The sequence below is a fragment of the Anastrepha obliqua genome, chromosome 1, assembly GCF_027943255.1.
Source record: "Anastrepha obliqua isolate idAnaObli1 chromosome 1, idAnaObli1_1.0, whole genome shotgun sequence".
Classification (NCBI taxonomy): domain Eukaryota; kingdom Metazoa; phylum Arthropoda; class Insecta; order Diptera; family Tephritidae; genus Anastrepha; species Anastrepha obliqua.
In genome coordinates, this window is record NC_072892.1 from 103,136,571 (window position 1) to 103,280,749 (window position 144,179).

Below are 144,179 nucleotides of genomic sequence, written 5' to 3' on the forward strand. Positions count from 1 at the left end.
TCCATGCTCGAACTCTCGCCGAATGTAATGGAGACAGTAGTTGTAGCCGTTATCTAGGTGCATACGTGTATGTGTAGAACATTAATTAACTTATAAACGAAAAGCAGGTCAGCATAAAGTGTACAAAAGCGACTGAGTAAAACGAAGCGAAGTGGCTGGCTGCAGCAGTTGAGTAGGAAGTAGGACGTAACATTTTTTGGCCTTCCGCTCGCATTTACGCCGACGAAGCTTAGTAAAACTAGAAACACACAATCATATATATTTTTATACATGTACATATATGTATGTATGCAAGTGTATGATTTGGAATACATTCAAAATGTGAATGTGACACATGAACAACTACAGGAAGTGCTTACTCACATGCAGCGATGTTGCCAACTGTGGCTAAAATGATATCCACTCTTGAAATAGCGTGGCAAACAAAAAAAAAATAAATATATGTACAAACAAATACACACATACATATGTAACTAGTGAATAGGTGTACATTAGGCTGGGTCGAAAAAAAGTTGCAAAAGTACACTTCTGAATTTAAGGCTTATGTTGCGATGATTTTGGCAATTTTTTTAGCAATACTTAACGCCATCACCTTATTTCAAATGGTGTTTCTTTAACAGCGTGTACTATAAAACGGAAAGAAAAAAATCTTTTATTTTTGCTTTTAGTATTTTATTTCTTGAAATAAAAAAAAATTTTGGCCACATCAGGTTCGTTCAAAAAGTTGTCTGTCTTCAAAAAATGATCTTCCAAAAAAATGTATGTCGCTGGCGACACGGATTCCTTAACTCACAGGTGCCTGAAATCATGAAGACAGAAAGGTTCTTGTTCAGTATGTAAGTCGTTATCGTGTGATCGTTTATCTTAAAAAAAAAAATAAAATTTAACAAAATGGCGGACGTTCACAAAAGAAAAACCGTTTATCGACCCTTTTTTTACTTTGAAGGTCAGAAAAAATATTAAAAAAATTTTTTTCCCACTGATCGTAGTTCACCTCACGACATCAATTCTACGTCATTTAAATTTTATTTTATCCAAATCGGTTCAGTAGAACCGACTATATCTGTGTCCATTGTCCATGTGAAGGCCTTAACTAATAAATGCGTATTGTTGGAACTGGAAACTCTCTTTTACAACCATTTAATTTAGTATATGAAACAGCAAATTGATAGAAAAAGTGTTTTTCTAATAGCGGCAAGGCAACGGTAAACCTACGAGTGCATTTCTGCCATAAAAAATACTTATTTATTTTCTTCTTAAAAGAAAAACATCTGCCATTCGGTGTCGGCTTAAAACTGTACGTCCTTCCATTTGCGGAACAACATTAAGACGCACACTACAAATAAGAAGAGCAGCTCGCCCAAACACCTGACAGAAGTGTGAGCGCCAATGACTTATTTTTTATTTTTAATTCAGGTTTCTACTATGAACCCACTGATGCAAACCCATTGATCTGTCTGACACTTAAATCCCTAAAGTCATCAGTATCATTCAAGAACGATGAGCCAAAGTATCTACACTTACTGCCATGCCACGCAGCGCAGTGACAAAGAAGATGTCTGACAGACTCTTCATCCTTCTCATTCTTCGAGCTTCTATGATACAATAATCGAAATGAATCCTATGTCCACGTAGGAGATGTTGTGATCACAACAACTGACATACTTATAGAGACGTTTTTCCTTAACCGATTGAATAGCGTCTTTGAGCGCCTGACGCCCCTTTTTAAACAAATTCTTTTTGTAATGGATACATGTCAGACTTTTCCAGAAACCTGAAGCTTCGAATATAAGACCTACACCTACATACGGTGGCAAAGTCTGGGTGCTGAAATCAAATGAAGTGGATCAATTATTTTGCTTCGAAAGAAGTTTATCAGAAAGGTAAAGGAACATACGAGTTGAAGATAATACCTACCGCATTCGGTACAATGACGAAGTAGATGAACTTACCAGAGATGCAAATATTATCAGATACGTTAAAGCGCAAAGAATTCGATGGTGCAGTCACATTCTGTGAATGTGCAACGATAGAACTGTAAAAGAGAATTTCGAAACAAATCCACAAGGCGATAGAAGAAGAGGTTGGCCGAGAAAAAGATGGAGAGATGACATAGAAGGGCAAATCTGTTGTCAAAAAACAAGCTGAACAAGCAGACTGAATGGCGTGGAGGCGAATTGTAACAGAAGCAATGTGATCATATGATGGCGATGGTGACGTGGCAGACTATCAACCCATCTCGCATTGGCTGAAGTGACAATGCTACTTGTACCACGCAAGTTGAAAGTTGTGAGGGGTATACCTACAAACTCTAACTGCACTTATAGTGCACTCCCTCACTAATTCGCCTGTCTTACAATTTCCTTTGTATGTCTCTATGCCCTAGCACCCATATCAAATGGTTGGATAAACCAAAGAGATTTAATTGCCGATTGGCTATCAGCACAAATATCGACATCTTTAAAGGTGGTTGATATATATTATAAATTTCTCCCAATAGCGAGAATTTCAGCCTGAAATACGCTACAGCAATTAGGAAGAAGAGCCGAAACGCTTACTTTTGGCTTCTTCTTTGTATAGTAGACGCTAAAATCAACTTTGAGAAGTTAGTAACGAACCGTAAGCAGTTTTTCCGACCAGGTATATTGTCAACCCACTCACATCTAGCTGGAATTCTAGTGCTAAATAACTTTTTAAAGTAGGGAATCATTCAAACAATATATAAGTTCCTATGGTTTCGCGAAGTCAAAGCTTCCTTCAATTGCTTTTGTCGGACGCCAGCCCCTTTAGTTCACTCCAACCTTTTTTGCTCCTTGCTATTCCCGTTTGAATGGTTCTTCTCCAGGTTAGAGATGGTATGCCTCTGCGTCGGGTACCTTGCGGGTTCCAATCAATCGCATTACGGTGAGGTTGTTCCGTTCCCTTCTTCAAATGTGTTCAAGCCACGCCCACATTGAAACAATAGTCAACTGGATTTATTGGACCCAGATTGTATGTTATGGACGATTGAGCAACTCCTTAATCGCACCATTGATTAGATGCGGCAAGCCGAGCAACAGTCTTACCTGCATTCTGTTTACCAACTAAGTTCAGGAGGGATACGAAGAAAAGAGTATTCAAAGCATTAGAGGATGTGGTTTGATGGCGCCGGTGAGACAAACTAAACAAAACTGAGCTAAAATAGAAACGACAGGAACTTTGTTCTGATTATAAAGGAATTTCTCATCGTTTCTCGCCTCTTTAATGAGGTCTTTCGAATGTTGAATTCTGAAAAATTTGTAGTCCTCAGTTAAAATGCGATAAATCAATGTTTTGGAAATATTCAACTCCGATTCCATGAATTTCAACGATGATTTCTGTTCAGTTTAGATAAATTTACAAACAATTACGATGGAGTTTTCGGTAATTACTGATTTTGGGCGGCCCGTATGTTCATTGTCATTTATGTCCTCACAACCATCTCTGAAACGTGTAAACCACTCATGAACTCTGGCACGAGAAGGACAATAATCGCCATAAACTGTTTTCATCAATTCAAATGTTTCGGGAAAACGTTTTAATGATATTAAAATGAAATTTTTGTATTAGCTCTTTGTTCGAGACTCATTTCTGTACCGATGACACAAACATATTGACACTTTAGACGCAACAACTTTGCTTCCACTAAACCGAATGTCACCAAGCTTTCATTGAAAGTCAGCTAGCGATGTAACTTCCAACATTGCTCCCAAAACATTTGTAAGATGCCAGTCCGGATTATTTTGGACTTCCCCTTGTATAAGCGTCATATGTTGAACTTTCTGAAGTCTGTTTCCAATCGTAGTTTGGTAGAGAGCCGTCCACCAGACTACTTATATAATCCCGTTAAGGAAGATAGGTCTGATAACGGTCTTATACAGCCAGTGAGTGTTCTTCGGAGAAAGATTCCACCAGCGTCCTATGCCTTTTTTGGAAGAAAGTAGAGCTGCAGTTGCTTTCCTTACTCTATCTTATACATTCATATTCTAGTTTAGTTTCTCGTCGAGAATTATTTATATATTGGCGCTTACATTCATTATTTTGGTTTTGAACACGCTCCTCCTCGCTTTTATGGTGTATATCTTCATGTTTTCCCACAAATGGATGGACTTAAAGTTGCAAGCAGACTCCGAACGGCAGATATTTTTAACGAGCAGCTTTTTAATGGCAGCAATACACTCACTTTGTCCTCGCCTGCGAGGGGCGACCGATTGCTTAATGTTGCGCATTTAAGGGTTAATTATTCTGCTTGAGATTGTAAATATTTGAAGTGTTATAGCTATTTTATTTATGAATCTGGCAAAACAATTTTGAGGAAAACTTTTAACGAATTTTGAAAAACTTGAGATTGATAGAAACAATATCTTATGACTGACTCAACTATGTGAAAGCGATTTCTAAGATCAAAGGATATAAGAATGAAATATACAACTCATCAAGACTAGAATAATGACTTATTGTTGTTAAAAATCGGCGAATAAAGAACCAATTTATTTTGAAAAAAAAAACAATAAACATAGACTCAAAGATAAAAAGATTAAAAAAAAATGTGTTATGATGCCGAAATCCTCTCAACATAAGCTTCCAATACAGGGATGGATTTTCACAATTTTTTTCTTTCTTTCTTTTGTATGGCAACTGACCCCGGCTAGTGCGCGTACGCTAAGGGAAATTCACATGGCCATTTGCTGGCAACTAGTAAAACATATTCCAACTCAAACTCGCAGTTCACAACGGTAATAGAGCTTTTTGCTGCTGGCACTACTACTGCTCTTTCAGTTCATGGGTTTGCAAAAGTATACGTTTGAGAGCGTGAATGAGTTTGTGTTACAGTAGCAAGCAATCAAGGAGTAAATAAAAGCCTCACAGTAAGTCTGACTATATCGAAACTGGTGCAAAACTAGATAATTTTGTGGGAATACTAACCGACGCACATTCCCCAACCAACACCATTAACTGTTACTGAACACATACACCTACACATACACATTCTACTATCAGGCAGAATTTCAGGTACTTATATCTCAGGTGGTTACACCCTACGCTTAATTCAAGTCATTATAGCCGATAATACCGCTGAAAAAAAATCGTTCGTCAACTGTGCCGTTCTGCATACCTTTTTTACACCAATTCGAAGGCAATCGCAAATATGCTTATGGGTAACTAGTCATTTTATGTGAATTTCACTTTTTACCTGCAGGGTATTTATGTATGTGTGTGTGTGTGCGTGTACATTTCTTTGCTTGTGCCACTTATTGCTGAAGGTTAGTGAATTACATCAGAAATGTAGCAAATTGAAAAAGTTGGTTTGGTTGCTAGCCGGCGGTCACCGACTAACGGCAATCATTCAACTTGTACTCGTACAGTGGCTTAGAAAAGTTTGAGATAATGGTTATTTTAGTAGTTCATATAGAGGTTGCTTTTTGGAGACCATCTGTGATAAATGTGCATACATATGTTGTCTTTACGAGGTTGTTGATTAAAAAAACAATAAATATAAGACAAGCAACATTCAAAAATGTAACAGAAAACATGAAATCAAATCAACAAACACAATGAATTTATTTCATGTTTTAACGGACAAAAATAACTTTTCACAAGAATTTCGTTTCATTTACAGGAAAATGCACGCAAAATCATATCTGGCCTCCCATGTATTCACAAACAAGCTGATCGATCGCGTGTTAGGATCCCTCATTTACGTTAAGATCGGCACTTTATAATGCACTTTATTTACTGTCCAACCACCCTTGACAAAAAGCGCGCACACACCTACATATGCGGACGGTGCAGCTGTAATGGCCAAAAATGATCTTGGCTCCACTGTTTCATCTTTACTGCAGTACAACCTCGACAAAGTTAGCACCTGGTTGAACAAGTTTTCTATATATATAAAAATGAAATGATGTTCGTTTGTACGCATTTTTTTGGGCCGATACGAGGCTAATTTATTCGTTCTTTTTTCATATTATAGGGATCCACTAGGGGAAGGTTTTTAGCAAAAAAAATTTGTTTTTAAATATTTTCTTCATATAAAAAAAAGAAAAAATCAAAATATTGTACAAATTGTGTTTTTAGTGAAATTTTATGTGTACAACTTTTTTTGAATAAATATACGAATGTTTCGTTATTGTGAAACGATTTGTGTCATGTTGCTAAGTTGAAAATTTTTTTCGACGGAGAGTAAACATAAACACAGAGGTTTGTACGCTCTTTATGAAGAGAAATGCTTTATATACGAACGCCGAACTACTGATTTGTGTTTTGTGTGCAGTTCATTTGTGAGAGAAACAAGTGTGTTGACCAAGGATAATAGATTTACCAAGGTTTGCCAGACAAGAAACAGTTATTCGGCTCTCAGAGAATTTGACAATAGTTGTTTTTGGGCTTACGTCAAACGAGGCAAGGATGATAGATTGACCAAGGTTTGCCAGACAAGAAAAAAGTTATTCGACTCGCAGAGAATTTGACAGAAGTTGTTTTTGGGTTTACGTCAAACGAGATATACATTTTGTAAGAACAAAGGAAATGTTCAAACGGTTTGTTTACGAATTGCGGGTACATTACTGTAAGGCGGTCGCACAGCACATTCTGCATTAAAGTTGCCTTTGAATATGCAGGTAAATGAAACATGAACATGTAATATTTCGAAAACATCTGGAATGGCAAAAGTTCTTAAAGTATGAAAGCTCATCGTATGGGACGAGTGTACTATGGCACACAAGAAACCATTGGAAGCACTTGATAGAACTTTGAAATATCTACGAGGAAGCCAAACAGTCTTTGGAGGTGCCATGATTTTATTGGCTGGAGATTTCAGGCAAACCTTACCTGTGATCCCTGACGATCCGTCAGCAGCTGAATTTTCACACCAATTACTGAAAATCGGAAATGGCCCAATGTCTGTCGATTCAACAGGAATGATTACATTGCCTAACAATTTCTGCACTTTTGCACAGTCTAAAGAGGCATTTATACAGAGTGTATTTCCAAACATAGTTCAACATTACAAAAACCATGATTGGCTCAGCGAAAGAGCAATTTTACCTGGGGAAAATAAGGACGTCAATGATATAAATGTAGCTCTTTTGGATCAAATACCTGGTGACATAGTTGCATATAAGTAAGTAAATGGACACTATTACTGATCAAGATGATGTCGTAAATTATCCAACTGAATTCTTAAACTCACTCGATTTGCCAGGCCTACCACCTCATAATTTACGATTAAAAAATGGAGCACCGATTATTATGCTGCGCAACATTAATGTGCCACGACTTTGCAACGGTACCAGACTCGCTGTGAAGAAGCTAATGGGTAACGTTATCGAAGCAACAATTTTGAAAGGGAAGTACAAAGGAGAAGACGTTTTGATACCCAGAATTCCACTGATTCCGACGGATTTACCATTCGATTTCAAACGTTTGCAGTTCCCTATTCGCCTTGCCTTCGCTATAACAAACAATAAGGCGCAAGGACAGTCTCTACAAATGTGCGGTATTAATTTAGAATACCCAATTTTTTCTCATGGACGATTGTATGTATGTAGCTTGCTCACGAGTAGGCAAACCATCGTCATTATTCATTTACTCGAAAGATGGGAAAACCAAAAACGTTGTCTACCAAAAAGTGTTACAATAAAGTTCGAATGAAATTGTATCAAAGAATTTGCTTTGTTTCGTATTAATTTTATTTTCTTTCAGCAAATCATTGAATTTATCACCTAGCGAAGCGGGCGAGGGTACGCTAGTAGCGTATAAAAGCCAATCAAGCCAAATCAATGCAGACAGATCACTTTCGCACTCCGCAAAGAATCATGTCTTCCAGTAACTTTAAATCATTGCCAAATGCCTCAAGCTGATCTGGGTATTCAGTTCGATAGAAGGCTAACATGTGGCTTCCACATACATATATTCTAGAAGCGTAAGCAGCTGGGATTAAAACTTCGCTCACTTCACTGGCTACTGAATCAAAAATCTCCATTATCACTGAATAACAAATTTTGATCTACAAATCTATACTCAAGCCAATATGGAGTTCATGTATGGCGCTCAACCTCGAATTCAAACATAGAAATCGCTAAAAGGTGACAATCCTAAGTACTACATACATATGAGTACAAATGCTCCATGATGTGTCTGCAACGAAATAATACAGCGAGATTAAAATGTACCAACTGTATTCGAAGCATTTGGCAATATTAGTCAGAAATATAATAACCGGCCTGCTATCCATCCAAGTCCTTAAGCATCTAATTTTAATAATAATTGTAAATACTCCTGAATGTTAAGTTAAGAACGACCACAGCTATCATTGGCATAGGCGTTCTTCGAAATTGCACGAAGTTTGATATTCTTGCTGAACTAACCTCTTAGATCGCAATGCCATGTGATATGATGCTCTCCTTTCTTTCCATTTACCGGGGTCAATTAGGGCTGATCGAAGTGGCAAATGATTCGATGTCAAGGTAGCATTCGATATCGGTGTTGCGGACGTGCCAAGGTGTATTAACAGCGCATCGTAGTACCTTATTTTGGAAGCTTTGTGTGGATTTTATATTGGTTGAGCTTGAGAAGCCCCATAGCTGGATCCCATAGGTCCAAGTTCGTTGGTATATAAAACAACTTTATTGTAAATGGATAAGGCTGATTGGTTGCCCATAACCCAGTACATATTTCTAAATCTGATTTCTAACTATTCTTTTTTCTTTTTAACGTGAGCATTCCAGCTAAGCTTGGCATCTAGTGTCATACCTAAGTATTTGATGTTGTGGTACGGGCGTAACGGCGTGCAACGTTTATGTGTAGTGGCAGATATTTGATTTTCTTTTGTGTAAAGTCTAAATGAACCGATTTTGTTTCGTTTCCTTTTATGCGTCATTTAGTGGCCCACTCAGAGATTTTATTAAAATAAATTTGAAGTTTTTCGATTGAGTCAATATGAGTTTCTTCTACCCACAAGATGGCTGTGTCGTCAGCAAAGTTGTTGTGGAGCAATTCGTGTCATTAGGGAAATCACAAGTGAAAAGAATATAGAGAATAGATGCCAGCACGCTGCCCTTTGCGACGCCGACTTTTATTACCTTAAGTTCGGAATATATTCAGACAAAACGATCCGAAAGGTACGATTTTAGAATACTAAAATATTGTGTTGGCAGAAGCGCATTTATTTTGTTGAGGAGCCCACCGTGGAAAACTTTGTCAAAGGCTTTAGACACGTCCAGAAAAACTGCAGAGCACACATTTTTTTACTCAAATGCGTTTTCAATGATGCGCGTAGTTCTGTGGAATTTTAAATTAAAAAATTAAAAGCTTCCAAATCTCGTAGCCAATTGAATTTCGGTATAATAAAATGCAAGATTGAAGTCGTCCTTCAAAGATCTTGTTGTTATTTGACAATTTCCAATGCTGGTTATATATTTTCTTCCATGTAAAAACATGTCAAGCCCAGATTTAGTGAACTAAAAAAGTAAATATTAGGAATTTTTCTAAAAATTCTGACTAAAAAGCTTCAAGTTTTGATGAAAATTTGTTGCAATCTTTTTCTTAATTTTTAATACTTTTACAGTTTAGATTTATATGGCTTTTATAGGAGAGTGAACTAAAAATTAAAAATAATAAAATTAAAAACGAAACAAATCAATTGTCACAAGTCGTCAATAAGGCCTAGTGCTATAGTTATAAAACACAATTTATGTATATAAATATGTATGTATGGTAGGTAGAATCTACGTGCATGAACATCAAATAATAGAAAACGTTTTTCTAATAGCGGTCGCCCCTCGGCAGGCAACGGCAAGCCCCCGAGTGTATTTATGCCATGAAGAAGCTTCTAAAAAATATCTGCCGTTCGGAGTCGGCTTAAAACTGTGGGTTCCTCCAATTGTGGAACAACATCGAGATGCACGCCACAAATAGTAGGAGAAGTTCGGCCAAACACCTAACTTGTTTTTTTTTTGTATGTTTAAGGTGAGATGCAGGTACAAAGATTTAGCTTTTCGATCTGACGAAAAAAATAAAATTAAAAAATTAAGTTTTATTGCTTAGATAAAAACTTAGTTTTACTTTCGATGAAAAAAAATAATGATTATTTCCAATAAAAAAAAATAACAACTAACAAAATTATCTCTATTTCAGAGCAAAAAAAATACACTCGAGAAATATGTTGTATTGTTGACCAAAAATATATAACTCAATAATAAATATAATAAGAAATGATTATATTTTCTGAACAATGCATTTAAGCTGAGAAAGTTCTTTTTATTATTGTTCTGAAATTTTAAAATTTTAAAATAATGTTTGAATATCAATTTTTTACAAAACTCTTAATAATAACTCCTGATAATTACTTTTTTAACGGCGGAAATAGGAAAAATAATACAGAGTAGACGCAGAGTAGTTACAGAGAAGCAACAGTAAGCTTTCAGTTGCCGTAGATAGAACGTGAGAAAAAGCACTCCTCTACGACTTTATGTTGCATATTATGGACCAGTTTTTCAGTGTCAGTTTAACTCTAGTGTATGTTTTGAATGAAGTTGCAGACTATACTAAAAGGCACTTTAACTTAGTTTAACCGGAAGACGTGAGAAGCTTGCACTAAAAAACTGGTCCTAGCCACTTATACTCTGTAGCCTGTTTCTGTCTCTGAAACCTCCATGGCGAACTAATTTGCGTTTGATAATAATTGCCCAACACAATTCATGTAATTTAAATTACATAGTTTCTGTTTTAGTCAATAACTTTGAGTTTGTCATAAAATATTTTTTTATTAAAATTTCGAATAGTTGAATGACAAGTGATGGGTCATAATACACCAATTAAATAAGTTTCCCAGTGAAGTAAAACATCGTAGTGTTAGGTCATCCGCTTTTTTCGACGGATTTTGCGGTGTCCGAACCTTTCTTAAGCAATCTGAATTAAAAGTAACAAGATTTGATTCTCTTGAAACCGTGAAAGGGCGAACGGTACGAATTCTTAAGCAGCTGACGAGATAGATTCTAATTTCGACCAATTTAAGATTTAGAGACAGAAGAAGCTCTATGTCTAAGGCGCTGATAAGTAAAATTGTGTTAAATTAAAATTAAATGTTCAAATATCTCTTTATTTGGCGGCCGCCCAAGCCGAATGCGTTGGTGCCTCACGCACTACCATTCGGTAGTGCCCGCATTCGAAGACCGCTGAGGTCACGAAATACCGAATGTGATAGAAACTTTTTTTCTAATAGCGGTCGCCGCTCGGTCGGTAATGACAACCCCCTCTGGCGTTCGGAAGCAGATCACAAATTGGAGGAGGAGCCTGGCCAAGTACTTGACAGAGGTGTTTGCGCCAATTATATATACACAAATATATATTGATCTTCATTTAATAGTCAGACCTCATACAAGGTGGTGTAAAATTACGCACCCTACCGGGAGCTTTATTATATAATTTTTGTAGACAGATAAGCAATGTAGTGCGTAAAGGTTAAAACAAAGTTTTTCATCAATCAAAATCATTTATTTTTTTATCCAGTAAAAAAAAAGTTATTCAAAAACTAATTGGATGATTCATTTTGCGCCACCTTTTTTCTAAGTGATTCCTGATTATATTTGGTTATATGACATGATCCAAAACTTAACCATTTTCCAGATATCCGAGTTTAAAAATTATGAAATTTTTTTTTTATTGTTCGCCTATTTTTCTTTAAATGTTAGCTCAAGGGGCCGATTTTTTTCTCTTTTTAGTTAAATGTATGTCGCTCGGCAGGCATCGGCAAATTTCTGAGTGTATTTTTGTCATGAAAAATATTCTCATAAAAAAGCTATCTGCCGTTCGGAAGCTGTTGCACCTCATAAAGCTGGTGCAAAATTAATCACCTTATTGAAAGATTTATAATTTTTTATTTAAGTAATTTCTGATAATATTTGTTTATAGGGCATGATGTCCCAATCTTAACCATTTTTGAGATATTTGATTCTAAAATTTATTTAAGAAATATTTTTGCTCGTGCGCCCACTTTTTTTAAATGTTAGTCCAAGGGTCTATTTTTTCCTTTTTAGTGAATGGGTATGTTCGTTTATAAAAATTAGCTGTAACATTTAAACCAAGCTGTGAAAGTTAAAAATGGCTGCTTGATAAGGTTTAGAATTTACGATTTTTTACTAAGTGTTTCCTACTTCAAATCATTACAAAAAAATATGGAAAAGATTTTACAAATTATTTTGAAACTAAAAATATTCTAAGAATAATGTAAGCGAATAGACTCAGCAGGTAGTCCAACAAAACGAAACATCGACTACAAGCACTCTGTATGGCATAATTTAAACAATTGATAGATAACTGAATATTTTTTCGCCGTTGTGAGACCTTCTAAGTACGCATGCATAAATTTTTTCCCAGCAACTCTGTTAACTCATTTCTCTAAAAGCTATAAGAAGTTCTTTGTTTAGATTTCAGGAAAATTGTTTCCTTACAAACAGCAAATTATTTTAATATATTAATTTTTTTTTAACAATCATGTCACACTGTACTGGTGCAGGCGTTCATCGGCCAACAGTCAACGGCAAAAGACTAAACCGACTGGCGGTTGAGTGTTGCAAATAAAGCAGCTGTCAGTATTCTGTATGTCTGCTCTCATATAAAGCGTGTCTTGTGTATGTATACTCGTGTGTAGAAATGTTTGTATGTATGTACTTGTATGAATGTATCCTGGTGTGCGCCCTTCAATGCGGTTTCTCCCCATATGCGGTAACTCTGTTACTACTAATTAATTATTTTAATTAAATTGATATGAGGCAATGCAGTGGGGAAGATATAAACGTACGTACACCAGATATATTTTTCCAACAAAATACAAACGACAGAGCTTGAGATGGAGTATGTTAATTAGTAGTAAGATAATAGGAAAATTTAACCTAAAACAGCGGCAGATGAATTATTTTTAACCTACTTTTTCTCTTATATCTTTTCTATAGAATCCATCTGTCGCAAGTAATCACACCCAATTAGCGCCCATAAATGATGCCCGAAATTGATCGCGACACTGTTGCGGAAATGGTTAGTGGAGCACATGCGCCTATTTTCAGCACCGCCGCACTACTCGCCAAGGAGCAGCAGAAATTCAAAACACACTCCCGCCTACAGGCGTCCCTAGCCGAGCAGGAGCAACTTAACATGGCCGCCGCCAGCTCATATGTCTATCAGAGTCCTTTGACCATCCCACCACACGGCCACCCGCAGTACAATAATTTCGGCTTAAATAATAACAATATTGGCGCTTTAAATCACAATATGGCAGCACAGCATTTGGTCTCTAGCCATGCTTGCATTAGCCCAAGTAGCAAAGAAAAGCTGGCTAATCTGCTGAAAGTGCGCGACCCTGAACAGCGCATTGCGGGTAATTTCCTACAGAAGACACTCGAGTCCACGCCGCGCCCCTCGCCCACCAGCCTATACACCAATGGCAATGGCAGTGCGGTACACTTGGGGGCAGCTTGTTTATCTGCACCACCAATACACACACCTCTTTCGCCACCCCCACCACCACCGCCACGCGCCAAAACCCCACATCCACATCGTTTGGATGCTGCGCCGCCTTCAATCAAACCAAACAAAATACAAAGTGATCTCGAACACAAAGCCAGCAATGCCCCAGATAGCTGGCATCCGCATGTGTATGCGCGTCCACCTATGCGACCCACTCCGCATGCCATTGCGGATATTCTTGGTTGGCGTGGCGTCTCTTCGCCGGGTCAGCAACACATTTTGGCTGCCAACAACAGCAGCACCACCATAATGCAACGCGAAACAATGGATGAGTCGTCCAATTCATCATCGAATGCTGCTATGCCGCTGCCTCCAGTGCCCGCCAAATCGCCAAAAAGTATACTACGTAATTTTCAGCAACAGTTTGCGCAGCAGCCGAAATCGCCGCAACGTGAGCCCAGCCACTTGCGTAGCGCATCGGTGAGTGAGGCCAGCGAGGATGATGTTAATGGTGGCATATTGGATCAACCATTGGATCTGTGCGTGCCGAAGAAACCACGCGAATCGCATTCACCCCCACCACATGTGAAGCAAACACAGATATTGGCAAAGGCGGGCAGCAGTAAGAAAGGTGAGTCTGCTGTTTTACCCTATTTTAGTATGATATTTTTTATGACATGGAGATGGGAATTAGTTAAATTTAGCTTATTTAGATCGGAATTTCTAGCTCTCAGAACTTGGTTGTCTTCTCAAAAAACGGACATTGGGAATAAAGACTGTTCCGAAAGACTATTCCGCAAGGTTCCGAAAGATTTTTTTAATTTAGTTTGTTGTGTAATTGTAACAGAGAGATAAGGAATTTGCAGTTATTTACGTAGCACTTCGCATTAATTTTATGCATAAGTAATTAATTCTACAAATATCATGAAAAAGGAACCATTGCCAGGTCCGAAGCAAATCACCTTCAACTTATTGAACATTTTAACCCCACTCTACTTTGAACGTACTTTTTTCTTCTTTTTTTATCTGTCACATAAATATGAATGTTCTTAAATATGTATATGTCTATTTTTTAAATTGTCTAATTATCATAAACAAACTATTGGAAGAAAACCTCCAAATAATTATTTATTTTATATATATATCATTATTTATGAGAATATTTTATACAAAAGCCACACGAAAAAAGCCTCGGTCGTGCAACAGGATTAGTGGGAGTGGAAGGAAAATATAATCCGGCAAAGATTCAATTCATAACTCTACTTATCTTAGACTGATCATATCAAAACAGAAGGAGCCAGAACTGACGAATGGCGAGTGTGTTGCGTTTCATCAAGATAACGCTGGGTCACACTTCTCTATGAAAATCTTGGATGGGGGTCATGACCGGTATACTACTGTGGGCAAAAAGTAAGGTGAACTTGGTTGTAAAATGAAAACTCTTTATTTATTCTTGTAAATCAATTTCATCCCCTTCAAAATAATCCCCTCTCGATGAAATACATTTATGCCAACGATTTTTCCAATACCCGAAACATGCCAAATAGTCCATTTCCGGTATAGCAGCACCTTCTTCGATTCAGCTTTTCTCTCCTCAATCGACTCGAAACGCGTTCCCCGGAATGGTCTCTTGAGTTTTGGGAATAGCCAGAAGTCTCATGGAGCCAAATCAGGTGAATACGGTGGTTGCGGAACGATATGCGTGGAATTTTTGGGGAAATGGTCACGAAGAACGAGTGCAGTGTGAGACGGTGCATTATCGTGATGCCAGAACCAAGAGTTGTTGGCCCATAATTCCCATCTTTTTGGAGGAATTGCTTCACGTAAACGAAGCATAACGCTCAAATAATATTCCTTATTAACAGTTTGGCCAGGTGGAAGGAATTCATAGAGCACCACACCACGAAAATCGAAAAAAACGACTTGACGTGCTCTTTTCGGTCTGGCCTCGCCTTTAGCACGATATTCGCTTGATTGGTCGGTTGTTTCAGGGTCGTAAGCATAAATCCAAGTCTCATCTCCCGTAATGATGCATTTGAGCTTGTCCTGATAGTCTGAAAGTATTGTTTCACACACATTAACTTTTCCAAGAAATTGAGAGTTTTCGGGACCAAACGAGATTTGACTTTTCGTAGGCCCAAATGGTCTTTCAAAATGGTTTTCACAGATCCTTCTGATATTCCGATCATATCAGTAAGGTCTTCAACAGTCAACCGACGATTTTTGAGCACTAACTCCTTCACTTTATTGACGTGTTGGTCATCTGTTGACGTCGATGGTCGTCTGGAGCGCTCCAAGTCATCAACACGTTCTCGACCCTTTTTGAAGTCTTTGTTCCACTTATAAACATTTTTCTGCGACAAACAAAATTTGATGGCACTTCTCTGCTCAATCAAATCAGACATTGTAAAAATCGAAAAATGCACTCTTGGTAAACACAAGCGTAAATATATTACTGATAATGACGTTCACATGAAAGTGCTGCCAACTCATGAAAAAAATAACTAGCGCGAAATTTCAATCCCGTGCAATTTGACAAATAAATTCACCTTACTTTTTGCCCACAGTAGTATTGTCCAGAACTGGCATCAATCGAAGTTTGGAAAAATTTCTTGACGGAGGCTTGTGGAAATAAAGTGATCAGGTTTTTTTGCAATAGGGGCGAGGACTGGTCTTCAAAATAGCAAAACAGACGAAATGTATCGGACAAAATGGCTCGTATTTGAACGAAATCGGGTAACTCTAACAATTCTTATATTCGCCTCTTCTCTGCTCGATTAAATTGACGAAAAATTTGCATGTGAAAGCAACAACAAAGTTATGGAGCAATATTCGCCGCCTCTTAAAACTGGTATAACGCACTTTTTTACTGACAAATGTAATTTTAGGCAGCTCTATTCCAGCGCTGCCAAGATATGTTTATTTATACCAGTTGCTTCATCTCACTTACGCTTGGCGAAAAGAAGACGCCTTATATTAAATTCAAAAATGTTCAGAACTGTTCATTTCACCAATTTGAAGAATATTTATAACAAATTTTTTCCAATAAGCAATTTCTGATGTGATATATACATACAAAATTTAGCAATTACTGTGAGAGGCTAGACCGATATATCTACGGAGAATTTTTTTGCTATAGGCCCAACTTTAATTTATTCCAATATTAACAATAACTGAGGATGAATGGTCGGAACCTTTCATTACATCTTCAGCGGTGCCACAAGGCAGTATTTTAGGGACTACTCTCTTCGTTGTATTTATTAATGATACTAGTACCTGCTTTTCATTTGCCAACTTTCTTTTGTATGCTGGTGATTTGAAAATATTTTCTGCTATTAGAAAAAATGAGGATGTTCTTATGTTGCAAACGGAAATTAATGCGTTCGTTCGCTGGTGCAGTAACTCTGGCATCTCTCAAAATATTAAGAAACGTTTTCATGTCACTTTTGCCAAAACTCAAATGTTTTCCAGTCATCTTACAGCATTGATAATACTTTACTTCAATCTGTTCATGAATTCAAAAATTTAGGGGTGATCTTTGACTCACGTTTTTCATTCAACAGTCACATTAACTTTATTGTGTCGACTTCTTACTCAATCTTAGGTTTTATACGGCGTAATATAGTAGTTCGATGTTCTTGGACCCTTACACACACAAATTACATTTTACTTCCTTTGCTCGCTATAGATTAGAATATGCAACATTTATCTGAAGACCTTGCCACCAATTTTCTATTAAGAGAATTGAACGTGTACAGAAGGTGTTCCTTAAATATGCTCTTAGGTCGTTAAAATTCTGAAATCCTATCACTTCCTATAATTCCCGTTTGATTTTAATTAACTTAAAGTTAATCTAATTAAAGAAGAACTGTTCATCCCTTTTACATGGCATTCACTTTCATATTGCTACTAGATCTCTACGCAATACTTACCCATTTCATATTAAATTTCTTAACAAGGGGTTATACGCAGTTCTTTAAGGGGTTATACGCAGTTATGAAGCAAATAAAAGACGGGTTGTCAAGGATTTATCCTGAAGAAACTTCAGAATATTTTAATTTGAAAATTTTTGGCGGTTATAAAAGCATCCTTCAAGAATGTAACAAAATTTTTTATTTATGAAAATGTTGATTATAGAGCGCGCTGCAGGCGATTTCTGGAACCTCCTTTAAAAAAAGACGATTTACGGTGTACATCGTAACTCAGGATTGGATTATCTGAAATCAAAAAACCAAACAAATTTTGTTAATATATTAGATTATCTAGTAATTAATCGTTCGGCTAATCAAAATAGTGAATTTTCACAAAATGGCAGCTTTTAAAAGAAATGATTTCGATTTTTAAAGAAGTTACATTTCCTTGGTAATCTTTTAACTCAAGAACCGCCGAACCGATTAACACAAAAATTTCAGAGTTCTTTTCTATCTTTGAGGTGCAGCCGTTCCTGAGTTATGACATTTTATGTGAGTAATGGTTTCCTCTCATACGAAATGCCTGTAACATTTTATGTATGGTGGTGCGAAGCCCACTGCGAAATGCTAGTTGATTATAAAATGGAAAATAAGTATCAGATTTACAAAAGGAACGATTAATTACTAGAAAATGTATCTTTAAAGATTGAGCTAAAACGGTTGACCGATCAAACAAGCCGTTTTCGAGATATCGTGTACACCGACTTGAAAAATGCCGTTTTGAAAAAAACACGTTTAAAGTTTCAATACCTACCTTAAAACGTGCTGAGGCATCTCTACATATTTAGGTATAACTCCGAAAGTATTGCTTAGATCTACTTCAAATTTCGTGCGTATACTTTTGAATATATGTACATTACAAAAATGCAATAAAAAAATCGATTTTTTTGAAAGTCATAACTGCGTATAATGAGATCTCGAGTTGTATTCCGCTTAACTTTTCGGTTTCAAAAAATGAGTATTATAAATTTCTGAACTCAGTTTTTTTTATTTATTTAATAATTATCTGTAGTAATTTAAGCTCGTATTAGTTCTAAGTGGTCTGTAAAAACAATAATTACGTTTTAGACTTGAAATAAACGAAATAAAATTGTGCTTAATTTTATGCTGCTTTCACAAACCATCGGTTCTTCGTGAGCATTCGATTTACTCAAACCTGTCAGTGCTACCCATAAAACATACAAATTAAAACTCTGCCTCTACGAACATTTCTACAACAGGATTTTATATGAAATTTGTAATGTCGCAATGTTGACTAACCTTTCACCACCGTACCAGGGAGTAGATTAGATATGCAAATTAATAATAAATATACTTGAAGTGTAAACAATTAAGTGTCTAGTGATTTATTTCTCAAACTAGGTAAACCAACTTATATTTTTTGCTGGTATTAATTGTTTGTAATGCTTGAATACTCATTTGCATATACACCGGGATTGAAAACAAAAACATAACACATTTCAGTTTTTTATATCTGATCAGCTGAGTACTCTAGAAAAGTATCTCTCACAACCGATTTCTCATCTGCATATCGCAACCGATCTAATCGAATTGTAAATGTTTCACACGAACTTGAAATTGTAGAAGGGCTTGAATGACTAGCAGCAGGCTATCCAACGCAAGCTTTAGATGTTTGGCCGAGTTTCTCTGTCAATTTGTGATGTGTACCTTAATGTTGTTCTACAAATGAGAAACTTACAATTGTATGCCACCTGCCAAAGGCGGATGAGTTTTTAAAAGAAGCTTTTTCAAACAAAGATTTGATACCGTATTTTTCGGTGTTTGACCGAGCACCTTTTCCTATTTGTGGCGTGCGTCTCGTTGTTGTTCCACAAGTGGAGGGACCTAAAGTTTCAAGCCTACTCCGAATGGCAGATATTTTTTATAAGAAGACAGAAATACACTCGGAGGTTTGCCATTGCCTGCCGAGGGGCGACTGCTATTGGAAAAAATGTTTTCTTCATTTTGACGTTTCATCTAGATTTGAACCTACGTTCCCTCTGAATTCCGAATGGTAGTCACGCACCATCCCAATCGGCTACTGCGACTGCTATTAGAAAAATAGATTTTTATCGTTTGTTGTTTAATATTCTTAATGGGTTTCGCGCACGAGACCTACTGAATGGTAGTCGCTCACAAAGCCATTCGGCTACGGCGACAACACAGACATTTACACATAATTAAATTTGTATTTTATTTGCAAAATTTATAAGCTATAAAATAAATAGACTTTAGTTACTTGCTCGCTTAGAAGGCATTGAATTTTTATTTCATTACATCTGTCTTCCAATTTAAATGCTTTATAGTGTTTGCTTTGACCGCACTTACCCATAATTATGAATTAATATAATCCTGGTATATTTACATAGGAGTGTTTGTAAGTTACAAGCAAGAAAAAAACAACTATCTGTGCCACTGACACTTACGGAAAAAATAATAGAACCGCGATATTTTTACCGATTTTCAACAGTTTTCTTTTATTTTTTAATTTTCATTATTTTTTTTTATTTTTTTTATAAAAGTATAGGTCATCATACAAATGAGTATAGAGTATAAAAGTATGAATATAAAAGTATAGATCATCATACAAAGCTTACAATTTTATACAAACTAAAAATAAAATCGAAAAATTTTCAAACCCTTAATTGGAATTAAAAACAAAAATTAGGTACGCCATTTCATAGCCCATTAATTTTTATTTAAAGGGTTTTTCAATAAGGGCGGGCAGATGTTGAAATGGAATAAAATGGCGTTTGCTGTGTGGCACGTAGCGTCGTCCTGCTGGAACCACATGTCGTCTAGGTCCATATGGTTCAATATGGGTCATAAGAAATTGGAAAGGCCACCACGTCTACCGAAAAATGGGCGCAATGCGCGCAACGTTTGCGTTAATGAGCACTCATTTTGATAATAAAGTTTTATCATTTGAACGTGCTGTTCAATCGTGTAACTTGCCATGATGGCTTGGCATAAACAACTGAATAATAAACAAAAGATTTGACAGATGTCACCGAAACAAAATGGCTGCCACAGGGCGCCAAAATCGACCCGCGCCAATTGAAAACCCCTATAGTATAACAAAATGCAAGTTTGAAGTACCTCAAATATCTCGTTGATTTTTGAGAATTCTTTCCCTGACGAATGCACAACAGATGTCAATTTTTTTCAAATTTTGTTCAAGAGATGCGAGATTTATTTCTTAAATATAATCTCTTTCAAATATTGGCCGCAACTGCACCGCAATTTGGTCATCCGTAAACACCAATTTTGAATGACTCACTGGAGGACATAACTTTAGTAATGTTGGCCTCCAATGCCTCAATCGAAGCTGGTTTATCCACAAAGCATTTAGATTTTATATACCCCCACAAATAAAAGTAGAAAGGTGGGATAACACACGATCTTGGTGACCAATCCACTGGTCCGGGACGAGAGATAAATTGCTCACCGATACGACGACGCAGTAAATCCATTGTTTCACGGGCTGTATGGCAAGTAGGCGCGATGGCCGTCTTGTTGGAACCAAATGTTGTGGAGATCACGGGCGTCAATCAAAAATACAGCATCAAAAAGTCGTTTATCATGGAGCTATAGCGTTCACCATTCACTGCTACATTGGCACCAGCCTCGTCTTTGAAGAGAAATGAGCCGATGATTCCTACAGCCCATAGGCCGCACCAAACGGTTGTCTTCAATGATGATAATAGCTGTTCTTGAATGGCTTCGAGTTGCTCTTTAACCCAAATATGGTAATTTTGTTTATTGAGCCAAAAATGGGACTTATCGCTGAACAACATAAGTTGGCCAGAGTGCGCGATGAACACTTTTCACAGAGCGTCGATTTTCGTAATACAATCGTTCGATTTGTAAACGTTGTTGAGGCATGAGTCTTTTCATGATGAAATGTCAATGAATAATGAAAAAATTATGTATTTAGTTTGACAGTAGTCGCGCGTGATCTGTCAAAAACCCCCTATTGGAAAAAGGACCCCCAATCTGATCACCCTTTACAAAGAAAAATTATTCCAATCAACTGATTAGTTTTTAATTTAATAGGTACTACTGATGTTTTTTTACTACATTTTTTCATATTGCCAAGACCCTCTTATAGACCACTTCAAACCACGTTAATATTAACATTCCTGGATGGATAACCTTTAAAATGCGTAAAGTCCCATGCAAATCGGAACATTCTGGGCGAAGTTATTACATGACATGCGTATTTTGGGGTTTTATTATTGTATAAAATGTATAGATTTTTTGTAGAACGATTATTTATGAAAGAATATCAAACATAAATATAATTGGCGCTTACATTCTTTTTCTCTTTTGGAATTTGGCCGAACTCCTTCTCCTATTTGATGTTGCCCCACAAATGGATAAAATATATAGAAGTATTTAGAATTAATGAAAAAAAAAACACTATCCTATTATTTTGCTCACAAGTGTGCGCATGTAGAATCTATTTCCGATTAATTAATTGCACTGGCAAGTTGTTTCACAGTCATTCTGGCTTTATCTGACAACTGAATTTTAAATTGAATTCTCACCTCGGTCCATAGAAAAATTAAGTATTTAAACGTAGATTTATTACTTTCTTATGCCTGTATTGCATGCTTATCAGCGAGATTTTGATTATATTGCATTTATATTAGCATAAAACATCTACTCGAGATTTGGCTTTACGGAAATGTTGGTCCTATTCTACGAAGTGTGACTATTAAATAAGCGCATTGAAGCTGCTATAGAAAAAATACGCGTACGCCACACCCCAGCAGCGCTCGTACTTACGGCCAGCTCGACCTATATTTTTCCCTTTCCATTTGAGAATTGCATGCCATTAAACCAGTCTGTGAGGTTCTTGTAATCATAGACTTAAGGGATTAGAGGTAGTCTGAGGCGCGAAAAAATACCATTTTCAGTCTTTTTTTCAGTCAATTACTTTATTTCACAAAAATAAAAATATAGCATTCGATTTCGATAGTTTCGACTTGACTTTAGCAAAATTTTAAGAAAAAAATTTAATAATTATAAAAGTTATCGCTGTTAGTGTGGAACCCGTTTCTCCAAAAGACCCTTGCGGTGATTATCACAAGTCCTTGGAGATTAATATAAAATCAATCGGACAAGAGAAATTAGTTTCATTAATAGATAATCTTTTTTTTTTTTTGTTTTCAAAATTAACAATATGGCGGCCTCAGGAAATAAAAACAAATCGAAATTTTTGAAAAAAAATCATTCGATCAGGCACGAGTTTTTTTATATTCTTCAAAAGCAGTATACATTTTATTGAAATCTACGAAGCGGTTCCTAAGTTACAGTGATTACCAGTTCAAAAAACATAGTTTTGAGAAAAAGGTATTTAAAGTTTTGCGAACGCTACTGAGCGCCCGAGCGCCTTTTGCTAGTTGTTGAATAACTCGAAAGGTATTTGGCGAATTCACTTCAAATTTTCAAACAATATTTTTAAGTTATTATACTTTAAGAAAATTCAAAAAAAATACAAATTTTTGAAAATTCAATGTTTCTGCTTGACATTCCCATGCATTCGAAACACACCGGAAAATCGACACAAAGCGCGTTAGGATGTTTATAATAAATACAGAAAATATTTTTTTTTTGGCTTGGGACTAGTAATCAACAATTTTTATACTCGTACCCGAGCATTCGTGCACAATTTGCTCACATAACGATTGTATATAACAGCACAAAAGAATCGAGATATGCAGGAGGAATGCAGCCCGTCAAACAGCTCTCTGTGATTTTGAAGGAATCAGCTGATTTACTGACGTCACATAAATTGTGACAGCGGTTTGTTTATGAAAAAACTGAGATTGTGTTGGTGATATACGAAAAATATCAACGCAGCGATTAGTCCTCAAAGTAGCAGGAAAAACGACTGCCTGAAAAACGACTAATTGGACGAGTGTGTGTATACGTGTAGGATGACGTGGCAGCCGAAGTTTTTCTCAGAATTTTGCTTCAGAGGGCCAAGTCTTGTAATAGGTATATCATCCTTGGATTTAGCGATTTCCATCTCTCGAATGGGGATACCGCGTACTCAATCAAAAATTATATATTTCAATAAAATTTTGTATTTTTATCTCTCTTTGTTCGAGGTGATTTGGTATCGGAAATGTTTGAAATCGGTCAATCATCACGCCCACCTGCCATGTACCGGTAACTTTCATAAAAAAAATAATATAATGTAATAAGCGAAACCAAATTAATCAAATTTGAGACAAATGAGGAATAAAAATACGACACAAGTTTAATAAAATTTAAAAAAATATGCTATTCTATGACTACTTTCGGGAAAATGAGTGTATCGAGATAACGACTTAAAAAATACCAAACACCCAAACTTGGTACAAGTATTATTCATTTCATACTTCATTTCATTTAGATACGACATTAATATGGTTTAGATCGGATGACAACCACGCTCACTCTTTATATGTGAAGACTAAATTTTCGTCTGTTTCTCTGTTAATTTTACCATGTAACATGTATGCGGGTATGAAGCTCGATCCTACCTAATATAAAAATACTTTCTAGCCCTTTGTACTGCTATGGAGCAGCTGCCGAAGCCGAATCATTTTATATGAGTTGATTACAATTCACATGACACATGAAACACCAAGAATAGCGGTCGCCCCTCGCCAGCCAATGACAAACCACTTAGTGTATTTCTTCCATTCTGCCGTTCGGAGGCGGCATAAAATTGTACGTCCCGCTGTTTGCAGAAAAAACATCAAGACGCACAAAAAAAGTAAGAGGAGCAGCTCCGCCAAAAAACGCAGTAAAAGGTGCAAAGGTCAATAATTATAATTATTATTATTAGGAATATAAAAAAAAGTGGAGAAAAGTTATCCACAAAGTATTTCTGCAAATTTTTTATTAATAAATTTCTTGCGATTTCTAATTGTTAATGAGAATCAAAACAGGCTGAATTTCGGTATGTCCTCCACTTTGTGAAATAAATCACTTTATTAATTATCGAAATTCAACGAAATACAAATCAAATAATGCGAAATAAAAAAGTGCCTTGTCTCTGGAAATAAGCTAACACAAAAACATGTGTGCATGTATGTGTGTTAATTGCAGTCAATGATCATTCAAACGTAATTAAGTTATGCATTTTGGCGAAATAATAATTTTTACCATCAACAATTGGCAGCTTTAATTGAAAACATAAAACCCCACATACATTTATATATACAGTGGAGTCGGGATATATCCGAGAAAGATACAGTGAAGCATGTACCAGAAGCGTTTGGTACAAAACTGCGGATGAAGAAACATGTTTATAGTTTAGATGTAATTTCCTAATTGTATGCACAGAAAACTACGAAATTAGAATGTCTATGCCCCGAAAAAGATTTAAGGAGATAAGTGAGTGGCTTGGCTTCAAAAACAAAACATAAGCTTAGTCATAAGTTTGAGCAGGTGCTGGCATCAGTTATTAAGCCCTGAATCAACCTTTTGGCTACCGGAGGAAGATACCTTTTCCGCGCTTGCTTATAAAGCAAGGAAAACAATGACTTGGCTCCATAGTAAACTTCCCTATCACTGTCACTGGTAGCGTGATTTATGGTCATCTGGACGGTCTACAATCGCCATGATTGGAACGTAGTGAGAGCAAAGCTTAACGCAAAGTTTGGTAACACCAGAAATGGAGTTCAGCAACGTGGAAGAATGGTCCAGAGCAAGTTGTAGGGGGCATGTAAGGCGCTTCAGGTCTCGGCTGCAGCAGATTAATGCAGTTGACGGAGTTCACATTAAATAATTTTCAACTTCATCTAGCGTTTGGAGTTTTATGCAATGCGGCTATAAATAATATTTTTACTGGACGGTGTAAACCTTGCACATCCAATGAGGCGACCCTTATAGTGTTTGAGAGAAAGATTCTGCGGAAGATTTTTGGACCTTTGCACGACGAGTATTACAGATGATAGATCAAGAAGCTTACAATGACATAGAGATGGTGCAGCAAATAAAGATCCCGCGGCTTCGTTGGCTGGGTCATGTCGTCCGAATGGATCCAGAAGCTTCGGCTCTAAAAGTAATCGGTGCGGTACCAGCTGATAGTAGCAGAGGAAGAGCGAGACCTCCTTTACGGTGGAAAGATCAGGTGGAGAAGGATTTGGCTTCACTTAGTGTGTCCAACTGGCCGCCAGTTAGCAAGAGTAAGAAACGAGCGATGCTGTTGGTTGAACTCGGCCAAAATCGCTAAGTGGTTATCGCGCCAGCCACGTAGAAAAAGAGGCCTTGCACAATTCCATCTAAATGACCTCTACAGCAGGCTTTACAGTGGTTCTTCATTATATGATATTTTTCAGTAGAGTTGTGCGAATTTTCTCGTTTACGTGACCAATGGCAACTTCAATTTCATATTTCACTTTTCGAAGCAGCTCTAAATGGCTGGCAGAACATTTATCTTTAACGGTGCCACACAAAAACTAGTCCAATAGAGCCACCTTGCAGTTTCTAGGCAGCCACTGTTTCGATCGATATTTGATTTAAAATATTTTTTAATTTTATTCAAGCACAAAGCGACCCATTTTGTAAATGTCTAGCCATAAATTGAATTTCTGATACCTTAGGGATGTTATTTTAGTAGCCGGAAAAGTAAAATCCATAAAACGATAGTTCCAATTCCAAATGTTAGTCCGACCACCCTGTACGACATTTGCACTCCCATTGTACCCAGATGGTTGCAAATACTATTAAATATACATATATCGGATTTATGCCGACGACCCTGTGTACATACACATGTATGTATGTATGTGTATTGTTCAATTGAACCATTAAACGGTAATCAGTGACTCGTTGTAATTAATCAAAGTGGCACTTTAAATTGCGTGCATTCAGCCAAATTGATGAAAGTCACTTCAAAACGAGTAAGTAAATAAATACTTCGTATGTATTGTATTATATATGTACGTGTATGTGGGTATACATATATGAAATTGCAATACAAAAACAACTTTTTACACCGCACCTATTCAATTCAATTTCACTTAAGCGCTTTTTAATGACCTCATAAAAATGCAACGTCCTACAATTAAAAATTAAAATCAACAAATGAAAAACTGAAAAAATACACATTGATTGTTTTACGCACGCATACACGCAAATGATGAGCGAAAATAGCAACAACAACCAGCAAACAATAAAATACAAATTTAATAATAGATTGGCATACGTACACATGTGGCTGTTTTGAATGTGTGTGAGAGTGTGTGTCCGCGCAAAAATGTTGCCATCAATTTGCCATAATGAATTTTACAAGAGAGTTGAGTTTCATATTAAAAATGGGTCACCGCAAATACCAAAACAATTGCCCAGCAGCGATTGCAATTGTTTCGTGGCAACGGTAAAATGATATAACTGCATTGTGCATAAAAGTACTGCATACAGTCTATACATATGTATATGTGTATGTAGATATGTATGCATACCCTGCAAAAAATGCGACTTGTCCGGGATGTGTTCGCTGCAAAGGAACATGCGACTAACCCCACTTTTGATTTCCCTATATGGAATGAACTGCTGCCCTTTGGTTTAAGCAGATCCGATGAGGAGACTAATTGTACCTTTTCGTACCAGAACGTGTGCGAAATGAGACTAGTCGTTTTCGAAATTCGAAATTTATAGCTATGGCTCATTATTAATGGATTAGGGGTAGACAAAATTTTAAAAAAATTGGATTTTTATTTTGTTGCATTTTCTTAAAGTATAATATCTTAAAAATATTGTGTGAAAAATTTGAAGTGAATTCGACAAATACTTTTCGAGTTATTGAACAATTAACAAAGGGCGCTCGGGCGCTCCGTAGCGTTCGCAAAACTTTAAATATCTTTTTCTCAAAACAATTTTTTTTGAACTGGTGATCACTGTAACCGTAAAAACCGCTTGGTAGAATTCAATAAAATGTATACTGCTTTTGAAAAACATAAAAACTCGTGCCTGCAAATTTCGATTATTTTTAAACAATTAATTGTCGGTTTCTTCCTTGAAAATCTGAAAAATATTGTTAATTAAGAAAACAAACATCGATCAGGCACCAGATTATTTATTAATAAAACTAATTTCTCTTAACCGATTGATTTTAGATGAATTTCCAAGGGCTCTTGATGACCACCGCAAGGGACTTCTGGAAAAACGGGGTCCACACAAACCGCGATAACTTTTACAATTATTAATTTTTTTTTTTTTTGAAATTTTGCTAAAGTCAAGTCGAAACATGATGTATTAATACTTTGTTTTTATTTTTGTAAAATAAAGCAATTGACTAGCAAAACAAATTATTGAAAACATAATTTTTTTCCAGCCTCTGACTACCCCTAACCCCTTATATTGGCAATGGAACAGCCGATGAGTTATAATACAGAAGCACCACATTTGAGTTCGAGGGCTCAAATCTTAGCAAAGGCAAACTAATTTTATTTATTACTTTTTACATTTTAAACGCTTTGAAAATTTTGATATTTAACTTCTTTTTAATTCAAATAAATATTACAAGTAAAGGCTGTTACTAACTTCACAGTCGAGATATTTCGTAGGCACATGCATTTGGCTTGCAGTGGAATGTTGCTAGCAACATTGATTGGCAAATGAGAAGAAACATCAAATTTATGAGCTTCGAGCCGAATGGGTTGGTGCGTGACTACCATTTGGAATTCACAGAGAGAACGTCGGTTCGAATCTCGGTGAAACACCAAAATTAAGAAAAAATTTTTCTAATAGCGGTCGCCCCTTGGCAGGCAATGGCCAACCTTCTGCCATGAAAAAGCTGCTCATAAATGTCGCCAATTATACCTATATCTAGGTATATACATAAAAGAAAGTCATGTTAGTTACACTATTTATAATTCGAGAACGGCTGAACCGAGTTGGCTGAAAAATGGTGGAGAGGTAGCTTAGAACCAGGAGACGGACATAGGATACTTTTTATCCCATTCGAACGCGTTTCCGTGAAGTCACTATAAAATGTGGTATAACAAAACGCATCTGATATGGAATAACAAAACGCAAATGACAGCTAAACGTACTTTTGTCTATGGTTAAGTATAAAATTTGATAATATAAATTTTGTCACAAATATATAATCACACTAATTTGTATTCTCTTTGAATCATCATTATCAATGCCGCGACCAAGACGATCATATCTGTTCCGACAAAGCCGTAATGCAAGAAGGATACGAAACATTGCGAATGAAACGACTGAAGAAGCACAAGGAATTGCCTGTGAAGAGCGCCGCGTTAGTATGGCTCGACTTCGTGCTTCTCAATCACAGGAGCAAAGCGAGACAGCCCGTGAAACGGCTCGGTTGGCAATGGGAAATCGTCGAGCAAATAACAGAGATCAACAAGTAGATCATTTTCGACGCACAAGAAGAGAATTATCAAGTGCTGGTTTGAATCGAGCAGCGTTTCGTAGTAATCATGTTTCGAAACATAAGCCCACCAAAACTTTGCAACGGTACCGGTACGCGTTTGGTGGTAAATAAATTGATGAACAATGTGATTTACGCGACGATACTCAAAGGAAAATTCGAAGGTGAAGAAGTTCTCATTCCGTTTGAGTTTAAAAGACTTCAAATTCCGACCCGTCTTGCATTCGCCATGACCATTAACAAATCACAAGGCCAATCCTTGAAAGTTTTTGGTCTGAATCTAGAAAATCAATGTTTCTCACATGGTCAATTATATGTGGCATGTTCACGGGTCTGAAAACCATCTGCGTTGTTTGTTCTTGCACCTGATAGTAAAGCAAAAAATGTCGTGCTTAACTGAAGAGTGCAATCTATTAAAGCTTCATTGAAATAGTTGATTAATAAAAGAATTAACTTAATAAAAACAAAAATCTGCTTTTTTATTGCCTCTAGGGCGGAACAAAGTTCGCCGGGTCAGCTAGTATATATATATTAAATACGCTTTAAAGCGCTTCATTTAATTCGCTTCGTCAATACCACACTGTTTCTGAGCCTCGGCAGTGTCACAACATCATTTTAGCAAGCATTGTTTATGTCTACCCAATCCAAGGTTGTATTGAATACTGACATTGCCTCCTCCGATGTAATTTTATTCGTATTTGGTATCACGTCGTTACTTCATTCATTGACTGTTACGTCGTCTTCATTACAGCATTCTTAATTTAAAGCTATGAGTTCTGAATGAGGATCAACAATCCATCAGATTGGGAGACTTGTTGCAATGGTTCTACTTCCCGCAGCAAAGTTGCAATGAATTTAATATTGGATGCATCATCAGATAGTAAGCGTAACTCCGAAAGAGGAATGATATCGTCACAATCCCAATCAGACGCTTTTCAAACAGTTTTTGAAACGATGACTGAATCGAAGTTGCAGAAAGAGCACCCCATTTATAAAACTAAAAGTCATATTTCATTTTTCAACTCGATATTTCACAGTGACTCATGGATAATTTCTCCACGAGTAACAAAGTGACTTAAGAGGAAATTTTTGTAGTTCAATTTAGTAAGCCTTACAACGTAACGAGGAAAGCACATTACCGATATTTGACCGTTGTAGGTCTTTAACTCGGGATGGCATGGAGCATTATTAATAAGAAGAAGTGTTTTTCCCGAAAGATTTTGGGCATGAAATAATCGTTTTTTACGCTCCTTCTGCGCGAATCCTTGTGCGCTACAAGAGTTTTATCGGGTAAGAGTTTCCAAAATAAGCCAGGCTCATCATTATATATCTGCTCTTTTATCAAACTTAAATCCATAATTGTTTTGTAAAATTTGTTCCAAACTGGAACCAACCCAACCATTGGTAGCGGGGAAGCCTCCAGGTTTAACCTGAATTTTGGCATGTAACAACTTGTCTTTCTCTTTTAGCATATAACTTGGAATCAGCAAGTTTTTGGCCATTTGATCCGCAAACCAATTGAACAACGCCTTTTCCATTCATGGAAAATCAGAAATCTTAACAGCTTTCCTTTTATCTGGTTCAGATTCAGATCGCGTGACAAACTTCTTTATGGACTGTTAATTTTTTTAAAACGAGTTATTACGAGTGCTATTGATTGGTTATTTACCTTTTCATCTCAGCCTCGTTACTTTCCAACTACGAAAAAGTGTTTCGAAATTGTCCAATTGATAGCCCTCTGTACCCTCTGGAGACTAATTCCGGTACACTCTTTTTAGAGATTAGTCGCACAACTGTATGCAGGGTATGTTTTGGATGTAATTTGGTGAGAGAGTGATTCAATGTGTTTGGCGAATTGCCGCCGAGTGAAATGAAATGCAAATAAAGTGACTTCGAATATAAAATGCAATCGACCATAATGCCGGACACGCTGCAGCAACAACAATAGCAGCGATAAAATTAATCACAGTTGCATGCAACAGCGCAAAAAACATGAACTCAGTCAAAACAAAAGCAACAGCAGTAGCAACTGCAACAAATAACGAACAACACCATAACGAGCAACAATGTAAATTGTTAAATCAATTAATTTTATAGCAATAAAAAGCATTTGGCAATCAAGCGCCTTAATGCTGTGTAAATACAAAAAAAAAGAAAATATTAATGTCGATAAAATGAAATATGTATAAATGTGAAAATGTAATGAAATTAATCGTTGAATCGTCAAGTAGGCTATAACCATTAATATCGTAAAAATGCGCTGATGATTTCATGAATATGAAGTGATGAATTTCACGATTTGCTCGAAATCACCAGCGATCGATTGAGCTGAATATTTGTTCAATAGTAGGCTTTTAGGTCAGCTAAGTCAATAAAAAGGATTTTATTAAGAATTTATTTTTCTTGACATACAGGTAAGCATTTGCACAACATTTTGCTAAATCTTTATCGCAAACTATTAAAACTTTAACGTGTGACGGGAATGTCCGGAGGCGTTTCAGAAAAAAATTGTTTACGGTGTACATTATAAGACGCCAAAGAATATCCTAAAACAAGAAAGTTAAAACGCGTTTGTTAAAGGAAATGTTTCTCGTTGAATTTTTTTAGTATCGACGTGTCGCAATATTTTCTAAAATGGAAAAAATCAATTATCGTGGAATGATTTATTTTTGGAGGGTTTAAAAACAAAGGAAATTTAAGAACGAATGTTGAAAGTGTATAAGGACTTTCAATTAGTACAGTAGAAAGACGAGTTGCTGAATGTAAATGTGGTCGTTCAAGCCTTGAAGACGATCCACGCCAAAGACTTCCAAAAACAGCAACAGCACCAGAAATCGTAGAAAAAATACGGGATATCGTATTGGAAAACAGTAGAGCGGCTGAAAGAGATTTAGTAGAAGCGGCAGAAAGAGATTTTGAAGAGATCTCAGCAATTTTTAGAACATTTCCGACAAGATAAAATTGATTTTGTTTATCGATTCATCACTACGCATGAGACTTGGGTCTATCACCATAATCCTAAATCAAAATAAGAGGTTAAGGATTGGTATGAACCTGGTTTCTCAGTTCCAAAACGAGTTCATGTCCAGAAATCGGCCAAGCAGGTATTACCATCAGTTTTTTGGAGTGCGAAAGGAATTTTGTTTGTGAGTTACTTTACTTGCAAACCGTCAAAACAATAAATTCTGAATATTACTCTAACCTTTTAGACCACCTGATGGAGGAAATTTGAGAAAATTATTTTTCATCAAGACAATGCACCGTGTCACAAGAGCATTTTTACAATGGCTAAAATCCATGGATTAAAGTTCAAAATTTGAGCATACGCCGTATTCACCAGATTGTACCACTAATGACTTCCATCTGTTTCCAGACCTAAAAATTTTTCATCAAATGATGAGGTCATAACAGCTGTGGAAGCGTATTTTGCAGCCCTTCTAGGTTCTCACTTCAGAGATGGAATTCATAAATTGTAACCTCGTAGGAACAAGTGATTGATATTCAGGGAGACTAAACTGAATAATAAAGTGTATTTCAAACTGTAACAGTAATCGCCGTAACAAAATCGCGTAAGCGGTTATCGCGCCAATTAAGAAGAAGAAGAACAATTTTTATGTAATTAGACTAATATAACAGAAAAGTTGTTTATTTCTTCTGGCTTAGACCAACTTTTATTGCACAGACGACTGCATTTGCAAAAATTATAAATATTCCAATAGTGTGACTAATTTCACGCCACCACTTTAACACAAGTAATTAAAAGAAAATGTATTTATTTGTTCTGTCTCTGAGCCATTTTAGCCTTTGTAGCGTTCATCATGAAGAGCATAAGAAAAGTAAATGTACTCACTTCCAGGAACACTCCTGTAAATTAGGCTGAGGTCGAGCTAGCAAAGACCTGAGCCATGCTGCAGCGTATAAACTTTGTCCGTAACGTGAGCCTTCCTTTATCTTGATACAAAATTTGGCTTGGATCAACTTTAAACGAACAGACAAATAGACGATGCAATAGAAACGACGTGCGGAGCGACGAGTCATATCTGGCTGATGTTCGATTAAAAAAAGAGGTTGTCTGTAAAGTCGGTTTGCTGACGATAGTTAAACGTCAACGTCATAAGAAAATATTGATGTAATGGTTGCAATTTTCACAACAAAATATTAATTGTATTTGTTTGATAGATATTTTGTATGGATATAGAGAAGAAGGTAAATGGAATCGCAATAGAATTGATCAAGTTACATTTACACAAACGTGAAAAATTACGAAACATTTATCAAATTCATGAAAGATATGTTCAATTTCGATTGTGCATCAGATGTTAATAAGTCAACAACACTAAGAGGCAACATCATCGATTTGAAGGCATATGCAAATACAAATATGTGAATTTATATACAAATGCGCATATACATACATATATATGCTCACTCAAGTAGGAGAGAGCCAGATGTCGAACGTTGCCGAATACGGGGGCCGATTGTGCTCTTTGCCGTTCATTCCGCGCTTTCGCTTGCAGTTCAAGCAAGGTAACGACGAATGAGCAAGATAACGACACATTTTTTCGTGCGTGCAGCCGGCTAAATCGAATTATAAGACGTTATCACGTCAAAAATATCTCAGCAGAGATTACTCTCTTAAGATCGTTTCTATCACATTGTGTCGCAGTGGGCACTATCACTTGAGAAATCACTGAATATAGAATAGATGGATAACGCCGAGTGCAATCTTTACCATTGCACATTTCTTTTCCATGTTTTTTTGTTGGGACAAACTAGCAAATACAGCACTTAGAAAACATTAAGTCCATTGTACTGCACTCGGGTTCCCTTTTTTTAATTTTCCTTAAATCGAACCGACCTCCGATGAAATCTGAGTATATTTTGTGGTGCCAAGGGGCCAATGTCGTCGCTTATTAAAACATCAGTACCAAAGATCAGTACCTGATTCGAGCTAAGACCCGGCAGACGCACCGTCTCATCCTCCTCTCCACATGCTCGGCAGAGCGCACTGTTTGAGATGCCTACCTTTTTCATGTACTTCGCCCATAGAAAGTGGCCCGTCATCAGTCCAACCAGCTGCATACAGTCTCTTCTGCTTAATAGCAGGAGAATCTGCGACAGTCGATCGGACATGACAGGTAACATCAGATTTGTCCATTTGCGGCCTCTCTCAGCCTGCCAAGCTCGCTTGTGGGTTGAAGTAACACATTTGCTTTGATGGATGCAGAAGTGAGTGGCAGTACGGACTCCGAGCCAAAGAAGTTGGCCTCAGAGCGCCTCCTAGCTAATGATTCAGGGATCTCATTACCCGCGATACCCGCGTTCTGATGCCTTCTATAACAAAATTCAAAAGAATTTTTAGTCCATAGCTCATAGGTTTGTATTTCAGGATGGTGATTTTTAAAATTACCTGAATACTGGCCACATTTAGTAAAATTCCTCTAAATACTGCTTTTAGTTGAAATTCATAGAGAAAAGGTATGGCAACTTACTATTTGCAATTTGTCGAATTATGGAACTAATTGTAGAATGAACTATATTTTTATAAAAAAAAAAATAATTAAAATTCAAAAAGAAATAAGTAAATGGTAAAAATAATAATTAATAAAATTGTCAATATAAGAAAACAAATCAGGAGAAAAGTTTGCAAATACCCTACGGTTTCGCCACTTAACCAAAGCAAAGCGATTGGCAGGCGTGGCTATCACCTTACCGCTTGAGCAGAATTGCAGCGGACAATGGGAAACGGGCTGACCCTAAAATTAGAACACATTTAAGAGCATGAAATTCCACAGAATTGCTGCAAGGACAGATTTCTTGCCGTCGGTTATTTTTACGGCGTTAAAATAATTCGGCTCATTTCTATTTTCTCCGACGGGTCGAAGACTCAAAGTTGCTTTTCTGATTACTTGATGACTGACAATTTATTTGTTTACAAGCAACAGGAGGCAAATAATATTCCATTTTCAAAAAAACCCTGCAAACTGTCAATAATTTAGAAAGAAGTTATTTTTGTAATGATGAGCTTCAAGTAGTTGTTTCACAAATATAGCAAACGGAAAAATTTCACTACAAAATTAATTTTATTGTAACCACAAACCACAGGACGTCGCAAATTTGTTTCACCAAGCCAACTTTCCTTCGGAAGTGCATCAGCTGATCACCACACGTCGACCCGCTGTCCCGCTGCGGTTCTGTTCCGAGCCTTGCTGGAAATAATTAATGAGGATTGAGAAAGCGAAAATGCCAACGAGTTCATCAAGTACGATTGTCAAAGAGCATCGAAGAACAGTTTGAATTAGGCATTAAATATCACAGATTCGTGTTTAGTAATTTTGTCTTCTTCTCCTTGATTTTCGCGATAACGGCTTCATCGATTTTGGTCGAGTTTAACAAAGCGCGCCAGTCGTTGCTTTCTCGTACTAATTGGCGCTAGTCGGACACTCAAGTAAAGCTAAGCCCTCTCCACCTGATCTTTCCAGCAACGCAGAGGAGGCCTTCCTCTTCCTTTGCTACCACCAGCTGGTATCGCACATATACTTTCAGAGCTCGAGCCTTTAGTAATTTAGGTGCAATAAATTGCAAGCTGATAGGCACATACGCGCATATCTTTTTGATAACTCTCAACAGTTTACGTGCATATATGTACTTCATATTCTCATAGCGATTTTTATATAATGTCCTCCTGTTTCCCTAAGTACGAAACGAACGCAAATACTTCACTTATTCACTTACTCACTTTCTCCGCATAATTAAAGAGGCTCCGCGGCCAACAACACACTCAATGGCTCCTCAAAATTTAAATATATGCACATGCATTACTATAAATGTTGTTGCTTTTGTCACAACTTATAAAAATCGCATGCATCATAATTTTATAGTTGACAATAAGTTTTACTATTTTATTGTCCGTCTGTTGCACTGCTGCTGTTGTTCATCTTTTATTGTCATTAACATCGATTATTTGCAGAAATATCATTAACGCAGCGTTTAACGCATCATAAAAAATATTTCAAACACGCCATGAAACCAGCAAGCGACAGCACAAAGCATTCATTGCCACCATTGCAATGGGATATACGAGTAGCATAATGCCATGCGCTGGTTAGTTGGTGTTGCTGCACATGCGGCAATAAAGTTTTCATATGTACGTGTGGCAAGCATTTTGCATTTATTTTTGTACACATACGATATTGTTGCTACTGATGATAGCCGCAGGGCCCGGCAATGGAGGTCAATATGGCGCACTTTATAATTTCCCCGCGTTGATGGTAATTTTAATGGCATTCATAATGGCTTCTGAATTTTGTGTGTGAAGTTAAAAAATAAACAAAATCAGTGCGTAGCTTTCCAGGAAATCACGAACAGTTTTACGATTGATTTTATGTTGCGAATAAACTATAATATTTTTACTTTTTTTTTTGGATACTATTCCATATAATCAAACATTTCGATTAATACGGGAATAAAAAAGGAGGATATGAATAAAGGATTAATGCTTTAAGGGGTTACATACGTCCAACAGCGCCAAAAATGCGCTAAAAGAAAAAATGTTTTTAGAATGGATAGCAATAGAAATAAATATAAAAAAATTTTACACATTCTTTACTAGTACTTAAACTTCATAAAAAAATGTATTTTTCACGTGACCCGAAAGTGCAATTAAAAAAAGTTACTCCACGGTCTGCATCATTTCTCCTTGAAATGTAGAAACGGCATCAAAAAATATTAAAAACTGTATGAGTTATCAAGCAAACCGTGTCGGAAAAAGCAGTTTCGAGAAAAACGAGTTTAAACTTTCAAGTGCAAACGAAGGACAGCTACCTGTGCGCATCAAACTCTCGTCGGGCAGTTACATTTTCTACCATAACTTTGTATCTATGGGGAATTTTTACAATCGACTTCCATAGAAATATGCCTAAAACTATAATGAATAATAATCTGTAAAACAATCGATTTTTTGAAAATTCTGGACGTATGTAACTCCTTAAATATGCCAAAGCTTAAGTAAGTCTATCAAAATTATGACTCACTAAATATTTCGCTCATATCGGCGATGTCATCTCTTAAATCAGCCCTCAATTATGTATACTATCATACACCCCTGTTTTCACTGGGAATGCACTGCCATTTCAAGATGCAATAAAGCAAGTTTTATTGTAGGTTTCGAGCTGTCATACCGCTTAAAGAACATTTTTTCGATATTATTGTTTAACCAATTTTTTTTTTGAATTCAAAAGAAATAAAATATACAGATCGACAACATAAAATAAAAGAGCGGAACATTTATGCTGAGAATTCACGCCGCAGCTTAAATTATACAGTTAAAAAAGAGCAGGTATATATTTCTAATTTTTAAAATTTTAGATGTTTTGTAATTTATTGGGTATCCATTATTATCAACTACAGCTTGAAGTCTACTTTTTTTTTGTGTGTATTATGGACTAATTTGGTTCCACTCTTCAAGTACCGCTTTTTTTAAGATAAATTTTGTTATGGATGTCATATTTTCTTATATTTGTCTTTAAAACCTAACACAAATTGTTGATACCGTTCAACTCCAGTAATGGTGCAGGAGTTTCAACAATATGGGGACATTCATATTTACTTATTGGTTTAAATCTATAATTTCAGGAGCTTTACCGACTAGATACATACAAGGTGAAGTCCACAATAAACAAGACTGAGCTCAGAAAGAAACGACAAGAGCTTTGTTCTGACAACTTCGAGTTTGTTTATTCAAAATAATCCCCTCTGGCCTCGATACACTGTTTTGCACGATCTAAAAGAGTGTTTCAGGTCATTGACCGGAATCCCGAATGTCTTTCCGTATGTCGGCACAAGCCTCTTGAATGGCCTCTACGGACACAAAACGTTTTCTTTTCATGGCCAAATGCAATTTTCCGAATAAATAGAAGTTACAAAGAGCCATAAGAAGGGAATACGGTGAGTGATTCAAGGTTAAAATGCGATTTCTAGTAAAAAAATCAGTCCCAAAAGTGGATCGATGAGATGGTGATTATCATGCAAAAAGCGCCAGCTTCCTCCTTCGAGGTATTGAGAGCGAATTCGACAAATGCGATGCAACAAACGCTTCAAAACGCCAAGATAGAAAATTGCATTACGGTTTGGCCCGTTGGCATGAACTCCTTGTGGACAAATTCTCTTGTCTTTTCTCGCCTCTTTAATGAGGTATTTCGAATGTTGAATTCTGAGCAATTTTTGAGCCTTAGTTAACTTGTGCGGAATGAAACGTGCACAGATCTTTTGTAAGCCCAAATTATCAGTTAAAATGCGATGAATCGATGTATTGGAGATATCCAACTCCAATTCTATCAATTTCAGCGATGTTTTCGGTTAATTTTTGATAAATTTACGAAAAATTTCGATGGAGTTTTCGGTGATTACGAATTTTGGGCGGCTCGTTCGTGCATTGTCATTTATGTCCTCACAACCATCTCTAAAAGGTCTAAAATACTCATTAACTCTGGCACGAGATAGACAATCATCGCCATAAACTTTTTTCATAAGTTCAAATGTTTCGGTAAACGGTTTACCGATTTTAAAGCTCTTTGTTTGAAACTCCGATGTATCGATGACACAAACATACTGACACTTTAGACGCAATAATTTCGCCTCCACTGAATCGAATGTCACCAACCTTTCACTGGAAATCAGCTAAGGATATAACTTCCAACGCATCATTAAAAAGATGGCGCCATCAGAAACATTTTTATGACGCCAGTCTTGTTCATTTTGGACTTCACTTTGCATATTTACTTATATTTATTTGAAGCCTTGAAGTAAAGAATTTTTACAGACTAACATTAATCTAAATGTAGATAAATCTTCAAATTAGAACAAATATAAAATACCTGACGTAAGATGAAATATTAGTGATGTCACCCAGAAAAAAGCATTCCTAAATATTTAACTAAAGACGAGAAATTGCGTGAAAACAATATCTAAAGCGTTGAAGACTAAGTTTAGTTCAGCACAAGTTCTTGCTATGGGAGAGTTGAGCTACTTCTAGAAAAAGCAATTTTAAAGAATTGCGAGCGCGGAGAATTCTAAAGGGAGTATTTAACGGGATCTTTTCTAAAAGAAAAGGGCAGTCAATAGAGCCATTTATGATATTAATGGCAAATGAGCACGCTGAAATAGATTTTCTGTCCTCAAGTGTAGGAAAGATAAATAATTGGCAACGTGAATAGTAAGAAGGTGAGGGTAGTGAAAAATTTACTGAGCGGAGAACAAATTTTAGAAGCATTCTTTGAACTCGCTCACAGCGGTTAGATTGAGTTTTTGTGTAAGCTATTCTTGAGAGAGGCGACATTTTTATTCCAGTACGAAAATGGTTACATTTGAAAGTTACCATTCAATTTTCTCACCACAATACATGTACATATATGTGAAATGCATACATATGTACATATGTCCGGTAAACTGCAATCTTGCATCATTGCGCCTGCAATCAACAAACATTCATACATACGTGGCCTTACAACGGCAGGCAATAATTCGAATCAAGTAACACAAGAATTATGTAAATGAAAATTTTGTTGCACAGGCGCAAACTTGCCACAAGTTGTCGTTGTCGCATGCGTCAGCACCGAATGAAGCGATATTCACAAGTACAGTTACAAAGTGCTGCCAGACGCCAACACAGACGCTAAGCAACGTGCCATCAATGCAAATGAAGATGACGGTGAGGCAGAGGGGGTATTCGGTCAGCAACACTATGCATTAATTGCATTCAAACTTTATTTGCATGCAGACACACAGGCATACAGTTACACAAGTCCATGCATTGATATAAATATGTTTTACTTATTTTTTCCATATTTTATTTGCGTTTATTTTTCGTTCAATTACTACTAAACGGCGACTATTTATTACTATTAACAATTCTCGCGCGCACATTCGCTTTTTGTTTGAATATATTGTACATACATACATACACATACATACGTACGTAGATATTTTATTTAAGTGGCAATTGTTATTAGTTGGTAATCACCAATGAACGTCATTTATTTCCCCTTTCCCATTTGACATTTGTTTTTATTTAATTTCTTTTTTTGTGCTTTTTTACATTTTTTATGCCATTTTTATATGCACGCGTGGAAATTACGGTCTGTTGCAAATACTTTTACATTCAGGTCGTTTTCATTTGCATTTGCACTCGGCAGCTATGCTCGTAGGTATTAGTTGGTTGTTGCTTTATTTGTTTCTTATGAAAACCTTTGTTCTATTATTAGTTTTTTTTTCCTTTTTTAAACGGCAGTACAGACATACATACATAAATAATTGATATATTACTTCGTTCACCGCATTTGTGCACACAGCCGTTCTTTTATTGTATTTAAGTGTCAATTGGGTTATGTTTCTATTATGCAAATGCCACGTGTAATGCAAGTAATTAAATGTATTAGTCGATATACATATGTACATACATACATATGTATATGTGTATGCTGCTACAAACTCTTTTTTATATGAAATATAAAAAAAAAAAAATAATTGGCGCGTACACTTCTGTTAGGTGTTTGGCCGAGCTCCTCCTCCTATTTGTGGTGTGCGTCTTGATGTTGTTCCACAAATGGAGGGACCTACAGTTTCAAGCCGACTCCGAACGGCAGATATTTTTATGAGGAGCTTTTTCATGGCAGAAATATGTACACTCGGAGGTTTGCCATTGCCTGCCGAGGGGCGACCGCTATTAGAAAAATGTTTTTATTAATTTTGCTTTCACCGAGATTCGAACCAACGACCTCTCTGTGAATTCCGAATGGTAATCACGCACCAACGCATTCGGCTACGGCGGCCGAATATAGATTAAGTAAAAAACCAAAAACAAAAAATATTTTGAAAAAAATTTCTTGTAGAATTTCACATTATAAAAACAATTTTAAAGCGGCGCATTATTATAGAATATATTTTCCAAAAAAGGAGTAAAGTAAAGTAGATCTTAACGTAATTGCCCAACTAAGGTACCCTTCCCCTAGGACTTATGACACTTAACAACAAGCAAAGGTCGAGAACATTGGGAAAATCCAACTTACAGGCCAACAGATCCAGATAAGACCCCAAATTTGATCAACATTTCTATTGTCAGGAAAATTCCGATCAGTTGGGTAACTGGAGAAGACCTAAACTCAGACCTTTCACCCATTTCTTTGAATATCAGCAGTAAAAAAAAGACTAATGAAAAGAACTGTGAACTAATATATTAAATAAGGGCACAGATTGGGAGTTCTTCAAACGCAAGCTTGACACCTTTATAGGCAAAAATACAGCATTTAACAGCCCTGATGGTATCGAAAAGGCAACAATGGACTTCACAATGCAGTTACAGAAATCTGCTTGGTTATGTACTCTAACATTTGAACGAAAATATATACCGCAACGTTACCCATATGATATACAGGGCCCGGCACTCGTAGTGTAACCAATTAAAAAGGTCATAAATTTAGTTTGGAAAGTTACTTTTATTCACTTCAAAGTAAAAAATGTGTTAAAATAATACAAAATTAAGAATCACTTTACTTTTGCTTGATATGACCACCTTTTGTCTTGACTATGGCCTTGATACGGTCCAGAAACGAATCGCAAGCTGCCCAAATGTGACTTGCAGGTATTTTGACCCACACTGGTGTATCTTTAAGTTCGGACCTTGCTCTCCAAAATGACCCAAAGAGAATAATCCATCGGACGCGGTTCTGGTGAATTTGAAAGCCATTGTGTGGACGTGTTGGTGTTGTTGTTAAAGTGGTTGAGTATTTCCACTGAAATAATCCTAATTAGTGACCAGCACCGTTTTACTACCACCGTCCTCGTATAATGATCTTTGGTTTTTTTTTTTTGTTGTTGTTCTAAGTCAAATCCATTTAGTGAGGTCTAAGTGTAGCAGCAAATTCTTTATCTCCATGCCTGAGATCTCATTAATTTGCTGCAAGAACCCTAGCTAGCCCTGGCCATTCACATAAGTAGTGGAAAAGACTTTCCTTCGCACCTTCCGCTTGACAGCACCTGCAGATAGGGTTGAAGGGTAGATTGAGTCTAGCTGCATGATCCCCTACTTCCCAATGGCCTGTAAGGGTTACAGTGATGCGTGAGATGTTTGGACGTGAAGTTCGGAACGCTGTTTTTTAGCCATTCTTGGTTCACTCAAGCTTTATGAGACGGTGCCGAGTCCTGTTGAAACGTCCATGGTCTACCACCAAAATGTTTGTCTATCCCCGGCTTCAAAGCAACCTCCAGAATACTTTTTCGATAATATTTCGCATTTACCTTGATGCCAGGCTTGGTGAAAACGATCGAAGAACGCCCATCTGCGGTTAGAGCGGCCCAAACCATTACCTCTGGCGGATGCTGCCTCCAATCCAATGGTGGCCAATCGATGACTCAAATTCTCGTATGAACGGTCGGTCAAATAAATCGTAACGTTTTGGAAGTTTACGAATTGCTCAATTTCAAAGATTTTATCGTCAGAAAAAACAATGTTTGGAAATTGACCACTTTCGGCCCAGCGAAGCAACTCTTCGCTCTCTCAATTCTGAATTGTTTTGCTTGGCTTGACTTGACTTGCTTTGGTGTGAGATCATGCCCCTTTTGGATCTTGTAAAGCTTGACTTTGAGATCATTTTTCAGTATGTGGTGGATGCTACGGTCAGATATTTTCAGTTCTTTCGCCATTTGTTGGCACTTCATCAGGGATTTCGCTCAAGTCGCTTCTTCACTTTTCGCACCATTTCACGTGACGTTGCAGCCTTTTGATGACCACCTCCATGACGTTTCACGATGCTGCCAGTATTATTGTAACGAGTAATGGTACGATAAACAAAAACTTTATTTTCTTTAAGGTGCTCGAGCTCACGAACAATCGCTGGTTGCGATTTTCTAGCCAAATATAATGCAGGCACACTATTACGTTTGAAATCCATTACTGATTTTCTTTTTTCGCGTTTACTCTCGGCAAAATGCTTCCGCGCGCTTGTAAACAAGACTTTGGACTGTCATTTAGCCAACTAACAGACATCTGATGCACAGGCGCGCGCGAGCGATCACTTCGAGTGCCGGACCCTGTACTATGTCTCATCAACAAAAGAGAAAAATAAAGAAAAAATGGCAAACACCAGGATTCCCACCACTAAAAACTAATCGTTCATTTAAGAAACCAAATAAATCTCAAATTTGAGCAAAAAGCAATATCAAGAAGTCTGAAGTTTTCGCGCAACACCTTAAAAAGATATTTCAACCCCATGAAATAACTAATTTCCTTATCCCCTGTTGTCCAAGAGTCCAGCGAAATTGAACCATTTGCGCTCGTGGAAAAAATTTCGAAAATTTCTCAGCTGGAAGCGAGAAGAAACCTGGTTTTGAAATTATTACAGCTGAAGTTCTAAAAAGCTGATCACCTACCGCTTGCATTTGTTTAAAATATACCTAATGCTTGCATTTGTTTAAAATATACACCATTGCAATGGAAATTCTCGGAAATTATAATGATTCCTAAACCAGGAAAAATGCAAATGATGCAGACTCTTATGGCCCAATTCCAGAATAATCAGAGCAATTCTAAAAGGGCATTATAGATTGATGGCTCTTGCAGTTTCTATAGAGAGCAAGACAAATCCGCCAAACATGTCAGCACATGCGAGCAGCCTGAGTGGCAGAAACACCTGTGTTTAAGATATTTTGCCAGAGGAGGTAATAAAAATCAATAATATAAAACAAATCTAAAATTTATTGAGAGAGTTGGGCTCAGAGATATACTCTACATCCTCAATAGATATTTCAGGTCGCAGTGCCAAGTTTCCTCATAATAATAATATTTACATCCTTCAACACAATCACGGAATTCTAAAATCCACAGATAGATAATGAAGTAACATTTGGCAACTTTACTTACAAACTCCAGCTGGGAGGCAATGGCAAACATTCGAGTGTATTTTCCTTCGTTCCCACGACAGTCGTTTGTAACTGGAACGACCCGGATTTATAACCGGCCACGGACTGTCACTTCGGCAGCATTCCTCGTATATGCATGGAAATGTTTATGCTTCTACAATAACAACAACATTCGAGTGTATTTCGGACATCTGATATTTTGAGGGAGCATAAAGTTGTGGGTCTCTTCAGTTGTAGAACAGCATTTCTACGCATACCGCAAATAGGAGAAGAAAGGCAGCCAAAGACCCAACAAGCGATATATGCGCCACATAGAGCGCCTTATGCATCACTTATCTGTTGCAAAAAATTCTAAATCCCAAGCTTCCAAAATAAACTCTATGTGGTGAGAAGCCTGTCAACATACAGAGTAGTCTATGGAGACATTTTTTTTTTAACTTTAAAGAACGAGTAACAGAAATCAATATTTTCGTGTTATTGCTTTATGCGAAAAAAGCAAACATTCCCATTATTTTTGGAATGTCGGCTAGTTTCACAGGAGCGCATCCTGTTAACCCAGTTTTATGGCTCTAACTAATAAATGACTTGCTCGAGGTCGACTTTAAAGACCTGCATCGTTAATGGATCTGGTATAACATGGATCCTTCAGGACACCCCATAAAAAGACATCTAATGTCCTCAGAGAAGACCAAAAGACATCACCGAAACGGCTGACAACACGATTGCTGAACTTGGGGTGGAAAATATCGATTGTGACATAGCCTATGTGGTATGGCGCTTCATTTTGCTGAATCCAAGGATCGTCCAAGTCCATGCCTTAAACATTCTTTTATCATTCCTCTGTAGCGCACAACGTCGATTGAAATGGCGAATTTCAGCATCCACCAGATGTCACCACTCTAAAATCTGCACCAAACTGTCGCTCTGAGGATGCATTGGCTTCTTGACGATTACTTGCGGATTTTTTCGAATCGCAGATATGGTCGTTTTGCTTGTTAATAACATAGCCGTAAGATAATTTTTTGAACCAAATAGTTTTCCATTTCGAACTGCATTAAGTTCCCAATACTTCCCAAAGTTGTTCAAGTGTAAGGCGATGCATTTCGTTCCACGGAGATTACTGATTTTCTGTTAAGATTCACAGCCGAAAAGAGCTGTCACTGTCAAAATAGCATAGCCCGAGCCAGGCCTATCTTAAGTTTATTGAGAGCGCTGAGTTTGGATGAGATAATCTGATAAGTAGAGGATCCAAACAAAGTACAAACCTCCAATTTTATTCACTCATTTAAATGTCTTATAATTAAAAAACAATAACTTCATGTTGTTGTTGTAGCAGCAGAAATATTCCCGATGCATGTACGGCGAATGCTGCTGGAGTGACAGTCCTTGGCCGGATATAAATCCGGGTCGTTTCGGTAACGTAGAACCGACTGTCGTGGAAATCACTTCAATCACTTCATGGACCCTTCTACTTAAATATGTGTAGACGGCTGCTGCCATTATCAAAATAGCGTATGATTAAAGCGAGATTCTCTATGCGGACCAGCTGTGTATGAGTAGATAAAAATATTATTTGATTTTGTTGGTCTTAAAAAATGTTCAACTATTTGCAAAGTACGTAATTTTGCTTCGTTATTTCGTAAAATAACACCAGCCAGCTGCTGTTTGACACCCTTTCATATGTAAACAGGAATATATTTTTATTAATTCACATCCACTCAAGGCACTTAGGTAAAAAAATATAAAAATTATTACAAAATATTCACGATCAAGTCGAGGGAAATCAATTGAAATCTTAAGTCAAATTAGCAGCACTACAATGCCAATCTCGGACAACAAATTGAAATTTAACAAGTGTTACAATAACAAGCACATTTACAATAACATTATTGCGAAAACCGCAGCTGCATATCAAATGACAAGCCGCAACGCAATTAGACAGGATGGCTGGCAGTTGTTTTTACTGCTGCTGCTGTTGCTGTTTGTTGTAGTTGTTATAACGATTGAACGCCGTTTAAGTGCGTCGAAATTAGCAATAAACGCGAAACCATACAGGCACTTAAAGGTGCGAGCAACAACAACAGTTATGGCTACAATAAAAATTCTATGCAGTGACAAGAAAATCAAACGCCGCCAATGGAATGTACCCCTAACACCTACGAATAACCATACATAAAGACAACAACAACATCAACAGAGACTTAAACAGGCAGCACAGCAAGCAAATGAGGTTATAAATTGATTGACAGCATCGCTTGACAGACAGCATTGTTGCATTGCCGCCTGCCAACCAATCAAGCAGGCAATCAGCCAGTCATTATTAGCTATAAACATTTGCAATTTTCCATTGTCGATAACATACACATATGCGCATACCTATTATTACATGCATTCCTATGTATGTTGATTGTGAGGTTATGCTTTTATAAAGAAAATCACATTTTACTTATACCTTCCAACTAAGCAAATTCTCCTACTTTGTCTAATCGCTTTGACTTTTATTGTGCATTCATTTCAGATGCCAATCACATAGGCAAATCGAGTGTTAAGAAGAAAAAACTTGCTGCCGCTGCTGCTGTTTCCGCGTCAAGCGCAGCGCTGCTGATGTCAGCGTCGTCGACTGTTACGGCACCAGCGTCAATGCCAGTACCGGATGTGAGTCCCACCGGCAGCAGCGATAGCTTGATGCGAGACAAGCAATTTCCCACAGTTAGCACACCACCAGCCTCCTCAACGGGTGCCATAGAGACTACGGAGGACGACTCGGATTCGGGTTCGACAGATGCGCGGCGCAAGAAGAAAGCGCGTACCACCTTCACGGGTCGTCAAATATTCGAATTGGAGAAGCAATTTGAGATAAAAAAATATCTTAGTTCGAGTGAGCGCACAGAAATGGCCAAGTTGCTGAATGTAACCGAGACACAGGTGAGTGGGAGAGAAGAAATATGAATTTGGAATAGTCTTTATAGATTAATCATTTAAATGAAAAATATACGAATAAGTACTTAGGACTACAAAAATTAGTAATATGTAGCGAAAATAGGATAATTTCTGCTCATGGGTATATTTTTCTTTCGAAAGCTATGCAGCCCAGACTTTTGTGGGACAAAAATGTACATAAGCGTATACGGTGTGGGGCAAAATTTTAGTAGGACTTAAGGTAGGTTAATCGACTGCGTTGCCGATTCCCGGAAAACAATGAATGCGAAAATATATAAGTAGTCTTGGCTAATGGACCTTACCATTTTCGTTGATAGTCAAGCAGCGATCAAGGCACTGACCTCAGTGCGCATCAATTCAAGATGTGTTAAAGAGTGCAAGAGGTCGCGCTCGTTAATCCAAAAACACAAGACCACAATTTGTCGGGTCCCTGGTCATTGTGGAGTGGAATGTGCAAGTAAAGGCTTTGAGCTTGACCTTCAGCGAGTGGTAGAGGGCATAAGCATTCCTCTAACCAAATTGTACATTGCGATTGACTTGAGCGTAATCGGGGAAACCAATAGAAGGTAGTCACTGACTACAAACCGCAATGTCTCCAAAGCGCTCTGGCCAAAACTGAATCTTAAAAGAACAAAATGTATGCTTGGATTCAACAGATCAACTACCAGCGTCCTAACAGGTGTTATAACGGGTCACTGCACTGTTGGCACCCTAGCCAGAAGAATGGATGTACCTCACAATGACTTCTGCAGGTGCTGTGGAGAGGAAGAAGAAATGGAATCGGTACAACACCTCCTCTGCAACAGCACATCTAAGATTTCCACCAAAATTCTAGCGCCAATGCTTGACATTTGTAAAAGTTACACCGTCTTGATTACCGTTTTCTTTAATTTTAATTTGCAACAAGGAGTTTGTATTAAATTTTGCTTTAAAAATGTATTCAATGGTGCGTTCTTAACCGCAATTTAACCATTATAAAGCTGGTAGAGGACTTGAGCATTTCTTATGGGTCTATTTAAAAGACTACAATATAATTACTGATTTGGGTTTACGGGTCCAAAGGTCTTGAATTTCATACAAAAAAGGGATTGAGTTGATATCGCGAAATAAATGATTTCCAAGGGTGAATACAACCAAACATTCATCAAATGCATCATTACTGGAGACGAGACGTGGGGTTATGAGAACGGCACGCAATCCAGACATCTGGCAAGCAAGTGGAGAGCTCTGAATGAACCAAGACCAAATAAAAACACGACGTTTTCAGTCAAAAAAGATGGCAATGCTCACGGTTTTTATGGATTAGAACGGTATTGTACACTACGAATTTTTGGCAGAAGATCAGACAGTTAATAAGAACTTCTATTTGGGCGTTATTATAAGATGTTTACGTTAAGCAATTTGCCAAAAAAGAAAGGAAGTAATGGAAAAATCGAAGACGGCTATGATGACTATATCAAAAATAGAATTTCAGAGTTCCAGAAGAGCTGAACCAAACGCTACCAAAAGTGCGTTGCAGTTGATGGATAATACTTAGACTTTTGAGAAATAAACTAGTATTTTGAATTTTCTGAATATACTTGTATTTCGGGAAAAAAGAAACAGAGAGAAGAACTAGAAATAGAGGTGGGCCTAGGGCCGATTAGCCTATATTCGTGAGTTTTAAGGGAACATATCGGAGGTTAGTGGCACGATGATGAGATACAAAGGATCTTCCAGGATCTTTCTTTTCTTGGGAATTGGAATGCTAAACTTTAAGAACTCCCAGCGAGGTTTATTTTGTAAATAAAACCTAAAGTATTTCTTGCTGCATAGAAAAGAGTAGCTCTTCTGTAATCCAATAAACCTTACGCATAGGTTTAGATTTGCTAACAGATCGCCCAAGTGTTTTGTTGAGCCGGTGTAAAATCGGCAGCCAGTAAAATTTAACTTCAAGAAGTTATATATTTAAAGTAAATGTTTAATATTTATTTCAAAATTTGTATAAGCATATCTATTTAAGTGTACATTCGCACAGATATTTCCAGGTGTGTATGCTTGGTGATTTCAAAGATTTCAATTATGTACGCCATATTTAACCTGGATGCCTATGCAAACATATTAATTGACTCTTAATTGAAAATTTGCATAATCAAGCAGAATCGCAAAATATTCTAAATTAGTCGTGTGCATAGGCATCCGTACAAACATACTTATATACAAACTACAAAATACTCCTATATACGTACGCAGATGTAATTTTGTTAATTTAATCCTTTGTCATACAAATTCAGCCGCACCAAATGTACACAAACTATTAACCTCTGACAGGTTATGCCTCTTTAATAGAGATAAGATTAAGTGTATGAATATATGTTAGTTATTAGGCTTATGCAAGGTGGCGCAAAAATAATCAACCTATCGGAAAATTTCTAGTTTTTGAAAACGGCGTCATACGGCAATCAAAGGCCAAAAAGGCAAAAAGAAAGATTTCATAAATAACAAAAATTATTTAAAAAAAAATTTTTTTGCTATTTAGTAAAAAAGTTAATCGAAAAAAAGTGGATGATTAATTTTGCGCCAATTTATGCCACTAAAATTATAAGAAACTTCTGCCAACTTCGAACTTGGATGTCACTTTATTATTGTTCTTCTTCATATAAGCATCTACAAATTTCCCTTTAAAATGGAGTTTACTGGGATCCAACTTTCAAAAAAATGTTTCAGAGAAAATTTATAATTTCAAACCAAATTTACCCTACATTTGCTTTAAACCAGCTAAAACTTGCACATGCCTTTTTTCCCGGACTAAAAATCATAACAGTCGTATTCAATTCGTGTTGTCTAAAATGGTAAAAAGGAAAATTGTGAAGGAAACTTTGGCTACCACGTCACTTTGGAGATTCGACAGCCGAATTCTGCACGAACATTTCACAAGTATTCACACACTCGTCCAATCAGTCATTGCCCAGACGTATAGTGAGTTTTTTCGTATATCACCAACACAATCTCAGTTACTTTTTGAACACATCTCCAGTGACGTCAGATCATCAGCTGATTCTGTCAAATTCGCTCAGAGCAGAATAACGATGTGTTAAAGAACACACCTCTAAAACTCTTTTCACGATGTGTTAATATTCATTACACAAAACTGCACGGAAACTATTATGACCTTTTACTAAATAAGTGTACTGAACGTTTCCATGTCCGTTTGTTAGTTCGCTAGAGTATTATAAGAAGAACGCTGCTCGAACCAATGATTGTTTGAGTCTCTCCAAATGTGTGTGAGGTCTTCGACAGGTCATCTCCAATTCAGTCGACCAATCGTCTGCAGCTAAAAACCTGAGAATATTGTTTTTTAGCCACTGCTGGGTGGTTTTTGCCTTATGGGCTGGAGCGGAATCTTGCTGGAAGATCCAACACTCTCGATTGAAGAGAATACTTCGCAACTGCATCACCACGCCTTATAGGCATCCTGTTGATACACTTTTGCCGCGGGCTTAGCCCCTTTTTCGCAGAAATGAAAAGATCTATCGCCGTTAAAAGGCACTCCCCACCAAACCATTACGGAGGCTGGATTATGGCCACGCTGAACCCTTGGAACAACATTTTTTCTGTCTTTATAAGTATGTATATAAATATAATCTTTATAGATTTCGTCGTTTTGCTTATTAAAAACTTCTTCAACAATGAAAATTTTCTCATCTATGAAAATAATATTTCCATGGCCGATGACGGCGAGCCACCGCGAGCGTGAGTCTAATTTTCTTCAAGCGCGTAGTCAATAGGTGACCAGTTGAGCGACGGAAGGCTTTCATGCGGAGACCTTCTCTAATTAGTCTTGACATGGATCTGGTCGATACATTCACGTTGCTGGACATGATTTTCTACGTCCTCTTATGGCTTTTGTGGCTGCACTGGTTCGGACCACGCGAGGACGGCCACTTCTTTTTCTGTCTGTCACTTCAGACGTTTGGGAAAAACGATTGATCGTGCGATAAACATACATTCTCGAAATATTAAGTTTTTTCAGCAATTCGTAAATCTCACTAATGCAATCACTGCAATGCGATTTTCCATAGCTCCCGACTCCATTGATAACATACGAAATTTGCCACGAAACTAAGTACAATTTATGAGTAGACAATGCATATGAAGAAGAGCAAAGATAACGGAACTTTTTTCTGCGAGAATAAAGGCGTATTTATTATAAAATTTGTCACAGAATTTATGGCAAGGCTAAGTATTTGAATTAATACTACGACTACTACTATATTTTATATTTTTATTTTTTTTTTATAATCTTAAAAAAAAATTTTTAATTAAAAAATAAAAGATTTAAAAAAATTTTTTAAGAGTATAAAAAAATTAAAATACAAAATATAGTAGCAGTCGTAGTATTTATTGCAAATACTTAGTGTTGCCATATTTTCTTTTCAATTAAAAAATAAAACTTTTCAATTAAAAAAAAATTAGTTTTAATTTTTTAAAACACTGAAAAAAATGTTTTGCTCCAAAAACGAACTTTTTTCTTATTTCTTACATTTATAATTTATTTATTCCTTATTCTTTATTAATAGGCATAATCCCTGCAGGTATATGGTATTCCCATAACTCTTCGAGTTTTACTGTTCCAGCGAAAAATACTGCTCAAAACCTTCCTATTTTTTAAATTAAATAAAAAAGTGGCTCAAACACAAAATTGGTTTATTTGCTTAATTTTGCGCCACCTTGTATTTATTTATGAAAAATACAGGGTGCTCTACCAATTATTTTGAAACTAGACAAATACATTGGTTTTATTTGCGATCTTCCTTTCTTTTTATTGTAAAAAAGAGTCTATAGCACCAATCTATACATGTTTATGGAACAACCTCAAGCCGCACGCCACAAATTGGATGTGGAGTTCGGTCAAACACCTAATAGAAGTGTACGCGCGAATTATTTATTTTTATTTTTATTTTATCTATATATTCCAGTTATTCTCCGATAATTGAACATCCTAAGGTGTTGGTGCATTTCATAGAATTTTAGAACTTATTTCGTCGTATACTCATAGCGTCGGCCATATTTCATTGATGGCGGCGCTGCGAATCTACTCATATCATCTCTCTGTTCAGAAATCGTTCGTGATCTAAATATTTTTCCTTTCTAAGAACCCCAAAAGCAAGAGATCCTTTCCTCTCTTAACAAGCCCGCCTTTCCGCATCTGAACATTTTCGTTTATCTAAACGGTAAACAGAAATCAAGAATTTAGTTGAATTCTCATGTTTTCCAGTTTGAAAGCAGCCGATAAACACTTGCCAAAGTATTGCTCAAGCACTCAACGGTAAAATAAAGTTACTTTACAAGTCAATAATTATAATTACAAATTACAATACAATTTGCAAGAACAAGCGCATTTGCCACGCCTCAGCAACCACACATTGACTAGCATGTAGATATGTTTTTGTATGTGTGTGTGTGTGTGAGGCAGTTTATGCTGTTAAGCTAAAAGTCACACTCAATTAGTTGTTGTTGTGCATTTTACGCACAAATTGTGCACTTGCTGTGGATTTCATACTCAAAATTTTGTTGCAAATATTTAACTAATTAAACTAAGCAAATTTCAATGAGCAGTTGTGCACCTACGCACACGCATGCCAGCGTAAGTACGAATAGACACGCATACATATGAATATCTCTATATATGTATACTTAAACAACACAAGTGGATATACCAACAAGCGTGGCATGCGTGATGGCCTTATCGACCTTCCTGTAAGCCTTATAAAATACGTATGTATGTATAGGTACATTTAGGCATCACTTAAGTAGACAAACAAAATCAGTAGCTGGCAAGCAGCCGGCAGCAGAGCGAGCAAAGTTCACCGCAAGCGTTTGTTTGCCACCACCAGCAGACTCGAAAGCCGTAAATATGCTTTGTTGATGTAATTAAATTGTTATTGCTGTAGCAGCACACGCACGCAGGCATGTGGATGTGAATGTGCTTGCTTCTTGTAAGTTCCGCCCATACCCGGGCATAGTTGAAATTGTTGGCAACAGTTTTAGCTCTAATATGCTGTTCAATATAATTAAGTGCCATGCCGGCACAGGCTACATAAGTACTTATACTTGCATACATGCAAACACACAAACACACAAACGTATGTAGGTACTAGTGAGTTTGAGCGCGCGTGTGCTTCTGTGAAATGTTTGAGAATTTGTAAATGCAGTGCACATCCTGTGCGATAATGCATTGAGCCGATGCAATTATGCATCCTGCCAAGCCACTCAACCACTCAACCACTCACCCAGTAAAGCAGTCAAGTAGACAAGTAGTCAAGCTTGTAATAGCATTGCATTTGTGTGCGTATTTGTGCGAGTGCATCTGCACACACGCATGATAAATTGCTCTTGGGCTTATAATATTAATAATAGACTAACACTTGTGCTTTCAGTGCACACACATACACACATTCACGCACGCACGCACGCACGCACAAAAACAAACAAACATACTTAGTAATCAACTCATTGCAAACACCCACAAAGTTTAGCTTTCAATAGGTGTCCTCCTCAAAAACAACTATTATGCCTATCTATGCGAGCGTGTATGTCGAGATGTACGAGTATTTATGAATGTATTAGTGCGCGTGTTACTACTACTAATTCGGTTACATTGTACAATATGTATGCGCTTGACTGGCTTATGTGTGACATTAATTGGCTCGATTGAATATGTCATGGCATTAAAATTGTAGCTATGTGTAAGTGGGTGAGTAGCAGCATGCATATACGTACATACAGTTGCGAACACAAAAATAGCAGTACCAAAAACAATAATCGAATTGTTCAAAAAAACTTTAATCTTTGATGTGAATAGAAAGTTGGGTTAGGTTAGGTCATGGTGGTAGTCGGTCTGCACAGCCAACTCACTTAGAGGTCACTGACACTTACAAGTTTGTTGTGCTGCCACTGTCTACGGGAACCTCATTTATTGTTCTTCGTAAAACCATTTTGTGGCTCTTATGAAACGTGACCATTGGTCCCATCTCCATGCCAGACATTTGCGTAAGAGAAATGAAAAGTATCTACCTAGAAAACCTGATCTGGTTTTAGCTAAGGCTGGGCAATTTCAATTTCTTCCTCTTCCTCATCTCTACAGCTTCTACAATTGACGTGGGAGAAAACTCCTACTACACCTAAATAGCCAATAACCGGTTATACATGCCACGACCTTTCTCTCTTGAAAGACTAAACAGTTCCTTTGTCCTTTTCTTATTTATTTGCGGCCATAGTAGCCTAGCTGTTACGCATGGGGCTTCATCTCCCCATGGCCAATTGGCCTCTTCGATTATGTTATTATTAATTATTAATTTGCTCGTGACCATAGATATTTCAGCGGCACTTCCATCACTGAGCAGTTGTAAAGTAGTACCTTTCTTGGCTAGCTCATCGGCTTTAGAGTTTCCCTCAATGTCTTGAGCCCCGAAACCTAATAAGGCCGTCACGTGTTTCCCTATAGTTAAGTTGATTACCACTTCCAGCGCTTTGTTTGAGTTAATCCTTAAAACACCAGAGGTGCATAAAAAAGCTGTTATTTCGGCCTTACTGATGACTTTATCCTAACTCGCCTTTTGAGGAGATGGCCACCAGATTAGAAAGTTTCTATTATTATTTTGAAATATTATTCTATTCTTTGACTGAACACATATCAGATATATGTATATTGTATAAAATACATCAATTCTACAACAAAAACCACTAATTTTTAATAACAAAAAATATAAATTTCAGGATAAACATTAAAATCCAGCGGTCATATACATAAGTAAGATATTCTGACAAAGTTTATAAAAAAATTAAAAAATCCTGCATTGACAAAGTTTGCAGAAACAAGATTAGGTTAGGCAGATTAGCTGTCTAAGACAAAACACTCGGTGAACCTTAAGCCCGTTGTGATACCTGCATTTGATGTCTATCCCCTAACTAAGTTGCTTAAGCAACTTAGATCTTTTGGAGGCGGTAACTAGTACCTCAACAACAAGCGGCCATTGGCCTATCGGAGACCATGCTAGGAAGATGGAGTGGCCGTATGATGATAGGTGTAGAAGCAGTAATCAAGATGATTCTTGGGTGACAGTCTTTCACTATCTGTGTGCCTAAGACTGGGTGTTCTATGACATAGAATGCTGGGGAAATTCTCAATGAACAGCTTAATAGAAATTTCAGGAAAAAAATAGATGATACATGCAGATAGGCGGCCGCTGTAGCCGAATGGGTTGGTGCGTGACTACCATTCGGAATTCACAAAGAGAACGTTGGTTTGAATATCGGTGAATCACCAAAATTAAGAAAAACATTTTTCTTATAGCACAGGTCGCCCTTCGGCAGGCAATAGCAAACCTCCAAGTGTATTTCTGCCATGAAAAAGCTCTTCATAACAATATCTGCCGTTCGGAGTCGGCTTGAACCTGTAGGTCCCTCCATTTGTGGAACAACATTAACACGCACACTACAAATAGGAGGAGGAGCTCGGCCAAATACCCAAAAAAAGGATGTACCCGCTAGTTATATATTATATATATATAAATATATGCAGATTTATATTGAATAAAGATGGTTTCACTAAAAAATGGCAGTGGTGTACCAAACTGGCACATTTTATGCTAATTGAGTCTGGGGTTGTCAATCAGACAGCACCTCAATCAATCAACCAACTCACCAACCACCACTGCAGCATTTTGCAAATTCTGCAGGTATTGAAAGAAATAATCGCCAAAATATTTGGCACGGCTTCTTCGAAGTCCAATACATTAACAGAGGAAGTATTGTACCGATTCAATTTTTCCTTCATCTCAACAACTCCTGCAGAAGTCATTGTGAGGTCCACCCAATGTCTTCTACCACTCGCTAAAGATCAAGTCAGAGCCTTTCTATGCACACTCGCCCCCTCCAGAGTGGCCGAGAATCAAAAAAAGTGTAGGGTTGTGTTGTTGGATAATCGAGAGGAATCTGTCACATTTTTTAACACATCTTGAGTTGACGCGCTGAGGCTAGGGCCTTAATCGCTAATTGGCAACCAACAAAAATGGTAAGTCAATTAGTCTTACCGTTTATAGCGCAGATCTCAGCTTGGAAGACGCTACAGAGGTTTGGGGATCTAAAGCAGCAATTTAAGGATAATTATTCCGAGTACACTCCCGATACACAGTTGCAGATGCAAATTTGTAACTAATTTTTAATTGGGTTTCCCAAATTTTGCACAACGACATTGCATTAAGGCCACCAATTGCTTTCATCGCTGGTCCTTTTAAATCTTTAGCCACGCATATTTAACAATTTCCCAAATTTGTTGATTGTTACTCGATTTGGCATTGTGTACAACACTATTTAAGTCCCCTCACAGATTCTCTATGGGATTGAGGTCGGCGGACTTTCCATAACCGTAATTTTATTTGCGCAAAACCAGTCTTTGGCCTTCCGACGTCTGTATTTAAGATAATTATCCTGCTGGTACACCCATTTTATTGGCATTTTCTCTCTGCAATACGGGAACATAATGTTCTGCATTATTTTCACATAAATATTTATGTCCATTATGCCATCAAATTTGTGTGTGGGGCCTGCGCTTCAATATGAGATGAATCCCCTTACCGTTGCTTTTGAGTCTCCATGTTTGATTGTTGTGTGCCACATATTCGGATGGCAGGTGAATGTCTAAAATATTGGCGGAAACCTGTGCCGCCATGTAAAACTATTTTAGACTCGTCCCAGGAGTGGCCTTTCTCTTAGGCTACGAGCTGCTAATCCAGCTTCCCGTAATCTTCAACCTACATTCATATTAGAAACATTTAAGTTCCCTCTTTTTTAAATTGTATGCCTGACTTCGTGGGATTCTCTTTTAAGCATCCTACAATTTTGCCTTCGCCTTGCAGAGAAGTATTTCGGTTTCCTTCTCTTTTTTCCGGCTTCTTCTCTTTTTTCCGGCTTTTCCACAAATTTGATTGCATTTGAATTTTGTTGCTGAATATGAAATAATATTTTATGTTTCTGTGGAAGATCTTCCATCTCCTCTCAATTTCGAGATCTGCTATCGTTGTTTTGTGGCGCCTGCAGTGTTCCACTCGGCCAACTATAGTCGAAACATATGCCTGACACTCACCAATATTTAAAAAAATATATACATAAATAAATAATAAAAAACATACTTTCACCTAAATCTGTGCAAAATTGTACTAATATTCCCTAAACAACCTTAAAAACTGGAGGCACCGCTATTTTAATGTTGCACTTAAAAGGAAAGGAAACGACGCCAATAAAAAATAAAGCCACCAGATTTATTCAGATCAACTCTACACCTCTGAAATCCCTTAACACTTCGTAGATATTTGGCATTGCAATTTTGTTTCATATGATTTATTGAAAAAAAAAGTATTCCAAATATTTTTTTAAAGACACTGCTATTTTCATGTTCACAAACTGTACATATGTATACACAAAACTCTGCATGCCAATAAATTTGCATACGCATTAAAAGCCTTTATTTACTTACTCGGCAAATCGATACACAAAATCCACTTAAAGTTGTACAGTTGCCGCCACTGTAACAGTAAAATAATTAAGCACTACAATGGGGTAAATATTAATTCATATGTGTATGTAATTACGCGTGGGTAAATGCTTTAAATATGTACAAGGATCTGTGTGCATATGTGGATACTTCAATGGCATGACCTGGGGCGTATGCGTAATAAATAATTTCATATTGCAGCAATAAATTGTAATAAAAGCAGTAAATCATAAATGCAAATAAATGAATAATTAAAATGGCCTAATGCCAAAGGCATGCTAATTAAATATTGTATAACATATAAATATTAATATTTTAATTGGGCTAACTGGGCATATCATCAACTCTACAAGTATTTAATTTAAATTTAATATTCAGTATTTGGTTAATATCTCATTTTTATAAATTATGAAATTTTTAACAACTTTATCTTGCCTGTTAAAGCACTTTTCGTACAAAATACGAAATACTTTCTACCAGTTCTGCTGACAATTGGGAAAACAGGTTGATTCGGCGTAACACTTTCTTCGTGTGAAGCACCAAATAGCTTTAACTCTATTGCATAATCATGCACTGTTGTAGCTTAAAAAATTATTTTAATAAAAGGTGAATAAAAATGTTCATCCTCATCATCATTTCCTCTATATCCTGGGGGAACATGTAGAACTTGTCCCAGTTCTGCCCTAAATGTCGTTTTGCACTTACTTCCCATCGACTTTTACGTTATTTCCATCGCTGTTCAGAGTGCAATCAGCTTAAAGGAAGTTTGCCTCTGGAGGCGATCTCTCAAGAGACATTGTAGCTCTTTTAGGCAGTTAACACCATATTTCTCTGAACTTCGAAAAGATCTCCAGCCGCAAACTGGAGTTTGAGGGTTGTAGATACCAGTGCAATTTGCCAAGGAGGCAGGTTTAAAATAAGAGGAAAATCTGCAATGAAGCTGGTACCTCTATCCTCACAGACGGCTCCAGGAAGTAATTGAGTCGGAGCAAGGGTTTTCTCTAATTCAGCCAATTTATCTATTTCCTTAAAATTGCCGAATACTGCCGGTGTTTTTTAGGCAGACATCTTTGCGATCCTACAGGCATGCAAAATGCGTCGAGAACCTGAGAGAGAGGGAGATTGTAACATTTTTTCCCGTTAGTACAGCCGCAATCAAGGCTCTGATAACGCCACGGTGCAAATACAAACTAGTCATCTCCTGCAAGGAGGAGATCAAATCTCTTGTGTGTGAAGGTAGCATTTCTCTGATCTGGGTTCCAGGACATAGGAATATAGAGGGAAATGAAATTGCTGATGAGGTTGCCAGAAAAGAGACTGAATTGGTCTCAGAGATCTTCTACCCGCTTAACGGTCATCCCACACTGACTGTTTTTCAAGGCAAATGGCTCAACTTATTTCTCAGTAAAAAGCAGAAGAGATGGAGCTCCATTTCTTCATGTGCTATTTTTAAAACCCTTTGGTCCCAGTACAATAGACGGAGGACTCAGAAAGTCCTGGGGACTCCACGCCGTTCAATTTCCAAGTGCGTAGCTGTGTTTACTGGCCATTACACGAACGGCGTGCACGCGGAAAAGTTTGTTTACCATTTAACCCCCATTGTAGAAGCTGTGGAGATCTTCCAGAAAAGGAGATTATTGAGCACTTACCTCTGTAAATGTCCAGGTTTGGCAGCTATACGACTAAGGTCATTCTTTTTTCGAAAGGCTAATGCAGTGCGCCAACTTCAAAATCCAATCAATATTTTCCATTATATCAACTGCTCTGACTGGCTGCAGATATCTACCTGTTGGAGCTCTCATATTGGTATCAAAAAACTGCTGGGTTAGGGAGTGCCAGACTGGTACTTTAACCATTTCTCCTACCTACCTACATAGGTCCTAAACGAAACATGTGAAGCGAATTCAATTTTTTACTGAATCTTTTATCTTCAGCCATGATTTTTCAGCATTATCTGCCTCGTTCAAAATGGTGCGGTGTCATGATGTTTTAGGCCTGCCCCTTTCGCAGTCCGATATTTCATACTTAGATGGCAACTACAACTTATGGTTGGTCTAGGCCGTTACCAAAATGTTGCGCCAATCGCCTCTGCATTACGCGTGTTGACGTCAGTATTGGTATTTCCAACATACATATATGAGGACGTCCATTTTTTGCGTGCTCCACCAGTACATTTCGAAAAGAACACCTTCTTTGCTGAAGCGTTATTGTCCCTTCGCTCATTGTGAGCTATCCAGCGCAGCCGCTGAAATTTATTGCGCTTCACTACGTCGATGTCGCCGTACAGCTGGTGGTTCCATTTTATTCGGTATGCGTAATTTAATCAAATTGGATCATAGATCTGCGAAACGTTTTTGTCTCGAAAGCTCTTAATAACCGCCCATTGGTTTTCGTCAAGGTCCAGGACTCCGCGACATACAGTAAGACAGGGAGGGTTGAGTGATTGATAGAGTTTTTTTTCGTGCGTCGATAGAGGACGCTGCTTTTCAACTGCCTACCCAGCCCAAAGTAGCACCAATGGACAGAAGTTATTCTTCGCTGGATCTCTTGGCTGACGTTGTTGTTATTGGTGTCAATGCTGAATCCTATATAGACAAAGTCGTTGATTACGCCGAACTCGTAATTGCTTTTTGGTTGTTGGCACAAGGCTCTTTGTCTTACCCTCGTTTACTGAAGGATCTACTCGACGGAATTATTTTTCAAGGCTGGAGAAAGTTACTCTGACTGCCCGCTGACTAATGCCAATAATGTCGGGCAGCATAGACTTACTATCAATAATAAATATTAATATTAGCCTTCAGATCAGTACCGTATTGTAAAATACTAGCTTTCGTTCCGATAAAACGAACGACAAGTTCTCTGCTGGAAAGTCTCTGCAGATATCCACCGAGCCAATACTAAATGATAGGGCGAGACAACGACACGTTTGCACGTTTGAAATTAGAATCGGCCTTCCCTTGTGCACCTCGAGCTCCCAGGAGTTGGGAGCACTGGATACTCTCACGTCACACTTAAGCCTAACAAAATTCATGTATCTCTAAATATAAATTTCATTAGATAAACTCTTAAAAGCTTAATCACACACACATTAAATGTCCACTCATTTCATCCCTATTGCGAACCAACGCAGGACTAGATATATATTTGTACATTTATTTATGTGTATGTATGTAACCGAATGCAGGCAGGCAGCAATAAATGTCGTCCTTGTTGCAATGTTAATTCATTCTAATTAGTCAATAAATCTCAATTAAGTTCATGTGTGCCAACATGACAACCAGGCAGGGCCCGATAGGGCAGGGCAGGCAGCAGGGCCATGGTAGCCATTGTTGGTGGTTTTATCACACCACAGATAAGCGCACAGCTCTATCGCACTTACCAGCTTGTCATTGTTTTTCGCAGTAACATTGTTTTTGTTGTTCGAACTATGTTGTGTGTTTTTGCAAGCTATACATACCTACTTATAATAAAGTCATTCAAAGTTTGTTTATATAGCAAATGAATGAATATAGCGTGAAATTTATATGTAACTCTCCATATATGGCATTCGCCATAAGAAGATAATTTGCGCGTACCTATCGTTCGGCGGGTTCCAGGTTCGCTGCTCATTGTGGACATCAAATGATAAAAGAATTTTTTTTTAAGTAGCGGTTGCAGGCAAAGGCGAACCGCCGAGTGTAAGAAGAGCTTCTTGGAGGCAGCTAAAAACTGCAAGTTGCTTGATTTGTAGTAAGAAATTCACAGATTGGAAGAAATGCTCGGCCAAATGCCTAAGGACAGGTCTAATACGTACTTATATTTAGTTGTAGGTGTATATGCTTACATATACATGTGCATATAGACATGTGTAGTAATTATGACTAAATTTGTGCTGCCTTATTGGATTTAATAAATAATAGAGGGAATTAGTTGCTTTAAATGTAGATATGCAAATATAATGAATGCAAGTTTAATCCATTAAATTGAGCAATCGATGTAATTTCTAAGACTAGATAACAACGGTATTTTCTAGATATATGAGCAAAGAGAGTATTAATAGCAAATACTTGTAGTTCGATATCATTTACTGAGCTGGCAAAAGTAAAGGGGAAACATTGAGTTAAAAAAAAAATTGAGTTTTAGCATAGCCTCACACACTAGTGATCTCACATATGCACTATGGTCTGAAATTCAAATTTTTTGGCATAAATTAGAAGGAGTGGTACTAGGCCATTGAAATTTCGCATACAGGTTATATATGACTTAGTTAAGAAAAATTCCAAGAATGGATGAAATCGGTCATTCCCCAGGGGTACCTCCCTTGGACCTATAGTAAAAATTTTTGAATTTCAGCTCCAAAAATTGCGATATCTTAACGAAAATTGGTAAATATGTTATTCTCGTAATACGCATCGACGATACCAAAAATAGTTGAAATCGGCCAGTCCCTAGGAGTACCTCCCTTGGACCTATAGTAAAAATTTGGTTCCATAAAATGAAAAATTTGCATATGATAGGCAACAGTGGTCAAATAATTTTATTATCCAACTATTATACATATTTTTTTACTGAAACAATTATTTTTATAATAACATTAACTGTACATCTGAAATGAGAGAGAAGTTACAGAATTATTAAATTCACTTGAATATAATATAAAAAGTTATATGTACCAAGCAAATCATTCGAAATCACAGTCTTCCGTATCTAAAACTAAAGCGTTCTCCACAACGTTTGCTTCCGATATATCGGAATCAGAATTATCCGAATCGTATCCAGATCCCCCTGGCAAGTGGTTGAAAATTTGAAGCTCACTTGAAGGTGCAAGCAATTGTATTACTTCATCTGGTAGCTTCTCTCTTTTCCGATATTTTTCTCTAGCGGATAAACACAAGCTTGGAAGAAGGGGGTCTGAAGAATCCATTGCTCTATTGAAAAAGTCAGTCATATTATTTTTTCTTGTATTTTTACTTGCATGTGCGATGCGATCTCTCTTGTATAATTTATTTCGAGCTTCTGACGCATTTTCACCAAAACAACCAACAGGAATTACGCAATTTTTTATAATCTGTGAGACGTCTTCTTCATCTTTTTTCTTTAAACTTAACATATTAAATAATTTAAAAAATTAAAAACCCAATCCAAAACAACATTAGTTTTGCGATCGCCCTCTATCCAAACTCCAAACATTTCTTCGTGTTGGAATTTAAAGGTTGCTGAAAATTACAAATTAATAAAATTAATAATAAATTAATAAAAACACTTTTCTATATTAATAGCGGTCGCCCCTCGGCAGGCAACGGCAAACCTCCGAGTGTATTTCTGCCATGAAAAAGCTCCTCATAAAAATATCTGCCGTTCGGAGTCGGCTTGAAACTGTAGGTCCCTCCATTTGTGGAACAACATCAAGACGCACACCACAAATAGGAGGAGGAGCTCGGCCAAACACCTAACAGAAGTGTACGCGCCAATTATTTATTTTTTTTAAATTACAAATATACTTAAACGGAGCAAAAACGGGCAAATGTTACTTACATGATTTTAAAGAACATACCCCAAACTTCCACCGAACATAAAAATCTGGAACAATACGGGACAATACACACAACTTTCACTCCACAGAACACAGGTTAATACGAAATTTTCGGTTAAAAAAGCTATTAAACAAAACTCCACACTATACAGATATGACACAATAAACCACATTTTTTTTCATTAAGTTATAAAATAGATACCTTTCTTATATTCTTTCATTATAAATTTATTTCTTTTTTTTCCTTTTTAACTATTATCGAACAGGTGTTTTCTTACAATATTTTACTGAACTGTTTACAAGTTTGTTGTTGCTTCAGAAGCATCATGTTTTACAGCTCATATTTAGAACAGAGTTGCCATATCCAAATAATTTTTTGTATATTTTAGACCATTGAAATGTCTCCATTAATACTGCGTATCTATTTTTTTGAAATCAGAAAAAAAAATTTTGGATTTATGCCAAAAAATTTGAATTTCAGACCATAGTGATATGGTGGAATAACCTGGCATTAAATATATTAATTAAGTCACCTTATCTTTTTCCAACATTCGTAATATTTTTCATGCTAAATTTTTTCCATAAATTCTTTATAAAAGCCTAGTTCATTATATAATAAAAACCTCATCAAAAAATAGTCATCAAAATTTTAAAATCTTAAATCAGAATCAGAAAAAATTCAAAAAAATTTAACAAATTTCAAAAATGGTCATCAAAATGTTGAACTTTTTAATCAGAATCTTTAGAAAACTTCTGGGTATGCAGTTTGGCACCCCATACAGTTTTAGTAAAATGAAGTGTAAGTTTGAAGTCGCTAAAAAATTGCGTTGATTTTTGAGAATTTTTTTTTTTGCACACGATGTGCAAAATTTTCTTCTATATACTGCACATATTCGGAAGTCTTTGTTGGTGTCCTTCTCTGATGGCTCTTGCTGGAGAGTACGACGCCATTTGAAAAGCCGAAGAGAGTCCTATTAGATTCAATAGGGTGCTTCGTCCTCCTACTTTAGGGCTGGCTTAGCGCAATACTAAATGTGAAACATATGGGTATCCCAGGCAAAACTGCGCAGACAGACTGATTGGTTCGGGCTACAGGCATGACCTCACTTACGCACATTCAAGTATTCTGACAATCTTGGAATTCATCTATCTTGTCACTGATTAATGTATACCCTCTCCTGGCCCGAGCGAGACATTCTCCATTCACATTCCAGCAATGGAAGTGTGGACGAGGTGCAGCACCTGTCACGGATGGCTTGAAGTTAGATGGAAAGGTTTGTGGAGAAAATAGCAAAATTCTTCTGCAAAGGCCATCACTGGCTAATATCACCAGCCAACTTCCAATCACCAAACCTAAAGATTTCTCTCTGACGAAGCTTTAGAGACTTTTATGCAAAAATCTGCACCAGCGTGTCCAAGACAGACTGGACTATTGGAGCAAGCTTCTACTCTGAATCCCTAAAACTATACCAATCAATGCGCCTTTCAGACAAAGCTAGTGTATTCTAAGTACAATTTCTAGCAATCAGGAAATTTTGCAAGACGATCTCAGACGTCATGCAAGTTAGAGCCAAGATAGCTATCTTCAAAAATAGTCGAGCTGCTTTAAAGGCCATAAACGCAAACAATATAACTTCCAAACTTGTAATACAGTCATAGGAACTCTACTAGCTCAGTTAAGGGCTCGATACTACTCCAGTATGGCTTCCAGATCACAGAAACTACGAGATTAACGACAATTCGGATGAGGTTGCCAGACTCGAGTCCTCCTTAAGTTAGACTAAAGCAGAACTAGTGGAAGTTCCCTTCAGCCGAATTAAGACGAAACTTGACTCTCACTATTAGAGTATTGCAAGTAGCTGATGGAAGAGACTACAAACCTGTGGAAAGACTTGGAATACAAAGTGTTTCGTATCAAAGACCAAGCAACTGCTTGGCTACGGTACACTCAATATCTCAAGTCTAAGCGCAGTTCACAGAGGACCCTTGAAAGTGACCCATGCGGCGAGTTTAAATACTCCACACAATAATATATGCGACGGTTGCAGAGAAGTGGAGGAGAAGTAAACCTTTGTCCACTATCCTAGCAATTATGCAGGTTTATCTAAAGCAAGATTGTGAGCTTTTAGCAAATCATTCCTCAACGAAATATCAAGTCTAGATTTTATATGCATTCTTCTCTGCCTAGGCACAATGAATTGGTTATAGAAAATAGTACTCTTGGAAACTCAACCACCAAAACAACAGAGGGTTAATTAAGTGCCTCGCAGCTCAAGAAATACAGTTACTCAGACAACAAAAACAACAAGTGAACATAATTTTGGATAATAGTTCATAGGGTTCCAGTTAGGATGCTTAGATCTTTAAAACTCGAAACTTTGTCCGGCCTAATTTTCATGTTTTCTTACTAACTTGAGCATTACTGTTAAACCTAAATCATTTTTCTAGCTCGGAATAAAAGCTCTTTAATTAATTGTTTTATTTTAATTATATTTCGATACAAGAAAATCTGTAACAAATTTGAAGGCACTGGAGCGTTGCATTGATAAGTAAACAGTGAATACCTTAAGATTCATTTAGCAGTAAGTAGGCGTTGACGAAGAATGGTGGGGGCGAAAACGAAAACAAAGAGGAATTCAGTGGTAAGTGGTGGTTTGATCTTTAGCTGCAGCTTACTACGAGTAGTGCGCCGTGTCGAAATTAAATTTTTTTGAACATTGAAAACAGCCTGCCACTAGGTGTAATGATCTCAATGCGCTGCTATTGTAATCCGACTACACTGTTGTTGTGCTGCGTTACCTCAGTGGAAGTGTCGGTGTTTCACCAGTAACTTTGGGTAATATATAGCCTTAATATCATCAAAATCGGTTCATTGTCTAAGGCGGCTTGTACTTAATATGCGAATAAAATATTTTATAATTCTAACACTTCTTTTAAACTTCTGGCCACGGGGCCGACCATATTCCAATTATCCTAAAATTATATGAGATCTTCTGAGCTAAAGAAGGAATCCTGTTTAAAACACACCTCATTACCACACGTAAGCAGTTATTTTAAGTTATTATTAAAATATATTTATTAATAACACTTCGCCCACTATGAAACTGTAAAGTAGAGTGCGTTTACGTCACTCATACGCCCCGTTCAGGATAGGATTTACAGTGCAGTATTGTTAATAACAAAAAAGGAAATCATGGTACTGCTCATGGTAGCGCAATTTAATTAATATATCATTCCGTACAACGTTAATAGTAGCAATAAAATATCAACAACGACAACAACAATACTAGCAATCATGGACAATTCGAAAATCCGCAGTCGCCACAAAATGTCAATAACGGACGTTAAATGGATGCATAAAAGGTAAAAATCACTTAAAATAAATTGTCACCCGGTAAATGCTGTGCTTTAAATACCCGTAAATAGCCTTAGGTCAGATAGAAATCAATTAATTACGAAATTCGTATTTCACTGGCAGTTGAGCGCAGCGATAGAGTGACAATGGCAGGCAAATCGACAGGCGTACAGTTAAGTGGCCAATGGCAGTCATGTAAGTGAGCAGGCGAGGCAAAGTGATAGCGGGCAAGGAAAATATGTTACTTTGCAACATTGTAATTGTGAAGCGATTAAGTGCATTATATGTACATATATGTACACATGCCTACACATACATCGGCAAGCTTGCATGGATTACGATGCCAATTACATTTATTTATGCAGTGGAAACTTGGTAAATGTGGTTGTTTGTATGCAGATATACTAGGCTGACGCGATTTTGCGAACAATACCCGAAGTCTTCGTAAGAAAAAACTATATATTTTACGGCATAGGTCTGAAATGGATTTTGAGGCTAAGAAATTTTAATTTTACGGAGTATGTTTGGTTTATATAGAAATTTCAATGCACACTAATCGGCAAAAACAACAATGTCATTATTATTTGATATATCACTTTTGTGTAAATTTATGAAATATGAGGTCGAAATGCAAAAAAGTTGAAACAATTTTGTGATATAGAGAAAATCTCAGTTATTAATAAAAAAATTTCAAACAAAATGAAATGTTTAATTAAACGAATACATTTAAATTTTAAAAAGTATAGTTTGTGATAAAAAATTTTAAAAGGAATATTGCTAAACAAAAAAAAAAACCTTTTTTAATAAATAAACGAATCTTTAATTAAAAAGTTTACTTTCAAATTTTAAAAAGTATAATTAATGCTAATATATTATTATAAAAATCACAATTTTTTTTAGTATAAAAAAAAATTTCCGAAAAATTAAAACAAATAAATTTCTACTTAAAAAGTATACTTCCAACTTCAAGAAGTATAATTTATGATAAAAAATATTTAAAAAAAAATTTAATATTAAACAAAACAAATTTTACAAAAAAACTGTTTAATTAAAAAGTATAGTTTAAAGTTTTAAAAGGTGTATTTTACGCTAAAAAATTAAGAAAACAAAATTGTTTAACTAAAAAAATGTTCTCAAATATTTAAAACACAAAAATTTTTAGTTAACAAGTAGACTTTTAAATTTTAAAAAGTATTATTTATGCCAAAAATTCAAAAAAAGACATTTTAATATTAAAAGACACCCAAAAAATGTAACACAAACAAAATTTTAATTAAAAAGTGCACTTTCAAATTTTAACAAGTATAGTTTATGTTAAAAAATTAAAAAACAAAATTTTTGAAATAACAAAAATTTCCAAAAATTTAAAACAAAGAAGTTTTTAATCAAAAAGTTTACTTTGAAAAGTATAATTTATGCTATTATATAAAAATATAAAACAAATTTTTCAGTATTAAAAAAAAATCCCAGACATTTAAAACACAAAAAATTTTAATTAAAAAGTAAAATTTCAAATTTTGAAAAGTTTTATTTATGGTAAAAAAATAAAAGTCAAAATTTTTTTAGCATTGAAAAAAATCCCAAAAATTACAAAAAAAAATTTTAACTAAAAATTTAACTTTCAAATTTTTTAAAGTATAATTTATGCTAAAAAGTTAGAAACAATATTTTAATATTAAACAAAAATTCCCAAAAACTTAAAACCAACAAATTTTTCATTCAAAAGTGTTTGTTTCAATTTGAGTAAGTATAATTTATTCTAAAAAATTAAAAAACAAAATTTTGAATATTAAAGAAATGTTCACCATTGAAGAAATTTCAAAATTATTAATTTTTTTCGAAATTTTCTGTTCACTTCTAATATTTGACCAATTCTTCCTTTTCATATATTGATTAAGTTTTTTTTTTTTTGTTTTAATATATTAGTATGCATTGGAAATTCTAAAAAAAACTAAACACATTCCGTAAAAGTGAAATTTTGAAACCACGAAATGTATTTTAGAGCTATATCGCAACTATTTTTGTTTTAAATTACAAAATTAATTATAATTTCGAAAAATTGCCCCGCTCTAATGTACATACATTCGAAGATTTGTGTGAGTATGCGCGGCTCGTGAAATGCGATATGCTCTACTGCAATTGCCAACAGAGTTACATTGTTGCTGTGTACTTGAGTGAAAGGAGTAGGGCAGGCGCAAAGTGGAAAATATATGTATATATGCATAAGTGTGTACGTAGACTCAAACGGCAGACGCCACTGTTGCTGCAAGCGACAGCGCAAATTCATCGTTTCGTTTTGGTAGTCAGAGGCTTTAACAGCGTCCATTGGAGCGCTTGAAAGCGATTTCACTTTGCTCAACATGCGAGTGGATTTTAAAACATTTAAGCCAATTGCAGTACTTTCTTATACAAAAACACTTTTTATTAAATTTTTTATGCTTGATAAATTTATTCAGAAAATCTTAAACGAACTATGATACTTTATAAAAAAACGGATAAATATGTATAATTTTTGTGATGGTAATTTATGAAACTAGGAACTTTTTATTTCAATTTTATATTCATATTACGTTAATAATTGCAGATACTGTCTATTTCATTTATCCACGTACATAAAATAGTAAATATCGGCTTTAAAATTTAAATAAAGCAACGAAAATTCAAATTGACTGGCCTAGACGTCAGTAATGAATAATTCCTAGATGAGGAAATATCTATGTACATTGAAGGTTGTTCAACAATACTTCTTTACACTACAGCAGCGATATTCTCAAGAGAACGTTCAGTTTTTGGTCTGCCAGTCTTTTTTCTATCCTCGACAGAACCAGTTTCTTGAAATTTCCTCACCAACCTTTGAATTGTCAAGTCATTTGGATGATTATTTCAAACAAAAAAATCACGAATTTTACGATACTATATGTTGTTCTTAAAGGTCGACCATTTGACGAATCTCAAAATTAATATAAAAATAGGTTCTGTCTAGGAATTATTCATTAGTGACATCTAGACGTCACTTTTGCAAGACCCGTTATAAGTTTGATGTTTCTAAAAAATCTCGCTAATTTTTATAAGTTTTTCCATATAGCCATGCCCGTCGGTGGCTTTTACATGAAAAAAAAACACCTAGCACCGCCTACAAACAAAAATTAAAAAAATCAACGCGACTTTTGAGCTGCTTAAAACAAAAAAACTCAATGGACTGAAAAATTACACACTCGGAATTTTTCCAAAAGTTCTGATTAAAAAGTTTCATATTTTGATGAAAATTTGCTGTTTTTTTTTATTTCCAATTAAACAAAATTTGAAACTTTAATTTATATGGATTTTGTAGGAGAATAAACTTAATTTCATTAAAAAATATGAAAACTAATAAAAGAAACAAATAAATTGTCTAAACTTCTCAATATGTCCATGCTGTAAAGATATTAAACGCAGTATATTCTGAATTTTGAAATTTTGCCCCTAATAATCTCATTTGGAGCAAAAGTGTCATAATCCAAAATAAGAAATATCGAGAAAAAGGGCTTCAAAGTTATCAATTTACTCATGCGTTGGTTTCATTAATCTATTTAATTTCTGACAGGATCGGTGATAAGCCTGCCGCTATCAGTCCTAAATAGTGGGAATGTCCACCTGTCGTTGCTTAGGAACAACACCTTTTTACTGCTTGGAGCGCCATCTGTGTGTCACATTTTTCTAGCAGAAGGATCTCAAAAATGGTTGAGGATTTCGCTAAAGTGGTGTGTCTACGCTATTACCAAGGCTGCCGCTTCCTCTTGTTGGCGCCACTTGATGCAATGTGTAACTGGTACTTTTCTTTGTTTTTGTTTACTCATATCGCCATCAATTTTTACGCAGCATGAATGAAGAGCTGAAATTAATTTCTGCATTTTTATTTAAATAGAAAATTTGTATATTTTTTATAAAACTTTTGCTGCAAATGACCGATATGTAATTTTCGGTTCCTCCGTACACTTCTTTAATTTATTTTGGTTTTCAAAATTAAAAAAAAAAAAAACATATAACATCTTTGCACTCGATTTTTCTGAAATAATATCCCAAATTCGTTTCTCCTTATACCCACATAATAATGGTCCTTTACATCCATAATTTCTGCTATAAAATCGTATACATCAATAGCAATTTTATACATAGGTAGATATTATTTTTTATGGTTCCTGGGAGAAAAAAATGATATGGATTCTTGGAAATCCCAATTTGCTACAAAGCGTAATCTCGCAACTAAAATTCACTGGTTAGTATAGAAAAAATAATAATATGACGGCACATGAGGTTTACCTATGGCTACCATTGAATAGAGGCACGAAGGTGACTAATCTGGTGAGCTCAGCAAATCCCGCTCGCCGTCCAGTCGTGCATTCTGTTTATGCTACGTCAATTAGAAGCAAAGAAAATAAAAGTCCTTCCTTGCTTCCATTATCTCCAGAAATTGTACATCCGAATCTGGATGCCAATGACTGGATTATCCAGTGCCCTTTTGATATGACTTTTGCGTGTGATATGCATATATACCTTTTCCATAAATATATTTTATCCAATGTTGGCCAAAATGAGTGTTTGTTTAGAAGCTAGATTTTTTTTTTCAATTTAAGAAAAATTATATATCTTTATTCCCCTCTTTGCACGGATTGAAGTTTTTCTGTTGAACACTCTAAAGGATATTTCTTTAGACGTTTTAAGCTGGTCACAACGGAACATTATACTTTTCATCTGCCTAAACTAAGTGCTATTTAGATGACTTGCAAAGGAAAAAAGTCCATTACTTTGCTAAAATTAATCTGTAAACCAAGCCTTACTTAAAATCATAGCTCAACTACACTAGATTGCTAATCATTTCAGGCAGAGAAGTAAATACTGAAATTATTTCCAAATTTGACCTCCATGATCTGATACCCAAAACTACATTTCTCGTATAGTGAAAGGCTAAAATACATAATAATACGTACGACAAGTTAGTTCGCAGAAATGCTATTTAGGGTGACCCAGACTAAAAACTGCGCTTAAACGGCTGTCAGAGTGAACTAAAGGACTGCAATAACAACAATAAACAGTGCAGCAGATTGAGACATATGTACGTACATACACACATGCGTACAGTAGACACTACCCGCGACAGTTGGTGGTCGAAAGTCGACAGGCGGCAGGCGGCAGTCCTCGCATTCGCAATAAACGGCCAACCCCAGCCAAACGTTGCACATGCAACAGTGTGACAATAGACTGTTGAAAAAAACAAACGAAAAGCATGGACTAACTATGCATATATGTACATATGTATGCATGTAGATGCATGTAGCGGCCGACGTGCTCGTGATAACTAGGCAGACAGGCTTGAAAGACAACAGACAAGCACGTAGGGTGGCCGCCAGACAGACCACCAAATAGGTAGACTAACTGGCTGGCCGACTAGTTGGTACACTGGACGGCCGACTGACTGCCTAAATAACAAACTTTTAGATGCGCTGACATCATCCACACACACACACATGCACTTTACTGCATTGGCATGCGTGCCGAGCTGACCAACCAACCAACCAACCAATCAAGCACCATGCCGCCACTGCTGTCACCGACAACAAAAATGTGTTGCGTGCCTGACAATAACAGCAACTATGTGCTCATATAATGTCACAAACAGCAATAACAACAACAACGACAATGCCAACAACAGCCAACCAACCAAGCAAATGGCAAGTGAGATTTTCGTATGTAGGTGTTTGCCTATGCGCGCGTGTGTGTGACGCAACAGCCATTGAGCTATTTTGGCGTTGAGCCAAATTGCAAATAATTAAATTAAATTGTTGCCACCAACAACAATGGCAGAATGTATGCATTTGTACATTTGTGCACCGCAGTGCATACGGCTATGCATATTTGTTTGTGCAATAACACTGATCAACAAAGTTTTTCCCACATGAATTTTGTATGCTAATTCTCAGATGAAACAGAAATTATTATTTTTTTAGAGATTTATTGTGGCAGCTACTTATGATTTCATATATTTTCATCTTACTGTACGCAGTGTCGAATTGCATCAATTTTTCATTTAAAATAGTATTAATTAGTGAGTTTAGCATACAGGAGTTAATTGTTGCTGGTTTCTCAACATACAAAGGAAGTGTATCAATCATCCTAACAGTTTTTGCTGACTCTGATAAGTCAGCGCCGAGATTTCACTAAACTGCTGAAGCAAAATTATCGTAGCTTTTTTGGTTTCTCTGTGGCTCATCAAGATAAGGATTGGGCACCTAATGTATTCCGTACGACATGCGTACATAATCTTAAAGGTTGGGTACAGCGAACGCGATAAATGGCTTTCAGAAAACCAATGATTTGGGTAGAGTAAGTAGATTGCTACTTTTGCTTGAATCGAATGAATAATGGCGTCAAAATATACTGTGAAATATTCAAATATAATTTACCTATACCTGCAGTATTAAATCAGACAAATATGGAAAAAGGTTTCATTGGGATATTTCCCGCATAGAAAGACGATAATAGAGGAATTGGAATTCTCATATGTTAAGAGATTTTACTGGTTCCTTGGCTCATATCAAAATTAAAAATGAAAGCGTCTGGCGTTATTGACATCGAAGATTTCAGTTTTGAGAACGTGTCCAATTTTACATATGGCGGCGTACAGATAAGTAACGGCAACAACATGCAGGACTGCATATCTGATAGAATAATGGCTGTGAATCGTGCATATTACGCTAACATAAATCTCCTGATGCATAACGTCACCAAGGTCTCGAAAAAATTAGACGTCAAAAACTAGAAATCTCGCGACCTAGCTCTGGATCGTGTTGAGTGGAGGAAGATTGCTGAGGCTGCTAAAGCCTACCCTCAGGCAGTAACGCCAATCGATGATGGTGAGGACTTGCACCTGATAAAAAGGTCGTAGCTACTTACTTTACTTTAGGAAAGCATAATCAGGTTGAAGTGTATTCAAAAAGTGCCGGGCTATTTTAAAAAATGTAAATTAAAAAACAAATAAAATTTTTGTCAATGGGCTCTGAAAAGTATCCCACTCAAAAATTAAAAAACAAAAAATCAGAAAAAGGCTCCACATTATAAATATACTGCATATTGGCAAGTATGGGTAATACTTAGTTAATTGTTTTTTATTTCAATTATTTATTTATAATAATATATCTCCTAACAAATACCACAATAATCTAGGTTTCGAACTGTGTACAAGATTTATAAAAATTGGACAAATTTTTATCAAAAACTTGAATTTTTGAATTACAGTTTTTTTTTTTGTTTAATTGTATACCCACTTTTAAAGCACAATTTTAGTACACAAGGGCTGTAATCCATGTTTTGGGCCCAATAGTGAAAACACAGTAAAATAATAATAAAAATGGTTTTATTGTTTTTAAAAATATTCGCCTTGGAAGTCAAAACACTTTGCATTTGCATGTGCCAATTTTCAAAGCTCTTTTGCCACTCAGAAGTGGTTACCTCCGAGCTGTTTAAAGGCTTCAACAGCCTCTTCAGGCGGTGAAACAAGTTGTTTTCGCGTTTTATTTCTGATGCTCGGGAACCAAAAGCAATCATTAGGTGCCTAGTCAGGGCTGTAAAGCGGATGGCTCCCTATTCCATCTTTAAAGTGCCAAAAAGCTCTCTTTTATGAGCCGATACCTGAGAGCTCGCATTGTCTAAGTGAAGGCTAATTCATGCGGCGATTCTTCTTCGTCTCAGCATCACAGTAATTTATGAACGATTGCTTCATTCACTACTATGCGCTAACTCTCCCTACTCAAAGCCACTTCCTTTCAGCGCCTTACGTTTAGCTTTTTAAGGTCTGCTTGCAAATCTTCGAACCATCTTTTTTCGTGTGTTCTCTTCTTCGGTTTCCAACCGGACACACGTTGCACATGTTGCTCACTATGTGGGCATTCTCACAACGTGGCCCGAGCCGTCTTATCCTCGAGACTAACCCATATCACGGTTTCGGTTTTATTAATGGGGGTTTGTTGGTCGGCGGCTGGTTTTCTTTAATTCGCCGAAAACTTCTGGTAAAAAACGGGTTGTGTATCACTCAGAATCCACCGTTTTAAATTCCTCTAGTTGTGCGGTTGCAATGTGACCAAATTTTCCGAAAAACAGGCACCATTTGCTTTTGGGTGCTTCTTCCGCGAACAAATTTTGTTGAATTAAACTCGTTTCAGAATACTTATACTTTCGAGTGCTGTTTTGTTTTCGACAACGAATGTGAAACATGCGAGTAAAAAACTATCACAAATCAAAGAAAATATCGAGCGACTTCAAACTTACACTTTATCAGAATAAAATTTAATGGACCATAAAAAATTCTACCTAAATATTCTTTTTTCATTTTGATAAAAAATTTTTTTTTAATTCTCATTAAATTTTTAATTTTTTTAATTCTAATTAAAAAAATTTAAAAAAAAGTGTGGCTGCCAAATTTTTCTAAAATGTTTTTCCTACTTGAATTAATTTTTTTCTTTACTTTGTAAAGTAAAATTTGCCATAAAGTGCACATGAAAATACGAAAAAAAAAATCGACCAGTGTAATTAAAATAGCAATTCAACCTTAATACACAGATGGGACCAATAAAATGAAGCAAAAATATACAATAATAGCAATTTTTTACACTTTTTTAAATGTTTCGTTTCATGGATAAAGTAAAGCGTTTTATAAAGGTGGCCACGCACAGATTTTTTTTAAATTTTGCATTGTTTTTTTATTGTTTTTGACATGCACATTTTATGCAAATACGTATTTAAAGCATTTTTGCGCTGCTCTTCGTTTGCTAGAAAGTAGTGATTTCACTGTAGGACAATAAAGGGTATGTTTTTGGGCAGCAACCAAAATAATTCCAAACACTGGCAAATGCATTTATCCTCCACTTACATCCGTATGCGTTTTTCTTCTTTGCAGAGCCCTTGGTCAAAGTTTACAATTTTTGGTCAACAATTCATCCCTCTAACTGCCTCTTTAGTGAATTTTCATTATATTTCTCAAAAACAAAAAACGTTTCAAATATAAATTAGATGGTTAAATATTCCACAAAAAGTGTGTTGGCCGTCTACATTTGTTTTCCTTGGAGTTTTGATTTAACTCTCTTTTTAATAAGGTTGGCATCAGGCGACTGTGAGAGCCAATCCAACATTTCTATCCCATTTTGCTATTTTCACTCTACAAACCATTGGCTTTGATGCTTGGTATGGTTGTCTTCTTGTAAAATGCAAGGTTGGCTAGTTCTTCCAAATAGCTTCGCAGTCGCAGATAATGATGATTTTTAGTAAATTTTATTCATCAAAACTTCATTCAAATCAGCGTTAAAGACAATAACACATCCAAATTATTTTTCGGAGAAGCATCCCCAAACGTGGGGCTTTACTGGATACTTAACAGTTGAACAGTTAACGTTGAACTTGTCGTTAGTACACCAGAACCGATGCATGTAACTATTCGTCGAAAAAGAGTTTTCATCCAAGCATATTACGTTTGTCTAATTCCGTTCTGAATTCACCTTGGCCTACATGCAAGTGTTTTTCCAATGTTTGAATGGTTTAAATCCTACTTGGTTACCGATATTCTGTAGTACACAAGGAAATATTCTTGGACCATTATTGTTTCTCCCATTTTTTTGAACTTTGTCAATGCTTTCTTAATGCACAATATGTTTTATAAGCCGATGAAATGAAGTGCAAATCAAAAATTCGTTGAACACTGGCGAAACTCCATCGGTCAGCAACAAGCGAAACAATTTCTAACGCCGGTCAGAGGAATTTCTGATAAGCTACTCTCGCTCAGCAAAGTAGACTTAAGACTTTTAACTGCTTACTTTACAGGCCACTATAGCCTGAGACATCACTTAAGGGGTCCCGTTGATCTAGAGCTCGAAAATGTAGAGTATTTTCAGGATTTTTTTTACAATAAAAAAATCAAACACAATATTTAATTTTTTTAGACTTTTTATCTAACTCCTTTTACATACAAAAATTATTATTTTTTAAATGTTATATATATGCATATATAATTGGCGCGTACACCGTTTCTGGGTATTTGGCCGAGCTCCTCCTCCTATTTGTGGCGTGGGGGTTGATGTTGCTCCACAAACGGAGGGGCCTACAGTTTCAAGCCAACTCCGAACGGCAGATATTTTTTATGCGGGGCTGTTTCATGGCAGAAATACACTCGGAGGGTTGCCATTGCCTGCTGAGGGGCGGCCGATATTAGAGAAAAATTATCTGCATTTTGGTATTTCACCGAGATTCGAACCTACGTTCTCTCAGAATTCCGAATGGCAATCACGCACCAACCCATTCGGCTAGGACGGCCCAATTAATTTAAAAAATGGCGCTGAAATTGACCCTCCCAAAAAATTGGACGTGAACGGTGTTGTCCTTTTTGGCTCTTCTAATTATCTGAAGCACAAAAACCAAAAAAATTATTAATGAGTATGACTGTAGCTATGTCCCGCTTCTACAATAGAATAAAAAAAAATTGACCAAATGGCGCGATTTTGAATTTGACACTCTAAAAATCGGGTTTTTTAAGTTTTTTAATTAAAAAAATATGAAATAGCTATTGATGTTAGGAACAACATATTAAAATTTCAAACGATTTGTAGAATAGTTTTTTTTGACAGCACCAGGCCGAAATTGTCGTTCGAGATAAATGGGTTTAAAGTTTGAGGTACAAGAGCGCGCGAACCGATCTCTACCTAGTTAATGGGCTGTAGAAGCTATAATAATGGGAGTTTCCGCATAAAAATTCCACAGTACATTCTTAAGATACTCTCTCTTCTCTCTTTTCTGCTTCTTCTTCTTCTTCTTCTTCTAAGATATTAAGATACTCTTCTTTCGAAATATCGAAAAAACAAAACATCGATTTTGGGAAATTTCTGGACCACCCTTAAGACTTTTAACTGGTTACCAGGCCACTGTAGCCTGAGATATCACTTAAACCAAATTAATCTCTCTCGTCTGTTAATTCTTTGAAATTGACACTGAAAATTCAACACACATTCTTTGTAAATGTTCTGCACTAGACAGAAAAAGGGTACAATACCCTAGTGATATTGCCGTGCAATCATATAAATTATGGAATATTAAACCTCAGAATGTGCTAAAATTTTTAAAAAGCCTTAAAATATACAAGTATAATAGGTACCTCAGCAGACTTCACACAATACGTTTCTTTTGGTCGCAGTGCACCATATATATTATAAAAAATAATAAAAATAATAAATAAATAATAATAATAAACTCCTAATACTCGAAAATTCAATTGTTCACATTTTTAGTCTCTTTTACACTTTCCACGTTGCACGCCTAGTATGCACTGAAGGAAATTTGAACGAATTAAAAAGGCAAGAAATTTAGTTTGGAAAATTACTATTACTCAATTCAAAGTAAAAAATGTGTGAAAATAATAGAACCCCCGTTTGCCTTGACTATTGCCTTGAGATGGTCCAGAAATGAATCACAAGCTGCTCGAATGTGACTTATAGGTATTTTGGCCCACTTGTGGACAATGGGGTTTTTCAGCGCCTCGAGACTGATGAATCTCTTAGTTCAGAGCTTGCTCTACAAAATGGTCCAAAGAGAATAATCCATCGGATTCGCATTTAGTGAATTTGAGAGCCATTGTGTGGACGTTATGAAGTTCGGAACGTTGTTTTTTAGCCATTCTTGGTTCACTCGAGCTTTGTGAGACGGTGCCGAGTCCTGTTGAAACGTTCATGGTCTGCCTACCCTCCAGAATACTTTCCCGATAATATTTCGAATTTACCTTGACGCCATCTGCGGTTAAAGTGCTTAGCATAGCAGCAAGGAGAACTTCCCAATAAGAGGGAAGGCTCTTTCCAAGACTAACAAGACGGAGTGGCAACCTTTACCAGCTATAGTTCTCAAATAAATAAAGCCATAAACGAGATCACCCAGAAGCTCAAGTCACATTCCCGCCAGCCTCGTTTCCCTCGTTCTTCCTAAGCGAGTTAATCTCCATCACCTCCTTCTGCGAGTTCTCCTTTAATGATCCAAGTGTCTTAAAAAGCTCTCTCTAAGTAGTTACTTGATTCATAGCAACAGGAAAAAGTCATAAGCAGCCATGAATGGTGAGGTCGAAACGGTATCGGTATGATAATACAAAACAGAAATATTTTGGGAATAAAATTGTTCTATTATAAACTGGTAGATAATTTCATGGCTTTTATTCTTTGAATATAATATCCGGCGTCTACGAGTTACATAGTCCTTTCGATCAGTCCATTTTTTGACTACTTTCTCTAATAAATCTGACGGTATGGTTTGATTATTGGCTTCTAATGCTTCGAAAGTTGCTAGTCGGCATGAACCAATGACTTAACATGGCCTCATAAAAAGTAATCCAGGCGCGCCAAACCGCACGAATGAGAGGGGCAGTGAACAGGACCACTTCTAGAAGGAAAGTCTTCACCAAATTGAATTTACAATAAATCGATTGTTAAGCATGCTGTATGGCAAGTTGGGCAATCTTGTTGGAGCCAAATGTGGTTGATGTTGAGCTGATTTATTTTTGGAAACAAAAGGTCCATGGTTAAAGGCTTGAGAGCTGTCTTCCATATACTGCAATTTTGCTTATTGACGTAGCCATTTAGTTAGAAATGAGCTTCATCACTAGAAATAATTCTTCGATAAGAATACTCATCTTCGGCCAGTTTGTGGGCTCATTTCCCAACCAGCAAAAATGCGAAAAAACGATGGTCACTTGGCTTCAATTCTTGCACGAGCTGCCTTTTATAGGCACGCACGAAAATATACTTGCCGTAAAATTTTCTACGTTGCCAAAACACAAAGGCTAACAAGTTGGGAATGATGATTCTGCATTTCGGCGTATTCTTCAACACTTCGCTCTATGAACTTCGCGAGCAAATTTATTCACTTCAAAATAAATATCCACAATTTGGAAGCATTGCTCTGGTGTTAAGCGATTCATGATGTGACAAGTCTTATTGAACAGAAATGCCAAAACAGTTTAATTTCTCAGCTGTTAAGCCATAGTTATCGATATCGTTAGTTCTCATGGGGCTAAAAAAAAACCCCCGATATAAATTTACTTTGAACCAATTAAGCTTCAAATTCACCTATCTCCAGATCGCTTTTAGAATTCAATGAGCTAAATATAATTTGCTGGCTATTTTATTACATAAAGACTTTATCAGACAAGAGAAAGAAATTCTCTTTGAATACTGCATATGCATGTATAAGTACATATACTTATACTTATAACTTTTATTTTACATGTATTGATAATCTGATAATCACTACCTTCGTTTGAAGTTTAGCGCTGCATTGTATGTGAGCATTTGAATTGTAATTTTCTTAATGCGAAGCCAAATTGCAATATTTTGTGTTTCTCTCGCACTATTTAATACCCACGAGGCAACGACAATTGGCAGCTTGCATTCAATTCATTGTGTCTGTGCGGTAGGGAAATATTTATTAATTTTGCAAACAAATCCAATAAAATTAATTATAAATAAATAAAATTTCACAATAGTGGGCGAACGAACACACAAACAAAAACCTATAATATATATAATTAAAATAACAGATGTATGCAATGGGGCAGGGCAATGAGGGCGCGTTCTGATGCAATTATAACACGAAAGCGGGCAATTAAAAATATTGTTAAAATATTGCAGGGGAAAATGAAAAAAAACCCAACTAATAAAAAGTGGATGTAGAGATGCATGCGCATGTTAAACAAATGTAGAAAATTAATTTAGCGCAAAGTTGTTTTTTTTCCTTTGCACATCTCACTTAAACGATTTCCATTAGGTATAATTACATTCACTGTTGCATAACATATGGCTTTACAGGTGGCGTTGAAGCCCAACAAAAGCGCCAACTTAAAATAATCAAATAATAAATTAAATATTAAGCCACATATTAACTCAACACATACATAAATACATACATACAAGTACATATTCACATGTGGAATGAAAAATTCACAAATTGCGCAAAATAACTGAAATTTTCATATAAAACCATTTTCATTTCGCTTATTTTGTACTTAAACTTTATATGTATATTTTTTGGGATTTTCGTGTCATTTTAATTATGAATAATTGAATTAATAAATACATTTTAAGCCGCAACTTAATTAAATTGAAACTGTTTTTCGATATATGCGACGCGCCTGTGGCGATAAAGCGTACTGGTTTTAATGCATTGCATAAGTATACATACGAGTGTATATATGTATGTATGTACATATGGGCATGTATTAATGTATTATATGCACATTAAGGCAGGTCATTCTTTCGACTATTTTATGTGTGACATTTAGCAAATCTGCAAATTATGCCGATCACGAATAGCGGAACTCGATATTATTCGAAAGTTGAAACACTTGTATATATATGTACGTGAGCTGTAGATATTAACTAACCAGATTGTTACTGTAACACATTTCATTTTGAATTCACTGATTGTAACTTAATAATAACAACTGTTCACAAGCGATATACCTAGGCCAGTATTTTCAAGAATGAATAGAGAGTCCAATGACGTGTAAGCCGAAGTTACTTTCACAACTTTGTTCGGATGGCCGAACCTTTTAATTTATCATTCTTGCGAGAGCCTATGAAATTACCCTCTCTACTTTAGAGTCAACTCATCGCGACGATTGTAACTTATACCTCTTAAGTTTGCTGGTCGAAAACCTCAGGATAAACCATGGAAAAAATAGTCAAATACTACTACGAAAATTATCATTCGGGAAATATTTTACCTTTCCAAATTATACAATTCCTTAAACTCTTATCCATCTTTGTCGATTTATTATTTTTATTATCGATTTAATCCCATCAAACACGTCCCCAGTTGGCGAATCGGGTAATGCCTTGCAGATATGCGAGGTGGGTAGAAAATAAAAGACCACCCGTGGAGCAAAGCAAGCACACACCTGCTTGAAGGTGCAAATAGACATTCTATCACCAAGCTAGGGCAGGCGTGCTAGCAACATTACCAATCTGAAACTCCTTTTGCTAACGAATCGTCATATTTACTGCCTCGGATAAACAGTCAATTTCTCAGATAGCTGGTACTCGCGGCTGATATCTGGTAACTTGCATATAAACTTTGCGACCTAAAACTGCTTACTCAAGCCATGCAGGAAAAGCTTCAAGGTACCGGCCTCAAAATAAATTCTATAAAACCATAAGCGCAGCATCTCAATGAGGTCACATTAGAGCCGATTGCAGTGGGCGCACAACAGTACGAAAGTTTAGATAAATTTTGCTACTTCAGCTGCATGGCTCGAACGCGGCTCTATAGTAGCTGCTGAGTGTAGGATTAGCAAAGCTATTTCATCATTTGGCTGGCGTCTCTGTCGCAAAATCACAATATCCGCCTTCATACCAAATTGCGCATATTTATTTACAAATGTCAAATCTGTCCTCCTACATAGTTGCACTACCCAAGTAATCGCGGCAATCAGGATACGACTGCCAAATCGAACTTGTTAAAAAAAGCCAACTATCTATCTTGCCATGGCCACTGGAAGTGGTAATGAATAGGACGTACGCTTAGAAAAACTAACCGAGCAGTGGAAAGCCACATAGCACCTGAAGATGCTCAACAGAAGCTGGAATTAACTGTCTTCTTCTTCTAATGGACTGTGATATATGTATAGCTCAAAACCGTGTCCTTTTTCAAAGAGGCGTAGTTAACGCTCTATGCTTTGATAGGAGTTAAAGGAAAAGGTATTTGTTATATAAGGTTGTCAAAAAAGTCTTGCGGTATTTCAACAAGCTTGTCTTTGCAAGCGCGTAGTTCTAGTTGTATTCGTCGCATCGCTTCACGCTGGAGCTTTTTGGAAAGCTCTTTTCACGTGCTAATACGTGTTTGATTAATTGTTGTTTGCTTTTAGTCGTTCGTGAGTTATAGCGTCGTAAACATGGAGCAAAATAAAGAGAAAATACGGCATATTTTACAGTACTACTACGATAAAGGCAAAAATGCATCTCATGCTGCCAATAAAATGTATGCAGTTTATGGACCCGATACAGTTTCCATTTCCACCGCACAACGATGGTTTCAACGTTTTCGTTCTGGTGCAGAGGTGATCGAAGATGCGCCACGGTCCGGAAGGCCTGTCGTCGAAAATTGCGATAAAATCGCTGAATTGATCGAAAGAGACCGGCATAGTAGCAGTCGTAGCATCGCCCAAGAGCTGGGCATGAGTCATCAAACCGTTATAAACCATTTAAAGAAGCTTGGATTCAAAAAGAAGCTCGATGTATGGGTGCCACACGACTTGACGCAAAAAAACATTTTTGCCCGTATGGATGCATGCGAATCGCTTCTGAATCGCAACAAAATCGACCCGATGGTGACTGGCGATGAAAAGTGTGTCACTTACGACAACGTGAAGTGCAAACGGTCGTGGTCGAAAAGCGGTGAAGCTGCCCAGATGGTGGCCAAGCCTGGATTGACGGCCAGGAAGGTTCTTCTGTGTATTTGGTGGGATTGGCAGGGAATCATCCACTATGAGCTGCTCCCCTATGGCCAAACGCTCAATTCGGATCTGTACTGCCAACAACTGGACCGCTTGAATGCAGCACTCATGCAGAAGAGGAAACCTTTGATCAACAGAGGCCGAATTGTCTTCCATCAGGACAACGCCAGGCCACACACATCTTTGGTGACGCGCCAGAAGATCCGGGAGCTCGGATGGGAGGTTCTTTTGCATCCACCGTATAGTCCGGATCTCGCACCAAGTGATTACTACCTATTTCTGTCCATGGCGAACGAGCTGGGTAGTCGGAAGTTGTCCACAAGAGAGTCCTGTGAAAATTGGCTCTCCGAGTTTTTTGACAATAGGGAAGCGAGCTTCTATAAGAGGGGCATTATGAAGTTGGCATCTCGTTGGGAACTCGTCATCGAACAAAACGGCGCATATTTGACTTAAATCGCATTATTATAACCAATTTTATGAACAATTGAAAATTCAATAAAAAATACCGCAAGACTTTTTTGATATATATAAAATTTGCGCGTTCATCCATTGTTATTGTTATGTCTGAGGTCCAGCTCCAATTTTTGATGTGCATCTTGATTTTTTCGGGTAACGAGGGTAGATAGACATATATACCCATATATACAAAAATCTCGTGCCAATCCACTATCGCAATGTGTAACTGCTACTATATTTCAAGTTCTTCTTCTATTCTTAAAAGTTAACGTAAAGTTAAAGTAACTATTAAAGAGATTAAAAAAATAATAAGTTGTTTGGCCGCGCTACTCCTCCTATTTGTGCTGTGCGTCTTGATGTTGTTCCACAAATGGAGGGTACTACAACTTTTTCATGGCAGGAATACACCCGGACGCTTGCTATTGCCTGCCTGCTTTTTCTGTTAGTGGATGTTCATACACAGAAATTCGAACCTATGTACTCCCGAATCACGTAATCACGCTACAAACCTTTCGGCGTCGGCGGCCGGTATTATTCTTGTAAATTTCACGTTTCTAAATTTCGATCTCAGATAAATAGAACTTTTTATTATCACAAAAATCTGAACGAAATGTCCAACAACCGGGAAACAAATGTAAAATAAAAACAAATAAAACGTCGGAAAACTATTGTCATATTGTAAATTTCTTATAACCAGTTATATGACGGAAATTTGGTCTAGTTGGGTACCCGAATAAATTCTGGACCTTAAATTTAACTTCATTGCCTATATGGTACAAAGGCTCGCTCAAAGCTTTTTAGTTGGGTACCCGAATAAATTCTGGACCTTAAATTTATTCGGGTACCCAACTAAAAAGCTTTGAGCAATTCTTTGTGCCATTATAGGCAATGAAGTTTACGATCAGCTGATAAGAGGAATTGCTCTCATACTAAGGTTGAATTAAAAAGTGAGGAACTTAAGAAATGGAAGGTCTTAATTTAATGAAAGAATGGAGGTTATAAAGAGTGAATATCATTGAGGTTTGGCATGGGCGTAAAGTGAGGCCAAATTTAAAACATTTAAAAGCCTACAGGTTATTTAACCAACCGCACGTTGGCTTTGAAGGGTATTTAAGTTTTTATTGTTGAGTTTGATGAGTGTTTTAGGGGTGTGCTGCGAGGATACGAGTGGTCAAAAGTTCTTTTATGTTTAAGTACCTTTCAAATTTGTGGTACTCAAAATATTAGATTGGGGAAAAAAATCTATTATTTTTGCGTAAAATTTTTGCATGGCTGCAAATGGTTTAAAACTGTTTTATGGTCGATCTTTAACTCTTGTGCGGTGCTACGACTACTAATATGGGGGTTAACTTTGATTATTTCTTTGGTTTTAAGAGAGATTTTCGATATTTTCTTTGACATCAAAAATTTCTGAACGGAATCGACGAAACCAAAAGTGCACATAATGAGCTGTTACAGTATCGGTACCACGAACACCATTCACAAATTCAGCAGTCTGGTTTGCATTTTCGCCTTTATCAAATAAAAACCGAATTTTCTCTTTGTTAACTTCCGTTGTTAACACCCTGTAACTCACAACTAAATGGATGAAACAAAAAACAACAAAAGAAGTTTTTTTAGTTCGAAATGCCATCTCGACAACGAGCATAACAAAAAATTGCTTGATCAATACTTTACGAAATATCGATCACTACAGCTATCTACCGCGAAAATAGTGAATTTCTTTTTCCCCAAACTAATAGAGCCATCAATCTACAAACTAGACAAATCTACAATTTGAATTGTGTATTGCGTAAAAGTTTCCGCTTTTGCGTTTCAAGTTATCTGTTACTTGCTTTTTTAAATTCACAAGGCTCAAGTTCGATTTTGGGCCTAGGGTTTATCGGGCTGATACTCTGCTTAAAAAATAGTCTCTCCTATAAAATTCTATGCAATTCTTGTCCACATAAATTGTGCCTTCGTAATATGCCTACATATTTATTAATATCCGTATCTACACATTCGCACATTAACATACTCATATATTCATGCATACATAAATACATACACACAAACATACTTACGCATAACCACGAATATCAAGAGCAAACATTGAATGCTCCCGCCACTTAACGCAATAAATTTTAATAAATAATTCCGTCGAATGCTACCGAGCAACGTGAGCTGTGCCAACAGTAAAAGCGACGCGCACAACAACAACAACAATCGCGCCAATATGCATAGAGTCAATAATAATTTCAAAAATTTGTATATTGATGGTGGCAGCAGCAATTAATTGACCTGTTGTATTCGCGGATATCAACTTAGCAAATTGGCCATTATGGACGACAGACGGACACATGCGTGCGTTCATAAATATTTATGAGCCGATGTACCTTGAATGTGAGTGTATATCAAAAAACGTGTACGTACATATATAAGCGGGCATTTATATACATACATATGCACACTTTGCATAAACAATTCTTTTTTTGTGCGCCTAATTATTTATGAATCAATTCAAATGTGAGCATAATAAGCCGCAAAGTTGTATTATTGGTCATATTAATGACTGCTTGTGCACAAACACGCTTGCAATTTCAAGCTAAAATATTAATTTGTATGCGCTTGCACTAACACTAGCACATATCGGCGATATATTTGTATACCCACGCATTTACACAAACAACGCCCATTGGTTACCACTTACTGGCCATTTGGCCGCTTAGCAGCCAGTAAGCTGGCCGACCGCTAACAGCTAGCGTGAAACACATGTGCTGAATATGTAATAAATTAAATAACATAAATTCGTATTTGCTGTAGCGCTTGTGGGCATGTAAGAAGAGGCGGAGCAAATGAGCTTTTGGCAGCAAAAATGTTGATCGTTGAAATTTTGAAATATTTGAGCGGCTATTAAGCGAACGAAGAGAAACGTGTGTGTGTGTGTACATATGTATGTATGCATGTATAAAAGGCCAGCAGAGTGTTTGGTGTGACAAAAATACACATTTCGAACGTCGACGGCATACAATGGGCGTGCGCTAATCTCTGCTATTGTATGGTTAAAGCATTAACGACCACATACACACACATACACTACATTGCGCCGCTGGTACAATTTAAACAATGCATGCGAATTTCTATGGCTGTTAGCTAAAAGCTGTTGCACGCAGATGCATATGTACCGTGATTTTCAATTAAGTGAAATGTCAGCACTGCGTTGCGCTCCAAGTAAATTGTGTAGAGTGAATGTAAGCGCATAAATAGTGTGTATTTATGTGTATATGTATGTATGTTTATTAGTTTGTTCAATCTCTTTAAATTAGCCCATTACAATTGTCATCACTCATACGCACTGTTGCACGCGCAATGTTGTCAGCAGCCCACAGCTGAAGAGATAAATTAGCGTGTCAGTTGCATAATGACGGCTTATTTGGCTGCAGGCTATCATCACCTGCACAGAAGGTACGACGGATATCCTTATTGCGGACAATTGAATGATCACTAATATAATAGGCCGTTATTAATTGAGGCAGCTGGTAGTCGCCATACACAATTACTACGAGTACTAGGGTTAACGGTGCATTTTGGAAGATTTTTAGTGTACATTTGTGGCTTTCAATGTTTTGTGAAATTTCTATGCTTTACTATAATATTTTATTTCGCCTTTTTTGCCTGTATGTATGTAAATTATGAAACTATCAAAAATATGAGATGAAATTCAGTGCAATATGCTATAATTTTTCCGTTCACAGTCGACCATTTAGTTACGCCCAATTCAGTCATCCTCTTAGAGGCAACCATCTAGCCTAACCACCACCTTCGGGTCCACGTTATTAGAACGACACATACATATTTATATATATATCCGATCAATAATTGCCATTCCAGCAACATTCTTGCCGAAAATGTTGGTAATTCTTTTTATTTATTTATATTTATGAAATATCAAGCGACATTAAAGATTAACCGTATACGATGGGCTGATCAAATTATGAGGGCAGACGAAGCATACCCACTGAAGAAAATCCTACTGGGTAAGTGCAGAAGAAATAGAGACAAAGGAATACCAAAACTCCGATGGTTGGATGGCATAGATCGGGACACTGAGCTATTTGGTATACGTTGTTGGAGAACTTAAGCGAGGGATAAATCAAACTGGAGACAAATGTTACTGCAAGCCAAGACCCAAACCGGGTTGATGATTATATTTATGAAATATAATTATAAATATTTATATACAATATAAATAACTACACATTGTATTAAAAAAAAAATACAAAAATTGTTATGAGTGATGGAAATCTTTATTTTGACTTTTACACGCTCTATAGCTTGTTTGTTTTTATTCTGCAGCTGTCTTATACACAAAGGTCAAATATAATTGACGTACAACGCCATTCATAAAAGGATTAGAAATCTTGCGATAAGCTGATTATTTTTGTGCCACCTTGTATTTGGCGCTCACACCCTTTATGCGGAATTTGTCCGAGCTCTTCTCCAATTTGCCTCCTCCAAACAGCAAATGTATTTTTTAGAGGAGCTTTTTCTTGGCAGAAATATGCTTGGTGGTTAGCCATTGTCTGCTGAGAAGCGACCGCTATTAGAAAAAAGTTTCCTTAAATTTGATGTTTCATGCCCGAGCATTCGAACCCTGGCACTACCGAGTATTAGTCAGGCACCATGCGCTGGTGTCTGCCATTCGGGTTTGATGATTACTAACAATAAATAATTAAATAAAAAATTAATAATTAGGCAAAAAAAAATGTATGAAAAGAAATTATATCCAAATCACAAAAGATCAAAAAAAGACTCCAAATAATCGTAGGAAAAAAAAACGAAAATCTGATTTCGATTCATGGTTTGTTTTCAGACAATTTTTCTAAAAAATTGTCCACCGTTCGTTAGCACGTCAAATATCAGACAAATGCCCTAGCTTGGTGATAGAATTCTATCGGCACCTTCGCTATCTTTGGACGCGTCCGATGAGAAACAAGCAACTCCACACGCAGGCACACCAAATAGGAGTTAACGTAACCTATAGTCCACCGTGAGAATTTGAGTCTCTGTAGACATATCGCACCCTAAATACAAAAGGGTCACAACTCAAAATTTTCCACACTCGAGCTTGACTTGTTTGCAGTATCACAGAAAACAAATTATGTGACATATCACGCTGAAATTTGCCATGTAAGCTTATAACAGTCCTACCAAAAAACAAAAAATTTATTTTTGCCACATGTCATCTGCGGACCGTTTTATTGATAACGTCTCATTCATATTTGAGCAGAAGTACATTTTGAGTTGTGACCCTTTTGTATTTAGGGTGCGATATATAAAAATGTGCTGCCCCATTCAACCACTCTTGTGACCGCTCGTACTTCATAAATACACTCCCTCTCTCTTGATTAATGCCACATATTTTCATTTGCTTGAGGGTCAAATTTCTTTTCAGCGTTGAGTCTATAGTAAAACAATTATTCAAAAAACTCATGACTGAGTTTGAATGGCTGCAGGATAAATTCAAAATTCATAGAGTAGCAACACTGAGTACAGTTGATGTCCCATTTTGATGAATTTTTAAAAAAATTATCACAACGTATTTTGGGTGTCGGTGAAAAATTTCAAATAAAATGCAGATGGACCAACCACTTTTACTGAGGACCTTTTTCATGGCAGAAATACACTCCGCTATTAGAAAAATGTTTCCTTCGTGCTGGTGGTTCGCGATGCTTCGAACCTACGTCTTCCGAATGATAGTCACGCACCAACCTATTCGGCTATGGCCGCCAATACAATAAATTGGTCAAACATTATTACTACATTTAATACAAATGTTTTTTTAAGCAATTTTTTTACGTATAATTGCAAAAGTCTTAGCACTAAAGCAAGTTTATGAATCTCATTCATTGACGACGACCGCGCCACAGTTCAGCTATTCTCTTTAAGTAGGTACCTCAAGCACATGCATGAATGATGATTTTTTCAATCGAAAATTTTTAACAAATCTGTGAATTAAAACTTGCAGAATTTTATATTTTAACAAACAAGAATTTTTCTGAAAAAGTATAATCCATTTCCAAAGGATCAATGGCATCCTCCTAAGGATGATAGATTACTAGGTTTGCTATTTGGCTATGGTAAAAAAGAAAATTGTGAGAGGAACTTTGGCTGCCACGCTACTTGGGGACTCTGCACGATCATTTTACATGTATTCACACATTCGTCCAATCATTCGTTGTTCAGACAGCAACGAAGTGGCATTGGTTGATTTTTTTCATATATCACCAACACAATTTTATATCTGTTATAAATACACCTCAAATGACGTCAGCTCATCAGCTGATTCTGTCAAATTCGGTCAAAGCCGAATAACGGTATGTTAAAGAGATCACCTTTGAAATCTTTTCACCATGGCATTCTCCAATGTTTTCTACTGTATTTTACGTATTCTTAACATTTGCTTCTTGCCATGTAGTGCTGAGGATAATTTAGCATTTGAGTTTGACAACATTTTTTTTTTGTTTTTTGTTTTTGCTTTTTACTTCTAGTGAATTTATTGTTGTAGGATTGTATTCGCAATTTTTCTTTGATGGTTTCAGTCATAAGGCTAACTATTACTATAGTAACCCAGCTGATGGCCTCCGTTGCTAGCGCTACAATTTCAAAACTTGTTATTCTATAGGTTATGTAAGAAGAAAAAACAAAAAAATACTACATATAGGTTAGGTTAGGTTAGCCTGGTTGGCAATAAGCCACGCATAGATCTTTTGGCCCCTAGCGATACCAGATGGAGACCGACCTTTATGAATACTGAAAGTAGACATCATGTAGGATGTCAGCGCTTTTGGCGAATCTAAGCAGAGCTGGGAGATCCGCTTTTGAGACGTCCTCCAGACCCTCAAACAATGAGGTTCCCAGGCATTTTAAACGCGTTTTTAATAAAGCTGGACAGACGCACAGAATGTGTTCTAAAGTTTCCTTAACCTCCTCTCTGCCTTTTCTTGCATTTGTCCGTGTTAGCAATACCTATCTTGTAAGCATGTACAGCCAATAGATTATGACCTGTTAGCATACCTATAATAGTTCTGCAGTCCTTTCGCGACAGCGTAAGTACGAATTGAGTGAGTTTTTTGTCGTTAGTTCTACACATGCGTTTTGCTGTTTTGCATGTGGTCAGGTTAGTCCACCTAGCTTTCACTTGCCTTTTCATGTGGTCGTCCATTTCATTGTATATTGTGTTTAGCGGTCTCGGTATGTCATTCTCTTGTTCAAATGGTAGTCTAACAGCACTTTTTCCTATCTCATCTACTATTTCGTTCCCTATAATGCCTTTGTGACCAGGTACCCAGTAGATACGCAGCCTACTGTTTGCGGCTAGCCTTTCTATGGCCTCCCTGCTCCGTTGAACATTTTTGGACTTAATACAATATGAGCTTTTTGCTTTTATTGCTGCTTGACTGTACACGTATATATTAATTGTTGAGTTCTTTCTTGCTCTTGTGTAGGCTAGCTCCGCGGCTTTCCCCACTGGAAAATACTGCTGTAATCTGGCAGCTTGATAGGCTGCCTTATCTCTAGTTTTGAGCAGTAAATACCCGCTCCCACTCCGTTTAAAGTTTTAGGGCCGTCTGTATAGATGTGAAAAGTGCTATGGCCAGGTTTCAAGTCTTTGTACCATCCCTCCTCTTCAATTATAGTACGAAACCTTCTCTCCCCATTAAAGTACAGAGTCATGTAGTCTGTGCAACATGGCCTCCACTTTCGTATTGAGCTCTGTCCGAAGGTTCTACAGGTGAATACTCCAAGAGCGCGGATCTCCTCGCGGATTTCGCTGCCAGGTTTTCCGCCATAAGATCAATAGGTGGCATGCTGAGTAGCATTTCCAGCGCCGCCGTTAGATTGGTTTTCATCGCTCCTGTTATGCACAGAGCAGCAAGTCGCTGAATCCTTTCTAGTGGCATTAAGTATGTCAGTTTTCTTGTTGTAGTCCACCATACTAAGGCCCCACACAGCAATATCGGTCTAACTACTGCCGTGTAGCACCAAAGCATCAGAGAGGGTGATAGACCCCAAGTAACGCCCGGCATTTTTTTACATGCGTGCAACGCATTACTGGCGTTTTTCATCCTTTCCTCAACATTGTGCCTCCACAGCAATTTACTGTCTAGTATTACTCCTAGGTACCTCGCATGATATTTGAGAAGTAGTTCGTTGTTGCCTAGCTTCAGAAGGTTCCACGCCGGGACCTTGTACTTCCTGGTAAAAAATACCATGTCCATTTTTTCCGCGTGTATCCCTAGCCCTGCGCGAGATGTCCATTGGTGTACCATTTTAAGTGTGTTATTCATCACATTACTGATGGTGTCCAGGTACTTTCCAGTAACTACTATAGCTATGTCATCTGCATATGCCACTAGTTTTGGTGCCCTTCCGTCAAGTTTCTTGAGCAGTTCATTTGCTATAAGTAACCATAACAGCGGCGATAGTACCACACCTTGCGGCGTACCGCTGCATGCATATTTGGTGGCGCTCGCATCGTTCCACTCCGCTCTTATCTTTCTGCTAGCTAATAGCTGCCTTATCCATAGATAAACCGCGGGTTGCACATTAAGTGACTCTGTGCTATTTAAAATAGCATATTTTGTCATGTTGTTAAAGGCCCCTGATATATCTAGAAATACTCCTAAAGCATACTCCTTATATTCGAACGTCTTTTCTATGTTTAGTACAAGTGAGTGAAGTACAGTTTCAGTAGATCTAGTGTAAGCATGCTGCGCCTTGGATAATTCGTCCGGCGCAATTGTGTCTCTAATGTATGTGCCAATAACCTTCTCTAACGTTTTCAGGAGAACTGAGGTCAGACTAATGGGCCTGTATTCCTTCGTGTAGAGAGGGTTGGTTTCCCAGCTTTTGAAATAAACCCAACTCTCGCTTCTCTCCACAATACAGGAACGTAGCTGAAGCTCAAGCATCCCTTGAATATTGTTCTTAACGATGGTACCACAAGATGGCTTACCTTTTGGAGCATGACTGGGAAGATTCCATCCAGTCCTGGCGATTTATATGGGTCGAAACTTTATATAGCCCATTCTATCTTGTTGGTCGTAATTAATGTCCTGCACAGTATCTCTTCTATAGCATCTCTTATATAGCAACAACAATGAATTTTTCAATCAAAAAGTGTAATCTCTGACAAGCCACAAATTTATACACCCGTGTTCGCAATATATAAAATATACAACTATAAAATCCATTAAAATATATTCAGGTCGATAGTCTTAGTCCCTAATCCCTTTCGGTTTGTTATTATTAATTAATTTTTATTTAATTATTTAATGTTTTAAATTATTAATGAATTTTTAGTTGTTCAATTACAGTCGTTTCTTCAAGAAATCAATCTACTCTACTCAGTATCCTGAGTAACTCTTGCTCAAGTCCTAATTAATATTCCAAGAAGTTAATCGAAAATAGGCGATTTCTGATTTTTTCCCAATTAATCTAAAACTCTGCCAACTCCTATATACAATACAAATACTTTCAAATTTTAAACGAGAAAAATTATACGAGAACAGTATACCGTGATTGGTCGGAAAAGCTTTTACCTTTCTAGTTACAATCATAAAAACCATAAAAAATGTTAATAAAAAATGGCTTGATTTTTCCACATTCCAAGCACTTAATGCACGCCCGATGCATACTTACATACACTCGATTTTTGTGACAATTGTCACTATTTTTGTTGTACTTTCGAAATCTAAATATTTTTGTTATCTCCGAGCCGATAACTTCTCATGAACAGTTCGCAAATGCCATTTTGTTGTCAGCGCTAAGTACTCACTGTCATCTATGACTTTATTATTGTGTTACTAATCTGATGATTATATAAATAAACCCACTAATGTGACACTACAGCAAATAGACAAACATAAATATGACTACATTGTATGGATCCATTAGGGGGATTCATTTTAATAGGGAAAAAATCGTTTTCAAATTATACAAAATTTAGTGTTCTTATCCCACTCATTGAGTTGTGCGAAAATAACGCTAGTTTATACTATGAGTATATAAAGGGTTTTTCAATTGGCGCGGGTCGATTTTGGCGCCCTGTGGCAGCCATTTTGTTTTGGTGACATCTGTCAAATCTTTTGTTTATTATTCAGTTGTTTACGTCAAATCATCATGGCAAGTTACACGATTGAACAGCACGTTCAAATGATAAAACTTTATTATCAAAATGAGTGTTCATTAACGCAAACGTTGCGCGCATTGCGCCCAATTTTCGGTAGACGTGGTGGCCCTTCCAATTTCTTATGGCCCATATTGAACCATATGGACTTAGACGACATGTGGTTCCAGCAGGACGGCGCTACGTGCCACACAGCAAACGCCATTTTATTCCATTTCAACATCTATCCGCCCTTATTGAAAAACCCTATAGTACTCACTGATTACTAGCACTAGCTTCAACCTTTCAGTACTAGCTATGCTGAAAGTTTGCTCGCTACCACACCGAAAACTGGAAAACCAAAACATATGTATCTGTCAGATCAGCTGATAGAAATCAGTTGTGAGTTGCCAGTGTTGTAAAACATGCAAGCTTTTTTTACTTTTTGTGAGGTAGACCATAAAGCGACGTAGTAGCAGCATAATTTAAAATCGTACGGCGCGAAAAATAGCAAAGACAGTGAATGTTTTTAGTATTTTAAGGATTATTAAATTATTAAATAATAAATTTTCAGTTGTCTTCACTAACTTAGACTAAATTAGAGTGGTTGTTCCTCTCCATAAGGAAATAGGCCCACTTAGACACTTTTGATACCACTAGTTTGCACCCAAATTCCTCCTCCAAACCTAAACAGGGCTGATCAATTTCTCTCCTAGCCAACTCAACTAATGTGCAATTTTTTAGAATACATCTATTTCTACGAACATAGGTAATATTTTTGGTGCACCACTTAGCCAGCTCAGTTAGAATAGCTCTACATTCGACTGCCACTTTGGATGAAGTGTCCTGGTTTGTAGAGATTTTATGGCAGCTTGACTGCCAGAATACATAGTGATCAGTTGTGCTACGGTAGACGAGTCCTTGACTCACAACACTGCCTCTTTTATAACTATTAACTCAACTTGAAAAACGCTGCAGCAGTCAGGTAGCCGTAGACTTAGGTTTAGTTGCAGTACCTCTGAGTGGATGCCACTCTCGAGCTTGTTATTATAATTTTAAGCCGTCAGGGAAGATACCCACTGACCCCAGTTCAAAGTCCTTAACGTTATCACATTCACATGTTTGTGGGAACCTTGTGGAAATGTTACTTTCAAAATAGTATTGTGAAGCAGTGTAACCTAGCTCTCTATGTATGCGAGCGGCCAAATTCGAAATCTTTCCAGAGTGGGCATACATCCAGCCCGGAATTTGCTAAAGATATTTAAAGGAAGAAGGTGTAATACAAGTTCAGTACAGTCTCAATAGCCATGGTTGGAGTAGAGAGCAGAACCTCTGTGACTAACGCATCATAAGGCTATCATCCTGTCCGTCCTATCGTATGACGCAGAAGCTTAGATGATGACAATATCCGATGAGTCGTCCCTTGGTGTATTTGAGAAAAAGATTCTGCAGAAGATTTTTGAACCTTTGCACGTTGGAGACGGAGATTATTGTAGGCGATGGAACAATGAGCTGTATACACCTAGACATAGTGCAGCCAATATAGATCTAGCGGCTTCGGTGGCTGGTCATGTCGTCCTAATGAATACAAACGCTCCGGCTTTGAAAGTTGGAGAAGGACTTGGCTTCACTTAGTGTGTCCAACTGGCGCCGGTTAGCACGAGAATGAAACGAATGACGCGTTTTGTTAAAATCGCGTAAGCTTTTATAGCGCCAATCAAAACGAACCCGAAAAGAGTTTCAAAAAAGCCTTCCTCTAATCTACTTTATCTAACAAAATACATAACTTATAAGGCATAATTTTGCTTGAACTAACATCTAAATGTTTGTGCACAAAAAAATTGTACCACCTTAATACACACATACGACTATTTATGTTAAATATACATCCGTAGTAGCTATTAGCAAATGCAACTGGCCGCAATAAATCGCAAAATTCTGGCAAGTGCCTACAATTTTGCGTGTCTATAATAAGCGCATGTAAATACGTATGAATTTTGGTTCGAGTGACTCGGGAAAAGCGTATATTTGTATACAAATAAGTAGTTGAGAGTTAATTATGATTGCACACTCGGTCTCACTATCCCCCTGCATTTCGAAACTCAAGAATATTCAATTTGTTTTGAAATTAAATTCGAGATTTGTTGCTTGTAGGAAGAAGCAAAATTAAATTACGATTTTCGAAAATAATTCAAACATGAAATTAAAATACTACCATTACAAAATTGTGCAGACATTTTTGCAAGACCACAAAACAAAAACAATAAGAAACAAAATCATAAAAACAGTTCAGAAGTTGTTGCAACATTACAGCACTCAGGCGTAAAATGAGACGAGCACGCATCGTTAGAGCCAAAAGTCAAGTGGTCAAATAGCCAGAAGACTCATATAGCCAGGGGTGTAGTAAATTGTGCCGACGTCAGAGCGATTTCGGGCATTTAAAAATGAAATATAAATAAAAGTTCTATTAAAAAAACGACGCATAAGCTAAGGTAGCAGCGCCGTGCAAGTAAAAAAAATCAGTAGTGAAAGGAATAGGTGCTTGCCTAAAATGAAAGCGGATTTGGCGGAGAAGAAACGTAAGCAAAAGAAAGTGCAGGCGCAATAGAATAGAAAAAGTAAATCAAAACATAAAAAGAAATATACTTTGAAAAAGTGCAAAGCGAAAAATTGTGATACATAAGAATGCAGCGCTTCGGGATGCTTAGAACTCACCGCACCAAGGCTTTGGCTCTGCATAAATCAGCCAGCTACCTGCTGTCACATAAACTACCACCAAATAATGTGTTCGAGTTAGAACATTGCGCATCGTCTGCGTTCGTTCTGCGCCTTTTCGCACAATTACCTAAACGTTTTCGCAATTTTCGCATAGCAAGTAGCTGAATAGTGCCGCCGTCTTATTGTCGCCATCATAAAAATCGCATAAAATATGCGGTTGCAATGCGCAGAAAAAAGAAGAATCTGCAAAGAAAAAATCACCTGCACACAAACGCACAACCCCCGCCCGACATGTTCAGCTGTATGAATTGATTTGCAGCTTCTCAGAACCGCTGTGACTTCCTTCGACCTGTGTTTGCAATTGTGGCGTTATTTGTGCAGCCAACGAACGATGCACCACCTTTGATTTACTCCTTCACCATTTGTGTTGTCAGCCTGTCTGTTCGCCTGCATACTCGTTTCCCGTTTGCCTTCAACATATTTTATTTTCCCTCTGCGAGTGGGCGTCGCATTTCGGCAGCGGCAGCCAAGTGCAATTAATGTTCACTGACACCAATATTTTAGAGGCAAGTTCCCCCTCAAAGAATAAATATGTAGATGCAAATTGTAGGGCTACCTCTGTGCCTCCTGTTCTTACTGTAGCTTTGTTAATTTGATTAGCATTTCTTTTTAAACGAAATCTCATTTTTAATTGCTTTGTTTGTTATTTTCCCGTTTAGTGGCTACCATAAATCAGTAAATTTGATTAATTTTCTGTTCCCGCAAGGGTATTTATGCCGTTGAGGTCTAATACAGTGCAATTTGTGAAAGATACGAGTGAGAGCAATACTCTGCTTGCTGCTCCCCTTTTGACGAAATTAAGTTATTACTGAGAAGACGCATCTAGTATTCAAACAGGAAACGCACAAGAATTGTAAGAATTCGAGACATTTTTATATCAAAGGAAACTCTGATGAGTGGCATCTCATTCCGAAAAGAAGGCTTATTAAAACAGTTTTGGCGAATAAGGATAAATCTCATATTCTTGTACGTATATTGAGATTCCTCTTGAGGTTGAAGATGCCTTTTGGGGCACAAAAACGAAGAGTCGAGCAAACAAAGGTCATCCTAATGAAGTCTAATAAATTGAATTTCTATTTACGGATGTAAAACTAAACCTTTACACTGCTTTTGTATTTCGCATACCAGTATTGTCAGAATTTCTTGTACCTTATTTCTATACTCTAACTTCTTCGTCTGCCGTAGCCGAATGGGTTGGAGCGTGACTACCATTCGGAATTCACAGAGAGAACGTTGGTTCGAATCTCGGTGAAGCACCAAAATTAAGAAAAACATTTTTCTAATAGCGGTCGCCCCTCGGCAGGCAATGGCAAACCTTCGAGTGTATTTTTGTCATGAAAAAGCTCCTCATAAAAATATCTGCCGTTCGGAGTCAGCTTGAAACTGACCCTCCATTTGTGGAACAACATCAGGGCGCACACCACAAATAGGAGGAGGAGCTCGACCAAACACCCAAAACGGGTGAACACACCAATAAAATATATATATGTATAACTAATAAGATCGCCAGTGGCATCAACTCAGAAGTGCTACAGCTGAACAAGTCTACGGCTACCTCACTTCTATAGGTCTTAGCTGAGCTAATACATAGCTATAAAAGAGGCTGCGTTGTGGGTCAAGGACTGTCATGTTGCAGCACAGCCCATCACTACAGTGCCAAAATATTTCATCGAAAGTAGCAGTCAAAAGCATAGCTATTCTAAATGAGCTAGAGAATATCGTATGGGTTCCTAGAGACGTAGACATCCCTGGAAATTGCATCGCAAATGAACTAGCCAGGAAGGGAACTGATCTTGAATCAGTCAATTCTGCCGAATTTTTAGGCATACCTTTATCCTCAAGCAAGCTCTGTTTTAAGTCAGTCTACAACGCGTAAGCCAATAGTAACCACTTATAAGTATATTTTGAATAACTTTTCTACAAAAAACATTTTATTTTGATATCTACGCGCTCCATTGCTTGTCTGCAGCATTGTATAGTATACTGTGGCTTCGTAGTTCACAAGTGTCAAATATGATTGGCGTACGAAGCCATTCGCAAAAATTATAAATCTTCTGATAGGATGATTAATTTTGCGCCGCCTTGTACATTGTAATTTTTTAAATGTATCAAACATTTTCGCAAAAGTTTATATAAGTCTTCCGTAGCATCGCCCAAGAGCTGGGCATGAGTCATCAAACCGTTATAAACCATTTGAAGAAGCTTGGATTCAAAAAGAAGCTCGATGTATGGGTGCCACACGACTTGACGCAAAAAAACATTTTTGCCCGTATGGATGCATGCGAATCGCTTCTGAATCGCAACAAAATCGACCCGATGGTGACTGGCGATGAAAAGTGTGTCACTTACGACAACGTGAAGCGCAAACGATCGTGGTCGAAAAGCGGTGAAGCTGCCCAGACGGTGGCCAAGCCTGGATTGACGGCCAGGAAGGTTCTTCTGTGTGTTTGGTGGGATTGGCAGGGAATCATCCACTATGAGCTGCTCCCCCATGGCCAAACGCTCAATTCGGACCTGTACTGCCAACAACTGGACCGCTTGAATGCAGCACTCATGCAGAAGAGGCCGTCTTTGATCAACAGAGGCCGAATTGTCTTCCATCAGGACAACGCCAGGCCACACACATCTTTGGTGACGCGCCAGAAGCTCCGGGAGCTCGGATGGGAGGTTCTTTTGCATCCACCGTATAGTCCGGATCTCGCACCAAGTGATTACCACCTATTTCTGTTCATGGCGAACGAGCTTGGTAGTCGGAAGTTGTCCACAAGAGAGTCCTGTAAAAATTGGCTCTCCGAGTTTTTTGACAATAGGGAAGCGAGCTTCTATAAGAGGGGCATTATGAAGTTGGCATCTCGTTGGGAACTCGTCATCGAACAAAACGGCGCATATTTGACTTAAATCGCATTATTATAACCAATTTTATGAACAATTGAAAATTCAATAAAAATACCGCAAGACTTTTTTGACAACCTTATATATTTTGAAAGATATTTATAAGTAAAAGCGTTGAGAATTTTTTTCGAGATGTTTTGTCTCGCAAACTATTGACCGTAGGAAAAAATTTTGTGAGTAAAAATTCTAGAAAAAATAATGTATGGCAGTTTAATAATATAATTTTCAAAAATTTATCAACTCATTATTAACAATTTGCTTATTGTTCAATTGCTTTATGATAATTTTTTTGCGTGAAGATGGTGATAAATTTTTTGGAACTTTTTCTTTAATAAATAGGCATATTTTATTATCAGTAAAATTGCTGTAGAAATAAATTTTTACTGATTACTAAAAAATTTCCAGTAATCGGTAATTACAGTAAAATTTTACTAAAAAAATAGCTTATCATTTATCTTCAAATATTTCACACTGTCTTTTTTTTAGTATCGGTTGTTTTAGTGCCCCTTATATTTCTCTCTGCGTTTTCATAAAATTTCTCAGTTCTTGTTCATGTAATATACTGTGATGAGTTATAGTTGTCAGGTGATGGTTTTGAAATAAGGTTTTTTAGTCACACTGTGTCAGAAGTTCGAATTACAAATACTTATTATGTCCCGAACGATTTATATCCTTTAGCAAGGGTGCCTAGTGCTAGTACGTACTTTCTGTAATCAATATAAATGTTACTGATAATGCAATCAGTTACCAAAATCAATTACAATCCTCGAACATAATGGGCGCAAAACGATTTTCGCACAACTTAAGTGGTACGTAGCGCCATTTCGCTGAAATCGGAGCTGGTCTATGGTACATTCAATTCTTCAATTTGCTTCAAAACAAATTTACTATCACGTCCTTTTTCTAAGAAATCAATCACACAATCAGTTGCACTCCGAATCACAAATATGCCAATTTTGCTTGTTAATCTTCCCTTTGAGATTTATCTCACCTCAAAAGATGATTTTTAAGCCAAAATGCCGCCATTTTTCAGCCACTACAAAGCCCATACAGAAAAGCGATATTGAAGCGAATGATATTTCGTCTTAAATTTGTAAGTCTATTCAGTCTCTTAAGCGAATAAACTGACGTCTTAATGCAGAATTTTCCTCAGGCTATCGTGGCTAATATTGAGATATTCTTGAGTACATGAGCAGACTGTTGGCAATGGTAGTAATGTTTTCCGTAGAGTGCACCGCAAGAATTTTTTCAAACTTTTACTACTATTTGCTTTTAAAATTCGTATAGTTTCAGCAACATTGAATGCATTTTGAAAGTATGTAGATTTTCAATATTTCCCTGTGTGGTTCAAGCGATGTAAAATGATCCATTTCGTAGCGAGAAGCAGCGAAATTGAGTTGCAAACCCCTTTTTAAAAACGAAATAACTATGAAAATAGGATGTGATTTAAAAATAAAAGCAAATCAATAACTTGTACATTGCACCATTTAATAAATTTCTTACGGAAGGTAGCCGAAAATCTACGAGAATATCTAGAGATAATCAAAAATTACGAATTCTTGAAAATCCAAAAAAAAATTATTTGAATTTTTTTCCACACCAAGAATTTTTTTTAGTGGATTCATGTACAGCAAGTAAGTTTTTATGTACTTCATAAGTTTTTGAAAGCACTGTGATTTATTAAAATTATTTTCATCCAACTCTAGAATTTCAGTTTTTATCTTCGAGCTTTGACATCTTTTCTGAACTGCATTATATATAGATATTTTAAAATTCCTCCCAAAATACTTACAAAATACCAACTGCACAAATACTTATTTATGAGCATTGGTGCCCCGACTATTCATTCATCATAGTCTCCGGGATATTCACATTAGGAAAGAGGCATATGCTTCAGGGGATTACCAATGGATGCCTCGCATTTCACTTCATTTCACCCAAACGCCCTTTGGGTCGTAGACTCGGTAGTGGTATGAAATCGTGAATATATTCATGAATATTTTACCTTAATAACACCAACAAAACAATTTCAAAAATTCCAGATTTGTGTTTATTAACTTATTAACTCTTTTTGTGCACACACACACGCATACATGCATTAGCATTCAAAATTCTGCGACCAAATACATCAAACCCTTGCACCTTATTGCTACAAAAATAGAAATGGCCTATGAATTATGCATTTTTGATGTTTATGATGTACTAAAAATGTATTTAAAAATCTATATTTGAGTATTTAAGCATTTAAGTTTACATTCAACCGCAAAGCATGAGATATTAGCTGCAGTAGCAACAACAAGAAAAAATAGAAAACATTAACCCGCCACCTACGCAAAGCGTATGCACACACACACACCAGCTCTTGTTCTTCCAAACTCACGCTATGCCGACTAAAGGTTGTAAATTTTTAATGAGCCTAAAAATAAATCCCTATTTTGTGTGGCGCTGGAGCTGGGTAATAATTATGTATGATTTATTGGTATTTAAAATTACAGTTCGACTCAGCGCTGCTCAATTTGTAGTATGCGGTTGTGTGTATGCATATTAGGGCGAGTCAAATTTTCGTTATATTTTGTTTCGGCGACTAAAGCATTCTACTGGCAATTCTGGGCAATATATTCCCTAAGCATGGCTCTAAAGTGGATTTGAAGCTTTCTTGTCTCAAATTTTAGTTATTAATCCCTAATTAATTTTTGATTACCAAAAACATTTATGCTTTTGCGAGGGTCGTTTGAAAACTCCGTGCAAAAATTTAAACTACTTAATACCGCGGCCTCGGTAGTCTAACCTAGGTGTACTAGCATGCCATCCCAGAAGTTTAAATGTATTAAGTATTTAATAGTTTTATTTTAAAGTTCACTCTCTAGCAGCCAATGTAATATAAGCTATAACCAAGGGTGTTTCTTTTAATTCCGAAGAAATTCAAAAGTTATAAGGTTTTCGGCTGACAGCATCGCGCTCTTCCTCCAGAGTACGTTCTATGGAAAAAATTCTCAGCAAAAAGCCTCATAACTCCTAAAATATTAACCCCCGGACTATTGCTATCTACATTTCTGGCTTATAAATGGAAAAATTAGCATTTGTAGTTAAAAAACTACATTATTGTTTTTCAAAATATTCTTTAACACATCTTTGGTTTGAACAAATTTTCGAAGCACTTTGCCCAGTCGCGTTTCCAGTGCGCGTTTTAAATTGTATGGGATCCAAACAAGGTACACCTCTTTTACCAAAAGCGGTCATACGAATGCCTAAGGATATCTCAATCTCAAGTTATATAAGATTATGATCTTGCTCAATAATTTTGCGCTTAGCATCGATTTCTTCTGGCACAAAACCTGATTTTCGACGACCTTCGCAGAATTTGTCGGTGAGCGAATAGCGGTCAGCGACCACGAGAAAATGTATTGTGCTAAAGAATAGTGCTTGCTCATCAAAAATTGTGAAAATAATCGCACAAAAATGTTCACGGTTTAATAACATTTCTTCCCCCGGACTTGAATTTTTAAAGCCACTCTAAGCAACGCTAATATGGCTCGCACATCAAAACGCGCTGAGCGCGTTTGTGGTTAAAATTTCTCAAACTTTCCAATGGAAAAGTCAGTTGGCGCCTGGGAACAAAATCAGAAATATAAATAGCAGCCCTCTTAGCAACTACTTTAAACTGCATTGACATTTTCGAAATTTTTCTGAATTTTTCGATTTTTTTTTTTAATTTCTAAAAAAATTTCCAACTTTGATTTATACTGATTTGATTAGAATATAAAATATGATAAATTAACAAAAATACGAGTATTCGAACAGGTTCTGTAATTTCCTTCCAAATGAATTCCAATGGCATTGCCAGAAAATTTCTATGAAATTCACTCGAAAGTAAATTACAGAACTTGTAATAAAAGCAGCCGATGAAGCCAATAAATGAAAACAATTTACATATGCGCCTAAACTTCAATACTCATAATTTAATTAACACTTCGCTATTGTGATTTGTTTATCATAAATTTCAAAGAATATGTGTTGCATGCCACATGCAATTAACTCAATTGCTTTGGTGGGGTGCTCAGCACACACACATAACCACACCCACCTACACACAAACAAGCGTCTAGTAGCAAACTAATGGACCTCACAGAAAGCGCAACAACTAGCGCACAAAGTGAAGTATTTACGATGACGCACATTAAACATTTTTATTGATAATTGAAAACAATTTGTGAATTTTCATAAATGTAAACAACAACGAAAGTACTTGTAGAACAAATGGTCATGCTATTAGAATGAGCTGCACACACGCATACATACATGCGAGGGTGTAGTACAGCAGTCGGCTAGAAGGCTGAATATGAACCCAATTAGCTTTCCATTTAGCTTCGCCTGTGCTTGCGGCACTTGTCTAAATATAATACCTTTGACTGGCTGTGCGACCAAATGAAATGAGCAATTGGCTCTCAGCTTCTAACTATAATAACACAATGAACTCAATCGGGTCTGTACGAGTTTGTATACGATTTAGTTGTTCAGAAGGAACATATTTGTTTGACTTCGTAAGTATGTATGGATGTACATCAACCCGTCTAAAAAAAAAAACAATCCACGCAATCGCTTGTGATTATATCAGTATAGCCTCCTTGAACATCAATCACTTGTTCCAACAAGATTCCAATTTATGAATTCTATCTCTGAAGTAACAATCTGGAAGGAGTGCAAAATACACTTCCACCGCTGTTATCACTTCATGAAAAGCGCTTTTCACGGCGCTGAATACGGCGGATACTCCAAAATTTTGAACTTTAATTCATGAATTTTTACCATTGTCAAAAAGCTCTTGTGACACGCTGAATTGTTCTGATGACAAACAATTTTTTTTTTTTTTGCAAACTGGGACTTTTTTCACGAATCTTTTTCTCCAGGTAGTTTAAGAGATTACAATAATATTGAGCATTTATTATTTTATCAGGTTGTAAGTAATCCACAAAATATCCCTTCGCAACCCAAAAAACTGATGCTAACACCTTCTTGGCCGATTTCTCTACACGAATTCAGTCAAAATATTGCTTACACTGCCCAATGAGATGCCTAGGGTTTCTACAAAATCTTTTTCAGTCACTCGATGGTTTTCCAATACGATATCATGTATTTTTTCTATATACAATATCTGGTGCTGTAGCTGTTTTTGAAAGCCTTTGGTGTGGATCGTCTTCAAGGTTTGTACGACCACATTTACATTCAGCAACCCATCTTTGTACTGTACTAATTGCTGACGAAGATACCTTATACACTTTCAACATTCGTTCTTAAATTCGCTTTGCTTTCAGACCTTCCAAAATAAACATTCAATCACTGCACAATACTTGATTTTTTCCTGTGTAGAAAATTCTGTGGCACGTCGATACTAGGTAAATGGCTTGTAAACGAAAAATGAATTGACATATTGAATTGGAAGTTCACATAAGTTCATGGATCTATCGCAATATATTTAGTCATTTATAGCAATTTTATCTATTAAATGTTGGTTTGTCTAATCTTGCTTAGCGGTTATTTACAGAATGACTATATCCGGTCTGTGAAGTTTAAGAACCCTATTAACCTATTAACTTGACGTCTAAGCCAGACAGTTGTTCGAGACTCTCGAACAGTGGTTAGCCCAGGGTTAACATTCTGTCTTTCCACAGAGCAGGGCATTCACAGAGGAAATGGAAGATTGTTTCCTTTTTCTCTGGTTGTTTACAACTGTGACAGTATGTATTGATATCGATAGACCAAAAGCCAGTTACGACTACCGTTAGTCTCCAGGCATCCCGTCGTTTCATGTTTATCAATATCGACGATTGCTTGAGGTTATAGGTGGGCTATAACGTTCTGCTAATTTTGCATTTCGTCTGGTCTCCCCATCTACAATCCGCGATTCGAAGGTATTTTCGGGAAATTGTATTCTTAACTGCACCTAATGGTGTTAATATCGATTCTGCTAGAGCTTTATTCATGGCAGATCCCCCTCTTGCCAGTTCATCTGCTTTTTCGTCACCTTCAATGTTCCGATGTCCCGGGACCCAGATTAAGGTAACTTTATGGTTTTCACTCTAGGTGGTAAAGCTATTCCTACTGTGTTCCACCACTTTAGAGGCTTGGCTATCCGAAAGAATAGCGATATTGCCCTAAAAGAGAAGTCTGCGATTAGTAGCCTAAAGGCTTCCCCAATTGTCAGTACTTCCGCCTGGAAGACACTGCTGGTATTAGGGAGACGCACACATTTCTCAATTTTAAGTCTATGAGAATATATACCAGCTCCAACACCACAATCCATTTTACTGTCATCTGTATAGATTGTAGTGTCGAAGTTGTTTAGTGAGAAACCCTATATTCCATTCTTCCTTAGATGGGAAGTGAGTGGCAAAATTCCTATTGAATGTTACCGTCGGAACGATGTAGTCAGTTCTCACCGAAGTTAACTGAGTTTGTCGCAATAATAGACTGGCATGAGCATACGTTTTTTCTCTCCAGCGATCCGCTTCATTTAACCTAAATGCAATCTAAATCTTTTTTAGTATTTTAGATCTATTAATTTGAGTCTTTTTGATCTATTTATGTTTATTAATAGCTTAGATAAAGGAAATTGATCAATTACAATAATTGATTTGTATTGTTTACAATAATGAGCGCTCGGCTTAAAATTATTGGGGTAAAATTGGTTTCGTTTGTCAAGTTATTTATAGATGTAGTACAGTAGGCGCAGTTAAACCGCGTATTGCATCATTTAATTTATTTAATATCGATTTTGGAGAGTATTCAAATAGATAAAGGCCAAAAATAGTTAAGTTTTGGAACAATAACGCCCTGACTGCACAGATCACTGAAGCTGGGTCTTGACTTTTAACTAATTTACAATATTTTTAAGTTAAGGCGCGAAGCTTTGTGGGAAATTCAGAAAAAATCATGAAATTTGCATAAAAATTTTCAACTTTTTAAAAAACTTTTGAGTATGCAGTTTTATAGCTCTTATAATTTTAGTACAATAAAACGAAAGTTTAATGTGCCTTAGTTTTAGATTTATTGCAGGTTTGAAATTCGTGCTTAAAATCGCGTTGGTTTTGAGCCATTTTTTCTTTCTTTTTCTCTATAAGATGCACAATACCATGAATAAAAAAATGTTAAAAATCGGCGCGATTTTTGATGCGCTTCAAGTTTCCACTTTATTATATTAAAATTTAATGGGCATACGCAATTTCTTTTTGTTTAAAAAGTTACAAATTTTGATAAAAATTTGATAATTTTTTCTTAATTTCGTTCAAAATTTGGAGCTTTGACTTATATCGATTTTGCAAAGTAAAGTTCAGTTTAGTTTGTAAAAATTAGTTAAAATTAAATCAAAATAATGAAATGTGAAAATTTAGAAACATCAGCGGTGTGTCGACTGTTTTTCGACGGGTGTATGGATATGTGCACATATGTACATATGTATTTTTTGAATGTATGTATATTAGAATTCCACACCTTCTAGCAGGAAATTAGAAAATTGCTCATTATTTTTCTTAATTATATTTATTTTCTAAACATTGTTAAATGGAATTTAAAAAAGCTTTACACATTCACAGAACATTATACACCTACATAATGTTTTTCTTTTGCGGAAATATTAGGCAATCAATGCTTTGGCCCACTAAAGATATGCGCACGAGAAACATGCTCATAATCCATCTTCATCAATCGCACAAGCCATCGAACGATTCATCAATCGTTCGGTCATTTGGCTAAGTTTGTCTGTATGTATGTATATATGTGGTTGTAATTGGCCAGAAACACACGTTAAATAAAAAAAAATACTTCGAAAGCGCAATCAATGTCTGGCTAAGAGCTTTTGATGAGCCAGAAGATTTCATTATTTGGCATTTCTTTGGCACCACAACCAAAAGCAAGAGCTATGCATGTATCTATGTATCCATGTAGTACACAAATTGCTGTGGCATGAAATAAAAATGATGATGAGTTATTAATAAACATTAACGCGCCGAAGAACATTAAATGCTAATTTTCTTTTTACACCCTCAAAACCAAGTCAAAATAGAGAAGAATGTGAAGAAATGCTAAAATGAAAAACATGTACGCAGACTTACATATCTACATACACACGTACATGTGTGTGAACTCCATGCATTTATCGTGTATGGAAATCCTGATCTGTGATGAGACAAGTGACCCATTCAGAACTATTTCATTTTGTTAAATAGGAGCGAGATAAAACAGGGCGGTTTCAATATTTCAAAGTTGTGAGGGTCAACGAGTTAAACTGTATACTGAGTTCGAAAAATCCCAACAGTTATTTCGTTTTTCTCATTATAATTGAGGCAAACTGGCCTGTGAGGTGCAGAATGCTCTTCAACCGAGACTCAAGGATATTTGAGTGACAACGTTTGGCTTATCTCTCAATTACAGAATCAGTGAAAGCTTATTCAACTTCTGGATGGTTCGCTCTTCATATATCCATAAAAGCAATAACAGCCTCAAAATAACTGGAACTGCAACTATACTCGTATATCCGGATGTGCCTTAATGACAAGTTTAACACTAGCATTCTAAGATTTCTAACTCTAAAGCCAAAGAAAACTGCTTCCGCAAATTCAAACCCAGTATTCTCGACCGAACAGTTTGAGCAAAAGGGTTCCAACATTGTGATTCCAAATATGTATTTATTTATTTAATAATCTAAAAATGCAGTATTTCTTGCAGACTATAAAAAGAGATTAATGCTAAATAATTTAATAAATTAAACTTGAAGGAAAGAAAATGCAACATTTCTTTTAGTTTAAAAAGAAAGAATATTAGAAAATACTTAAAATCTACTTAAACAATTCATTTGATAACATTTTAAAATAATACTTTGTGGAAGAAAAATCGAGGCCAATATGATTTGAAAGCATCTCAAAGTTCTAGAAATCGGAGCATTAGAAGAAAATTAGATCTAACCATCCCGTAGCTGAATGGGTTGGTGCGTGATCACCATTCGGAATTCACTGAGAGGTCGTTGGTTCGAATCTCGATGAAAGTAAAATTAATAAAAACATTTTTCTAATAGCAGTCGCCCCTCGGCAGGCAATGGCAAACCTCCGAGTGTATTTCTGCCATGAAAAAGCTCCTCATAAAAATATCTGCCGTTCGGAGTCGGCTTGAAACTGTAGGTCCCTCCATTTGTGGAACAACATCAAGACGCACACCACAAATAGGAGGAGGAGCTCGGCCAAACACCTAACAGAAGTGTACGCGCCTTCATTTTTTATATTCTTGGAGCCTGACGTCACAACGAATTCGGGAGGCGCAATCTCTTATTCAATCATTCTGGATACTTCATTATTCTCATCACTCGTGGCTCAAATTATTATTTTCCCTTTCGATATGCTGCTTTCACAATTTACCGGAAGAACGAAGTATAACCCTGAGCTCTGCTCACCGATCTTAATTTTTGGCAGCTATTTGCCTCGGCCTCTTACCTATTACCAATCGTATCCTAATAAATTTCATATTTAATTAATTTAGTATTACAGGTTTTGTTTCAGTCACTGGAGAAGTCAATGCACCTCAGTCTATTGGCGAAGGTTTCATCTTCGTTGTGGCTAACTTTTCCAACTATTATTATGGAAATAAGAGGTGCTGCTGCAAACTAGTCTCGAATTCACTAAAAAATCACTATTCGGGAAATAAAATTTTCTCTACAGGGTATGTGTGCCTGTAAGTATAATGCGTAACTATGTACCGTTACAATATTCTAAGTAAGTGTGAAGTTGAGATGGATTTCGGACTCCCTTTTAACCTAAATTATGCTACACAAATAAACACATTTTAAACGAACAGCACCATTGACTGATCAAAAACTAAACAACCAGAAGGTGATGACGAAATGGTTAAGTAGCGCTGGGTTAAACAATTTTGTTTCTTTTTTGGAATATTTCAATGATAACAAACAATTCTAACTTGGAACGCTACTTTAATATTTTTCAAAACTTACATATATGTATGTATTTAGTCTTGCCATAAATTCTGTGACAAATTTTATAACGCATACGGCGAGAACAATTTCGCAGAAAAAAGTTCTGTTCATTTTTGTTTTAACTCGTATGCATTATCTACTCATAGATTATGCTCAGTTTCGTGGCAAATTTCGCTTGTTAACAATGAAGTGGAGAGCTAAGGTCAATCGCATTGCAGTGATTGCATTACAAAAGTGTGGTAAATTGCAGCAAAAACTTCATATCTCGAGAATGTTTGTTTACCGCACGAAAGAAGTGGTCGTCCTTGCGTGAGTCGAACCAGTGCAGCCATAAAAGCCGTTCGACGAAGAATTCGCAGAAATCGTCTTAGAAAGCAAAAAATCATGTCCACGGAAATGAATGTATCCACCAGATCCATGTCAAGACTAATTAGAGATCGTCTCCACATGCAAGCCTTCACCAGTTCAGCTGATCATCTTTTGACCACGCGCTTGAAGAAAAGTATACTCGCAAGCTTCTTTGATGGCACGTGGTGGAGAAAATGTTCACTGTTGAAGAAGCTTTTAATAAGCACAACGACAAGACCTATGCTAAAACTTCTAAAGACACAAAAAATATTGTTCCAAGGGTTCAGCGTTGCCGCCATCCAGCCCCGTTAGGGTTTGATGGTGAGTGTCTTGTAAAGGCGTTACATCTCTTCATTTCTGCGAAATAGGGGTTAAGACCGGAACAAACGTGAACCAGGAGGATGTCTTAAATGGCGTGTGGGTGCAATTGAGTAGTACTCTCTTTAATGGAGAGCGTTGGATCTTCAAGCAAAATTCTGCTCCAGCCCATAAGGCAAAAACCACTCAGCAGTGGGTAAAGTACAATATTCCTGGATTCAGAGCCGCAGAAGATTGGCCGTCTCTAAGTCCATATCTGAATCCATTGGACTACAGTTTGTGGTCAGAATTGGAGAACATGGCCGATCAAAGATCTCACAGAAATTTGGAGAGTCTCAAACAATTTTTGGTTCGAGCAGCGACGTCGGTATCCATGGAAACTGTGCGTGCTGCAAACGCTGAATGGCCGAATCGTTTACAGGCTTGTGTAAACGCAAATGGTGATCATTTCAAATAAAAATTCTACTTTTTTTGTTTTATTATTTACATTTAAATAAAACTAACTTCATTAAAAAAAAATATTACAATCGACGAGGCTTGTCCGCAGGCAACAATCTTTGCGTCAAGTGAATCTTATACGGGAATAAATGCAAATCAATGCGGATAATTCGTTGTAAAGTGGTCCGAGCAATGCCCAACTGCTGAGAATGGCGATTTTGGGATGTCCTTGGCGACGCCTTGGTCGGTTTTGGTTTGGCCTCTTTGGATTAGAAAGAGCATCACCAGTCGAAAACCTTTCGTACAAACGTTTAATGGTGTTCTTAGAAGGCGCACTTTTCACATTATTTAATTTTTTATAAGCGCGTTCAGTTTTCACGATTGACTTCTTTTGTTGAATGTAAATTTCAACAATTTAGGAGTGCTCACGTGGCGTATACTGTTCCATGATAAAAATTTGCTTGGACTGACGCTTCCAACGCGGTATGTTGTTAAGCGATCTGACGTCTCTGTCAAAAGATACAGGGTTGACATATGGGTGCGTCGAATATTGGCAACCCTGTAGCATTCCTTATTGGTCGACGAGTACTTGTATTAATGTGAATCACGCGTAAACGCATATATTTATGTCTTCGGTCACCCCCAATGAAATTTTCTAACAAAAATTTTCGTAGATTATTTTAGTCCACAAATGTCATATTTAAAAGGCTATTTTTGACCTTTCTTGAAAAAGCGGGTCCCGTAAAAGGGAAAGCCATGGAGTTAATATGTTTTATAAAACCGTAGTATTAAAATTTATTTAACCAAAATTTGAAAACTTTAACTGACTGGAAAAAAATTCAGACGTGCTGGACTATCATTTTGTTCTAAAACAAATGGTTTATTCGTGATGTATAGTACCATACTTTCATAATTACATCGTCGCTTTTCTGTCTGTCTGAAAATGTCGTTGAACAGTATAATTAACGGGATTGTATTGGAAAAAACAAGTTTCTCAAGAAATCCTGGTTTATAATTTTTATAAGAATTAACTTTTTTACAGGAAATTTAGGCGATTCGAAGGTTGTTCATTATATGCCGAGGGTGGAGATTTCAGAAAAAAAGCTTGACTATGAGTTTGGTACTTTAACTTCACAGCACCTTCGGGGTACTAACAGAAATGCTGGCTCCTCTTGTAATCAAGTGAATTTGCGCTTGATGATTACCATTCAGTGCATTCCATGTTCAGTGGCTACTGGGTTTGACTAATCGATTGGATAAAAGTCATTGCCAGCGAGTGGACCAAAATACCTGCAAGTCACATTCGGGCAGCATAGGATTCGTTTCTGGACCGTCTCAAGGCCATAGGCAAGGCAAAAGGTGGTCATATCGAGCAAAAGTAAATTGATTCTTAATTTTGTATTACACAGGCCTGCAAAATCTCGCTTTTTTATAGCTTCTAAAACGGCTATGGGTGTTTCTTGAAGGTTTTTTTTCCTGAAAGCGAATATGACCTTGGAAATGCTCCAGCACGTCAGGATTTTTGGCAATTTGAGGTTAAATAGTCCAAAAATGCAGATTTTGGTCATTTTTAAAAATTTTTTTTGAGCAAGGTAAAGTTTTTTTTTTTTTAATTTTCCGTAACGGCATCGCAAAGTACTATTCTTTAGCTTTAAGGTCATTTTTTAAAAATATTTTTACGGTTAATATAAAGAAAGTTATTCTATTTGCTCAAAAAAATATTTAAAAAATGGCCAAAATCTGCATTTTTTGACTATTTAACCTCAAATTGCCAAAAATCCTGACGTGCTGGAGCATTTTCAAGGTCATATTCATTTTCAGCATAAAAAAACATTCAAGAAACACCCATAGCCGTTTTAGAAACTGTACCTCGCAGGACTGTGAAATATATCCGATACATTTTGGTACATAAACTTTATTTTTACTTAATTGTAAAATGTGAAAAATTGATGGGTGATATAACTTTTTAATAATTTTTTTCGTAATCAGGACACCAAATTACAAAGTAATTAGTTAAAATTATCGAAAAAGTTTTTTGGTTGCTGGCCTGTGTTATTTTCGAACATTTTTTTCTTTAAATTGAATAAAAGTAATTTTCCAAACTAAATGTATGGCCTTTTTAATTGGTTACACTTCGAGTGCCGGACCCTGTACACTATAGTTGAATATTTTTTATCTTATATCTAGTAAATGTAAGCACACGCCATCGTTGTAGCGAATTCACTAACCTGCATTTAATATACAAAATATTTTTTTTAAACTTTATAGAATTTTTTTTTTTAACTTCTGCTATGTTTTTTTTTTTTATTTGCCTTCAAAATTTTATTTTTATTTATTTCATTTTACTTTGCGTAATTTTCCTCGAGTTGCGAATGTTTTTCAGTTCGCATGTCAACAGGAAGCGCTCGTCAATTTCAGACATAACATCTTGCACAATTATGAATTATGAATATACATATTAACGTGTGTAGTTGCTCATTATTATTGTTTTTTTTTTTTGCTTTTTGCTGACTTTTGTTTTTGATAGCTCGTTACTTGCTTAATCGATGATTTTAAATCCATTCACTCATTTTGCAAATTTTGGAAAATATTTTTACAATTTACTAAACTAACTAATTAGGCAATATTTGGTTTCTGGTAGAAAAAACGTTTAACGAGCTTGTAAAATATAATACTTTGTGCATGGAAATAGGGGATACAGCAACAGCAGAGAACGTGTAAAGACAAGGAGATGAAATCCCAGTTCATCGGATAGACATTTTTAAATTAAAAAAATAATTTATTCTAATATATTTTATGTGATGAAATCTTCTGCCCGAATTTTGTCAGAGGATTCTATAGAATGTTTTTTAAGAGCTTGAAAAGCGTAATACAAATCAGAAATATTGTTGGAATAAATTTTGTTTATTATAATCTGGCAGGTAATTTCTTAATTTATTTTATTGTTTGCCCAATTTTTTACTACTTTTCCAATAAATCTGAATAATAAATCGAAACGAGCCCAATCAGCAAAAATGCGACACAAACAATGGTCATTTGGCTACAATACTTGCCCAAGCTTTATTTTATGGGCAGGGAAGCCAAGATCATTACGTCAAATTTTCCACGAAATCGAAGGAAAAAGGTCAGCAAGTTGAGAACGATAACGAATCGATATTTCGGTGTCTTCTTCAACACTTTGCTCAATGAGTTTCGCGAAAAGATTTTTTTCTTTTCAAAGAAAATTTCTACAATTTGGAAGTGTTGTTCTGGCATTAAACGATTCATGATGTCTTTTCAAACCTTTTTGAACAGAAATGTCAACACAGTTTGCTATTGTCAGCTGCCAAACCATAGTTATCGATATCGATAGTTCTCATGCAGCTTAAAAAAACATTGATATAATAAAGTCACTCGACGAAAATTGAAACGGAAGAACCTAGTTTCATATTATTTAAAAGACTGTTACCAGAAAATATCTAAAACAGAAAATAATTATTATTATATAATCTTATTAGTCCTAAGTGAATACGAATATCGTTCGTAAGTTTTTTAGTAGTCCAACTAGCGTTCGAAATGTCGCTTGAATCAATTATAAATAAAAGGCATGTGAATATTTTCCAATAATTATTTTTTTTTTTTTTTGGAAAGAACATCTCTTCATTGCTGACTTTTAGCCATACGGACCGACATAATCAATAAATTCAAGTACATTTTTGCAAGTTTCAGTACATTTTTGGGAGTTTCGCCATAAACCTCACCTATGCGCTATAGGCCAGAAGCCCCGCAAAAGTGGCGAAAGTATCAAGCCATTGATAGATTTTCAGAAAACATCGTATAAAGAATTTTTGGATTTTTGGGGTCAATCTAAAACTTTTAAAATAATTAAATATTCCAATTTTGATTAAACTTCGGTTAGGGGTATTTGGGATTATGAATTTGACACCGCGAATCCGACATCGTGAAGGACTTTTAAAAATAAACATCTCATTTTAATTAAACTTCTTATGAGGCGTGAGCCTGTGGCTAGATGCAGATCTTAGTTTGGCGCGTGGAGCAGGGATACTATTATAAATTCAGGCGGATAAAGTGTGTCGTTTCTCCTTTCAGGGTCTTTTTCAAGACTTGGCGTATTGTGAATATCTGATCAAATGGGTATTTTACCCACAGTTGGTTAGGAGATTAGAATTTGCCCACGGATGCGTCTCATAAGAGGCGACTAAAATCCACACTTCAGCCTATTAGTTATAATCCTTAACTCCGCCGTTAGCGCGAAACAGATATAAAAACGGCTTGGTAACGATAGGAACTCTATCGTCTTGTACTAAAATTTATTGAGGAAGTTGGGCTCAGAGAAATACTATGAATCCATGGTGGGGCACAGTAGATCTTTCAGGTCGCAGTGCACGATCCCCTCATACTAATTATAATAACCAATTTCAAAAATTGATTTCGGTAAATTTTTACGGAGCCCATAATGCAATGGCAACTTCGATTGCTTGTTTCAACTTATGAATCGTGTGCGGATTGTGTGTATCAAGGATGACACATTACAAGGTTTAGCCATCCGAAGCAAAATTGTTGTATAACTTTGAATACCAGGTCACCGGGTACTCTACAGCAGAATTCTGCCCTCTCACATATTCTTACGCTCGTCCGATGAGTCGTTGTTCACAGGGTAATGAAATAACATCAGCATTGGCTGCGTTAATGTTTTCAATGCGTATATCACCAGTATAATCTCAGTTTTTGTCGACCTCCGTCATATACAAACCGCTGCAATGATCCCTGTTATGTCTGCCTATCAGCTGATTACTTGAAAATAACAGAGAGCCGGTTAATGGTCTGATATTAGACACACATTCTGAAATATGACTGAAGAACGGCTGATTGGACGAGTGTGTGAATACGTGTAAAATAAGCATACACAATTCTGCTGCCGAGTATCACAGGGCCAAGTACCTGGAGACGTGGCCGTCGAACATGGCTACTCTCACTTTTATTATTCGCCATAGCGGATAGCCAAGCCTTGTAATCTGTTATACTTGGCCAGGGGTTGGTGTAGCCTTTAGCCTAATCGACACCAAACAAAAAAAACAAAAAATGTAGCCAAATTACAGTATTTAACGGTATTTAAGGGTTTTCATTATACCGTTAAAAAACTAAATTAAAAGTTAGACTTTCTCAGTTCAATAGACCTCTTCTGAACCATACAAATTTAAAAATTATTTATCTTAACCTCTAATTTTATTCTTTTTACTCCTTTTTAGGTGAAAATCTGGTTCCAGAACCGTCGCACCAAATGGAAGAAGCAAGATAATGTCTCCAATACAGAGGTCGCCGAACACAAGACGACAAATAATTCGAAAACTTCAACTGAAAACGGCAAAACGCAGACCGGCACCGCGTCAACGAGTTCAAGTGCCACCGCTGCAACAACACCAACGGAAATTTTGGGTAAAAAATCGCAAAACCATAACAACAATAACAATAATCAACACAATATTAGCAACAGTGGTAGCGCTGAAAAGAGTCGCACAGCCGCCGCAGGCGAATTAGGCGCCAAAGTAACTGCAAAACAAGCGACTAAAATCAAGAAGCAACTCAATGCGCTCTTGGAGAAAACCACGAAAAATGCAACGACGCCGGGTACCAACAGCAATAGTGCAGCGCTGGTCAATGGTGGCGCAGCCAATGGCGTTACAGCACCTACAACAACGGGGGCCGGCGGAAAAGTGAGCAACAACAACATCAACAAAAACGCGACGGAAAGTGCACATCAGCATCCGCACAATCATCAACACCATCACCACCGCGTTGTACACCACTCGCACTCGCATGGCCATCATCGACAGCACGCCATCCCGCTGACTGTCGAACCGGCTGCACCATTGGAGCAAACAGAGAAACTCGAAATCAAATTAGAGGAATCACCACAGCATCGTGAACTGCAATTAAGCCTGTTGCGCGCTGCCAACAGTCACAGCCCATTGCATTTTAGCGACATGGATTTCGAAAGCAAATTGGCAGCTTCGAAAATATCGAATGCGCTGCTTAGCGCCAAATTGAATGCCGATAGAACTGAGACGACAAGACGACGCAGTGACAGTAGTAGTAAGGAAAAGGAGTTACAAAAGGTGACAGTGAAAGCACGAGCTGAAAAACAGTTGAAAGTGAAGGATGAAAATGCGTCGGATATGAGAGGCGAAGAGATGCAGATAGAAGAGGAAACAGATGTAAAAGCACCAACTGGTGATAGGGATGAGTTCGAAGAGCATGCGGAGGAGGATGCAGAGATGCGTGATGCTGAGAATTAAGTGAAAAGGGGAAAGTACGAAGAGAACACTTTATGGAGGGATCTTCCAGTCAAAATGAACTGTGCCAAAAATTATATAAAAACACGAAAATGAACAAAATATTATTTTTTAGAAATTTATGTAATTGTATTGCAAATCTAACTGCAGTTATATAAAAAAAGCTCAATTAATGCAAATGTAGATTACTTTAAGTTATGTATATTATATATCTATATATATGTATATATATGTATTATATATGTATGTATGTTTTTGTGTAGAAGTGCATAAACTAAGAAGAAGTGAAAACTAAATTAAACAAAATCAATTGAACAAAAAATCGAATTAAACTAAATAGTTTTTGCTAATGCTAAAGCTTATTGTAAAGAATATAATTTTTCTATCCTATATGCAGGGCGCAATTAATCAACTAAGATAAGAATTTAAGAACGCTCAATTATTGCTTAAGTGTTGCCATAAATTCAATGCAAAAATATTTAGATTGAAAAATGTAACTAAATTAAGAAAGTATAAAAAATGCGAATATAAGTGAACTACATACAAGTGTAGATATTTATGGGCACATGAAGAGCTTTTGAATCTACATATGTTAATTTCGATGTAATGTGATAAATGGAAATGTGTAAAAACAAAATAAAAGAGCACGAGCAGAATTAAATGTATACGAAAATGCTGCATATAATACTATATATGTACATACATACGTACCTTTCTATGGGCTTCTCACATAAAAGAACTTGCATGTATCCAAGGAAATCTCACATTAAATTCATTAAAAATAGTTTTTTTTATTTAAGATGTTTCAGATTGTCCGATTTGGCTCAAATATGCACTGTTTTGTTGTATAATTTGTTGCCATGTTAAAGGTATCTTCATAATACCTCTCTCATAGAAGTCTTGGTCCTTATTGGCGAAAAACTCTAGTAAGCGATTTTCACAATCTTCACTTGATACCAAGTTCTTATCACTCAGTACCTAAGTTTTACAATGAGAGAAGAAGGTGGTCATCACTTGGTGCCACGTCCGGCCCAAATGGTGGATGCATTAAAACCAACCTCCCAGAGTTTTTTGGCGAGTCACTGTCGTTTGACCACGAACACATCGATTTTTCTATATTCTGCAGCAATATTTAATTAGCACTTCATTTAAGTGCAAATCAATAAATTAAATACGAAATTCGTTTATATATTATAAAAAAAAATTATCCGGAAAAAAACATAAAATTTAAAGTGGCTCCAACCTCCAGATTTATTATAACTTTAAAAATCCGGTTTGACATAGAAAATCTGAAATGGGAATTTATTTCATGTAATTTAAATCTATGGTTACGGAACCTTACAGACTAGAGGTACAAAACAATTTAATGGTTATTCCTAAAGATAAAACTTAAAAGTTGTCATACTATTCATTATTAATTCGATTGATTTAATCTTTGGCATGACTGATATGTCTTACAGACTAAAGGTGAAAAGTTTTACTTAGTACTGATGTAAATGTTAATAATATCTCCCCTTTTATGTTATTGACATTTTCATCAGTACCATCAGAGGTACCAAAAACATAAATGGGCGGATGTGATTAACATTTACATCAGTACATCTCTCAAAGAAGGGCAATATAAAGTAACAGTACAGAGCGTCAATAGAAGATTTAAAAGCAGACCTTGAGGATGAAAAATCAATATTTATTTATTGAGATTTTATTACACCCCAAAAGGGCTCTGGTTATATGTGCATGAGAAAGCACCTGGAGATAAAATTGATTTTGAACACGAAGAGCTTTCCTACGTATATTAAAACTAAACAGCACGAGAAGCTCAGTACAGTAAATGGAACCACTGTTTACTTCGTAAACAAACATAAGAGACTGGATTATTTGTCTGCTTTCAACTGATTTTCAAATTTTATCAATTGGAGTGCAAAGCGAATAAACTTACTTTGCACCATTTCTATTCTAATAGCAGGAAATTATCGGTCGGGCTCCATTTAATAGAGTCTTACTCGGGTTTTAAACGAACTGGAGAGTGGTAGAGAAGCGTCCTGGTATACGGGTCTTTGAAATCGTTTGAGTAGCAGCGCAAAAATGTCAGGAAGGACATAACATATGTGATTTTTAACGTAAAACATTTATCGAGCACAACTGGAAAATAAAAAAAAATTGTATACTAAAATAAGTTGCTGTTTAAGGGGTTACATCTAGTTAGAATTTTCAAAAAATCGATTTTTTTTTATTTCATTTTTGTAATGTACATATATTTAAGTAAACACTATGAAAATTTCAAGTCATTCCGAAGATTATTTTTGAAGTTATACGCATAAATGTAACGACGCGTCAGAGCACTTTAAATTAGCTTTTAAAACTTTAACCTTGTTTTTCTCAAAACTGTGTTTTGAAAGTCGGTGACCACGATTTCTCGGAAACGGCTAAACCGGTTAGTCTGAAATTTTTACACCGGCTTCTGAACTATATTTTCTAGTACTTAATCGAAGCTTTTTTAAAACCGATAAACATTTTTTTGTTTATACACAATTTAAGGCCAAAACTATTCCAAAAAATAGATTTTTTTTTTTTGAGAACCGCCATTTTGTCAATAATTTTTTTTTTTTTGCTTATTCCTTCGATTAATTACAAGAATATACAATACTTTAATCAAATCCGTTAGGTTTTTTCATTTCAGATAATCCACTTCGGAGATATAGTGGTCACCGTAAAACGTCTTTTTTTGGAGGGGTTCCTGGAAATCTGCTGCATCAGCTATAAAAACTGTTATTCTTGCAAATAAAATTTTTTTAAATATTATTCAAAGTTACCATAATATGTGTACAAAGGCTTAAAACAATTAATTCAGAAGTTTTTTCAGGAAATTTTTTTTAAAAACCTCATTTTTCAGGGCTTCTAACTAGATGTAACCCCTTAAAGGCATTAAAAACGAGACCATTCTTCCATAACAACGTTACGTTGCTCTTCTACCATCTGAAACTTACGTCTTACAGCTTTAACTTCTTTCGAGGATAAATATTAATCCACATGTTCTCGACCGGATTTAAATCTAGGGGATCCTGATGGTCACTCTAATACTTAAATTTTTTTTTCCTGAAGCAAACTTCGTGTGGCAATTCACGTATGGCTTAAATATGATGATAGTGTCTGGCAGCTGTTCCAACAAGACTTCGTCGAACAAATTTATGCACTCTTCTGAGTTCACACGTCCGGAAATTTTGCACACGAGTATCTTGTTGCAATAACTGAAACCAGCGCAAGTCATCAGAGAATCACCTTCAAAGTTTCGCTAGCTAGAAAGATACTCTGAAAATATCATTTTATTCACTCATTCATTTGTGTGACTCCGTCAACACTGGTTTTGATTTAAATTTTTTGCAATCTAGTCGATTACTATCGGCGCTACGATTGCAAACTGGTTTAAATCACTTATAATTTTCGATGCCGTTGTATTTTTTTTGTAGGCCAGCTTCAATAATAGCGGATGGTTGTCACGTAGATAACTCTTGGTTATTTTAATTTGACTACTTCGTATTATACTTTTTCTTTAGTTTTACGATATAATCTATTACTCAGGCCGCACGATTTAATTTAATGGCAATTTGTCTGTTAGGCATGGACCCGAGCAATCTCTTCAAATGTTAAAGTTTTTCTTTTTCCCATGATGACTGTTTGTAAGAATTTATGGCGTATTGAAATATTTAATAGCTAAATAAAATTTAAGCTTTAAATTTACGCGCAAACTCAATGGATTTTATACCCAAATTACACAATTGGGAGCACACAACTGCCTTTAATTGAATTTCGCAACAAAATTAGCACCCCAACGAAAACTAAGAAAAAATATCTAACGGAAAAAACCAAAACGAAAAACTAGGCACCGTTATCATAGAAACAAATATTAACGGCAGAAATTCCAGTTGCTTTAATTGAACTTCGCGGAGTGTATTTAAGTTAATGCTACATTATTCTGAAACAATATTAAATGAGTGTGATTTTTTGGGTCGGAAATCATAGTTTTGCAATCATTTACCTTCAAGTGTCTGCAGCAACTTCACTATAGTTTAGCCCATTATACTATATTTTCTTTTAAACTTCACTTCAGTTCACAAAATATGCAGCCACACACCTGTCTTTACTTGTTTTTATGCTTGTATGATATTCAAAACAGGTCAATGAAAATTAAATGCAATTGCACTTATAAATATCATCACTTTCCAACTTTAAACGAGAATCACAATTCATTGGAATTGACAACAGTATTGGGTTGCCGGATGCCTGCAAATGAAAATATGAACGGAAATGAAGTATTTGAATTCAGTGTTGATGATGGGGATGGAGTTATCGTGTCTCCATACTGCAAACATACTTATGACCTTTTAATTAATGAGGGTAATTTGTATTGAATCGCGGCCCAGAAAGAAATTCTATAAATGTACAAACAACCTCTTTTCCGCGTCTCTCTAAAATTCAACCTGCATTCGAACTTCTTTCCTTTTTGAGGTGTCTGGCAGCACTAACTTCTGGCTTAATTGCATAACTTTCACAAGAAATTAATTAAAAACTATAAACTTCCGGTGGATACAGTTTTAGTTTTAAGATGGGGATATACCCCTCTCCCCTTTAAATACGCTTTTTTTCAAAGCGTGCGACATTATACTGAATATTCCCCGATTTTTTAACAAATAAAATTAATAAGTGCATCTTGAATTGCTTAACAAACTTGAGATAAAAAAACTTTGAAATAACGCCAACCGGCCAGATTATAAAAAGAAATATTCCGCGTTCTGTGAAATTAAAATAAATAAATTAAAGAGCAAAAGTATATGTACTTTGCCATTGGCTTCCGCGGTATTTTAACTTAAAAGATTTTGGCCCAAATTTTTGAGGTTATGTGGGTCATCTTAAACTGCATTTTTGGCGCATTTGATTTCTCGTCATCAAGTTATGCGAGTTGTGCACACATAATTATACTTACACACTTTCTTACTAAAAAATATGAAATTATTTTACCAAACTCACTTTAAACAAATAAACAAACAAATAAGGAAGTCCAGTCCTCGCCGAACTTTACATACCCAGTTTAGTTAATTACAAAAAACAAAAAACAAAAAAAAAATTAAATCCTCTTATCACTATGATACCCTTGTCGTTGTTGTTGCAGCAGCATAAACATTTCCCATACATGTTTGGCGAATGATGCTGGATTGGCCGGATATAAATCACACACAAGACCTCATAAAAATCCGAAATATGTTGAATTAAAGCATTGAAACACTATGGACTCAGGAATAAGACAAAGGATCGCTTTCAAGAATTATACCTATAACTATTTAAAATATTGGGAAATGTCCTTATAAAGAAAATTTTGTTTGTCCAATGTGCGCAGAAATGCGCGTATGTATGTATATATGTAAATTGTAGCATCAAATGAAATCTTACCCAAAATGAATTATGCTCAAACGTATTCTAGCAGAATCATTTTCAGCTTATTTAAGGGGTACAAGTAAATCCTTTGAATCATATGTATATTCATGCTTATGTACATAGTTCATAGTCATGTATGTATGTGTGTACAATTGCACGTGTTTACGAATATTAAATGTATAGAAATACATATATTATTCAAACTTTAACTATTTATTGAATGTACAAAACACGAGCATTGTAAGCTTAACAATAACTGTGCGGAAACAAATTAAAAAGAACGCAAATAAATATATTAGTTAAATACAAACATTGACATGTGTACTTTAGAAATTTAAGCGTAATGAAGTGAAGCGTATCTATTCTATACAGGAACATCGACTACACCGCCGGTAGTGATCAAAAACTCAGCTACTTCGTTTGGTGTCTCTGGTGAGTATACGATTTCGAATCGGCGCACAGTAAATAAGTCACCATTGATTTTTACTTCTTTCGGAACTCTAGAGAGTTTAATGCGCGAACGGCCTAAATGCGCCCAAGCTAAACCCAAGCAAGGTGTTTCTTTCGCCGCATCGCTCACCGTGGCGACCTAAGGGCATAATAGGAAAATGTATTCGATTTGAAAACAAACTCTTCAATATGTAGTACTTGATTCACACAAATAACCGCACAATTGTATTTGTCGGCGTAGTGCAACAGGTTGTTGGCCAATTTTCGCATATCCCGCGCACGCTTGATGTAGTTGTTGTACGTACGAAAAATCGCTGCTACTGAATCAATTATAATAAGGCCAATGCTTAGTGATTCCATTAAATTTGCCAGACGCACTCCCACACATTTAAGTAGGTCATCCTGTAATAAGGGTTAAAAATGTAAAATTACAAGTAGAAATTACGTAGTTCTAAAATATTCAACAACCTATACCGCTTCTAGCACATGTTCAATGTAAATATTTCCCATGTAATTCATTTGGACATCGGGGAAGCGTTTCTCAAACACTTTCGCCAGCTGGAAGAGACGCTTTGAAGGAAAGGTGTCTTCGGTGCAAATAAAGGCGACTGCTTTACCCAGGCCTCCCAGCTGCTTGGGCAGCTGCACCGTCAGAGACAATTGTAGCAGCAATTGTGTCTTCCCAACACCTGATGCGCCACAAATCTCTGTTATGCCACGCGTTGCGATACCACCGCGCAAGCAATTATCAATCGTTGTACAGCCCGTTGTAATATGCGACCACTTCGCGGATAATGGCGAGCGCAGTAAAGCGGATGCTATATCGAATAAATGTTATGCAAATTATTTATTAAAGAAATTTGCTTGAAATTACTCACCTGGCTGCGCAACCACTTTTGCGGCTGCTTCCTTGAGTACACGTATATCCGCTTCCGGGCAGTCCTGCAGCAGCTTCGACTTTGTGAAGGGGCCGGGTATTGCATACTTCACCGGTTGCTTAACATGGGTGGTACTATATTTAGCACTACCTAATGTATTAAAACCGTCGAAATTCGAGCTGTATGCCATACTATGTATTTGAATGCTCAGTACTGATAATATAAATTTAATTTGAAAGACATCCTAAACACTTTATTGATCCAACAATTTCCACTCAAACTTTATTTTCGCGGTCTTTTCAACAACAACTTATTCAGTGTGAGAGCGCTGCCAGAGCAAAGTTAAATTAAGATTTCTTTCGTACATTTTCATTTATTAAATATGGCAGCATTACAGAGCAATGCCGCAAAAGTCAGCTGGTGGTGGATTTATAAAAGAGGGATTTTCAATTGATGTACTGCTATATTTTGATGCTCAGTAAGAATACAAAAGTGCAGTTCAAAAATGTATGAAAAATCAAAACATAATTTGAGACAACATATTTAGATATAAAAAATAACTAGATTTAAGCATATTTTAGTTTGAAAGCTACTCCAGTAAGGAAAAATGTTTGGTTTGATTTAAATTATATTCAATAATGCCTCTTGACTTATATCAAATCAAGGAATCTTTTTTAAATAGTTGTTGTTGCAGCAGCATAAATATTCTCTATAGCTGGAGAATGCTGTGGGGCTGATAATCCTTGGCCGTACATAAGTCCGGGTCGTTCTATTAGCATAGAACCGATTGCTTTTGCTCCACGTTATTACATATTTTGATATAAATTTAAATAAGTATTGTACTTACTATTTGTCATTTTTACATATGCCTTGGTCTGAAAATAGGGACAACCTAATCATCTACTGTACATTTCAAAAATTGAGAAGATAGAATTTGTCCCAACCTCCTTCGTCAAAGAAACTAGACGTATTTAAGTATGTGTGTGATAATTTGTGGTCGTGTAGTTTTCGTGAGGTAAAAACAAGAGGCACTTCATAAATAATTCACTAGAAATCAACTCAATTCATCACTTTTTACATATATTTTTATTATAACCAGTTTTAATTATAAATTAAAACACTGGCTCGCAAAACAGCTGGAGTTGAATCGTTGAATATCACTAATTTCCAAAGTTGGGGAAATTCACAATCAATAGATGCCTTTACAATATTTCTTTTTTATTGAAATCGCATCGTTTCAATTGTGGATAATATAAAATATACGTCCTGCGGGAGTCAATAGCTTATTTTTTTGGCTTGGAAAGTTCCTCCAACGCACGAATTTCAGCCTCTACCGCACGCTTCTTCTCTTCGGCTAACTTGGCGTCACGTACAACCTTTTGCTGCGCTTCGATTATGCGTACCTTCTCTTCCTTCTTGGACAACCTGTTCTGATGGAAGGCACCATAGCCAATGCCTACTACTAGCAAAGACCAGCGGCCAAATTTGATTAAAGGCGATACACGTACTGGAGCCTGCGACATTGTGATTACTGTTGTGTTATGTAAGTTGCGTTCAATCACCAAAAAGTCTGTAATATAAACGAAATTAATTGATTAAACTCATATTTCCAACACAACTACTTTCACAATTTTATTTCAATAAAAATATACTTTTCCTAACACTTTTTACAATTTTATTACGAAATTACCAATTTACGGAGCTCGCAAATCTTAAACGACCAACAGCACCAATGGAAAATCGTAACCTCAAAACGACAATTTTGACAACTGGAATTAAAGCGAATTTGTACAAGGTGACTTTACTAGGGTAACACAATATTTCCACGTTTGTTTTTCAACTTGGTGATTTGAATGTCAGACTTTCAATTATAATGAAAACAAATAAAGCAACAACAAAAAATGGATAAATCTTGCATTTAAAATACCAAAATGCAAGAAAAATGTACATCAGCTGCTCTACGAACCACACCTTGTATGAATTCGCCTTGACTGGAATTTGACAACTCAAATATCATAGTAGAATGAAAAAAGTGCGCAATTCATTAAAATTTAACAGAGATGGTCATATTGTGAGGAATATTTAATTCCACCGTTTATTTTTTACAAAATGTTGCTTCGTATCAATGGTGTCATGATATGCATGACAATACACGCACAACTTATTTAGTTGTCTAAATAGCTCCTAGTAACAGAAAGTCGTTTATTCACTAAAAAAATCTGTACTAGAGATCACATTCGAGAGCAACTTTTGAGTAGCTCTTCTTAGACAGAAGTTATTGGATTTAGTACGAAGTTTTCTTCAGTTTGTGAAAAGTGTCGGAGCATTTTACCACGCCTTATTTACTTATCGAACCGTTTTGTTAATTTCTTGAAAATTTGTCAATATTTTCTCCCAAGCAGAAAAGCATCCACAAAAGTATATAATCCAAAAAAACTTACAAACTTTCTTGGCGAGGAAATCAAAAATTTTCGAATCATACCTTGATATTCATATAGTTGCACGTTTCTTTTATGCTAAATTGTTTGTTTTCTAATGTTAAGTCACTTTATGCTCTCTATTTTCCCCTCTTTGAAAGTTTGTGGGAATGAAAGGAGATAGTTTTAGTTTGTAATAATTGCTAAAAGTTATCAAGTTGACTGTAAGTTTCATTACAAAAACCTAATAAATGGTAGTCTGTTAACCGGGAAACGGACCAGGGGTGGTTTTAAGTGCGATTAACTGAAAGGCGAGCCAAACACTTTTCGGCTTTCAATATTTTGAGTAATTTCTGCAAAAAAAAAAAACACAAAAATCCAGATTTGGATAGTCGACAAGATTTCGAATTTTATGGAATTTCATGCCGACGACATAGAAGAAAATGTTTAAAATGGTCGGGAAGATAATGTTTACGAGACAATATTTCCTATGATCGATGGAGTTCATGAGGCAATTAATAGAGCGGTGGATCAGTCAGATTCGATGAATCAGAGGCTTTTGCTCCTAAACTTATCAAACCTAAAAAGAGAATTTAACAGAGGACCTCTAAAATCTTGACACATCTTTTAAACGCTATGCATAGAGTGCAAAGATGTGACCAACATCAAAAAGATTAGCAAAAATTGGAATTGTGTCAGTCATATAAGAAAAAATAAATCAATCAGTCTCTACCCATCATTGCCGTCTGAACAACAATTAATTTACGCTGTGTAAAATGAGCGGGCACAATTTTGATGTCAAGTCCCTAGTAGCCAATGTTGGTCTCAAAATTTTTCTTCGGAAGACCAAATCTTGTATTCTACAATTTTTGTGCTTTAAAAGCTTCGAAAATTTTTAGGGCGATGATATTACTAACTCTAAAGCTAAATACACACCAGGCAACCGTTGCAGCAACTCGGCCATGTTGAAGCAACCGTTGCCTCGTGTGTAGCTGTGTTGCCAAATGATTTTCGTGTTGCTGCAACCGTTGCCTGAAATATAAAATAAATTTGATTTTTGGGAGAGGTTGCTGCAACCGTTGCTTCGTGTGTATCATTGTTTACTGCTTTTACTCGTTCAGTTCGTTGAACACAAGCAACGAAGAAGGCTCGCACGGAGTAAAATAAAGTGAAAAAGGAAAAAAATGGCAATTGAAAATAATGAAAATTATGTTAATTTTATTAACGAATATAAAAATTTGAGAGAGCTGTGGGATATAAGTAGTGAAAAATATAAAAATAAAAAATTTAGAAAAAAAGCATACGAACAATTAAAAAATGAATACAATAAAATTGATAAAAATTTCAAGTCCGCAAAAGCGTTTCCTGTTGCAAGATACCGCAAAGTTATTGCCAGTCTAATTTCTGCTGATATTGCCTCTCTCATTGTGGTATCTTGTTTCGTTATTTTGGCCTTTACGAAGTCCAACAATTTTCTAAACAGGGCTTCGTCCATCCTCATGTAATTTTTATAGTCCGCTGACTCATTTTCCTTCAGTTCTTTCAGCAGCCTCTCGTTCGAATATTCGATTTTTTTAAAAGCCAATTTTTGGACCAGATTTTTTTTCTCTTCTTTTGTTGCATCTCTTCTCCCTCATTTTCGTACAAAAGTTCGTCAATTATAATAAGAGCGGTAATTTTACGCATTTCGTCGATCATTTAAAAAATTTAATTTTACGTATCTTCCGCTTGTACCTTTCCTGCACCACAGTTATACACAATACTGAGATTGAAGGAACGGTCGCAACGTGTTTCTTAAACAAAGGCAACATGTTGCTTCAACGGTTGCCCCGTGTATATCTAGCTTAATGTTGAAATACTCAGGTTGCAGATAAAAATGCTGCTGATCGCGATCCCTTGTATAAATTCCGACTATCGTGAATCATTGCAAATAAAAGCTTCAGTTCGTTTGAATGAGCCAACGTTTGTGTGTGGATGAGCAAATGTGCACAATAAATATAAAGATTTTATTTCGGCAATATCTCCCAGATAAATCGTACAAATGGGAGATAAAACATTTCGTTTTTTGAGACTCATTTGGTTGTTTGTTTTAATTTCGAAATATATTGGAGCGTAAGCAAACGTGGTTGTACGATTAAGATGCCTTGTCAGATTTCATGTAGTTAGGGTGTTCATAGCGATGTCGTATGATTGTTTGTTGCAAACCTTAAAGGACTAAAAATATATTCAAGGGGTTCGCAAAGTGACGAAGAAGACATATTATTAATTTCCACACAGCAAAAAATTGATGGTTGTAGTTGTGAGTCCGCTATACATTTATTTAAATGTTAAAAACTGTAGGACATAAAGCTTTTTTATTCAAATAACTAAAAGCATCGAGAAAAACATAGCATAAAATATGAACGTGGGGTCATACTTATATAAAAAATTTGCTTCCTTTCGGATTATGACACTATTTAAGTATGAGCCTTGTAAAGAATCTAAAAAAATTTTTCCATTTGAGAAGGGTTAGCTGTCGGCTTTAGATTTTCACCACAAGTAACTTGAATTAACTGCATTTTTACATAAGTGTTTCTATTTTTTATGAACTAAAAGTTTATAATAAACGTTCTCGGCAGCACGTTTTTTGTGCCTCCAACGAAAAAGTTTCATATTATTTCAATAAATATCAAATCATTTCAATTTTGTTATTTTCAAAACATATTTTTTAATTCAGAAATACAATCTAAGCATCACACCATTATAGGTATTTAATAAATAAGTAAGTTTGCCGAACTGCCAATTAACAAATCGCCAAGGTATCGAAGTTGTGATGAGTAACCCTATTATTTTATTCTATTCATTCTTATTTTCCACATCAGCTGATTGGTTTACAACCAATAAAGGTGGCAGCCTTCGCAAAAGCCGGACAAATTACCAAGCTGATTGTCAAAATAACTGTCAAATTTTCAGTGCCTCTCACTTTCACCACCGTTAGCGAATGGATTTGTTTATATTTCCCTCTCACTTGTGCTTGACAATTGTAGCCGCGGCTACTTTGTAATGAACCAAACGATAGCGACAGCGACGCTAAGATCGGCTGCATTTTTATTTTCACCTTTGTTCGGCTGGCCGACGCGACTAGTGCAAAAATTTTAATTAATTCAAAATTTAAGCGTAGTGGCCAAATAAAATACGTTGTTATATTCACTTGATGATGTATGTAACTTTCAGGAATAAGTTCTATTAAAGAGTCAATTGAAACATGATAGTTATAGGGCGAGAAAGCTTTGCTTAGCATTGATTAAGAATAGATTGAGAAGCTGGTTCGACGAGGTAGACAGGCAAAGTGCTAGAAAGGAGAAGGAGAAAGTGAAGGTACAACTATACAGTCTGTATACAGCGTACATACTATCCCGATCCAGACGTGGTGCTTCCATCAATAATAGTTGTGGAAGAAATCGAGCAGTTGTAGGCGATGGAAGCCGATTTTGGTACTTTCGCTGAGTCACTATCCGCTTCCTCCGAAGAAGATGATGACTTCTCAACGGCTGAAGATAGTTCTGATGATTCGGACGGTGCGAGTAGTTATGCTCAACAGCAGCGCCAACAACTCTATGGGTTTAGGGAAATGACAAGCGTAAACAACAGCCCTAAAAATTTGGTGCAGAAAATTTACAACAGAGAAGTGAGTTAATGGGAGTGATATTCAGTGAACACAAATAAACATTATTTACTTTAACGTTTTATTTCCAGCGGACTGGTAATTTCACGTGTAGAAAACGTTTGGTTCAGGCACCAGAACGCGCATTCGACCAAGTGCCAAATAGATTAAGATTTTGCCTCAAGGATATTGTGCCGAACTGCTTCCTACAGGGGTAAGTAAGAAAGAAATAAAAAGTAATGTGCTATCGAAAAAAATCATTTACACGACTTTCGTGCATTGCAACGATTTGGAATAATTACAACAACAGTAACTTCAACACTTTGATAGTACAAAAAGTATTTTCATTAAAGGAAAGCCCTAAAAGTTGATTAAATTTTTCATTTTTTCAGACACATGTTTATGGGTCTTAGCGCCTGTGGTCAGTTCCTGCTGAGCTATAAGGTATGCTGCAATGACAATATGATTGCTAATCACTATTCCTTTAGTAATGGATATAAGTACAGGTAAGTGCCCTAATTCTTAGACAAATTTTGAATTTGAAAGATAAATTTCTATTCGGTCATAGTTATAACATCAAACAATTTACATTTATATATTTCAGTTTGTACTTCTGGGTATACCAACCACATAAACCGCTTCGCAGCTTCTTCAAATGCTGCCTTTTTGACGATCATGGCGTTGACAATCTGAAAAAAGTAACAATGACTCAGTGGAAGTGTGCCGATCCTCGCATTCTCATTGTTCATGGCGCCGCTGAAAATGAGAATGAAGAATCATACATAACTTATGTTAAAGTTCCTAGACTCGGTTGTTTGGAATGTAAAAAATTACGAGATTATGAAGATAGCACCTGTAAGTAAACAACCTAGCCAATTTGCAAAAAATACGATATGAAACCAGTGTAAAATCCCATTTCTGCTTTTAGTCTTTCGCTGGCACATGTTGTGCTTGAAGTGCAATCTCACTATACACACCAAGTATTCCTCAACTGAATCCGATCCAAAATTTAGCTCGCAAATTAATCTGATTTGCCCCGAGCGTATTTTAATAGTTTCAAATGGTTTTGTGCATATGATGCACATTGAATTGATACCTCCCGCTAGTGCAATCAATGCCATACAACCTCAACAGCAACACCAACAGTTGACATCTAGTCGCAGCACACCATGCCATGAATCATCAGCGGCGAGCACATCGAGTATGGAACGTCGTCTGATGCCGCTCACTGCTGATGAGCAAGCTAGTTGTGACAATCACAATAACGTTATCGCTCGCATTATTGCCGATTTTAGTGACGTCGAAACGGATTCGACGCATTCCAGCGAAACGCCTATACGGCCTTCACAAAGTGATGCATCCGTTACTTCACCGAGCTCGGCAGTAGCATTTATTTCACGAAAAACTTACGATGAAGTAATTTTCACATGCAGCGGCAGCGCTTCACCCAACGCTACAGTTGCTTCGAGCAGCACTACAACAAGTAGCAACGCCAAAGCTGCCGATACCACAGCTAATACTACGTCGACAGGGATCAATAATAGCCCCAGCGGTGGTAGTACTGCACGTTTTAGCCTGATCAATCATCGTGGCAGGCGCCATCATCGCATTGTCACAAAATCCTTCCGTAATGGCGTTACAAGCATCGATCTGCAAACTACAATTCCCACTTCCAGCAGTCCGGCAACATCAGCAACCATGGCCGATCGCCTAAATGCTTATGAATTCTCAGAGGACAACGAAAAGTGTGAAAAGATTTCTACATTGCGTAAACGCCGTTTAGCTGATAAAAAGTATGAATTCTCTGAGGACAACACCGAGAATATTGTACCGTTTACGAAGATACGTTCTGCCAACAAAAACCTCGCTATGTCGCATTATACTACATCGTATGGCAGTAGCAGTACACGTTCACTGCATCGCTCAGCGACCACAACTGCTGCAAGCGGCTCTCATCATTTCTACAATTCGCCATGTGCTTCACCGTCATCCTCGCCACGGCCCTCACATGCTTCCCCGTCCAATTGTAGCGACGCTCGCCATTGCACGCCGCCTCCTATACATCGCGCCTCGCCCATAACGTCGTTGCAACAGGGATTTCGTTCGCCGCCTTGCAGTTCACCTGTTGCTGGTGGTCTGATACGCTCACCCAGCCGACATGTGACACCAGCCCACATTTACGGCTCCATATCGCCACCGCAGACCATTTCAACAGCCACACAGCAAATGCTTAGCTTCAAGCCGCTGGGCACTTTATCGCCACTGCAAGTGTCTATGGCCAAGCGGCATCTAGACTTGAGTGGCACCATGTCACCGAATGCGCCATTCCTGTCGCCGCGTCGTGAAGAAAATCGTGTGGTGGAGATGCCCCTACAGGCGGGCACAATACTAGAGAAACCGCTGTGTACGAAAAAATTCAAAAGGCGCTTTGTGGAGGAAGACGACGCTGCATCGGTTATAACCAGTGAAGAAGGTACGTTTTATTGCTAACTAAATGCAACACAATTTTTATTAAAATATTCTGCTCTTCTCCCGTAGATGATTGCATTTCGCCCGGCTATCATACATCGCTGCCCGTTGAGGTGCATGGCTCGTGCTATTCAGAAATGCAAATGGTATCGCAGGCAACATACCAACAACTCAATTGTGCCAGTGTAGTAATAACGCAACACTCATTTGATTTGGAAACTTTCACGTACTATGCAATAAGTGCGCTTTGCCAGAAGAATGAAAAAACCTATGATGTATTCTATGATTGGGCGTGTGAGCTAATCAGGGTAAGTCTCATATACATTTGTACACATTTCTGTAATGCAAAGAATAATAGAATTCGTCTAATTTGTCTTACTTTTCGCTTGCTAGGTTTGCCCAGTCAGTCAAACCATTATTTGTCTGTTAATGGCACAGTTCTCTGCTCGCGATCAACTACCAACATCGCCAACGAATTGCCTCAACTGTTCACGCAAGTTGGACTGCGCTTTCCATCGTCGTCAATTTGAGTGCCGCATACTTTTCACTTGGAATATGGAGAATGGCGAATGGGAAGTGCTTGACTATGGTGAAATGTACGAGTGTAAGCTGTCGGATGTGATAAGCCCAATCAAACGTTGCGGGCGCATGCCAGTTACATTGTCGCAGCCCGCAAAGAAGCTGGCCCACGAAATGTCCATTAGCCTCAGCAAAATAGAACAAAATTATACGTATAATTTGCGTGTACTTGACTCGAATATAAGGAAGTCCAAATTTAGTGTGGCCGACCATGACAATGTAATCGAGCTGTGCTTAAAACGGCCACGCGACAGCGATGCATAAACAGCGCTACTTGCATACGTATAATATTTACATATATAATCGTGAATGTGAGAAGAGAATCATGAGGAGAATATACTCGTATGTATGTATTTTGAGACTGAACGTTTTTGTTAGATTGAAAACGCTCTAGAAAAACGAGCCAAATGCTCAAGTCATTTAATTGAAGTTATTTTAAAACGTATCAAAAGACTACAAATGAAAATATGCTGTCATTTTTTACTATTAAGTACTTATAAATAAGTAGGTATGAATATTTTAATTTGAATAGTATTTTTGTAATTTTTTCTTTTCCGTTGTTAGAAATTAAAACGTTCACTTTCCTGTATGAAACTTTGTTTATTGCTATTCGTGAATTTGCTTTTTTCTGTTTGCCAAGGGAGCTGAATTAGTTAATTAAGTATCAATTGTGAAATTAAAAAAAAAATCAAAATGGGTTTGTACAATTTATTTACATTTTTTATGAGTATTTTGATTAATTAAAGTCAGCTCGAATATTTTATTAGGTTTTGTTTATTCGGAAAGAAGACCAAACGATTTTATTTAATTAAAAAAATTCAATTAAAAAGAGCACAAAATGAATGAAAAACCTATTCAAAAGAATTCCCTTCAACATACAATCCATTAATTACTCCATATTATCTTTGTCAACTAAAAAATTTAAAATAAATCAAATTTGAATTTCTTGTAATGATGTGACATATTTTATTTGTTGGTTATTACATCAGCGCGGGGGAAGCGTGGCATTGGAAATCTTCGAAGCATGGCTAGAGAGAACGTAAAAAAACGTTGCTGCGACTGCAGCAACAACACCGGCAGCAGCAGTAGAAACAGAAAGATAGACCAAGTATTTAATGCTATTATAATATCTAATTAATTAGGTGGCAAGGCCAGTTAGATTATTATTTTTTTATTGAAGCTCCTCTGGACGCAAGAACCTGTTGTGTCAGTAGACAAAACGCGGCTCCACCTTTAAGAAAAGCTAACGCGGTTCCATTGGTGTGGAGGCACCTTTGATAATGTTTCTCACATTTTGATTTCAGCCGCCTTACTAAAAAAAACAGAGCAATTAAATCAGAGCTTGTGTGCTGTGTATATGCTTGTTTTTTTTTTTTTAATTTGGTCGAAAAAATTTTATGTTTTCCCTTATTTCAAAAACAAGAAAATAGTAAAAAATTTAATAGGTGAGTTGTTGAGGTGAGAGAGATATTGGGTTTTAAATTTTTTGAGTGGTGAAAAACTCAGTGTGGTCGATGCTCTGAAATCCCATTATGAAAATATGTTTAATGGTGTGGCGAATATCAGACCGTTAGCCGGCTTTTAGCGAATTGGACAGAATCAGTTGATGAGCTGACGCAGCCAGGGAAATGAATCGGTTTGTTTATGAAAAAACTAAGAATTTGTTAATGATGCACAAAAAATAAAAAAAATCAGCCACAACGTCTGATTGGACGAGTAAGTGAATACATACGAAATTATTGTGTATAATTCGGCTGCCGAATCTTCCGTAACGTGGCAGCCGAAGTTCCCCTCTTAATTTTGTTTTTCACCATAGTATTGGCCAAACTTGGTAAATCTATCATTATTGCTTCGTAAAATCCGTTCCCTACACTCAAAACACGTTTTCTGAAATTGGCACGCAGCATAACTCAAACAATTTTAAATATTTTTAATCAGGTTTTTCACTACGTCTGTATAATAACCTTCTTAAGAGAAGAGCGTAGGGGATTTTCGATAGATTAATTTAAACGATTGTTATAATTATTTAAGTGCCGTTTTTTTAGTCCAAAATAGAGTTTTTACTTCAAATGCTTGCTAATTCCACAAAAATAAATATTTTTTAAATCCCCTACGTGTTTCTCTAGCTATTCTTATCTAGATTAAGAAAAAAAATGTTTCGTTGTTCCAGATTAAAATTTGCACCTTCTGTGCTGCGTGCCGCGGAGCTCCTTCAAGAGAAACCACATTACAAAAATGTCTCCAATGCCGCCATTTTGTAAAATTTTTCGATCCAACTTTGTAGTTTTGTATTTTAGTATATAAGTAATAACTTCCCAAATCAGAGTGATTGTTTTCCCTTTCCTTCTATACAAAAAAATTCTTTAAAAATTGTGTTTATTTTACGCGTGTACAGTGGTGTTACCCCTTAATGATAGAGTAAAAAAAGCAGCCACAGCACTCTATATATGCAAAAGAATTGTGGGGCAAAATGGGGCCTAACCCCAAAAATAGTTCACTGGCTTATACAGCAGTGGTAAGGCCTATCATGACATACGGTGTCTTAGTCTGGTGGCCAACACTCGAGAAAAGAACAACAGTAAAATGCCTAGAAAGTATTTAAAGGGGTGCTAGTCTCTGCATAAGCGGGGCACTAAAGACTACACCCACGGCAACGATGAATGTCATGCTGCACCTATTACCGATTGAGGCCTACAGCAAACAGCTGGCGGCAAAATCGGCACTTAGGTTAAGATAATCTTCCAACTTAGCCACTAACAGAAGATGTCACCCAAGAGTACTAGACGAATACTCCTTCCTACATCAAATGACAGACTTTTGTAGCTCAGTGGAGTTGCATTTAAACACATCCTTTACCACAACTTTCCCAACGAGAGAAGATTGGGACAGTGGGGTAATGGACAACAAAAGCGCTATCAGCATCTATACTGATGGTTCCAAGCTAAATGATCAAGTAGGCGGAGGCTTTCATTCTGAAGGAATGAATGCCAACATCTCATTCCGGTTACGGGATCACTGCAGCGTATTTCAAGCTGAAATATTGTCTATCAGAGAAGGCCTGCTAGCCCTAAATAAAAGTGTCCTCTTAACAAGAAATATAAACATATATTCAGAGAGTCTATCGGCCCTGAAAGCTTTAAAATCACCTAATATTAACTCGAAGGCAGTAAAAGAATGTATCGACGTTTTGACAGAACTATCACAGTACTTTGTAATAAACCTGCTCTGGGTGCCGGCTCATAGAGACATAGAAAGCAACTGCAAAGCAGATGAGCTGGCGAGATTGGGTACCACATTACCGATCCAACCAGACAAAGCAAACATACCTATACCTTAAGCAACTTGCAAGATGCTTATAGAGAAACACACTATCAGTGCTGCCAACAGGCTATGACCTCAGTCCCTGACCTGTGCAACTAGTAGGATGACGTGGCCGGAATGGAACAGGGGCCGCAAAAACCGACTGTTGAAACTAAACAGGAAAAACATGAGAAATCTTCTTGTGGTCCTAACAGGGCATTGTCTGATTTGCAGTCATGCCAGTAGACTGGGAGCACCCTATAACGACTATTGCAGAAGCTGTAATGACATTGAAGAAGAAGAGACTATAGAACACTTTCTATGCGGGTGCATAGCTCTGGATGGAAGAAGGTTCAATATTCTAGGAAAAAGCTCCCTGAATAACTTGGCAGAAGTAGCCAATATAAAAAATAACAAGTCTTGTTAGATATATCAAAGCCACAGGTTGATTCAATGAGGACGATGTAGAGTAAGGAGGGGGGATAGCCCCGGTGGTATCACAATGGGTCTACAGCAGGCCTAGGTGTGTCAAACGACAACCACTATACCTACCTACCTACCTAAACCTTTCAAAACTCAATTTGCATGAAAAATACTTAACAGTAACATTTGAGCCTTCTCATTTCATTAACATTCTCTGATTTAATTAACATTCTCTGGTAACATTTTCGAGTTCTCATTTCATTAACATTCTTTGCATTCTCTTCTCCATATTTTATTAGGACAAGCAAGTTGTTGCCTATTTCTAGGCGCTTGTTGGGGAAACATTTCTGTTGGCAGCCATAAATGACTTTTGGAGTGGAATGCCGTGAGCTGTGCCTTAAAACGCAACGTAAGGTCTATTCATGTAAAAATTATCCAGCTGGTTAAATTGTTGGGGGAAAAATCACAAAATTAAACAAAATTTTCAGTTGAGCTACATTGTATTAAATAAAAAAAATGAACAAAATAAAATGCAAAATAACGAACTTAGCATCAAATTATCTTATTTTGCCCACAATAATTTATTCCATTTCATCATCACTGTCAGATGAAGAATATTCCATTAGCAGTTGTATTGTTGTGGCAATCACAGCTTTCTTCATATTTTCCTTGCTTCCGTCTATGCAGGTACATATGTACTTAGATATATTTTCCCAAAATAGTTAATAGCCCAGAAGTACAAGTATAAAACTCAAAAGATAGCTTCAATGCTTTCGATTTGTATTTCGGTGACTGGAGGCTGTGGTTCAGAAGTATATACACCTAATTCTCTTTTTATACGATTTTTTTGTACACGAATTTGAGCATTTTTTTTACAAGAGTTCAAAAGGAAAAACAAAATTACACGAATTATTTTTTTTTAACACGATTTTCAATATTTTACGAATTTTTCTTAAATCTCATAAGCAGACAGATAAGATTTTTCGACGCATGTACGAAGCGTTTAAATTAGTTTTAGGGAAAGTCTCTGAGATTCGGTAGATTTTGATATCGCCGTTTAATTATTTATTTCTTATAATATATTTAATGAACTAAAATATCTAAGCACGAAATCAATTTTTAGGTGAACTCTAAAAAGAATTTTTTAGTATTGTTTTCCTGTAATTCTCTTTTTACACGAATATTTTAGAACGTATCTATTGGCGTCGCAGCCGAATGGGTTGGTGCTTGCCTACAAATCTCGATAAAACACCAAAATTAAGAAAAAGATTTTTCTAATAGCGGTCGCCCCTTGGCAGGCAATGGCAAACCTCCGAGTGTATTCCTGCTATGAAAAAGCTTCTCATAAAAATATCTGTCGTTCGGATTCGGCTTGAAACTGTAGGTCCCTCCATTTGTGGAACAACATCAACACGCAAACCACAAATAGGAGGAGGAGCTCGGCCAAACACCCAAAAAGGGTGTACGCGCCAATTATATATATTTATATAATAGGACTATGTTTAAGTTCGTGCGGTTTTACAACAGATGGCGTAACTTGATTATTATTCCATCGATCCACATTTCCAAACATTCATTGGAGAGCTACTGTCGTAAGGCACAAACGTCAGTATAAGTTTTTTATTTGAAGCGTAAACAACAATATTTTTACCACACTTGAAAATGTCGAATTTCGTGCCAAATAATGTGTTTTTGCGGGGAATTCTTCTTCATTATTTTAATATGAAGAAAAAAACAGCCGAAAGTCATCGTATCTTGGTGGAAGTTTATGGTGAGCATGCTCTAGCTGAGCGAACGTGCCAGAAGTGGTTTGCACGCTTTAAAAGTGGTGATTTTGGCTTGGAAGACGAAGAACGCGAGGGTGCGCCGCCAAAGTTCATGGATACCGAATTGGAGGAATTGCTCGATCAAGATCCGGCTCAAACGCAAGAAGAGGTTGCAAAAACTTTGGGAGTTGATCAATCAACCATTTCCAAACGTTTAAAAGCCATGGGAATGATCCGAAAGGTAGGCCATTGGGTGCCGTATGAATTGAAGCCAAGAGACGTTGAACGCCGTTTTATGGCATGCGAACAACTGCTTCAACGGCACAAAAGAAAGGGTTTTTTGCATCGAATTGTGACTGGCGATGAAAAGTGGGTCCATTACGACAATCCAAAACGTCGGGCAACGTATGGATACCCTGGCCATGCTTCAACATCGACGTCGGCGCAGAATATTCATGGCCTGAAGGTTATGCTGTGTATCTGGTGGGACCAGCTGGGTGTTGTGTATTATGAGCTACTGAAACCGAATGAAACGATTACGGGGGATGTCTACCGACGACAATTGATGCGTTTGAGCCGAGCACTGCGAGAAAAACGGCCGCAATACGCCGATAGACACGACAAAGTTATTTTGCAACATGACAATGCTCGGCCACATGTTGCACAAGTGGTCAAAACATACTTAGAAACGCTCAAATGGGATGTCCTACCCCACCCGCCGTATAGTCCAGACCTTGCGCCATCCGATTACTATCTCTTCCGATCGATGCAACATGGCCTGGCTGACCAGCACTTCCGTAATTACGATGAAGTCAAAAAATGGATCGATTCGTGGATTGCGGCAAAACCGACCGAATTTTTCACAAAGGGAATCCGTGAATTGCCAGAAAGATGGGAAAAAGTAGTAGTAAGCGATGGACAATACTTTGAATATTAAATTTGTAACCATTTTACGTCAATAAAGTTTCAAATTTCGAAAAAAAACCGCACGAACTTAAACATAGTCCTATTATATATATATATATATCTATTGTTTGAAAAGAGAATTATGTAGGTGTACCTCTATATCATTGGCCGTTTCGTATTTAATATATGACTTCAAATAAACTTTAGAAATTTTATCTAAAATATATAGGGTCCGACACTCGAAGTGTAACCAACTTCAGACCACTCGCGCAGCTGATGCCCGTGCCCGTGTTGGCTAAATGACAGTCCAGAGTATTGTTTACAAGCGCGCGGAAGCATTTTGCCGAGAGTAAACGCGAAAAAGAAAATCAGTAATGGATTTCAAACGTAATAGTGTGCTTGCATTATATTTGGCTGGAAAATCACAACCAGCGGTTGTTCGTGAGCTCGAGCACCTTAAAGTAAATCAAGTTTTTGTTTATCGCACCATTACTCGTTACAACGATACTGGTAGCATCGCGAAACGTCATGGAGGTGGTCACCAAAAGACTACAACGTCACGTGAAATGGTGCGAAAAGTGAAGAAGCGACTTGAGCGAAATCGCCGACGAAGTGCCAATCAAATGGCGAATGAACTGAAAATATCTGACCGTAGCATCCGCCGCATACTGAAAAATGATCTTAAAGTCAAGCCTTACACGTTCCAAAGGGCGCATGATCTCACACCAAAGCAGCAACAAGTCAGACTTGAGAGAGCGAAGCAGTTGCTACGCTTGGCCGAAAGCGGTCAATTTCCCAACATTGTGTGTTCTGATGAGACAATTTTTCAAATTAGGCAATTCATAAGCTCCCAAAACGATAGGGTTTATTTGACCGACAGATCATACGAGAATTTGAGTCATCGATTGGCCACTATTGGATTGGAGGCAGCATCCGCCACAGGTAATGGCTTGGGCCGTGATAACCGCACATGGGCGCTCTTCGATCGTTTTCACCAAGCCTGGCGTCAAGGTAAATGCAAAATATTATCGGGGAAAGTATTTTGGAGATTGCTTTAAAGCCGTGGGCAGACAAACATTTCGGTGGCAGACCATGGACGTTTCAACAGGACTCGGCACCGTCTCACAAAGCTTGAGCAAACCAAGAATGGCTAAAAAACAACGTTACTTTGCAGAGAAAGGTCCGAACTAAAAGATTTACTAGTCTTGAGGCTCTGAAAATAGCTATGGTCCGCGAGTGGGCCAAAATACCTGCATGTCACATTCGAGCAGCTTGCGATTAGTTTCTGGACCGTCTCAAGGCCATTGTCAAGGCAAAAGGTGGTCATATCGAGCAAAAGTAAATTGTTTCTTAATTTTGTATTATTTTCACACAGTTTTTACCTTGAATTGAATGAAAGTAATTTTCCAAACTAAATTTATAAGCCTTTTTAATTGGTTACACTTCGAGTGCCAGACCCTGTATTTACTTACATTCTCCATTTTAATTACTATGTTTTGTTTAAATTTTTAACTTTGACTCAATTTGCAAGTATTACTTGGTGTGTATTTCTGCTTTGTGGTCAGCTGTTCTCCTCATTTGCAAATTCTTACAAGTAAAAAGTTATCCAGTAAAAACTTGCAACTTCCCCTCAAAATGAAATGTTATTGTGTTCTCTCACTATCGCCTACTTTGCAAAGATTTTTGTGTGCATGACCACCAGCAAGGATGATAGATACCAGGTTTGCTAGTTAGGTATGGTGAAAAACATTTTTGTTTTGAGGGGATCTTTGGATTCTACTTTGGAATGACGTCGTCATATCTGTCAAATTCGCTCAGAGCCGAATAACGGTCTACTAGGTAGTATACCTCTAAAAATCTTTTCACCAAGAACACCGTGACAGTTTTTTTGCTTCATGAAAGACTTATATTCGGCCCAATTGCGAATTCCAAGTGAACAAATCGTTTCAAAGGAACAAAATGGGGAAATTTGCTCTTGAATTGTAGTGCAACTTATAGGAATATTTACGATCAGGTCTGTCATTTCCTACACGCGCTGTCAAATATTATAAAGGGTGGTTAAGTTTCAAGGGCCGGTGTTGATTTTGAATAAAATACAATTTTTTTAAGGAAACTATTGTCACTTCTCTTTATTATGATAATATTGGTGTGGCTCAATTACGTATGGAACAAAACATCGGCCAAATTACCGCTGCGGCCTCGGCGGCACACCTCCATCCGATGGTCCAAATTTTCGATGACGCTGAGGCATAATTGAGGTTCTATGCCGTTAATATGCCGAATTATCTCATCCTTTAGCTCTTGAATTGTTGCTGACTTATCGACGTACACCTTTTCTTTCAAATAACCCGAAAGAAAGATGTCAACGGTGTCAAATCCCATGATCTTGGCGGCCAATTGACATCGCCGCGACGTGAGATTATTCGACCATCAAATTTTTCGGGTAAAAGACCCATTGTTTCGTTAGCTGTGTGACAAGTGGCACCGTCCTGTTGAAACCACATATTGTCTACATCCATATCTTCCAATTTAGGCGAACACTATTCACAGTAACTGCCTGCCCGGCCTCATTTTGGAAAAAATTCGGTCCGATGATGCCGTCGGCCCATAAACCGCACCAAACAGTTACTCTTTGTAGGTGCATTGGTTTTTCGGCAATCACTCTTGGATTATCATTCGCCCAAATGCGGCAATTCTGCTTATTGACGAATCCACTGAGGTGAAAATGTGTCTCATTCTGCGAAAATTGGTCACTCACTGTTCCCATTTCCTGCCACCATTCTGGCCATTGACGACGCTTGAAATGTTCAAGAGGCTTTAGTTCTTGAGTCAATTGCACCTTGTAAGCGTGTAAATGCAAGTCTTAAGGGGGTGGTAGGGTTTAGCGCTAAAAAAAAAATTTAATTTTTTACAGAAATATGGCTTAAGATACTTTAATAAAATCAGTTGCATGTTATTGTACATCTTTTCAAAAAGTTTTTAAAAAATATTAATAATAAAATATTGACAAATAAGCCCATGACAGAGTTTTTTTGGAGATATGTTTTTCGAGAGGTGCTCTGCGGTGCCAATCGGCATTCGTCGTAGAATCATCTGAAACTAAAAAAGTCGAATTTTTCAGTTAAAGTATGACGTAATGCTCCCCCCCCCCCCCCATTAATAAATTTTTTTTTTCATTTTTGTAGTTTTGGTGGCAAAAAAACGTAAAACGAGCATTTTTGGCGAAAAATTTCGCCATATTTGTAGTGAAAAACAACCTTAAAAAAATAAAAATAAAAAAAAACAGTGGGGGCGGGGAGGTATTTTTGATTTAAAAAACGTGTGCCAAATTTGAAAAGAATCGGTTGTATAGTTTCGGAGTTGTGATTGGCACCGACTTTTAAGAAGTCGTTTCGGGAAAAACGCGTTTGAAAAAATGACTCTGAAAAATTATCGATGCTCCGCATTCGAGGTAGAGTGCCTACAAAGGCTATAGCTTTGAGAGTTCTGCTCCGATCCACTTAAAATTTTGACACAACATTCTTGAAATGATTTACTATAAGATGAGTGAAGAAAAAAAATTTCGATTTTGTGACCCTACCCCCTCCTTAACGACGAGTGTGAGAGGTGCAATTGTTGGGCACGGCGAAGGGTCGAGGTAGACGGCTCTTCAACCACACTATCGCGAACAGCAGCAATATTTTCTGCAGTACGAGCTGTACGAGCATGCACTGGTGTTTTCACATCTCCTGCAGACCCGGTTTTCTCAAACTTTTGCACAATTTTTCCGATTGTACGCACATTCGGACGATTAAATTGACCGAAAAAATCACGAAGTGCGCGATATGCATTTTGATGTGAATGCCCGTTTTCATAATAAGCCTGAATAACTTTAACGCGTTGCTCGATTGTGTATCTTTCCATGGTTCAAATTGAGTTAGTCTGAAATTGAAAAATGTCAAATGAAATAAAGAAAAAACTTAACGTTTAGGTGTGGTTCACATTCAATATCGGCCCTTGAAATTTAACCACCCTTTATAAAAAAAAACAAAAGTCAAAGATTTTTTTTCAAATATTTATGTATATTTTATTTCATTTTTAATGATTTCGCTTATTTTGACCTTCCATTAGTTTATACATATTTTGTTACATACAACAACAAGAAATAATGCCAATGACAAGAATACAAAAATTCGCCTCAAATATGTTTCTGTGGCGTTGGATGTGTGCATATGCATATGTATGTATGTATGTACATATACACATATATTTGTTTGTATGCTTATTGCTTTCCCACTACCTCCCACATCCCTGCATCCATTTATTGTGACTTTTTACATGCTGGCATACACAAATGTGTGCACATACATACATGTATACATGTATATGTATGTATGCACGCGTGTACCTGTGTTTCGAAAAATGATTTCTTGTATATAAAAAAAGGAAACTTAAGCCTAAAATAAAACTAGTAAATTTAAGTTTCTAGGTACTTGCAATGAATGCATTAATTCAAAGAATTATAAGTGTCTAGAAAAATGTTGCTTATGCATTTCATTTTTGTGTAACGAACTGGTTTCTATAAATATATTTTACAAAAGCTATATTTCCTTCAACTGCGCTTTAGTGATATTTTTATTTTTTTTTTCAAACACCACTGTCATATTTTACAGCTGCGCTGAAAGGGGTGGGAATTTTATTTATTATTATTATTTTTTTTAATATTTTTATTATATTTTGTACTTAAAGCTTTAGGAAAATACAAACACCCAGGGAATTTCAAATACTTTTATAGCATTTTTGCATTACAGAAGTACTGTTAAAAAGCTGCTCTTATTAATTATACAAAAAGTAATAGGCGATGAGGAACTCAGTTCTTTCAATCAGATAACTTATTTAACTTAGATATTCAAAAATATTATACAACAACAAATTTAAAGTATGTGAAAGTAATACACGAATTTTGATTTTTGTTTTCACTTTCGACGGAACTTGAAAATCTCTGGTATATTTTTTCACTTCGCTTCTACAGGGTGGGCCATATAGCGTTTGCTTTTTGAACCACCTATTTTTTTGAGAATGGTAACACAAATGACATGTCAAATGTGCTCATAATTTACTTAAAGGTTTCACATTTACGAAATGGGACGCTATACGCTTGAACAAAATTGGCAAATATTGAAAACCTATTTCTAAAGGTGTGAGTTTTCTTCTTCTTTTCTAATGAAGCTCATTTTCACATCGGTGGCTACGTCAATAAGCAAAATTGTCGGATTTGGGGCTCAGAAAATCCACACGTTACTGTAGAGAAGCAAATGCATCCACAACGAGTCACTGTTTGGTACGGTTTTTGGTCTGGCGGCATCATCGGGCCATTTTTTCTCGAAAATGAGCGAGGAGCCGCGGTTACAGTAAATGGCGAGCGTTACCGTGACATGTTCAACGAGTTTTTGTTTCCAAAAATTGAAGAGGATGACATGGACGACATTTGGTTTGAACAGGACGGTGCAACTTGTCACACTGCCAAAGTTACACTCGAACTTTTGGCTACCGTTTTTGAAAACCGAATAATCAGCCGAAATTCCGATATCAATTGGCCACCTCGGAGCTATGATTTAAGCCCGTTGGACTATTTTTTGTGAGGAGCCGTTAAGGACAAATGCTATGCG

General features: G+C 36.7%; 4 protein-coding genes across 5 annotated transcripts; 2 read left to right on the forward strand and 2 right to left on the reverse strand.

Moving 5' to 3' along the window:
- Window positions 1-12,975: 12,975 nt before the first annotated feature.
- Window positions 12,976-116,440, forward strand: LOC129253444 (von Willebrand factor A domain-containing protein DDB_G0286969). The gene is made up of 3 exons (XM_054891815.1): window positions 12,976-14,113; window positions 46,292-46,698; window positions 115,227-116,440. The coding sequence occupies exons 1-3, from the start codon at window positions 13,015-13,017 to the stop codon at window positions 116,271-116,273; spliced, it is 2,553 nt and encodes an 850-aa protein (XP_054747790.1). The 5' UTR covers window positions 12,976-13,014; the 3' UTR covers window positions 116,274-116,440.
- A 5,450-nt stretch (window positions 116,441-121,890) lies between these two features.
- LOC129249156 (uncharacterized) lies at window positions 121,891-123,350 on the reverse strand. Its single transcript, XM_054888822.1, has 4 exons — window positions 123,029-123,350; window positions 122,625-122,968; window positions 122,349-122,552; window positions 121,891-122,289 (listed from the first exon to the last, which is right to left on the reverse strand). The coding sequence occupies exons 1-4, from the start codon at window positions 123,216-123,218 to the stop codon at window positions 122,065-122,067; spliced, it is 963 nt and encodes a 320-aa protein (XP_054744797.1). The 5' UTR covers window positions 123,219-123,350; the 3' UTR covers window positions 121,891-122,064.
- A 745-nt stretch (window positions 123,351-124,095) lies between these two features.
- On the reverse strand, window positions 124,096-124,822 carry LOC129248699 (ATP synthase subunit e, mitochondrial). 2 transcript variants are annotated; one of them, XM_054888328.1, is made up of 2 exons: window positions 124,719-124,822; window positions 124,096-124,598 (listed from the first exon to the last, which is right to left on the reverse strand). In XM_054888328.1, the coding sequence occupies exon 2, from the start codon at window positions 124,549-124,551 to the stop codon at window positions 124,312-124,314; it is 240 nt and encodes a 79-aa protein (XP_054744303.1). In that variant the 5' UTR covers window positions 124,552-124,598; window positions 124,719-124,822; the 3' UTR covers window positions 124,096-124,311. The 2 variants fall into 2 exon arrangements, with proteins under 2 accessions (XP_054744303.1, XP_054744311.1); XM_054888336.1 differs by having other exon boundaries at window positions 124,681-124,761.
- A 3,592-nt stretch (window positions 124,823-128,414) lies between these two features.
- Window positions 128,415-133,088, forward strand: LOC129253450 (uncharacterized). The gene is made up of 7 exons (XM_054891824.1): window positions 128,415-129,112; window positions 129,181-129,302; window positions 129,481-129,594; window positions 129,693-129,943; window positions 130,017-131,561; window positions 131,627-131,865; window positions 131,951-133,088. Exons 1-7 carry the CDS (start codon window positions 128,903-128,905, stop codon window positions 132,398-132,400), a joined length of 2,931 nt encoding a protein of 976 aa, XP_054747799.1. The 5' UTR covers window positions 128,415-128,902; the 3' UTR covers window positions 132,401-133,088.
- The last annotated feature ends 11,091 nt before the right edge of the window (window positions 133,089-144,179 follow it).

Coding starts and splice junctions, on each gene's coding strand:
- LOC129253444 (XM_054891815.1), top strand. CDS start 13,015: ATGATGCCCGAAATTGATCGCGACACTGTTGCGGAAATGGTTAGTGGA. Junction 14,114..46,291: donor GGCGGGCAGCAGTAAGAAAG/GTGAGTCTGCTG, acceptor CATTCATTTCAG/ATGCCAATCACATAGGCAAA. Junction 46,699..115,226: donor TGAATGTAACCGAGACACAG/GTGAGTGGGAGA, acceptor ACTCCTTTTTAG/GTGAAAATCTGGTTCCAGAA.
- LOC129249156 (XM_054888822.1), bottom strand. CDS start 123,218: ATGGCATACAGCTCGAATTTCGACGGTTTTAATACATTAGGTAGTGCT. Junction 122,553..122,624: donor TTGAACATGTGCTAGAAGCG/GTATAGGTTGTT, acceptor CCCTTATTACAG/GATGACCTACTTAAATGTGT. Junction 122,290..122,348: donor CGGTTATTTGTGTGAATCAA/GTACTACATATT, acceptor TTATGCCCTTAG/GTCGCCACGGTGAGCGATGC.
- LOC129248699 (XM_054888328.1), bottom strand. CDS start 124,551: ATGTCGCAGGCTCCAGTACGTGTATCGCCTTTAATCAAATTTGGCCGC.
- LOC129253450 (XM_054891824.1), top strand. CDS start 128,903: ATGGAAGCCGATTTTGGTACTTTCGCTGAGTCACTATCCGCTTCCTCC. Junction 129,113..129,180: donor AGAAAATTTACAACAGAGAA/GTGAGTTAATGG, acceptor TTTTATTTCCAG/CGGACTGGTAATTTCACGTG. Junction 129,303..129,480: donor CCGAACTGCTTCCTACAGGG/GTAAGTAAGAAA, acceptor TCATTTTTTCAG/ACACATGTTTATGGGTCTTA.